At 42.0% G+C, this 144,179-nt stretch overlaps 1 protein-coding gene across 1 annotated transcript; it reads right to left on the bottom strand.

The window, feature by feature from the left end:
• Positions 1-16,243: 16,243 nt before the first annotated feature.
• CPXM2 (carboxypeptidase X, M14 family member 2) lies at positions 16,244-116,332 on the bottom strand. Its single transcript, XM_056849430.1, has 14 exons — positions 115,867-116,332; positions 101,794-101,895; positions 80,380-80,489; positions 72,562-72,701; positions 60,321-60,405; positions 57,355-57,505; positions 53,535-53,623; positions 39,402-39,525; positions 36,807-37,003; positions 32,007-32,186; positions 29,702-29,999; positions 24,171-24,310; positions 20,268-20,367; positions 16,244-16,574 (listed from the first exon to the last, which is right to left on the bottom strand). Exons 1-14 carry the CDS (start codon positions 116,183-116,185, stop codon positions 16,303-16,305), a joined length of 2,307 nt encoding a protein of 768 aa, XP_056705408.1. The 5' UTR covers positions 116,186-116,332; the 3' UTR covers positions 16,244-16,302.
• Positions 116,333-144,179: the final 27,847 nt, after the last annotated feature.

A 144,179-nucleotide genomic window follows, 5' to 3' on the forward strand; every position in this document is an offset into this window, starting at 1 on the left:
ACAAACGTGATTCATAAATCATAAGTATTAAGGTAGCTTATAAAAAATAGTTTCACCAAATTCTTTTAATTATTTCTTCTTACATATTGTAAATTTAGATGGCTCTGTTAAAATTTTTGCACAGCTAGTCTGGAAATCATCCACTCATAGTTTTCAGAAAACAATTTCATAATTTTTTCCTCATAGTCTAGTTGTTGTCAGAGCATTATGTTGCTTTTTTAATTAAAAAAAAGGGGTGCAATTTGGCTCTTTAGAATGTCCCTTATAATGTTATTATGGCCGCTGGTGAGTCATTTGCCATTTAGACGTTTGCCTTACAGGTGTGTGATTGCAACTTTAAGATTAAATATCCTCTTGTGTATTATTGCTTCGTTAGGTGTTATTCAATCAAAGCTGCAGTTAGTCTAGCTTTTTTGGCATCTTTCCTAAATGCAGCTTTTATTTAATCATTTTCTACAAGTGCAAAGTCAGTACTAATCATAATTTTAAAAATCTAGGAGAATATCTGTTGATCTCAGCCATGGGTGTTTTGACTTCTTGTTTGTATTGTTGCTTTAAAAACTTTGGAGATGTGCCTTGCTAATGTGGCCACAGGGCCTAGGAATAGAGGGATCCCTTTAGGGCTCAAGGGAGGCCAATGTCTCCCTTTTTGCCCCTTCAGTGCATGCACATAGATGCCCCAGAATTTTTAATATCTGTTCACCCTGCCATTCTTTTAATGCTGTCATCTGTTCCAGTCAATTACAGACTCTGGCTTTCTCTTTTCAAACAAAGTTGAAGGTCCGATCCAACACCGAAGGTCCCACCTGTTCTGGATGAGGTTGCACTCCCCGTGAGGCCAAGGCCTCATTTTAAGTTTGGTAAGACCCCCGCCGGCCAGCTGGATGGCATCATGGATAGGGGGCTTAAAGTGGGGTCTGGCAACCCTGTCTCTGCATCAATTGGGACCAACTTCCTGAAGGACCACCTACTCTCTTATGAACCTACCTGACCACTGCAATCAAGTGCCCTGCTTCAAGTGCCCTGGTCTTCTGAAATTCAGTGGATGGCAACATGTCAGGGCACTAAAATTTCTCAGTCGGGGCACCGAAACTCTGGAAATCTGTCACCAAGGAGACTTGTTTGTCCCTAGGGATGCCAGCCTCCAGGTGGGATCTGGGGATCCCCCGAAATTACAGGTAATCTCCAGACTACAGAGATCAGTTCCCCTGGAGAAAATGGATGCTTTGGATGGTGGACTCTATGACATTATACCCACTGAGGTCCCTGTCCTCTCCAGGCTCCATCCCAAAATGTCTAAGAGTTTCCCAACCTGGTTCTGGCAACCCTACCTCCCCATCTCCCACCGGTGGCCAGGGGGACCTGGCAATTCTATAAATTGTCCACTTTTGTTACCATCTTCACCCAAGTGGGTGGTTTTAATTGTTTTAATTATGCTGTTTTTGTTAGTTTTAACAGTTTTAAATATGTGATTTTATTATGTATGTTTTCTTAGCTGCCTTGGTGGCCTTTATGAAAGCAGAAACCCAAGGTATAAATTTTGTAAATAAATACAATATTTCACAAACTGTTGTAGTGGTAAAGTTGTCTTGTATATCTGTTATTCATTCTTATAGGAAGAGTTTCTTGAGAAACAGCAACAATATCACAGTAGTTTGATATATACTATAGTATAGTATAGGAGCCCCGTGGCGCAGAGTAGTAAAGCTGCAGTACTGCAGTCCAAGCTCTGCTCATGACCTGAGTTCGATCCCGACTGAAGTTGGTTTCAGGTAGCCGGCTCAAGGTTGACTCAGCCTTCCATCCTTCCGAGGTCGGTAAAACGAGTACCCAGCTTGCTGGGGGTAAAGGGAAGATGACTGTGGAAGGCACTGGCAAACCACCCTGTAAACAAAGTCTGCCTAGTAAACATTGGGATGTGACGTCACCCCAAGGGTCAGGAATGACCCGGTGCTTCTACAGGGCACCTTTACCTTTATAGTATAGTATACTATAGCATTAAAAAGTGCAATAGTCCTGAATGGGCAGAATACTCATCAAAAACAAGGTAGGGATTGATAAGAAATCCTGTGATTTCAAGAAAAAAAACCTTTGTGTTGTAATCTGAACTCTATTTAAGATTGAATTCTGTGGTTGGGCTTCTGAGTTATTTGTGGGTTCCTGTGCTTCCTTATGGCACTGCAAGCGTGACTCATCATGGATTAAAAACCTGTTATTGTTGAATTGCTTCAGGGCAAGAACAGTGCTTTCTGCCCTCTCGTTCCTGCTCTCAGCTCCTTGGCCACCCAACAAAAAGAACTGTGCTTACTGAGAAGCAAACATGAGCACACCGCCCCATTTTGTGGTTGGCCTAGGACATCTCTTTCAAATCCCCACTTAATTATGAATCTCCCGAAGTGACATTGGGCTGGTCACTCGCTCTTACCCAAATTTACCACAGAGTATCGTTTTAACACAAAATGGAAGCAAGGAGAAGTATGTATTCTGGCTGCCCTAAGTGCCTTGAGAGGAAGGAAGGATAGATGCCATTATGAAGCCAAAACTGATTGGCTATATGGCCTCAGCATGTCATCATGCTGGCTACATGATTGGCTGGGATCACATAGCCAATCTTTTAAGAAAAGGTGTCAAAGGAGTCACCAAGAGGTGCAGTGAAAAGAATGGACAAGAGAAACAGGGTGAGTTGGATGGAGAATTTGGTTCTCCACAAGACCTCTTCCATTTCCAAAATGTTTTATGGAAAGTGTGAAGTACAGCCACCCTTGCTCTCTTTTTAAATGAAAGATGGCCTATGCCTTAAGACCAGCATGACTACCAGAAGTCAATAGGTGAAGCTTTCCTTAATTTGAAAGTGCTGTGGTTAAAGTCCTTGCCTGTTGATATCTGCTTTTTATATATTGTAAAAGGCACAGAGCCATATCTGTATCTAATTCCCACATGTGCCTTCTGCCTTCAGACACTTAAATCTGCAGATAGGGGCACACTTCCCCCCAAAAGGTTTTTTGCAGATTCAGGGACACCCTGGATCTGCAGAAAAATCTTAAATTAAAAAAATCCAAATGGGGGATTTAAATCTCCCTAATTTTTGAAAGAGCGTTGTCTACACATCTGCACACCCAGCTGAGGGATTCTCCTCCGTGTGGGGGGGGAAGCCTCGGGCTGCTCCGGGGACTGCCGGTCCCAGCTCTCTGTGGCAGCGTCTGTCCCCACTGCAGAGATCTGGGCCCAGCTGGGGGATTCTCCCTCCATGACGGAACTCTTCCCCCCACAACAGGGATGGCGTTCCCCCCACATGTTTTGTGGGCCCCCACTTGTGGTAACCTTAATTGCAAAAGGTACACTGTTCATACTCTTAATGGGTTTAGGAATCTATCCCAAAGGTATTTCTCAGTATTAAAAAAAATCAATCTGTTACATCAGGATTTCCAAAACATCACACAGAACCATATTAGAAAGGTCACTGGATTCCACTGCATAATTTTGCATCCTCTATAGCAAGCTCCTTCCCCTCCTGCGACCTTCCAAAAACAGAGCTGTGCGTTTAAATTAGGGGGGGGGGACTTGTGACAACCATGACAGCATTCTGCACTTCATAGCAGGATGCAAGTCTGCTTTGAAGGTAGGGCAGCGAATCAGAAAAACAACATTGAAATCACCTGTAATTACAGCTTAAAGTGTGACACAGGATCTTAACAATTTGCTTTTGAAAGGAGCAAATAAAAATAGCCTGTTTAAGTCCCCTGGAAAGAGTCTCCAGCATAATAATTGATTGCATGTTCATTTTTAGAATATTGACCTTTCCTTCCAGTTGTCTGATAAGAAGATTTGCTTTCAGTGTTTGGCTGTCATTGGCCCTTGTTTATTCCATTAAAACCCCTCTCTGCCCTGCGTGGAATATCACTGTTGCTCTCATTAGGTGTCTTCTAATAATTACAGGTTTTAAGCCAGCCGGAGACATCGAGTTTCACAAAAATTAAGCATGCAGTGAAAAAGGAACGGGGGGGGGATGAGTGGGAGTATGGTAATTGCATGCCTCTGTAGGCAGGCAAAAGGAAACCGGAGAGCAGATGGCATAGAAATATAGAAGACAAATAGAATGTGGATGAACTTAGGCAATTGCAGAGCAACGGAAATGGTTGTTGAAATGACCAATGCATGCTACCGCTCAGACAGTGAAAGCCAGGTGAAGGATACAATGTGGACGGAATTATATGCATACACATTTCTTGTAAAGTATCAGCACAGAAGTGAAGGAGGTCAAAAGATAGGAAAAATTTGTGCAGGCTCTGATAAAATATTTCAGGATTACAGGAAAGAAGCTCTGTGGCGGGGGGAAATCTATTCAATGTTTTTCTTTCTAACTCATCTGCGTAATAAATGCAGATCACATCCAGGTTAGATTACTGCAGTGTATTCTACATAGGGCTGCCTTTGAAGTATGGTCAGTTTAGAATGCAGCAGCAATATTGCTGTGCAACGCTTTCCAAACTGGTCAGTAAAGATGACTTTACTGCCATTTCTGAAAGAATTGTGCTGGTTGCCAGATTGTTCCTGAATACAATTCAAAGTACTGATTTACCTAGACAGCTTGAAATTGGGAGCATCTAAAGGACCACCTGGTCCTATATGAACCTGCTGAACAGCAGAGTTAGTTACCAGAGGCCCAGCTGCTTACTTTCAGGGGTAAAAGACATTACCTTCTCCCTCCACCACTTATCTATCTGATGAACAGTTTGTCACATTTTGATAAAATTTTGAAACTTTTAATCCCTACGTTCAGGATTTGCACATGAAAAAAAGATATTTTCAGATTTGGGGAAGGGCATAAATACTAGGATTTCAGGTTATTTGAGTTCCCTATATCATTTCTGTATTTGTATTCAGAAATTCCAACCCCTTTGGAATTTGAACTTTTCAGGTCCATTATTCCCCACAGGGGACATTTTTTGGTGGTCTGCAGTATCTGTTTTTAAAGTAAATTGCACCAAAATTGCAGGAACCCTAGTTCTGCCTATCCACTACAGGTTCCTCAAGTTTCACATCAATTGGTCCAAGGTGTCTTATCCTACAGGCCCCTGAACAAGGTGAACTCAGCCATCCAACTTGTCTCCCTTGTTTCCTATGGGGAAAAATTCCATGCTTTCTCCAGGACAAAGAATTCAGTAGTCAAACACACATGAGCAACCCTTAACCAAAAGCCTCCAAATGCGAACAGAACCAATGTCAAACCAGAGAATCCCAGCAGAGCTACAGGTCAATGTGGCAAGTCCAACATGACCCTTGTAAAATCAGAGAATCCAAGCCAAACAAACCTGAAGAGCCAGTACCAAGATCTGACAAGAAGTCACTGACACAGACACATTGTAAAATTGAAGAAAAACAGCCATGGGAGCCTTGAAATGCTGGTCCCAAATATTCCTGTATATGCCAGAATATTTCCAGAATTTTTCAGGACCTGTCTACCAATATCCTGAAAGATCCCACATACCATCCTGGTGGGCCAATATATCTTTAAAATACTGATAGGGTATTTTTGGATATATATTTGGACTCGGAATATCTGAACATGTATCCTTACTCAGAGGCAGGCACTGTCTTCCAATACCTTTCTGTCCTTCTGTTAGTGCAGCACTCTGTGATATGTAACATAAAACAACTGCTAGGGCTGAAGTTAGAAAGACGTGCATTGATTTCTCTTCAAAGAGGAATGAAAGAGAAATCCCTCTTTTAAAAGATAAAAAAGAGAATAAGAGGAATCAATGGCTACATCTAAAAAAAAGTAAATGTTTGAAAAAAATTGCCTATCCCACAACAACTCTACTCAATGTCCTCATTAAACACTAAACCATAAAATATCAAAGTTCCTTTTGCAATGAGTGGCATCTGAGGAAACATGTCTAATTTGTAGCCCATTTCTAAAATATTTCATGTTAATCGTCTAAAACTTAACATATGGCTCCATGATATTTCCAATGTAATATTCAGGCATCATAAATAATAAAAACTAAATTTCCCCAGGCTGAAAGAATGCCTTTGCATACAACATTAAATATGGACACACAGATGCTTGAATCAAAATTTGCTAAATAGCAACATAATACATGTAAAATTGCTGCTTTTCAAGAGTGCATCAATTAGAAGAAGACGAAGAATAGTTGGTTTTTCTATGCCGACTTTCTCTACCACTTAAGGAAGAATCAAACCGGCTTACAATCACCTTCCCTTCCCCTCCCCACAACAGACACCCTGTGAGGTAGGTGGGGCTGAGAGAGCTCTAAAAGAACTGTTACTAGCCCAAGGTCACTCAGCTGGCTTTGGGTGTAGGAGTGGGAAAACAAATCCAGTTTACCAGATTAGAGTCCGCCGCTCATGTGGAGGAGTGGGGAATCAAACCTGGTTCTCCAGATCAGACTCCACCGCTCCAAACCACCGCTCTTAACCACTACACCACGCTGGGTCTCTAATTATATTCTGATTATTACTATAATTTATTTTAGAATATTTGGTCCAGGATAGGTTTGGGCTTGTTTTTTAGTGACCAAACTATGGAACTACAGGTTGTTGTCTTAAAAAATGAGTGCTGTCTACATGAATGGAGAATTCTAAGCTGTCTCTGTTTCAGCTACAACTATTTGCTGAATATTTATTGTGAGTAAATACTATTCTGCTCACCAGAGGCTCTTGTACATACTTATTCTTCATAGTAATGATGGAGTGGTGAAATAAGAGTCGTTGCTCTTTCTAACTCCCTGAAGGCCCTCTTTTGTGACATCCCTTGAACCTAACATTAGGTCAATTCAAGAGTTGTTATTCCAGGACAGCAAGTTGAATGACTCCATGTTCTAATCCTGTGATATTAATTATCACCAAATCCTAGCAATAATAGCTGCAATAAGAAGAACCGGTGTTTACCATGGGTGGAGTGTAGAACTGGAATTCAAAATGTCACTCTGAGTGACCTTGGGCCAATTTCCCCCCTCAACCTAACCTACCTCACATGGTTGTCGTGCAGACAAAATGGAGGAGAACTATTATATGTCACCCAGAATTCCTTGAAGGAGAGGAAAGGTGGGATAAAGACTGACAGATAGAAAAGTTTTTTGTTTTTTTTTAAAGCTAAATTTCACCCATGGAGCTTTAAGGCTGTAGCAGTTTTAAAAGTTTGGTACAGTTTTGATATTTGTTTACAACCACTTTATTTCACATGCTGAATTCTTGATTTTTTAATCCTCTTGTTATCATTCTTTGCTACATGGAATAAACAACATCCACTCTTCTGGAATGTTCAGTGATTTTTGTCATCCAGAATAATAGCTCTCCTATTATAATCAACAGTTTTTGACTTTGATTACATTTTTATTCCATGGAAAAATGTCTAAAGTTGATTTTTGAGATGACAGGGGCTTCTTCAGACTTCCCATATTTTACACAGTATATGTAGTATTTTGGCAGCTGACTTACTGATGGAGGTAATTTCATTTTCATATTACTATTCAGTGATGTTTTGCAACATGTTTGAACCTGAAGTGTGTGATAAATTGCACCTTACATATATGGGATGTTATTATTCAGTTAAGTGGTTGCATTGGGCCCGCAAGGTATGGTTGAAAGGAACAAGGCATAGCAACTGAGCTGGAGCTAAATGGATCTGAGTCTAATTAGTGCCTTGATGGAAACCCTCCAGGTCTCCCACCCTAAGTTCCTTATAAGAAAAAAGGTGAGATATTCAGATAATAGTAATAAATATCATTGAAGCTTTTCTAGACATTCACAACTTTTATTTACATCATGTATACCCCACCTTCCTCCCAAAGTGGCTTACCTCATTCTCTCCTCCATGTTATCCTCACAACAACCCTGTAAGGTAGGTTAGGCTGCAAGTGCATGGCTGGCCCAAGGCCACCCAGTGATCTTCTGTGGCTGAATGGGAATTAGGGCTCTTGAAAAAAAAATTGGTAAAATTCGGATTCGGCAAAATTCGGCCTGTTTTAATTTGGGAAATGCCAAAGTCCGAACTCCCCCAATTCGGATCTGTGGAATTCGGTGCCCAGTTCCGAGTTCGGGGGAAAATTCGGCCGAATAAAGCCATTAAAAACACATCCGGCCTTTCCGTGGCTCCGGGGGGGGGCATTTTTGGGGGTAGAGGTCCCAAACTTCCGGCTAGCTTGAGGGAACCCTTCTTGCAAGAACCCCCAAGTTTTGTGAAGATTGGATCAGAGGGTCCCGAGATATGGGGCCCAGAAGGGGACCCCCCACCCATCTGCCCAGCCGGGGGTCTGACTGCCTCGGCAGTTGGGCCATACCATTACCCCGGCCCGGGGGAATAAAGCCATTAAAAGGGATGTACTAAAAGGAATGACAAGTCAGCCAAAGAGCAGAAAGGGGGCAATGGGAGATTTTTCCTTCAGAGCAATTCAGCAAAGGTGTATGGGCACCTTTGTCAGCCCCGCAGAACCCATATGGATGCCCAGCAGAGCACCAACCAAAGCAAATTTAAAGGGTTAAAAATGTTAAACCCAATCTCCATCCTTATGAATGATCTCTAGTTTTTTTTTATTCCCCCCCCCCCAATGTCGTTACATGGGCTATATGGCTACATTTGAACAGCTGCTTTTTTCCAGCTTAAAAAAGCCCCCCAACTTTTTCCCCAGCTTGACATATCCGAATGCACAATCTTAGATTTAGTCTTATTCAAATATTTTTATTGGTTTCCAGAATGAGGTGATATATCAGTTTGACTGAATTAGGGCAGTGTTTTAAAGAAATCAGCACCACTACAAATAATGCAGAAATGTGTGTGTGTAAAGTGCCGTCAAGTCGCAGCCGACTTATGGGGTCCCTTATGGGGTTTTCAAGGCAAGAGACTAACAGAGGTGGTTTGCCAGTGCCTTCCTCTAATGCAGCAATAACATTTGATATTTTCCTGTCAAAATTATTTTGTTTTAATTCACTTTGTTCATGATTTTTAGAATATCCCAATTCTGTGTGGAAACATTACCCCTGATCTGTAAGTCCATGATATCAAGAAAGTGTTTGTGGTTTCTTAGTGATGAAACAAGTGCATTTCTGAGCTTATTCATGTGGGTCATGTGACGTTCCTTCTGCCCCTGGCCCACCACTCACCCCTCCATTGTGACTGCTCTTCCAGCTAGAGCAGGGGTGTCAAAGATATGGCCCGCGGGCCAGATGAGGCCCATCCAGGGCTTTTATCCAGCCCACGGAGCCAAGGCAGCCACCCCCCCTCCACCCCCTCCCACTGTGTGCTCACCAGCCAACAGGGCTGGATCGTAGTGGGGGCTTAGAGACGCATTTGCAAGCCAAAAGCTCCCATCGCACTTGCTTTCCATTTCTCTCTCCAGAAGCCTCTTTCCCCTCCCCTCTCTTGCTGTAGCTCGCCTTCACTTTAGCCCGCCTTTCTTCCCCTCTCAAAGCTGCCTTTGCACTTGCTTCCCATTTCTCCTTCCAGCTCTCCCTCCCCTCCCTTGTTGTAGCTTGCCTTCTCTTTAGCCCGTCTTTCCTTCCCCTCTCAAAGCTGCCTTTGCACTTGCTTACCATTTCTCCTTCCAGCCATTCCTCCCCTCCCTTGCTGTCACTTGCCTTCTCTTTAGCCTGCCTTTCCTTCCCCCTCTCAAAGCTGCCTTTTGCACTTGCTTCCCATCTCTCCTTCCAGCCACCCCTTTCCCCTCCCCTCCCTTGCTGTATCTCACCTTCTGTTTCGCTCTGAGGGGCTTCTCTCCCTTCACTTTTCCTTTTCATTTTCACACAGGAACATGCTGAAACAAATAGGTTGTTGCTGGAAGAGAGCCAAGCCAAGGATTGGAAAGGTACTGGGAAGGAAGAGAAGTAGGTGAACTATGGAGAGAGACTGAGGCTGGCCACCTCTGTGCGTGACATTGGTTTTTGCTGCTGGCCCTCGCTCCCCTAGCCAAGGGGCAAGTGAGGTGGAAACATCACCACGTCCTGCCATTTGTGCTGGTAGAAAGCTGCCACTGCTATTGTTCAGCCTACCTGATGTCTATGTTTATAGGGTACCCTTACCTATTTTAAAAAAAGAATTGCCTACAAATGCCTCATAAGGAGATGGCTTCATTAAGCAAGCTTTTGCTTGTGTGTTAAAAACTTTAATACACGTGTCCAAAAAGTGAGGTATGTGCAGACAACTCATTTGAGGGAAATAGAAATGATTGCTTTTTGGAAGTAAAAATGACTGGAATGCTGTGTGCATTACAGAGTTAAATACACACAAAAATGGGGTTTTCTAGGAGGCATGGTAAAGAATACATTTTACAGATGACCTTAATGGGATATGGTAGGTTGGAGCTAGTTTAGATCTTTCAAAATAAGGCTTGTTTGGGGGAGGAATTTTTCAGCTTTTTCTCCATTTTCAGTTAACCAGCCACCTGCAATAAAAGTGTTTTTTTTTCAAGTGTCACAGCACACCAGCCTACCGGAGCAAGACTCTGATCCCAGCCTAGAGCCTCTCAGCTAATGTAAAAGTGTAATTATTCATTAACAGTTCATAGAAGTCAGCACAATTTATTCTATCACTTAAAAGAGTTGGTGATTATATATGTATATTATATATGTATATATAAAGAAATATATGTATATAATATACAGGGACATTACGTTGTACTTTTGCCCCTCTTCAAAAAATATGTAGATCCAGCTCTGCCAGCCAAGGCGGTCACCCTCCAGTCCAGATCAAATTTAATGCCAAGGACCAGAGATACAAATTCTATAGAAGACATAGGCAAAGCCAATTAATGATATTATTTTTTACTTAAAATACAAACATGCTTAAAACAATAACAAAAAATAATATCATTAATTTACTTTGCCTGTGTCTTCTATTAAGTTCATATCTCCAGTACCTGGCATTGCATTTCATGGTATTTATTTTTTTGTTTCTTTGATTTGGTACACATGGCCCGGCCAGACCAAGTGACATTTATGTCATATCCTGTCCTCATAACAAATAAGTTTGACACCCCTGAGCAAGAGGGCCTGGTAGGCCTCAGTGAGAAGTATGGAGGGGGTTGCAACACCAGGATTCTCCTCCTGTCCTCTGACTACCACTCCCTAGGGTCTTGTCACAAACTAAGCCCTTTGCTCACCATATCAATGCAATCTGTTTTTCTTTTAAGAACTCCACAAGTAAGATAAGGTCCCTTGGATAACCACACAAGTGTGTGCATTGGGTTGCCAATTCTGGGTTGGGAAATATCTGGAGATTTTGGGGGTGAAGCCTGGGCAGAATGGGGTTTGGGGAGAGAAGGGATCTGAGCAGGGTATAATGCCAAAGAATCCACTCTCCAAAGAAGCCATTTTCTCCAGGGAAACTGATCCCTGTCACCTGGAGATAAATTGTAATAGCGGGAGATCTCCAGGTGCCACCTGGAGGTTGGCAGCCCAATGTGTGAAACTAGCAGTGCATTGCACAACTTCAAAACATTTGTTCAATGCAGCCATTCAAGCCTAGATGGGCTAAGTACATTTGCATGCACAGAGGGACAAAGATGAGCTGGAAAGACGGCCAAAAAGGGTCCCCTTACCCACCATCCCAAGATTAGGACCATCCCTTGTGATGGCATAATGCTACACACTCACACACAAACTAACAAACACAGGAAAAAATCAGCCCGAGAATCATAATATACAGCCCCAAAACCATTCATGACTTAGAAACTGCACCCAATCAATACATAAAAAGCTTTACACTTTCAATTCAATGATGAAGTAGAGCTGTTGACCTTAGCGTGAGCGCAAGACCTGTCAGCAATGTGTAGTGATGGTCCTTTATTATTATTCCACCTCTAAAGAAGTTTAATAGGAAGTGCCATTTCTTTCCATGGAATTTATTGCACAGCAGGACACCATCTGAGACCTCTGTGCACTGCTTAACAAGGAACTCTTATTTACCAAAAATTATCTGGAAGATACAGGAGAAAAATGTCGCCTGCTGCAATCAACCAAAAATACCGCTTATTGTATTCTTTTTCCTTCTGCGCCTTTGAGATGAAAAGGTTGCAACTGGCAACTTGTGAAGGCACGTCCTTCACAATTCTGCAAAGAAGCATTCACAGCAGTAAAGACATGGATTAATTTGCCCTCATCAAATAAGGAACAAGGCGGCAATGGGTTGGCTGAAAAGAAGAAGAAGAAGAGGAAGAAGAAGAAGAGCTGGTTTTTATATGCCGACGTTCTCTACCACTTAAGAAAGAATCAAACAGGCTTACAATCACCTTACCTTCCCCTCACCACAACAGATACCCTGTGAGGTAGGTGGGGCTGAGAGAGCTCTAAGACAGCTGTGACAAGCTCAAGGTCACCCAGCTGGCTTCATGTGTAGGCATGGGGGAACCAACCAGGTTCTCCAGATTAGCCTCCGCCGCTCATGTGGAGGAGTGGGAATCAAACCCGGTTTGATCCAGATTAGAGTCCACCACTCCAAACCACCTTTCTTAACCACTACACCATGCTGGCTCTCTCAGAACAGTAGCCTTCCAATGGGAAGGCACAACAAAGGGACTATATATCCAAACCTCACCCCTTTCTAGCACGCTTTTGCCACCTGCTGCCATGCATCTTTTGTGCAAAGTGCTTCCTCACTTTACTCTTTCAAAAGATGTCTGTGTGGTAGTGGGGCAGCATTTGCAAGAGAAACAGCATATCATTGTACATGCGCAGTCATTTCCCCCCTGCAACTGGACATATCAAACTGGCAGGTAATCATCCAAGCATACCTAGCTCCTACTGACCAAGCATATAAGGACACAACAAAATCGGAGAGAATTTCAAACGCATTTATTGACATTCTACTTTTGAAGAGTTGGCATTCCCACAAAAAGGTTTGATAGATGATTAACTGATTTACTTATTATCATAATTATGGCCAAGTCACCCAGCCATTTTTACATGGCAAAATCCTCATAGGTTGAATTGTTCAGAAGATTTGATACTGATTTTGGCATGTAAGTGTTCTAATGAGTTGAAGTTGCAGCCATCTGCATTCTTGCACAATGCCCTTTGAAAGTTTTCTACATAGTAATGAGCTATGAACTGCATGCTACAAAAGCTAATCAGAATAAATGATTTGTGGCCCCTTCATTGTTCTGAAATGCTTGTGCAAATTATTGTGGATAGAAAAAGCTGAGCTAGAGTAAGCTGGGTATACAAAAGTAGGAAATATGGCCTTTGGGTAAGCTTTCAGTGCCTCTGCAATGTATGGAGGAAGAAAAAGGCTGAAGTGGACAATGTGCTGAAGTTCAGCTTTTGCCATATGGAGCAGAATGAATGAGTGATCGTTTCAGTAAAAATCTTTGAACATTCATCTAGTACTGTAAGTGGAGGGTAATCTTCTCAGATTCTTTTTGATGTACTCATCTCAGCCTAGCAGAAAAAGTACATTTGAAAGCATTCTTGGATTTACATTCTGAGATTTTATTAGAAAAGAGCAGAAGGCCAATCTGCTAAAGGCTTCTAGACAATTTAATCCATTGATTTATCAGGTAAAAACAGAAGTCACAGCAGCACATAGACATGGTTTAAGCAGTCCGTAGAGTAATATGAATCCACTGTTCTGATTTGTAAATCTAACTCAGAGAGACTTCCACCTATAATATATCCTGACAAATGCTAGTAAATTCATGTGATGGAAGTATGCTTGAGTTAGAAAAAGTCTTTGGATATTCTTGACTTCCAGCTCCACTGCCATTAGATGCATTAATAGTGATGCATCTGCTGCCTCTAGGCACACTATTTTATTATGTCAAACCAAAACAAAACTCTCCCATTCAAACTCAGAGTGCTTTCAAAGGAAATGTAAGTACAAAAATTATACTATGGTGCAAACATGGCTGGCCCATAGTGCTTTGAAAAAAGATCAATTTAACAATAGCAACAAGTTATTCTGCCAGATCTTCAGGGAGGTTTACATTGGACAATGACTACATGTAAAGTAATCCTAAGGTCTATTCAAAAGTAGACCTTCAGTGGGGCTTACTCCCAGGAAAGTTTTCTTAGAATTGCAGCCTTAGCCGTAGACATTCTCCAAGTCTGGTGCCGAGTTTAGAAGGATTCTTCCTTTAAAAAGATACCAATATAGAGAGTCAATCCTTTCAAGTTTCAGTTTCTTGCACTCTAAAAGGAAAAGGCATGTTTTAAACAAGTCTACACTTTTCAAAACTGATTTCACATAAGTGTATTTTTTTTAACTTGGCAATCTGAAGCTGAATACAAACTTTCTCCTGGGAAGCAGCATTAAGATCTAGTGAGGTTGCTCCTTACTTACTGCTTGGCTTTAATGTGCAGTCACTGCACATTTTGTAGCTTCTGATCATGATAGATGTTTCTTCATTGATAAGTGTGTGTGTGTGTGTGTGTGTGTGTATACATACATACTAAACACTTTGTAAGTACACCACTAATTTGCAGCAAGTTTATTTTCTTTAATTTGGAATGTTGTTGTAATGATCATTTTCCCCAAGACTCAGAAGAACACAAGACAACACCTGTGTTTGGTGATCATAACGTTTTTAACAACAGTGTAATTGCCATGGTTCACTGGAGTCTTGCTTCCATGCATATATAGTAGATGAGATAACTTGCTCATTTCTAAAACTTAAAGAGCCAAAGCTCTACCATCAGATGGCACAATAGTGTCCAAATCCTACATAATCAACATGAGGTTACACCAAGTCAGTTAAAGTGACAAAATTATCAAAGCTGTGTAGTTTGTTCTCTATAAAGCTGATCTCCTCCATTCTTTAAAGCTAACATTATTTAGCACTTTTGCAGTGCAAACCTAAGCAGAGTTGCACTCTTCAAAGACAATTAATTTCAGTGGTCTTCGAAGAGTGTAATTCTGCTTAGGATCACATAATTAAAGGAATCAAAGTGCTTCACATGCATTATCTGGTTCCTACAGTAAGATTATTACCTCCCATATTCTATGTGTGGGGCATATACTGAAAGACAGACTTTTGTGCCCATGTCCACTGAATAAAGTCACGACAGTTGCCAAATTCAAACCAAAGACATCTTGATCCATAGGTTTAACTCTTGACTCTCAGCCATTATGCCTCAACCAGCTGCCCTGTTCTGCATTAACTTAATTATAAATAATCCAATGATTATCTCTATCACTTAAAAATTATAGCATAACAGTCAAGCTACCCAAAGCCTAAAGAAGGATGCAACAGATTGTCTTCATAAACTTTGGTATCAAATTCAAATTTAAATCAATGTTATCGAACCACATAAGCTTTTTCAATCATTACATTTTGTCACATGTGAGGGGAGAACAGGCTACACATGATCCTCCCACTATGCATGACTGTCATTACAAGTATTTTCAGCTTCAGTACTCAAGAAACATAACCCTGACAAATCAGGGTTCTGGCACACACGTACCAAGGCTAAAAATACGCCCACTGCTCCTTTCAGACAAAACAGTGACAACACATATTGGAAGGATCACATGTCCTCCTCCATATGCACAGTAAAACATAATGTCTGAAAAGGGCTTTTTTGAGGGTTGGGGTTGTTCTAAAAACAAGCACAATTGCAGGTGAGAATTGCATCCATTAAGCATTCAGATAATAAGGTTACTAGTGGTAGATAGGAGGAAAGGTTCACTACTGACATTTGCAGAGCTACAAGTTCCACACAGTGTGGTTTTCTGGACATCATGCTAAAATCTCTCCCCAGTGGCCACATCTGAAAGATTCCTTGAATAGATACCTAATATTTCATTTTTTTCATAAGTACAAGGCACAGCTTCACTTGCATGCCCCCCTTTGCCTCTTACACTCTATTGTGGAGTTGCTGCTACACAACAGGTGATATGAGAGTACATGGGAGGTATCTTGGGGAGAATCTGAATTCAATCTCAAGCTCATTTTTTCCATTCAGTTGAATCCTGAAATCCAATTTCAACCCCCAAAGCTGGTATTCACAGTGATTTCAATTCAATGGTATTCAATGGAGCAGAACATCTGTATTCTATCTGCATAAAAATTACTTTGCAGAATTTAGAACTTATCATGCCTTTCCTCTGGGTCAGAAGATACAAGAAATTCAATGATTACTTTCTTTATGGCAGATAAATTTCTGTTCTCCAATTTTTCAGAAGAGCACATACATCTAAATAGTGAGCTGTAGAATCCCAAAATATTCTTCAGTACAAGATCTCGCGTTAAAATATTGCAAGGAGGGGATGTAGTAAGGTATCATCGATATATAGTTTACTACTACTACAGTTGGTTTCTGTTTAGGAACACAGCAAGATCACAGGATCTGTTACACTGCAGAAAGTAGTCTATACTGCTGGCGCCTCTGCCCAGCTCTCTGTCTGAACCTTCGGAGTGAAAGACTAATGGGCTGCTTTCCAAATTTCTCCATGATCTCTTTGATTCGTGCCAGGTTGGTTTTGCTGATTGTGAAGTCACATCGGGTAGCTCCCATGTCATAGCCGACAGCACAGTTTTTGGTGGAGGTGGTGTAGCCCTCTGCTTTTGCAGTGACCACATATTCTCCTGGGTTTAGAAGGCGCCAATAATCCCCATCGGCTCCTGTTAAAGAATCAAAGAAGAATTAGAACACATTTTTTTCTAAATTCCATCACAGCAATATCTCAGGGCAGTTCTTTCTTGCACACTAATTAATTTTTCTGGAAGTGAGAATTCTCTCCCAGACTGAGTTATAACCCTGTAGATTTTTAATCTACCCCTTCAGTGTGCAACGTGATTACATGTTCTAGACATGTACTTTTTGGTCTAGACTTTATAAAATCTAGTTGTTTTATATCTTCTCTTCCTTGACCAGTGGGAACTTCCAAGTAGTATTTAAAAGTCATTTTCCTTTTGAGGAAAGAAGACTGGAAAGATATGGTGTCTTTTTGCAGTCGTACCTATAAGCAAATGTACAAACTGAACAAGTATTTTGTCAGTGCAGAAACTAACACACATGCAGTATGAGACTTTCCTCAAATCAGTCTCCAAACTACAAAAGACTGCTTTTCCCCAACTCTCCTTGCAAAACTGATAAGGGTCCATAGATACATACTTTTAAATAACAAAGAGCCCATAGGTACATACTTGTAAATAAACAGTGACCTTCCATAACAAGTATTTTTCCTGCCTGCAAAACTGAAGTATCAGCCTAATATAAACCAATTAAACTAGAGTGTTTGGTTTCAAGTCCATTGATTTCAATGAGATTCAACCAGCTGAAATCTAAATATTCCAATTTTTTTTCTGGGGATTTGGCTGCAAATTAGTTTAAACCTATTGAGACCAGTCACAGTCACACATAGAGATTGTAGAGATTAAAACAATTATTTTCCAGGTAAAACAGGTCAGCTTAAATGCAGCTTAACTTTTTTTGCTTCTTTCGCTTCCTGGCTTTTTGGCTAGGTGATTTCACTACTGTGAAAACTGTCTTAGGGGCCTCCAAGCCTTAGATATACAAAGATTGTTTGACACTTAAGATAGGCTGAGCAAAATACATTTGGAGGGGCTTTTATTATTTATTTGTTTGTTTATTCCTGATATTTATACCCCATTTTTCTCCCTAAAGAGGACCCAAAGCATCTTACAACATCAGGTGTAGGTCCTAAGATGCTCAGGAGAAATGCAGTAACATTTTTTAAAAAAATATTATCTCTTCCTCCATTTTTTTCCTAACAACAACAATCCTGTGAGGCTGGTCAGACTGAAAAACAGTGACTGGCCTAAAGTATACTTCTATGACAGAGTGGGGATTTGAACCTGGGTCTCCAGATCCTAGACTGACACTCTAACCACCACACCACACTGACGTTCATCGTCAAGGTGTTTAAGAAGGAAAATATGTAGGAAAATAAAGGTACATGCTTGTAAATGAACATTTTCTTTGTACGTAATATTTTAAAAACATTGAAAGTCTTTTGCACTCCATAGTCCTTGCAGTAGTTAGGCCAGGGATGGGGAACCTCAGGCCCGGGGGCCATATGCAGCCCCTGAGGACATTTTTTGTGGCCCTCGGGAGCACCGCCGCGGAGGCAAGGCACAGGGCGACCCTCCCTGAGGGTATTCCTGGGGCCACGGCTTGCAGGGGCGCTGCTGCGCCCTTTGGACCTCCTCTCGCCGACTGATGGCTGTTGGTCAGCAAGAGGAGGGGGAGGGATGCTTCCCACAAGGCTGCCCCCTATAGCTGCAGCGTGCAGGAACGCCAGGGCACACTGTAAGCCCCTCTTGCTGCCTGTCGGCTGTTGAGCAGCAAGAGGGGGGGAGAAGAGGCCCGCAGCTCCCGGCGGCAGAGCATGTGCGCAGGAGCCGATTGGGCTTTGGGAGACCTTTTGTGGACTCTGCGGGTGGGAGGGCCTGGAGCCAGGTCGCGTGGGGCCGGCGGGTGTGTGTGTGTGTGTGGGAAGGCTTTTCTCTCTTCCTGTGTCTTTCTTTGTCTCCCTCCATCCTTTTCTTTCTCCCCCTCTTTCCATTTCTTTCTCCCTCTCTCCCTTTTCCTCTTTTCTGTTTTCCTTCCTTCCACCCTTGCCGATCGACCGTGGGCTGTGCCCCCCTGGCGCCTCGTTTGCTCGGGCCCACCGCTGGCTGCCCTCCCACCTGGGAGGGGGGAGCCCTCCAGGCCTTCTCTGCATGGCCTCCCCTGGGGTTGCCAACCTCCAAGTGGTGGCCGGAGACCTGGCAACCCTAGCCTCTCCCCCCACACACACACACCGGGAGATCTACACCTGGTTTGGCCCCCAAATGATGTTATAAATGTGCAAATGGCCCTTGGCAAGAAAAAGGTTCCCCACCCCTGAGTTAGGCCATTCCCAAATGTAAATGGTATGTTTTGAATTATTATCTATATTTTGAATCTGAGGTGTGTGTTTTTCCTGTGAAACCCATGATGAATTATATAGTTTACCTGGGAAAGCCTGCTGAGAGCACTTGTCAAGGGTTCCTAGGATGTAACACTATATAAAAACATAAACACAGCATCTTCCACAGGGTCATTTTCACACTCATGCAAAATGACACTGTTACTATTATTTGCTCTGCCCATGGGTAACTTACAATGTCATGTACTGCTATAACAAAAGGGGTTAGAGAAAAAAACTGCATTTTGAGAATTGTGGGGCTGTTTGTGCTAAACCTGGCTCACATGTGGTATACTATATTTATAAGGATAGGTAAGCAATACACCATAATTCTGTGTAGCCTCAGTAAAAACAAAAACAAAAAGGCAAGGTCAGGTGTAGTCAGAAGCTGCCCATTATTGGGATGTCAAGCAGAAAGATTTTCCTCCGCAATGAAACTGAGTCATCTGCCCAGTTATAGGCTCCGCATATTCCTTATGTCTGCACCATTAAGTAGGTTGATCAGTATTCTAATACAGATTTAACATCAAAAACAAACTTGCTTTTAAAAAGGAGCAGCAAACTTTGATATTAACATTCCCCAGATACCCGAAAGAGGTTCAGGAAACCAAGAATTAACTTAGTGGTCAACAGTGAGACTTTATGGGCCATGAGGAATGTTGGCTCAGGTATCTGGATATTGGCCAGTGGAGTGAGAATGTAGAATCAGGTACTCTAGACATTATTGTATGACGTATCCTAGGCAGACAGCATCTATAGTCTCGAAGTAATTTGAAGGATGGAACTGACACTCCACCATACTGGAAATGATTTTGACTGGATCTTAGTTGACTACAATATCGCAAATAGATCACTGGCTACTGATCAGTCAAATTATTCAACAAATTGACCAAACATATTAGAGCGTCCATCCCAAAATTCCTGAAATATATACAGAAATGTCTGTTTAGGTTCATTACAATGATTTGGTCCCCCTCCAAATTGGTTCCCCCCAATGAAAATAACAGCCCAAAATTCAGGAACCCACCCCAAAAACATAGATTTGAATCTTGAACCAATACTGTACTACCTGAAAATCAGGAATAAAAAGTAAAGGTGTTCTCCCCAAATCCCAGATATGGAATTATAATGATTTTTTTTCTCACAGCACATCCTTAAAACATATTCTGTTCATAGTATGAAGGATACAGAGTGCTAGACATCTATCTATCATGCTCAGCCTCACGGGCCCCATGTATGCCAGGGAATGCATAAATATATTCTGTTGCACAGTTTTACTTGTTGAGGTGACCCATTCACTCAGTTATTAAATGGCCCATTAATAAAGTTGTATCCTTTTAAACTCAATTGCATTTTGGTTATCCTTTCCCACCTTCCTTGTAAGACAGATCTGAATAGTTACCGGTACGGATGTCATGGTTAACACCTTCTACAGAAATAATGGCATTTGGAATTCCCTTTCCATGAAGATCTCTCACTATGCCTTTAATGCCACGGTGTACCTGTTGGTAAAATTAAATTCATGAATTTATACATAATAAAAATAAACCTTCCAGTCACGCCCAAACAAAAGATACCATATACACAATAAACAATGGAGTAGACTCAGCAGCTGCACTGAGAGAAATCTGAAGTTTTCCTCCAGCAGGAGTTTTCCTCCAAATTAAGTGGCTCTTCCTCCAAAATATGTAAATATATACTTTCCCCAAATGTCATTTCTTGGTAAAATGGGAGTGCTTATTCATAAGACCCATCTTGCTCTTTAAGATCTACCGATGAGACCCTGATCATAATGCCAGGAAGATGTAGGACTGGCTACATGCAAGAGGAGGGGCTTCTTATTGGGACTGCGAATGCCTCTCGTGAGTAATGAATTCCCAGTAAGTGCAAGTCATAAATTCACAATGATTAAGTCTCTGCCCTCTGTACACTGCCTGTCACTATTATTCACTGGATAGTTTGGCAAGGTCCTTGAATTGGCCCTGTTGTGGTTAGCACTAGCAGAGTGTCAAAAAGACAGTCAAATTTGATTGTCTACCGGAAGCAACAAGAGATGACAATGGAAGTAACAGTGTCAGGGGGGTAAGCTGTTAAAAGGCAGAAAGAAGTGGTGCTGATTACAAATGTACCTGTGAGCAGTGGCGTCTAAGATTAGGTATTGAAAGCTACCTTCAAAATCACTTCCCAACCTTCATTTAATAGTATCATACGTGAACTAGATGCCACTCCCTGTATTACTTTTAGAAATACACCCCTGAATAAAATGCATGGAAATCTAACATTGAATGCAACTGTTTTAGAGAATGGGCATTTGATACCCAAATAACTTCTGCAGGTAAGTTATATATGTGTCTTTTTTTCAGAAACATATTTTGCTATTCCCTAGAGATGCTTCAGAAATTTATTGTGGCTATTTTTTAATATGATCTGCTAAATGATTACCCTTCCTGTCTCCTGTGAGTGGGGCTCGACCTAGATTTTCCTCTTCAGCTTGACTTATTAGGAGAGGTAAAGGGCATATAATCACAAGACATCTTGAATATATGTATGTAAACAGAATCAGTTATATTTCTCTATGAATAATGTAAGCTTTGAAATACCACTGCTAACATAATACCAACCTCACAGGCATGAAAAGCTATTAAATCCACTTGTTCATTCTTAGAGCTGCCCTGGTTATCTAGATTTGTGGGAACCAGATAAAACACCTAACTGTTTCATTTTTATTTAAAGTTTTTTTAATCATCCATGACACTCTGAGATGTTAACATGCAACAACTGAAATAACCTGATTTAAAAAAATGCATCTGCCATTATTTCTGAAGGATAAGGTCTCCTTCCTTTGTGCCAAAAACCTACTTTCACAATCCAAATACAGATAATGATTTGAAACTTCTCTGGGAAAGAATCATGCACAGTTCAAATGCACCAAGCAGAAGCTTGGGCAGCTATCTGAATCTCAAGGATTGTGTGGAGGACAGGCAAACTCTAGAGAAGAAGTGGCATTCAAATAAATTCTGCTTCTATTGTTTATCAGTCTGTTTAAGGCTGCACAGTATTGTATGGAGAAAGGGCACAGACTTCTAGTGACAAGCAAGCTTGTATCCTAAGGAAAACCAAATCGAATTTTCATGAATGTAGATTTAATATAGGAAAGTGTGTGCTTACTGAGGGAGAAGCTGTCCTTGTTGATATATTTTTAAGAGATATTTTGACTGACAGATAATGTAATTGACACTATCGATGTGCTCAAAGATTATTGTATTCTAGGTTCTTAGTTTCCATACTGTGGCACTGTTTTCAGAAGAATCTACACAACATTGCCCTCTTTTGTAATTTCCTCCACTTTGCTACAGCTTTTACGAAACCTGTTTTGGTGCAATCTTTTGGAAAGGTCACAGTCAAAGAACTCTGCAGCTGCGCAGGTAAGAAGAAGTGAATTTTTACTGCTCATACCCACATCAGCATCATTTTCTTTGTCTCAGTCCCTAATGAGGCAATTGATTGGCAATTAGTTATTGTAATTATTATTATTTAAAACATTTTTAAGCTAACTTCATATTCAACTTAGAAGAAGAAGAGTTGGTTTTTATATGCCTACTTTATCACTAAAGGAAGAATCAAACTGGTTTACAATCACCTTCCCTTCCCCTCCCCACAACAGACACCCTGTGAGGTAGGTGGGACTGAGAGAGTTCAGAGAGAGCTGAGATTAGCCCAAGGTCACCCAGCTGGCTTCATGTGAAGGAGAGGGGAAACCAACCCGGTTCACCAGATTAGTGTCCACCACTCATGTGGAGGAGTGGGGAATCAAACCAGGTTCTCCAGATTAGAGTCCATCACTCCAAACCAATGCTCTTAACCACAACAACAAGGTGATAAACCACAAAAACATCAAAGCAAGCTTAAACATATACACACATTTACATTTAAAACACATACACTTACATTTAAAACTAAACACAGAGACATGAATGGGAAGATCAATGAGAATGAGTGACGGAATGCCAGGCAGAACCGAAAGCCTTCATTTGCTACCAGAAGACAATGATAGAAGGAGATGGATGAATTTCCCCGGGGAGGGGATTTTGGTGCCACAACTGAAAAGGCCTTCTCGGTTTGCCACCCAAATTTTGGGATATCCTCAGATGGTGGCTGCACCCTGCCAAAGATGACCACAGTGGTTGGGTAGGTTCACCAGGGCAACCCAAGCTGTTCCAGGCCCATAATTAGGCCAACCCATCAAAAATGATCCAAACAATCTGCTTCAACCAGGAATTCTTGGGGTTGTCCAACCACCACTGATCCAATTGCCTTGCTCAAGAGTGGTACATTTGAGACTAGGCAATAGTTATTCCTTGATTCAGAGTAGATTTCTTTAGAAGTGGGCACACCACCACCTGATTCAAGGCAGGAGCAGATTAGCCCATCTGGGCCAGGCCAGCCCAAGAGATGAGAAGGGTGCCACCCAGTTGAGCATTGTGGCTTGTAGAAAAGGTGCACTTGGCTGAGGTCCACACAGCATGAGGAATGCAGCGTTTGGCCAAATCCCACATGCTGCACATTAATCAGGCTGGATATTTCTGCCTTCCTCTCTCCTTTGGAGAGCAGGGCCATGATAAGGGGTAGAGCCCTTCCATGGCCATTTATTCCAGTCTTCCCTGATAACTCCCCCCTTTTCAGAATGCATTTACTGTCTCCTGGAACCAGTTCAACCCCCCCCCAAGCAGATTTAAGCATTCAAGAGGGGTTAGTCACTACTAACATCAATTACCATTTTTATTTTTTGAAAGCCTGTAAAGGATTCTGTTGTTGCAGGGGAAACGGAGGCAAGGAAAGTGTAGGAAATACCACCATACACACTCTTCACTGCTGCTATGAATGCCCCTGTGGTAAATTGTCCCCATGTGGAAGCAGCCTAGGAAAGATGCTCCAGCCACCCATGATCAAAACAGATTGTTTACCATCCAATAGGAACTGCTGGATGTATATTGTGTGTGGGGTTTTATCCAGAACTGTTGCAAATACTTCTATTGGGTCAGGGTTCCTTGCTGAGCTTCTTTATTCCTGACTTATAACTGCTACAGTTTAAAGAGTTTAAGTCAAATTGGCTCTCAATTCTCTGCTGGTTCCTAGTTCTGACTAAACCACTAGTTAATTTGCCAAGACTTGGTTTTCTAAGACAATCTCATTTGGCCATCATGTGAAAACAATGAAGTGCTGGTAACCAAACATAAAGCACCCCAATTAAAGAAAAGGAATTTGTCATAAATAGATTCAAACTGCAAAGTGCTCTATTTCATACCTGCTCCATGAAAACAATAAGGGATTCTCGGTTGTTTTCCCACTCTTCCGGTAACTCACTTTCATGAGGATATTTATCACAGCCGACATAAATAGATAGTTCAAAACAATTTGTATGTAGATAGCTAAAGTCATTTATACCTGTCAATGCAATAAAAAGATGAATAAAAATGAATGCAATAAAACCTGTAATAAATGAATGCAAAAAAAAAACTTTTATTGAATCTAGGGACGAGACATGATCATTTTTAATAATCAAATTGCCCTAATACCCCAGTTAAAATGAATGCAATGAAAAAGCTTTTTGGGGAAAATGCACATATTTTATAAAGACATCAATAATTTAATTAAAATGAACTTATACAACATTGTCCCAATACAAGTGTTATGAAAGTGGAATATTAAATTAGGGCCCTAAAATATGGCTATGAAGCTTGATGCAGAACTTTCTTCCTTTTAATATTTGAAGACTTATTTTCATCCCCCCTCTTTTAAAGCTGCCATATGAGTACAATAACAATATGCATGTACAATGAATGCAAATCTAACCAAAACCATAGTACTTTTACTCTTCATGGCATTGATCTGAAACTCAACCATTTTTATCTTGGAAGACACTGTAAACTGGAGCCAGCTCCAAATGCGACAACCAAACAAGGGAAAAATACTGACAATGATGCATCCCATCTAATAATGATATTTTAAACATTAAGGGACAAACTCTCCCCTAAATCCTCAAAGTTAGATGTGGAAGTTCTTGTGACAGTTTTGCAGTTTTGAGCCTGTAAAAGGTAATGGTAGACCCCTGTGCAAGCACCGGGTCATTACTGACCCATGGGGTGACGTCACATCCCGACGGTTACTAGGCAGACTATGTTTACCATTGCCTTCCCCAGTTGTCTATACATAAGTTGCTTTTCATAGGGAAACGTAGCTTCATAAGAAGAATTTGAACATATTGGTAATGGCAGAAAGGTCCATTCTAAGTTGTTCCCTTCCCCTCGTAGAGGGGCAGATGTATACTTAAATTATTAGAATAAAACAGTTTGCTGAGGATTTGGAGCAGAGCAACAGTGGGTAGGGAAAGGGTTAAGCCCCTCCCATAAATGTTTATCTAGTCAGAATTCCTATGAAAAGCATTTAGCTCCATACTTTAACACATTTCTTCCTTATTTCAGTATCAACTATAATTATACAAATACTCATGCATGACGCATTTGATTGACAATGGTACAGCCATAAGACAACTTAAACCCCAGTTCTATGCCCCCACTACCTGACCTGGTTTTGACAGCATATGGAGAGTTGGACCTTAGCTGAAATAATATCTGTATTATATTCATTCCAGACAGAAACCTTTGAAGACAGACATCTGCAAATTTAACCTAGCTTTGTGGTCAGGCATCTGTTCAGTACTCCAGGATCTGGATCAGCTCCCCACACACTTGGATTCTAAGATGGAAGTGATAAAAAATATAGTTTCCTCAATTTTGATGACCCATGGATTCAATTTGAGCTAGGCCTGCCTTTACTTTCAAAGGGGATCACCACAGTCCACCTGTACAGATGCCAAAGGTCACCCAACCACATGAATAAATTACCATTGTGTTCTAATAAAGTGCATTTCCCCAGAAACATTAAATTTACACATTCATGTATTCATATTCTTTATAAAAATACACACAAAAAAGTAATTGAAGAGAAGATCAAATGAATGAAATATCTGCTTGTCTATGGGGATAAAAGTGCTTTGTTCATTAGCAAACTGAATTTCAAATTATAGAGAAGTTTTATGCTTAGGGACAAATGAAGCTGAACAATTCATTTACTTCATAATGGCTAAAAATGAAAGGAAAAAATGGGTGCAACTAATACGTTTAGAGTGAAGAGAATTTAAAAAAATCTTATTACCTTACTGCTTCAGTCAAGTATTTAATGAGCCCCAAAGTACCTTCTGCATTCTGTGTAGGAGGATTATGTAACACAGATGTGAAGTTTGTTGATGGGGAAAGACTAAAATATCAGAGCACTGATGCAGTACACCGCTGTGTTCTAGCCTTTCATTTTATAAGTTCCCAAATATTTTTGCCCACTAGTCATATTCTGAGCAAATGTATTGCAAAAGTTTTAACAACCTTCTTTTTAAAAAAAAGGATAAAAAAGAATGCCCCACCATGACAAACAGCAAATGGACATTATCCCTGTCTTTCATATCCACCCAAACATATCAAGGAAAAACTTTCTTGCTGTTTACATCCAGCTACCAGAATGTGTGAGGTTCCCTGCATACAATGCCCTCCTCTTTTGTCTATGAAGAGGAATGCCCTGCTTACAATAGAAGAGAACAAGCAAGCCCATACGTAGGATTTCATGCCTAGGGTTGCCAGGTCCCTCTTCACCACCGGCGGGAGGTTTTTGGGGCAGACCCTGAGTGGGTGGAGTTTGGGGAGGGGAAGGAAGGGACTTCAATGCCAAGGTGTCTAATTGCCAAATTGGCCATTTTCTCCAGGTGAACTGATCTCTATCGGCAGGAGATCAGTTGTAATAACAGGAGATCTCCAGGTAGTACATGGAGGTTGGCTACCCTATTCATGCCCCAGCAGAGCCATTTATTACATGGGAATTATTTCATATGGAATCCTTCCAGCTATTCAAGTTTTTTTTAATTGATTCAAGGATCTTATACCACATCAACAAGGTGCTTGAGCTAAATGTTCAGAGTAGCTGCAAGGAACTCTCCTTGCATGAACCCCAAAGTTTGGTAAAGTTTGGGACAGGGGGTCCAATTTTGTGGGCCCCCTAAGTGGTTATCCCTTCTCCATAGAAAAGCATAGAAAACAACTTTACCAAACTTCGGGGGTCATGCGAGGAGAGTCCCTTGAAGCTACCCTGAAAATTTGGAATCTTAACCTCTAAAAATGCCCCAACAAGATTTAAAAAAAAAAATTCCCATAGGTTAAAATGGACCCAAATTGTTTCAGGAAAACCTAAAAAAAGCAAAAATACCCATTTACTGGTATGGGTATTTGGCTTATTTTGGGTTTCCCTCCCCCTCAAAAAATCAGGTTCAATAAACCCGAATCTGAAATTTACTGGGTTGTTGTTGTTTGCACAGCCCTAGTCCTGACACCTTTCTTAACCACGACACGTGTTAAATTGCTTAAGTGATCACCAATTACAGCTACTGTGAATTCTCTCTTCACTTATCTTGGATACTTTCGCTTTTGCATATAAATGCTACAAACAGTACCCCTTGCCTGTCATGGTCTTTTAACCCACTCTTTGCATTTCCTTGCTTAGCTGCATAAATATTTTTCTAGCTGAGGTTTCACCTCATGTATCAGATGAAGTGGATTCTAGCTCATGAACACATAGTTCAGTAAATTTGTTAGTCTTTCAGGTGCCACAAGTCTCCTTATTGTGCTCTGTCTAAAAACATATTGCTAACCAGATGCAGATCATGAGTTAAATGTTCCAGGAGTTCCACAAAATAATACAGTCTAAGATTTATTGACCACATGCTGTGGTAAAAGCTGCTCTCATTCAATTAACATCTCTTAGCTAATTCCCTTTTATGTTCATTAATCTCAGATTATTCCCAGTGTATGTCAAAATAGCTAGAAGAAATATTTTAGAACCTTCACTGCCCAATGATCCAAAATATATTACAGAAACAAGATGCAGATTGTTAAAAATAATTCAGAATATCATACAGCTGTAAAACTAATTTAATGAACCAAATCCAATGCAATAATTGCTGCTAAGAAATCAGGCAGTACTTAGCATTGGCTAAAGCTAGTTCTTCATCGTTAGCAGATTGCAATACAGCTCTGTGGATCGATTCATAATCAAGTTTACACAGCACTTTAAAAAATTAAAGTCATAAATTCAGTGATCAGACAGCCAATTCTGCATTTAGAATGTACAGAATATGCAAAAAAGGGGGGAATACTTATGCAAGGCTTTTTAAAAAGAATGCTAAGAGCATTCATAAAAATCCATCACCACTTCAGAATGGAAAAAAAATCTTACATACTGGCTTCTAAATCATTATATCCAATTTAGGATGAACTTGTTAAGGCCTAGTGTTATGGAATCATAAAGTTAGCTACCACACTTCAAACCTGTTATGAAAAAAATAAACCGTTATTCACTGAAATTGCTTTCCATTTATTAGTAATATGGGTCCACTGTCCTTAGGCACTCAAGACCATTAATTTATACTGGACTGTTGCCTTCATTATAGTGCAAGCTTTATTTATTTAGTTAGTACATTTTTATACCACCCTTCCTCCAAGGAGCTCAGGACAGATTATATCATTCTCCACTCCACACACTGTGGTGTAATGGTTAAGAGTGGTGGTTTGGAGCGGTGGAGTCTGATCTGGCAAACCAGCTTTGATTCCCCACTCCTCCATATGAGCAGCGGAGGCTAATCTGGTGAACTGGATTTGTTTCCCCACTCCTACACATGAAGCCAGCTGGGTGCCCTTGGGCTAATCACAGCTCTCTTAGAGCTCTCTCAGCCCCACCTACCTCACAGGGTGTCTGTCGTGGGAAGGAGAAGTGGTAAAGAAAGTCGGCATTTAAAAACCAACTCTTCTCCTCCTCCCTCTTCCTAAGAAACCAGTGAGGTAGGTTGAGCCTTTGTCAAATGTGGTTGTTGAATGCCTATGAGGAGACTCCAAAAGAAAGTGGAAAGACTTTTAAATACCAGGCAGAAGAGAACTTCTTCACTCCTCTTCTGGCCTGTATCCCATTCAAAATATCTATCAACATGGTACATCACACAACACGTATCAATGAACCCTTATTTTACATTGTGTAACTCCTTAAATCTATGTATTTGTGCCATCAAGGGCAAATGCATTTTCAAATGATGGTTGCACAATATTCCTATGTTTTGAGGAAGGCAGGGTATCTCTTCCAGATTTCTCTTCTGCTTATAACATCTGCAGAGGAAACACTTTCTGACCATTTAAGCAGAGCAGTTATAATTTGCTAGGAATGACCTGCCCCAATGTTCCTTAAATTGAGATCCTAGATCAGAAATTTCACCATCAATTAAAGCCAGATTATCAATTAAAGCCAGCATCATAATTTTGAGACCACTTCTTTGTGCCCCTATGCATAGCTCATTCTTTCCCTTCTCCTTTCCCCATGAAAATACTTTTAGCTATTAGAACGATTCTGTTGATCCCGCATGTTCTTTTTGAGTGAAGGCCTTTACAATCTTCTCAAGCACCATGGTCTGAACTGACGTATAGCTCCTGCTCTATTTAACCTATGCCAGGTACTCTTTAAATTCAATGTTCTGAATAAATGAAGACTGCCATGCATAGCTGTGGAAAGCAAGGCTTGTGCGGTACAAATTTGACAGCTCCTTGTCACTCAGAGACACCTTGCAAAACACAATGGGACAGAGTCATTAAATTATTGTTTCCACTTTGTGTAGATGGGTGACAACCTTACAATTCATAAAGCAAATAACAAGCATGACCTTTCGAATTTTCCGGGGGGGGGGGCACTTACTTCCTGCAACGGTGTGCCAAGATGCTCCATTTACAGTTCCATCTTCCTTCTGAAAGTCCTCTGTGTGGCAAACTCTCCTCCAGGCATCTGTCATTAGTCGATGAGTAGATGCATAGGAATATGCCAGCCATCGAAAAACATGATCATCTGGGGTAGGTGTGTGCTCCTGTGTTTTCCATGTTGACCGGACCATATCGTAGGGATAGGCAACAACCAATTCTCCTCCCTGTAAGTTGCCCCCAAGCACAAATGGATTTTTTTCCATCCATGCTATTACTGCTCGTGTTTCAACAGCCACCTATAGGACAAAAAGAAAAAATAAAGACACCACGGAAAGGATGGGGAAGTCATCATAGAATAACTGCCCCATCAAGTAAAGCTCAAAAAAGAACAAAATCACAACTTTTTTCTTACATTAGGGATGAGTGAAAGTTCCCTATTTCATTTCTGTTTACATTTCTGTGAACAGTTTTGGCTCCTTACTGATTGTCCCATAGATTTGTTTCCATTGTGTATGTATGCTGTACAGTTTTTCCATGAAATGAAATGTTTGGCATATGTACATGTAACACACATTTACATGTATTATGTACATACAATTTATAATACTGATTTATTAACACACATAAATGCACACATTGTATGGTAAAATGTCACTGCAAGTAAACAAAATGGTCCAAAAACTCTTAGATGGATTTTCATAAGTAGAAGCAAAATCACAATGGGGATTTGTGAGGCAAAACAGCATGGATGAGAAATACTTGTTGATCTGTATCTCATATAAGAATCCTTAGAAATTCAGTGTGTTAAAAACCAGGTTTTTTTCTTGCCTCATTTACAGCTACCTCTACAGCTCTAGGTCCTTTCAATATAGAGACATAAAGCTGAAGGAGCTAAGCCTGAAACAGAACTTATATAGTCCCAGCTGTGCTCCAACTGGCTTTCCCAGTCACCTGCCTCTGTTGGGTTGGCCCAACCAGCAGTTCCTGGTCATTTGCTGGATGTCACTGTAACTGTCATCACTCTCATACTGCTGAGCATACTGGTGGCTTTGGGGACAAAATTGCATAGGTGAAATTAAAGCTGAGACCATGCCAGTAGGAAGGCACTGTCCCTAGCTCTTCAAGCGCTTTGTTTGAGTCCCCTGGTTCCATATATCCACCTGTGAATTATGTCCACAAAGTGGATGTTACAAAAGAGTCCTGTTTCTTGCCCTATCTGGATAAAGACAGAACACAGAGCAAACCCTTCAAACTCTGCTTTGAAGCCAACCATGGTATGGTGCAGATGTTATGTTGCACTATTGTTATCTCTAAAAAGAGAAGAAGGGATGATGGAGGTAGAGGGGGCCCCAAGTGTCTGACGACCACTCCACATCTTTGAACCATGGTTAGGAGAAAACAGTATGTATGGCCTGGCCAGCATTCAGCCACAGTCTTCAGCAGCACAATGTCCTTGGTAGCTGGTTTGTGATGGTCACAAAGGGCTATCTGCAGTGAAAGGTGGTCTTTTTCACAGAGTTACCCTATCTGCCCTTGCCTCCTCACAAGGAAAACAAAAGAAGTGTTGCCCTATACTCGCAGGTTTCTTTCCAAAGGCAGCTTGCATACATTAATGCCTCCACATTGCTGAGATTTCAACGAAAAAACTGTGGGTAGTAAACAGCCTGGGAAAGAAATATCCACTGAAATTAATGTATTTTACAAACAGCAATGCTATATTGTCCAAAAAATGCCTTATAAATTGAATGTATACCAGTGCTCCCCTCTTATTTCACCAAAAATTGGGGATGTTGAGCTACTGGGACTAATATTCTGAATTTAAACAGGACATGCAGAAAGGAGGAACTATTGTTCCCCTGTTAATTAAACGTAGTTTACACAACAATTGAAGCCTAGTAATCTGCAATATTATGATAAAAAATTTCAACCTGAATAATCCTTTGTAAATCAATATGAAGTCTAGAATTCAAAGAATAATAAGTAAGGAAGAAACCAAATACAAATTACTGACCATTCATTGATCAAAGGCCTGTACTGCAGTGTAAGCAGCTGTAAGAAATGCAGACTCATTCTCAATGAATTAAGTGAATGAGTTCCAGTAATACAAATGATGAACATTATTGTTGTTAGTTTCTTAATACAGGCCAAGTATTAAGTGAAGAGTTCCACTTAGCTTGTTCTGCATTAAGTTTCTGAGGAAAGAAGCAGGATGGTCGTGACCTACTTCTTAAAAGCCCACTGAGTTTAATAACAAGCAAAGGTGTCTTTCTTTTGCCTTTATCGTTGAAGATGCTTCTACTCACTGTAGCGTTTTCAGACAGGTACCAATCTGGGATGGGTATGTGATGGTTAGGGACCTTACTTTGAACCTTCCACCGATCTTCAGCTTCCCAAAGCAGAGTATTTAAGTCAGGGAAATTATTGTTAATATCAATGCCATCTTCAGTCCACCGTCCTAAAGACCAGCCTCCTAATTCTGAGCCCTGCAAGGCAATTATCAAATGGTTGGGTACATTCTTTACAATAGTAACAATCAATGGTGTTACAGAGGCACACTCGGCACACCTTGGACAGAAATAAAGCTAGTGTCCTAATGCATCTATATAGTAAAACATTTACAGTCTCTCCTTTCCACCTAATTTAGGCCCCCACCTTGGTTTAAAACTAAAATTATAAATAATCCTCAGCAATCTATTTCAATACAAACAGAATGAAACAGTGACTCAATAGTGAAAAAGCCTCAGAATCAGTTGCCTCTCAATGCTGAGGGGAATAAAAATGTTTTTAACTGGCATGAAAAAGAAAACAAAGTAGTCATCTGATGAATATATCTAGTGAGGAATTTACAAAGTCTAGGTGCCACCACAGAAAAGGCCCTATTCTTGGTAATCAAGTACTTCACTTATGAAGTTGTGGGCACTAAAAAAAAGAGCTTTAGCAGAAGATCTAAAGGCATGAGCAGGTGTATATGGATGCAGGTAGTCCCAGACCTAACCCTTTTATGGTCTTAACAAGTGGGGGACACACAAAGACTTGTGGAGGGCATTTTATTTTCCCTCCCCCATTTATTTCCTCTTTCCCTTCCCTGAAAGCCCCTATGAGAACTCCCCCCTTTTCCTACTTCCTTCTCTGCTTCCTAGCCACCAGCCCACCTACCTTTGTCAGTCCCAGGTCTTCAGCTTTCCTTCCTTCCCTCTCCCTGGCAGCCTCACCCTGGAAAAAGTCTGGCCCAGTTGCACGGTGGGGAACCTGCAAGGTACTTTCTCCTGTATCTCCCCACAAGTGTTGCCAGCTTCGGGTAGGGAAATACCTGGAGATTTGGGGGTGGAGTCTAGGGAGGGCAGGGTTTGGGGAGGGGATGGACTTCAATGGGGTATAATGCCACTTTTCAAAGAGGCCATTTTCTCCAGATGAACTGATCTCTATCACCAGGAGATTAGTTGTAATAGTGGGACATCTCCGGCCACCACTTGGAGGCTGGCAACCCTATGCCCTACAATATTTCCCTCCTCCTGGCACCCCCCCATATCCTCTACATTCCTTGTTTCCTTCTCTCCTTCCCACCTACTCACCAACATATTTTTAACTGCCCACCATCTACAGCTATTTTTTATTATGTATTTACTTCATTATACCCTGACTTTATCCACAATGGGGACCCAGAGCAGCTTACATTATTTTCCTCTCCATTTTTATCCTCACAACAATTCTGTGAAATAGGTTATGCTACTAGTGTGTGACTGGCCCAAAGTCACCAGGAAGCAACATTCCATGGCCGAGTAGGGATTCAAACCTGGGTCTCCCAAATCCTAATCTGAAATTCTAACCACTGAATAACATGGGCTATTGTTAGGCGGCTGCTTTTAAGCAGTAGCAAACAGCTAAGCCTAGGTGAATTATGGGAGTTGAGTGGTATCAAGTTGTCCATCATCGCTGCCCAGCCTGCCCCTAATATGTCCTTTTTCAAAGGCCAAAACTGCCCAGGAAAGGGACCTCTCCCCTCACTTCACCTTTTATTGACAAAAACCAAGGCTTAAAGGTTGGCAATACTGTTGTGGTTGCCTAGTAACAGCCACAGAAGGCATTTGTTTCTTAAAGCTACAGGTGCTGCTTCGATCATTTTGGAAAGTTTTAATGTCCCCAAAATGTATTTTAAAATATTTTTTAGGTTTAAAATTTTTCTGCAAAGCTGGGTTTTTTCCCCTTAGGGTTGTAAAAAGATCTACTTTGTTTGTCCATGGTCTCTGTCTCTAGATTTAAGTTTCCACAGATGGGATCATGTTGAAAATTAGAAATACTGATTGAAGGAACCAGTGCTTTAATTGTGTTTGGAAACTAACTGGTAGGCAGTATAGATTATGTTTCAGCAAGATCTGATCTTGGTGCTCTGGCCACAGCATTTTGAACCATTTGAATTTTCCCAACTCTTTTTACAGGCAGCCCAAGCATAACACGCCAGTACTAACCTAACCTGAACATTACCCAAGGGTGTACAACCATAACAAGATTCCCAATACTTTTGTCACTGCAGTGCATATTTCCCTGTCCCCAGTTGAAAAAAAAGTGTTATGGAGTGTTGGCAGTGAAATATGCATTTAAGGATACCAGGAGAACATGGGTTATGTTGAATTCAATGGAACAGAGGCAGAAGGTGAATTCAACACAGGGTGTTGTTTTGGAAACAATTCTATTTTCTCCATGAAATATATCTCCCACCCATAGTGAGCCCATGTCTGAAGGGTATGATTAAACGGATGAGGGTAGAAAGACTGAAGCTGATTTATATGTAATTCATATACATCAACAGTTCAGTTTTTGTAAAAGAGAAAATACTCTGGTGCCACAAAACCATTGTTGCTTATAGACAGCTGCAATTATTAACTTAATTACAACTTGAAGAGAAATAAATGCAATATCACTTAACTGTTTAAAAAAATCTGTCTTAAGACTTTCTCTTAATTGCTTCTCTGGACCACTCTTTTAAATTGCACAATATCCTACTAAGGCATGTTAGCTTTAAAGAAATGTTTATGCTTTGACCAAGCTGTCAATGTAAGTGCATTACAGGCAAAAAGGCAAATCTAATCAGGAATGGTTATATCAAAGCAGAGCTGGGGAGAAAAACTCACTTAATTAGACTTAGAAGGGTGTAACTCTTCTAAGTTTGTTTCTTATTATTTTTCATGGTTGATTTTTGAGGTCCTTTCCCCCAACTCCAACACTTTGCATGGACATCAAGAAAACATGGCACAGTCATCTGCTGAGTGTCACAGAGCTGTAGGTTTAGCGGGCAGCTATTCAGTCACAAGTATGTGAAATACTAACACTATACTCTGTATAGGAGAACCATTGCTGATATATAACCTGACAGCTGTGCCATTCATCTGAAGGTAACATCCACCTGATCATAACTAATACAATTCAAAGAGATATATAACATTAATATTATAGGGGGGAAAGTGTTTACTTTGATTGTTTAGGCTTGGTTAAGACATCAACAAACCATGGCTTGATGCTAAATAAATGAGCCCTATGCTCACATGCACCCTCCTGTCTCTTCTCCCTCTCTCCTCATGCAATCAGAGTTAATTCATGATCCCTACTTTAGCATATTCCCTAATTTGGCATTATATCCAAAGATCCAAACAGGGTTTGCCTTCCTCCTCCCAACCAAGATTGTAAACCATAATTTATTTGTGGTTTACAATCCTGGTTTGGCAGGTGAACATAAACCAGAGATTGGTGGTCTGTATATAATACCAAACTATGGTTTGTGCTACAGTGGAAGTCATATAGAGGTTTCAGTCACATGAGGAGAGGGGGCTGAGGGAGCATGTAAACTCAGGGCTTGATCACAGAGTGCCAAACCATGATTTGGCATTACCTGGCATATATAATAACATAATCACCGTTGTATTAATGGAAGTTATTGTCGCAGGCATGAAAGAAGGGTTCTGCTGAAATTCACAGAAAATGGCAATCAGATCAAATAGTGTGGATTCAGTTATTCTTTCATATATGTCAACAGCCAGAAAAATAGATGATGTACATTATGCCTTACTGCACTTTCAGCAGTTCCTTTGTGGCAGCTTTGCAGCCATCTGCAATACCGGGAGTGCTTTCAGGATAGCTTGCTGTGGTCTTCTTCTGTACTAAGAAATGTACTAGGTAAGTGTTTGTTTCTCTTTATACATTGTGTGAGTTTTGCCTGAATCTTGCCAATGTTTTTTGTTTAAATTAATATTTGTTTTTAAGCATAGAAGTGTCCACTCTTGGGGTGTTCTCGTAGTGAGGATGTGCTTGCTTTACCAGTGATAGGATTTCTGGATCTCCAAAGTCAGCAGAGTGCACAAAGGCAAATTACACAACGAAGCCCATATGGTCTGTGTGCTAAGAACAAACTTACACACAGAGCATGTTTTATCTTAGTGAACTAATGAGCCCTTTATTGTAAGGAGCCCCATTTCTAGATTGGACAAGGTAGAGATAGGTTTCTAAACTAATCTAACTACCTAGCAGGATCCATACTCGGCCCTCATGGTGCAAAGATGGAGAATAGAAAAGTGTGGGGAGAGAAGGTGTGAAAGCAGAAGGAAGTTTTCCCTGAGAGCAGCAATCTACACATCAAAGGTATAGCATCAGAGAAGTAGAGGAAAGGGTGTTCAGTGACCTGACCTATCTATCTCTCAGACACTCTTGTATTAACAGACACTCTGGGATTAACAGACAGCGCAAAGTCCTTCACTTCCAACAACCAGCCCCTGGACTAGTAATGGGAGAACAAAGTGGTCCTAGAGAAAACAGAAATGAGCAAACACAAACTTAAAAGGTCTCCACTGCAGATGTCAAATCATGAAATGTTGACCTTAGATGGTAATGAAGCCTGGGTTGGCAAGTTAACCTAGTCTTCCATGGGATTGACCTCAGAACCAGACCACACTTCCCAATACAAGATGAAACCCTGTGAATAAGCAAGCCCAGGTTTTTAAAAAAACTTCTCAACTTCCCTCCAAAAAGTTACACCACTGTAAACCTAGTTTAGGTGATTTTCATAATGAAAAATCAGTGTTGGTTGTAATGAAATAAATTACTCTCTTCCTTACCACTTCATAGGCTTTCTCATATCCATCTGGGTTGATTGAAGGAAGAAGATGAATTCTGGTATCTTCAATGAGGCGTATAATGCGCGTATTCCCAGCCAGATATTCCTGGCACATGAACTGCATTAACAAAAGCAGCAGCTCTCGCCCAAGCACCTCATTCCCATGAGCCCCTGCCATGTATCGGAATTCAGGCTCACCTGTTCCAAGCCAAAGAAAGATGTAAGCACACTGAAAACTGGATCTAACATTCAATAAAGGAATGGTAACGTTTGATCTAGAGTTGAAATCGGAAGGGGGAAAAAGAAGATGCCAGATTCCTATAAAACATTCCTCCCTCTCCAGTATTATATAACAGGGATGGGCGACTGCAGGCCTGGAGACCCAATCCATCTCTCATGGCTTTTCAGCTATCCCTTACAGTACAATCCTAGGTGTATTTACTCAGCGGTAAGTCCCTTTTTATTCAATGGTGCTTACTCCCAGTTGAATATTCTTAGGATTGCCTGCATGTCCCCTGGCACTGTTTCAGGTCAGAAGAACACACATGAAGCTGCTTTCTACTGAATCAGACCCTTGGTCCATCAAAGTCAGTATTGTCTACTCAGACCAGCAGCGGCTCTCCAAGTTCTCAGACAGGGGTCTTTCACATCACCTCTTTGCCTAGTCCCTTTAACTGGAGATGACGGGGATTGAACCTGGGACCTTCTGCATGCAAAGCAGATGCTCTACAACTGATCTGTGGCCCTTCCCCTAAAATGCTTTTTAATCCTATATCTTGTGTGTAAAATGCCATTATGTTGCAGCCAACGTATGGCAACCCAGTAGGGGTTTCAAGGCAAGAGACTAACAGAGGTGGTTTGTCATTGCCTTCCTCTGCATGACAACCCTAGTATTTCTTAGTGGTCTACCATCCAAGTACTAACCAGGGCTGACCCTGCTTAGCTTCTGAGATCTGATGAGATCAGGCTAGCCTGGCCCATCCAGGTCAGGAACAATGTTGGGGGAAGGAAGGATCTCTTCCTCCCCTCCCCCCACCATGCTGTGATGATCCTAACCCCCCCTGTGGCCCAGGAGAGACCTCACTCTTTAAAATGGCAATGCATCCTTTCCTCCCCCTTGTGTTCAGTCCTCAGTCAGTGTTCTAAGCCCCTTCAGCACAAGTTGTGTACTTGGTGCTGGCGTAACTTTATACTGACAGAAAACACTTTCACACTGAACTTAACAGGAGTGAAAAACAAGTCTCGCTGCTTCCTCCTCCTGTGTTTCTCTTCTTTTTTCTACTGTTGTGATCTCTGTAGGGATGTCAGGCAGGTATGCCAACATCATGTGCTGGTTGATTTCTTCCCTATTTGGTTGGTGTGGGGGCACCGTTAGCATGCCTGTCGGTGAGTGGTGTGAGTGGATGGTGTTGCTATGGACTTCAGTGCATGTTGCTTTACTGTCAGTTCCTTGGAATGGCTTCTTTTTGATATTTCCTGTCTCTGCTGAAATACCATAGGATACTGACTAGCTGTGCTGGTGCCCAGGGCTTACAATTGAGCTGTAGAAACTTTATTGGCTAAGGATTCACTTGACTACATCTGACAAAGTGAACTCAAGCCCATGAAACATCATGCCACAATAAATCTGTCTTCTGGTGTCAAAAGACTCTTTTCTGTTTTTTGCTAAGGCAGACTAACACGATTAGCCCTCTGGGAACTATCCATGATTATCCTAAACCACAAAGCCAAAATCCTTCATACACACGAGTATGTTTTGAAGTAGAATTTATGTTAAAAGATTTGTTACTTGAGAATATAAACAAGAAAAGAAATGGCATTAAACAATCATTGTCGCTGATGAAGTGTATAATATTTCTATGGGAACTAGTAAAGAAATTAGGAAAAACATATACTGCACTAAATTGAAACAGCTGTCTTTGAAATGTTTTTGAATGACCAGACCCAATCAAAATCTTTGATTTTGTTATGATTATGATTTTGGAGATGAGTGAAGACAGGTTCAAAGAACCAGTTAAAATAATTTTTGCTTCTTGCTTCTACAATAGACTGGCTAGCTGTGATAATTCTGGCTCCTATTGTATACTCATGAGTCAAACATATGTCTTTTAATTGCTTTTTAGATTTCTGGCATACTCATCCTTGTTCATGAGTAGATATGGATGGATATGTTTCCTGCATTATATTGTCATCCCAGCAGGGAGTTGTGTTTGTATTTCCTTCCTTAAAAATCAAATATAGGAAGGATTCAAATGCACAGCTGGAAATATTTCACGTTTTCTGTTCTCTAGATGAAGAGGACAGCAACAAGCACAGTCAATGTAGATTTTTTTCAGGATTAAACTTCAGTCAGTTTCTTGTCTTGTTTTAATTGCAAAAAGAATATAACCAATGGGCACCAGGAAATCTGATCCCACTTCTTGGTTGGGCCCATTTATGTTCATTTTTGCCCTTTAATTGGAAAATAACATCAAAATTCCTCCCACCGTGACCACCTTCTCTGAGTGAACATGTGGATTGCTAAAAAAAACTAAACATTTTTAAAGTTCTATCCAAAAGCCCAGAAGTGGATTTTTTTATAATATATAATCCTAACCAACTTCATGTTCTCCTGGGTTGTCTGAGATCTCAACAGCATACAACTTTAGCCCTTGATGGCTCTTCCCAATATTGTAAATTCTTGTGATATTTGGACACATCTCATTTACAACTTTCATCAGCTGAAAAATAAACAAAGAAACAAAAGAACAGTTATATAAAATGATAGACTGACAGATACAAATCTCGTTTGAAAAAATTGGAGGGTTTTGTAGTTTCCTGGGAGTAGAGAATGTACATCCAATTAGAACTGTATAAGATTTTCCTCACCTGTGAGTTTATGCTTATTTTGCACTCAAATGTAACAATTATGTAAGAAGTAGAACAGTTCAATGATAAAAATGTAGGGATTGTGATATTATCCAAGCAATACCCAAGCAATTAATTCAACTTGTTCCCATGGAGAACAGCAAATACAATAATGTCCACCAAACATGTGTGTGTGTGAAGTGCTATCAAGTCGCAGCAGACTTATGGTAACCTCAGCAAGAGGCTTTCAAGGCAAGTGAGAAGCAGAGGTGGTTTGCCATTGCCTCCCTCTACAGAGTCTTCCTTGGTGGTCTTCCTTAAAAGTACTGACCCTGTTTAGCTTCTGAGATCTGACAAGATCGGGCTACACCATGCCGTCTTCCCTTTCCCACTTAAAAACCCCCTGCATTATGCAAGGGGTTATTTGTCTTTTGTTTTTAAGCAGCATAAGCAGAATAAAAAAGAGATCAATAATTTCAACAGAGTATCTTCATTGGTTCTGATCCCTAAGTGGGATTTTCAAATTTTTATCTTCAGGAAGTCTATTCTATGTAGATTTCTCTGCGAATGAACACCTTGGCATGTGCACCTAGGCAAAATACAGAGGATTCTGTGGGAAACTCTGGGGCATCCATTGATTCCAAAAGGTGCTGACTGGGTGTACTGGGCCACTGCCACATTATTGCCCTGTATGACCTGACAGCATACCACAGAACACACTGTTGCAGATTGTAGGGGGAGGCACTGTTGGGCTACTTTTGGCGGGAAATTTGCCTCCCATTTTTGATCCTCCTCGAGCAGCTCCCAACAAACTTTAAAGGAAGTCCAGGGTTCCCAGGAACACAGTTTGACATAACTACTGTAATCTGACAAAATGCTATTACACTTTAATAGGAACTGACCAACAATTAACTAATTAATAGGCCAACTTATTTAAATCTATCTTTTTTGGAAGTGTTGCTGCACACACTGTTTTTAGAATGATAATCAGCTACAGATTTAATGTGCTTCTGGATAAGTGAGGTAGTATTCCCCCCTCTGCTGATTTGGGTGGTTTTCACTTGTAAAACTGGCATTGAGATTCATGCTCATTTTCTTAATAAGGTATTCTCAGCACTTTGAGTTGGACCCTGTAAACTGCAAGGGTAAGGTGCTTGCATCGGCAGATCATTCCCTGCATTCCCCCTTCACACCAGCCCCTTGCATAGTCAATGCTGGGGGCAGGGTCTTTTGGACAAGGCTGTTACAGCACTCCCTATATTGCAGAGGTGAGGTGGGAGTGAAGTAAGGTGGGGTGGAGTTAGGGTGGGGTGGAGGAAGGCCATATAGGGGTCAACGTCTGCCCCTCCATCCTTCCCCCCCCCACACCATTTTGACCATTGGTAAGGGAGACAGACAGAAAAACACCAGAGGAGCAGCAGAGCTGGATGCCACATGGAGGAATACATACTGGGGTGGGGCAGTGGTGGACCTACATTTTTGGGGCCCTGAAGCTTGAACTGCTATGGGGGCCTTTTCGCAACCAGCAACAATAGGGCAACATCCAACAAGGCCCTGCCCCCAGCCTGTTGGAATGTTCTTCCAAGTAACATCAGGGCCCTATGGGACCTTCAGAAGTTCTGCAGGGCCTGTAAAACAGACCTATTCCACCAGGCCTACAATTGAGGGCAACCACAGGTTGTCATCATTACTGGCCTTCCTCTCCTCTCCCTCGGGGCTTCTGATATGAGGATTTGGCTGCTTGGCCAGGCCTCCAATGGCCCTGTAATTATATGAGTACCACCTTGTTAACTGTATTGAATGGTTTTATGATTTGTATTTAGGGCTGTTGAAAATAAAAAAATTCGGTATAGTTCGGATTCGGCCGAATTCGGCCCGTCTGGATTCAGTACACGCCGAAGTCCGAACTCCCCCGATTCGGATCCGTTAAATTCGGCGAGAAATTAAAGTTCGGCAAAATATTCGGCCGAATATTGCCATTTAAATTTTATTTTTATTTTTTTTAAGATTTTATTTATATAATTGAAGGGGTACAGGAACAAAAAAAAGGGGGGGATAAGTATTATAAGTATAAAAACAATACAAAAATAAGAAATAAATTCAAGTGTACATTATGAAACATTCTCTAAACTGAGAAAGATTAAGTAAAAAAACTAATACCAGGTGTCGATTTATTATTCTACTTATGTTAATATTCTATTATGTGATCTGAAGTTACTTAACATTTTTTTTTATAACGAGTTAAATGATACATAACCATAATACATAACCATCGTTTTCAATTAGCTGGAATTCATATAAATGTAAAATGACACCCACTTATCATGAAATTGCTCAGTGGATTCACTAGATTTTAAGTTTATCTCGAAAGTCATCTTAGCCATAGTGGCATAATCCAGTAGTTTTTCTTTCCAGTCTTCTATTTCAGGTGTTTGAGCTTGTTTCCAGGTTCTTGCAAGGACCGTTCTTGCTGCTGTAGTAGCATATTTAAAAACATCATGAGATTTCAGAGGCAGGTTTGGTGGCACTATACTGAGTAAATAGAATTTAGGGTCAAATGTTAACTTAATATTTAACATTAATTGAAGTTCTTGGTGAATTCTTTTCCAATATGTTTGTAACTTTGGACATGTCCACCAGACATGAAAGTAGGAACCGTCAGTGTCTTGGCATTTCCAGCAGGCACCTTTTTTTCCAGGAGTAGTCATCTGAGAAAGCATGTTAGGAGTCAAATACCATCTATAAAATGTTTTATACCAGTTTTCTTTCACTTCTTGAGAGACGGTATATTTCATTTCGGAAGTACAGAGTTTTTCCCATAAATCCATATTAATCATTTCTCCAAAATTTTGATCCATTTTATCATGTTGATTTTCACTTGTTCTTCTTCTGTTTCGTATTTCAGAAGAAGCTTGTAGATTTTTCCTAATAAGTGTGAATCGTTTTTAGATATTATCTGCTCAAATTCTGTTAATTCACGAAATGGCTGAGGGTAGAAACAATCTTTTTGTAGATTGGACCGCAATTGTAAATAAGTCAGCCAATTCAGTTTTTGAAATTTTTCTTGAAGATTGGTCAAAGTCTTAATTTCTCCTGTAGACTCAATCATTTGATTATAAGTAAAGTGGACACCCGGTTTTAGTTTAACATTGTCATGATAAGCTTCAACTGGTGACATTATAGATGGTGGAGAAGGGCTTATTCTCTTTTTATATTTTTTCCATACTTTCAATAGCGCTAATTTAACATCGCAATCTTCTGGGGCTTTATCCTTTTGAATTTTTGTTGTAGAATCCCAGAGAACCTTGTGAAAACCTTGTCCAAGGTCGGCTTGTTCTAAATTAACTTGTCTGGTTTTAGGATATTTTATCCAATCTGTGATCCAGGTCAGGCAAGCAGCATGATAGTATAATTTAAAATTGGGTAATGCTAATCCTCCTCTTTTCTTTTCGTCTTGTAACACTTTAAATCTAATTCTCGGTTTTTTGCCATTCCAGACAAATCGATTGATTTGTTTTTGCCAACTTTCTATTGTTCTATCTGGAATATCAATCGGTAAGAATTGAAATAGAAAGTTCAGTCTTGGGAGTACATTCATCTTTATCACCGATATCCTGCCCAACCATGAAATGTTCATTTTAGACCATAAACTCAGGTCTCTTTTTCCCCCCAGATTTCCAAATAGTTTGACTTTAAAAGTGTCTTATTTTGTGAGGATATCTTAACGCCCAAATATTTGACTGATTCCTTAGCAATATGACAACCAGTGACTTCTTTGATATACTTGTCTTCATCTATTGTGGTGTTAAAGGTCATAATTTTTGTCTTTGTTTTGTTCAGTTTATAACCGGAATATTTTGCGTATTCCATGATTTGGTTATAGACCTGTGGGAGTGTTTGTCCCGGATTCTGATAGATTAAGACAACGTAGCTTTTGATTTTGTGTTCTTCGTTTCCAATTGTGAGACCATTAATCTTTGGATCATTTCTTATATAATTCGAGAGAACTTCCATTGATAAATCAAAGAGAAGTGGAGAAAGTGGACAGCCTTGTCTTGTGCCTTTTGTGATAGCAAATTCTGTTGATAATAAGCCATTAATCAGAAGACGTGCTTTCTGAACGGAATATATTGCATTAAAAATCGTTAAAAAAGTATCTCCACAATCCATTTGTTGTAAGGTCTTGTAAATGAAATGCCAGGAAATGTTGTCAAAAGCTTTCTCAGCGTCTAAAAAGATCATTGCAGTTTTTAATGATTTAGACTTAGTGTGTTTAATTGCACTAAGAATCAATCGTACGTTGTCTCTCATAAGTCTCTTTGGAATAAAGCCAGTTTGATCAGGATGTACCAATTTACCAACATGTTTTTGAAATCTTTTGGTGATTATAGAGACAAAAATTTTATAATCAATGTTCAACAGTGAAATTGGTCTGTAGGCTTGGGGAAGATATTGATCTGTACCTTCTTTAGGGATCAGGGAAATATGTGCTTCCTGCCAGGACGAAGGGATCTTGCCGTGTTCGATTACCTCATTATAGAGAGAAAGTAAAACCGGAGTCAGTTGTTGTTCAAACAACTTGTAGAATTGTGGTGTAATACCGTCCGGGCCGGGAGCTTTGTCTGGTTTCAGATTGTTTATAGCGTCTACAATTTCTTGTGTCGTTATCTTCTGATTGAGGCTCTGTCATTTAAATTTTAAACAATCACTCTTGGTCTCCCGCGGCTGCAGGGGGGGGGTTAGAGCTGGACGTTCAAAACTTTCATCATTGCTTCTTGTGACCCTTATTGAAAGGACCGCCAATTTTGGTGACGATGGGGTCCTAGGGAGGCGAGATATGGATCCCGGAAGCCCTCCCCCAATTGCCCATCGCAAAGCATAGACTTCCGCACGGAGACCGCTCGCCCTTCTCAAGCCAACCTGGGGGGGGGGGGAAGGCTAGGCCGGACCGTGGAACCCCAAGCAAAGCAACCACCCGCACAACTCAAAGACCACAAGACAACCAAAAGCCAAAAGCGCTGGATGAACTCAAGTGGCACCCAAGCACCGGGGGGTGGGAGGTGGGATGGGAACGCGGGAGCCCCGGCGGCGAGTGGGTCCTCCTCGCACCTCCGCACGGAGACCGCTCGCCCTTCTCAAGCCAACCTGGGGGGGAAGGCTAGGCCGGACCGTGGAACCCCAAGCAAAGCAACCACCCGCACAACTCAAAGACCACAAGACAACCAAAAGCCAAAAGCGCTGGATGAACTCAAGTGGCACCCAAGCACCGGGGGGTGGGGAGTGGGTTGGCAACGCAGGAGCCCCGTCGGCGAGAGGGTCCTCCTCGCACCTCCACACGGAGACCGCTCGCCCTTCTCAAGCCAACCTGGGGGGGGGAGGCTAGGCCGGACCGTGGAACCCCAAGCAAAGCAACCACCCGCACAACACAAACACCACAAAACACCCTCAAACCAGTTCCAACTGATGAACTCGGGTGGATCTCTCAACCGCACCAATTCTGCTGGCTGGATCTCTCGCCACCAAAATGGAAGACAGTGGGGAAGGGAGGGATGGGCGGGCATTTTAAACTTTCTCTTGGCCAGTTCAAAACTTCAAATCAATGCTCTGATTGGCCATGAGAAGAATCTGCTGGGCTACCATTGGCCGCGGGAGAAAGCAGATTGCCAACGAGCGGATCAGCTCCTGCGCATGCATCTCCGCCAAACCACCGAATTCGCTGAATTTACTCGCCGAACTCGCCAAACATGAAGAGTTCGGCCTCCCGGATTTCTCCCATTTTGGAGTTCTTATCCGTCCGAACAGAAAAGCGCCGAACCGAGGAAAATTCGGTTGATTTTCAGTTCGGGCCAAACCGAATCGACAGCCCTATTTGTATTGATTACTTATGAATTTTAGATATATATGATTTTATTATGATTGTTGTTACCTGCTGTCAGGTAAGAGAGAGGAATGGGGATCTTCAGTAGCTGCCACTACTCTGGTGTGAGCCTAACTCAAGAAGGCCCAGAGCACCTTCCCTGCCCCTAGCTGCTTCTTCTCCCAACAGGGTGTACTTTCTAGGTGACCAAATGAGGTGTGAGGACCCAGGCAGAGTAACAAACAGTTTATTTAAAAGGTCTAATAATAATGATAACTCAAGCCACAATAGGATGACAAAACCAGTAAAGGCAGGCAATCAAATAAATAAAAACCCGAACACATCTATCTTTACTGTCCCTAGCCGTCTCCTGGCACTAGGCCTCAGGCTAACTCACCCCTTCCTAAATGAGGGATCCCTCCGTCTGCAGCAGCCTCTCCCCAGCCCTGCTCCCTAGGAGTGAACCCCCTCCTTTTTCAGGCAAGGCATTTTATTCCTTCTCCCCAGGCACCACTCCCTTACCCCTGATTGGCCCTAGCCTTCCCTCCAAATCCTCTTCCACCAATCACGAGGCCCAGAGGGTACCTGGGAGATGTAGGCCTGGTAACTACTTTAATATAGGCCTCCTTAGGGCCCGTAGGCTGCACGTCAGGCCTAGGATAATGACACCCACCCTGAGCCCAGCTTTGACTGGGAATGAGGGTGGGCTACAAATTTAACTAATAAATAATAATAATAGGGAGGGGTCATCAGAGGGGGCACGTGAAAATCTGATCTTTTGGTGTTAAAATGCACAAGCAAGACGAGTGCAGCCTGAATTGAGAATTCAGATGTCTTTTTATGGTTCTGATTGGCTCTAGCCTAAGGGCTGAGCTATAGAATTATTAAGCCGTGCACCAACGAAGGATCTGAGGATCCAGCTGCCAAAATGTAGGCTATGAATAGATTCTGGTGAGCTCAGTGAGCCCTTACAGTGTAATGCCCGAAATCATTATATTCTATGGGAAATGTATTAGAAATGGATTCTTTGATTTGAAATATATTCTTTGTAATCAATAAAGTATAATCTGCACTTATGAATATGCTAGACTCAACATATAAGAGTTGGCATCCATTATAAAGTCACACCAAGCACACACATGTTAAAGGCCTTGAGTATAAGAGGCCCAGCTTTGCTTGTTAGAAGTTAATTAGAGAAGCTATAGAAGATCATAGTATGCTCTCATAAGCTGGGCCCCCCCTTCCCTGTTCGGGCCAGCTAGGAACACTCCCTTATTTAGCCTTGGCAAGTGCGAGGATCCAAGATAAGAACTTCAGTAGCTTAGGATCAAAACATAGCAGCACCTGACACTGAAAACTCTTCTTGCTCATTAGTGGACATGAGATCATAACTTTCTCTGCAACGCCTTCAATGCTGTTATAGGCTATTCTAATGTAGAGGTCCCAAGTATTGGGCAGTTGGGTCTTATGTGTGTATTACGCCTCTGTAACCACCCATTATCGAAGTCTATATCCATGCTTGCAATCCTTTGATGTGCGTGGAAATTGCTCTGCGCTTTAGGCAATTTTCACCAGGCTTTTTGTGTATTGGCCAATAAAAACAAACTGCTTTGAATCGTCAACTTCCGACTGTTTTATTGTGATTGAATATTGATACGATGAGACAGACATATCAACAGCTGGGAGTTTGAGCACTACAAGCCCCCAAGACAATTTTGAAATTTGACCAGTTACAGGAACATTTTGAGGCCATGTGAAATGGGTATTAGAGCATATTCTAAAGTCAATATTAAGTACTTCAACCCATTGGCTTATGATTCTATCACTAAAAAACTCCATCGATGTTGTAGAGAAATTCACTCATTAAAAAAAAGTTGCTTCAGGGGCCCCTCCAGGATTGGGGGCCCGAAGCTTAAGCTTCATTAGTTTCACGCCTCTGGGTGGGGGAAGGAATCACAATGGCCTTTTATGCAAGGACATTTCCCTGCGGTCACCCCTGCCAACTGCTTCGGGGCTTCCTTTTGATTATGCATGCCTTTTCTGCCCATCAGAGGTCACCGCACTCTCCCTATGCATTTTGCCCATGTTTTCCAGATGCTGTTTTACCCAGAATCTGAACAAGTTCAGATCAACAGAACAGAACACAGCAGAGAGAGTCCTTTGGCCAGGGCCAGAGCAAATGCAGCAAGGGAAGACTGGAGTGGGATGAGGTTGCTTCCTCTGGGCCTGAAGCAACAGGTTGAGTTCTGATGGCTTCTCTGTATGTGTATCTTTCAGTGGGACAAATCTATGCTTAGTGAAAGAGGGCTGAGTCATAATTATTTATTTACGACCTGACTATTTTATGCACCAGGGGTGCTCTGTGGCTTGAAGAAAAAAAAGACATAAGGAACATTACATGCCATGTTATTTCCCTTGGCAACCTATAGAATAGATTTCCATAATCTGTTCTATGGTGCTCTTACAGCAGTTCAGAGTCTGAACTTGAAAATGGACATACAAACTTACCTGCACTTGCCCATAAAGTGCTAGTTATCACTGGCTTTCTTGACACAATTCAAAATGCTGGTTATAACATCTGGGGCCCTTATCACTTAATGGACTGCATTCACCAAAATATTCCATCCTATGCACTGAGATTGTCCAACTTCTAATGGAAATATAGGGACTACATTATTTCTGCTGGTAGTTCCACAGCTGTTGAAGTCCACAGACAAGTTGGCTCACCTCAAGATTTTTTTGTTTACTTTTCAGAAGTTAATGGAAACTCTTCTTTCCCAGAGGTTATTTTCTCTTTTGGAAGGCAACCTGTCTTGGTTGTACCCGTTATTAGCTTTTATTGGAGTGGATATAAAACTAGAGGTTTTGATTTTAAAATGTGTTCATTGTTCTTGCCATCTTTTTATTTTTGCAGTTTTATGGACTGTTTGATAATTTATTGCTTCCTTTTATATATTCATTTTATTATTTGCCACTTCGAAAACCGGGTAAATAAAGAGCCTGTTTTTTAACTTGATAAATAAATGTTCTCTAAATAAATGCCAAATAAGGATTCTTTGTTAATCTATACTGGTAACTAATGATACTGGGCTTTTTATAAGAATTCAGTGAATAAAAGTTATGGACATTTTCCCTACTTATTTTTCATTGTGGTATAAACTGCATATTTGGCAATGTGAAATGGGTAACTTTAGAAACATTTTGCTCTCATTTGCAAAAACAGAGTGGCTTCTGATAATATGCAGTCACAGCTATTAACAACCCAAAGGATTATAAATCATGCCCAGAGTAAATTCACTAATAGACAATTATTATGAGTTGTGTGCAGCAATTATTTATTCTATTAATATGCTGGAAAAAAATACTGCATAAATTCCCTAACAATACCATTAGACTCAGCCTCAATTCACATAGTGCCCACGGCTGGAGAAGGATGCTGAGAACAGATTTAATTGGGTTGCAATTTCTGATGAGATTTTAGGGCCATGGGGCTACTGACAATGAATTTTGCATTGATTTGGAACTCACCCTGACTTACTACAGAATATTTATCTACATTATCCTCATTCATCGCCAATTCTGAATTCTGAACAGTTTGAGAATAATTTTTTTTCATTACATAGCTGAAATCTTAGAAATAAAAACTTGGAAGGCCAAATGCAAACTGCTTCTCTTGTTTGAACATTTTGTTCTAATCCCTCCCAAAATCACAGTTCTGAGAATTTACTTGGATTGAATAGGCATAAAGCAGGAAAATAGTCTCTTTTTGTATTGCTCCAGGCCAAGTCTATCAGACAGGCACGAGAGGACATCTGGTCTGATGAAGAATTGGTGTTAAAGTATCAGCGGAGAAAAGAGACAAAGTGGTAGTGAATGGAAGTAGACATGCTCAAAAAAGGTAATTGTTAAGGGTTTTTCGGGGAATATCTGGGCTTAATGGGCAGCCCATTTCTGAAGGGGGGTGAAGCTCCTTCGGAACTGGCGTGACCCCACACTGGCATAGGTGCCACCTTATCATGGAATAAGTTGGCATCTACGCCAGCACGGGGGCAAACAAGTCAGCATCTGAACGCTGCCAGCCTCAGCTGCCAATGCAGCCACGCCAGCAGTGCTTTCCTGAAGGGAAAGCCTGCACCAGCGTGGGGAGGGCATTCCCAGGGTGGAGCTGCCTTTAGGCAGCTTCCTAACCTTTTTTGCCCTGGGAATGCCCCCTTGAGCGACGGCAGGTTTGTGCCACCTTTCTTGGTGGCACAGTCTTGCTGTTTTCAATGGGGCATTCCCCCTTTCTTTCCTTTTTTATTTTCAAAATGTTTTCCCCCCCCCCTCCAAGGCGGCTAGGAAGCCTCTGAGGAGGAGGCATGGCTCTGCCACTCCCAGCTGTCGCGGATCTACCCCCCTTCAGGATTGCACCCTGAAAGTCCTATTTTTGGCCTACAGATCAAAACAGGCAAATATTTGGTTCATCCTGACGCCACACACACAGAATAAAAAAAAAGTAAAACAGGGCTGTGCACAATCGCTCCTAGCAAAAAGGAACAACGAAGTGCTGCTTAATGATCCAATTACAAAATCAGTCAATAGAGTAGTAAGCAACATAAGGGGCCCCGATGAAGGACATTGTTCTCTATTGACTAATTACAGTTTGTACCACTGTTTAATCCCATTTCTCTTCACTCCTTATGGAAGACCAGAGGAAATAATTTTCCCTGCTTTGAGCTATTAGTTTCTCTGAAATATATTTCAAACCTGACCAACCTGTCTTTGCACAATTAGGATCTAAAACCACATTTAACTTTATTGTTCTTGACACTAATTATGCCAATTGAGTTTCTACTCATCTAATCTGTCTGCTGGAAATATAGGCCATGAAATTTCTTGTGAGCTCAGAATGTGAGTCAGTACACAAATGCTCAATAAAAAATGAACGATGACTCATTCAGTATAAACATGCTGAAGATTCAGCACACCGAACATGATTCACATACTTCAAGTCCAAATATATTATCTTTAGATATTTTGAGTCAAAGTAAGGAAAAAATATCTTCAGTACATTTTACACCTACGTCCATGGTGAGATAAATCTAGATGTTTTTGTAGGGCTGTCGATTCAGTTCATCCCGAACCAAAAAAATGCCGAATTTCCCCCGATTCTGCGGTTTCCGGTTAGGGACGAACAGAATTTTAAAAAGGCGGGAAACCGGGGAGCCAAATTCCCTGACTTCGGGGTGTTCAGCAAATAAATTCAAAGCCCCCTGAAGGCGCGCGGGGGGGGGGGGAGAAACAGATCTGCGAGAAGGCAGGCGGTGGGTTGTCAACCCCCTCTGCGCTGCCTGCGCAGACAGTGCAGAGGGGCTTGACAACCCACCGCCCGCCTTCCCGGGACTCCCGGGAAGAGGGGCGGGGGGGTCTTTAAACCCCTCTGCGCCGCCTGTGCAGACAGCGCAGAGGGGCTTGACAACCCACCGCCCACCTTCTCGGAACTCCCGGGAAGAGGGGCAGGGGGTCTTTAAACCCCTCTGCCCCCCATGCCTTCAGGGGGCTTCCCTGAAGGTGCGCGGGGGAAGGCGCAGATTTGTTTAAAGAGCCCCCCGCGCGCCTTCATGGAAGCCCCGTGAAGGCCTGCAGGGGGGCCGAATTTTCCCCCGAACTCCGGATCTGGCCCAATTTCAGGGATCCGAAGCGGGGGAGTTCGGACTTCGGCACGGCCCAAATTTAAAAGGGCCGAATTTTGCCAAAGCCGAACTTTCCCCATTTTTTTTCAACAGCCCTATGTTTTTGTTATATGCTTGAAGTTAAGGGGAGACAATTACAGCTGTTAAGTCTACACAGACTGGCAAGTGTTAATGCTCATGTGAATCTTGGTCATTTATATGGCACGATCCTTCTGCTGCCAGTCACACTACCTGTCAACTCTGGATCAAATACTATCCATGTCTATAGTAATATAATATTACAGCTGTAAAATGAAAGGCTGGAACCTCCTGAAGAATATCTAGCATCCTCAACATTAACCCAATCCAGACCACCTCAGGTATTAACTGAAGTGTTCGATATTATAGTGTGCATAAGGTAAAGGTCCCCTGTGCAAACACTGGGTCATTCCTGACCCATGGTGTGACGTCACATCCTGACGTTTACTAGGCAGACTTTGTTTAAGGGGTGGTTTTCCAGTGCCTTCCCCAGTCATCTTCCCTTTACCCCCAGCAAGCTGGGTACTCATTTTACCGACCTCAGAAGGATAGAAGGCTGTGTCAACCTTGAGCCAGCTACCTGAAACTGACTTCCGTCGGGATTGAACTCAGGTCGTGAGCAGAGCTTTTGACTGCAGTACTGCAGCTTACCACTCTGCGCTACGGGGCACCTAGTGTGCATAAACAGACAGTTAAAAGGAGAAAGGTGCAGTAAGCCTGAGGGGTTTTCAGGAAGATGAGATTAACAGCACAGCACCATCCAAATCATAGTGTACTAAATTTGTGAGTCCTGTTCCGTCATGATGTTTGACCACATGTACTGAAAAAACCTAGTACACATAATCCTCTTGATATGCACAATTGCCATTTCTTCTGAAAGGGCCAATACACATATATTCCAGTTTTGGGGCACACCTGGATTAATCTAGGGTCTGGTACATGTGTAACGAGGTTGAAAATACCTTCTGAAGAAATAGTGATCAAGCATAAAGGTGGGATCACGTGTAGTAGGTTTGTTCTGTATGCACTATCACAGTGCAAGGAATTTAACAACTGAGAAAGGCAGTAATTGCTGTATAAGTGTAGATTTCGTAAACTGCCTCCAACCCTTGAATGATTTGACTGGTTTGATTTTTCTGACTCACATGATGGATCTTTCTATCATAATCTTAGTCACAGAATGAAATTTAATGATGGTCCCAGAGTACTAGGGTTGGCCAGATTCCCAATGTAAGTATTTGTGTACCTTCAACATTTGTACAGAGATGAGAAATTCTGGCCAAAGCCAGATTTTCAAAGCTTTGCGCTATCAGTCTTAACTAGACAAGGTGGGCCTTAAAGGTACATGATGTATGAGAATGTTGAAAAGTTGATCATTCCTTGTATGTGCACAATGTGTCTGATTCTTAACTAAGAATATCACATTGGTTCACTTTGCCTAGTTCATACTTCCTCAGGATATCACATTTATTTCTACTGATGCTGCAAATCTCCCTTCTTCTTTAAGAACTTTTGGTTCTGTCCCTGAAGAAAAAAGATTCTCCTCCCCCAGGAAATTCAAACCAAAGCTGAATTTCATTCAAAAATGGGTCATGGAACTGTTATACTTACAGTATGGGAGAAAGAGTAAATGCCGATGTCTATGCCTAAAGGGGATGCATTCCCTTTTCTTACTGAATACAAATCTATGAAGCAAATGATCCCTATTGACTACATGAAACGAAGACACAAATCTTAAGTCACGAAAACCACTGGGCTCCTCTTAAAGGTACTTGCGATTACAGTCCTTCCCTTTGTTCCACGCATTGGACCAAAAGTGCTCTACTTACTGATATGGAAACATTTTGACAGATGTCTTGTGTATTTCAGCAAGCTCTTTCAATCCTTCACAGAATGGGGCACTTCAACAATTACAGAAGTCAGCCATTCTGTCCAAATTCAGGTTTTGGAAACCCTACATGGTAAGTCTCACTTTTTCTTTCTTAAATAATGAAATTACCTCATGGCCAATTATTGATGAATTAAGAATGCAGATCTTTATGTAAGTTTTTACTCAGCATCACTGAAGTTAATGTTTCTTTTGTTTTCAGTTGAATAAAATCCATAAAACACAGTGGAGGTGGCTTTTGAAAAAAGAATTATAATGTCACATTGGGAATGCAACAGTCTTTTCTGAGCATGCTGCATTTACTAAGTCATTTAGCTGGTGGTGGAATATGACTGCAGTGCTATTGATCCACTGTTACAAATGATCAAAACATATGCATGCGCACATACACACACACGCGCGCACACACACAAACACACACCAGAAATTCCATTCCTTATGCCCTACCTGCCTCATTTCTTTATAGTTGTGGTGCTTAAAATCAAGGTTGTCTGTTGTCATCATTTCATTTCTTCTGTGATAATAGTTATTTGGGTCTGTGATACAAATATTAATATTATAGTTACATTTGCAGAGGAATATAAAGGAACCACAATCTAATGTAATAGAGCAGGAAAAAAACTGTTCAGTCTAAAATATGGTCTCATAAAGGAAAAAATTCCACCTACTCCCAAAGATCCCATTTGCTACCACTCATGTCAAGGAGGCCCATTCATACAATACTTCTTTCCCACCTCTCTCTTTTTGCTGTAGCACTCCCCCCCCCTTCACTGAAACGATCTTTTGAGGTTTGGAGGGTCCTTGGTAGTGATATGGGATGCAGCATGGGGATCTGCAGTGGCAAAAGGGGGTTCAGTGGAAATTGCTGCCCTTTTATATGAGCATAAGTACCTCTCCTCAAGTGAAAGAATAACTTGGAAAGGATAGCCCCAGTGGTTTCTAATACTGCAGAGTGTTCGTCTTGCCTTAATACAATTTTAAACTTTCCATATACATTTCCTGAGACTTGCTGCTTACAAAGTTTGCCATTTTATTTATTTATTTATAAGTTTGTATCCCACTCTACCCCAGCAAAAGCCGGGCTCAGAGCAGCTCACATCAATTGTAATGTCATTGTATAATACCCATTATTAATATACAAAAATCTAATTTTATAATTAAAACCACAGCTCTAAATACTCTAAAATTTGAATGGCACCCAATCCAGTGACACAAAGGTCAGTGACCAGCCCAGAGGAAAAATGGTTAGGATCCCCCAATCCAGTCAAAACCCAATAAAGTAGGAGAGGGGCTTTCATAAGCATCCTATAAGATGTTTTTATAGCTTCACTGCAAGCCCACCTCTAAAGTCGCTCTAGCTGTCTACGTTTCCGCATCATACTCCGAAGCGCTGCATTATACCTTGGAGCTCGATGAATATTGTGGTGAAGAGGGCATCAGGGAGGGATTCCAATGATGGTTTCGGAGAGATGGCCATGCCAGTCCTCCACTAGCTCATCTAAGGAACCGCTGGGGGGAATCGGATCCTTCAGAGCATTCTGGAATCCAGTAGGATCCATAAGCCTCCGCAGGTGAGCGTAAATCTGCTCACCGCCTAAGCAGGAAGAGGGAAGGAAAACCCAGGCCTTCAGGACAAAGTGGTCTGACCATGGCAGTCTGTCAACAGACACCAGACTCACATCTATCCCCACCCCAAAGATTAGATCCAGTGTGTGGCCTGCTTGATGTGTGGGACCCGATATAATCTGAGAGAACCTCAGTGCCGCCATGGAGGACCCTAGATCCATGGCCAGCAAAGATGAGGCAGCATTGGCATGGATGTTAAAGCCCTCCAGGATGATCAGTCTGGGAACTCTAGGCCCACCCTGCGGCCACCTCGAGCAGGCCCGGCAGGGTATCCGTTGGTGCACTCAGCGGCCAGTACACCAACCAGATAGCCAGGCTCTCCTCGGCATCTGACACCAGACCAACACCCTCAGTGCTGGAGATCTCTGGGGCAGGGAGAGCCCTGAAAGTGAAAGGCTCCCAGATTAGTATTGTCACCCCCTGGTCCATTGTCCAAGACTAATGAAGGACCGAGAATCCTGGTAGGGTCAGTTCTTTCAGGGCGACAGTTTTGCCCTCCCTCATCCAGGTCCCATTCACACATGCCAGGTCCTCTCCTTGCACTACAAAATAGTCCTGCAGGACTGCAGTCTTATTATCAATGGACTTGGCATTGCTAAACATCAGTGTCGGAGATGGGGTTTTTCTGTCCCCCCACCATCATGCCTTGGGATGGAATATAGGTTGGAAAGAGACCGAACATGCCCAAATCTCTGAGTCTTTCCCTTAAACTAGAGCTTTTCATTCAAAATAATGTTTGAAAAAGTAACTATTTTTTGGCAAAGCAGCATCTGTTACATCACATTTAAGGCTACATTAAGAATATCAACTGCTGACAGAGCACGAATTGAAAAAGAGAAGTGATTCACTTATAACCTCTGATTTCAATGCTACCATCTTAAACCTTTGTATGACAGCCCCAGAACTGATAAAGGGGTTTGACTTTATTCTTGTAATCTTTTCAGTGACAAAAGATTCTAGCTGAGTTCTTTCTACAGACTAAAAGTAATGTCAACGTGATTGTACATGCAGCACGTGAGGGAAGGGAGAGCTGAAACAATTGTGTCATGTTTCTCTGTATACATTCTTCATACGCAGAGCTGTTTCCCAAAATTGGAGATAAAATCATGCCAGCCAAAGAAAGAAAGCTGTGCAAGAACAAAGTGCATCTGTGCTGTGCAGTAGTTTTTGCAAATCCATGCCACAATGATAGTGGGCAGAAAATGCCTCAATACCACTCCACAAGGGAAACCAGAGATCTGGTCGGCATTTCAGAGAAAGGAAATTTGGAAGCATCACTACCCTAAGCACACTGAAAATGTTTGTGTATTTAATTTGAAACGGGCTTTTCTTCTTTTCTACTCTTGAGTATAATTTAATCTGTCACAACAAGTAATCCTCAAGGGTCTATGTCGATCTCCACTGCTGATAGCCCTAGTGGCCAAATAGAATTCGCACAAGCATCTTTTGATAAAATGCAATTTCCCCCAGGGCCATTTCATGTCAGGAAAAAGGTGTGTGGGGGAGAGCAGGAGCTCCTCCTCCCCCACGCGGCAGTCCCAATCCACATTGGGCCCTGAAACTTGTGAATTGAATTCCCACAGGAAACTCACAGCTGCCGTCCTACTGCAAATCCCCATAGCAATCACGTGGTAGCTGTGATGTGCAGTTTGGACTGTGATTACATAGCAAACATCATCTGTGAAGAGGGGCCAGGCCGCTGTTGTTGTTGCGGGGTCTTTTTGCCATTTAGTACAGCGGCAGACTGTGCCACTCTGCCGACCCAGCCTGCAGCTAAACTGGGATTTGAATCCATGCTTCCTGGCCAGTGCCATCCACCGGATCACCAGGAGTCTGCGTGCAAAGAAAGATGATCATGCTGTGAAAAAAAAAAATGTCATTCTGCCTTGCAGCAACCACTCTGACATAGTCATAAATAAATAAATGCAGTTGGGCGCTCAAAGGCATCTCCTTCCCTGCCTGTATCCAGATATTTTGTAAAAAAAAAAATGTTGGGTATTTTCTGTTTTACATTCGATTGGTGAAAGAACTGGAAAGAAAAGTACATCTATCCCTTTCGGGCAATGGCAAATCCCTATGTGTCATTCTGCATCCATCTGCACAGCATTATTCTTAAAACTAGAAAGAAGACTGAAGAGAACATGTCCCTTCTCTATCCCCTTCTTGCACTAGCGCTTATCATGTTGTATCTGCACTTTATCTGCACTTTATGCATTTTGCTATCCTTCTACTATTTTATTTATTTGTTTATAGTCCTGGGGCTGCCAACTAACTGAAGGGCTGCTGGGGCTTTTTTGTGTGTGTTTGTTTCTTTTTTACAGTAAACTGCCTAGCAAAAAGCTTCCATTGAGAAATGAAAAGGAATGTGACAGTGTGGATGATATTTGGAGATTATTCAATAAAGATGTGTTCTTAGCTTTCTCTTGACACAGAAGGATCAATAAAGGTTCTGAAAGCATCTCCAACACATCACCTGAATCGAGGCACTCACAGTGCTTACATCATAGATATCAGAATTGTATGTTTTTGTTGGGATGAATCATTCAGACAAAAATATTGTTTTGGTGTCTGCACCCACTGGAACAACTCAAGGGAACCACACCATGTATTATCCCAAACCTTGTCTTAAAGATGGTCTCACCTGGCAGAGGACAACCTAGGATCTCCAGCCTCATGCATATGCTTCCTTCTTCATACCATGTTCGAGGGTTTATCCGAATGTAACGTGCAACGAGAGGTGCAGGCAGTTGGTTAAGGACTGGGATCTCCTTTTCATCATTGCCTTCAAAAATCTGTTTCAATGCACAAAAGAGTGTGGGGGTTAATCATTAGTGACACCTGGTACAAAGCAAGCATCAACATTGGTTCACAACCCAAACCAACACCTGGGACAAGGAAACTAGCAATACATAACAGTTCAGGATAACAATTCTTAGGTGTCAATACAACACAACAGCTGAATGCAGTGGCGGACTGGCCAGGGGGTCAGCTTGCCCGATGGCAACTGGGCCCTGTGGGCCTCTGATGAAGTGGGCCCCCTAAAACATTGGACAATATGTTAAAAATGTTAATGACCTTTTAGTATCTTGAAAATATAATAGAAGTTGCAATACTATTACTGTATGCAACTAAAATTTTAATTGTACCTTTTTTCCACTTATGTATTTTTTGGAAATTTTATTTATTTCTTATAAAAAAATTAATGATAGACTTATAGTTGTGGGTGGGCCCCCTTTGTCTCCTGGCAACCAATATTTTTAGACCCAGTTCGCCACTGGCTGAATGCTAATTCGGGGCACAATTAGTAAAGAGGAATAAAGTGAGGATTGACCCACTTCCCCTTCTACCTCTCAGGTCTACATTTCTGCCTTGGGATTACATAGAATCTTCTCAACCAATGATTGAAACAAAAATCTCATTTGTACTTACGGTTGTTCAGAAAAGAAGCTGCTGGTAGGCAGGAAATCAGTAAATATATGAGTAGCTTGAAACTGTGTAAAGAGTTGTCCAGGCCAAAAAGGTTGGTCAAAAGCAGCAACATGCTTATTCATTCATGTATTTTCTTACTATATTTATACCCTCCTTTTTGGTGCCGTCAAGTCACAGCTGACTTATGGCGACCCTTTAGGGATTTTCAAGGACAGAGACATTCAGAGGTGGTTTACCATTGCCTGCCTCCATGTCACAACCCTGGTATTCCTTGGTGGTCACCCATCCAAATACTAACCAGGGCCAACCCTGCCTAGCTGCTGATACCTGATGAGATCAGGCTCACCTGGGGCCATACTCTGACCTTCTACAAAGGTCCTCAGAGTAGATTACAGTGGGCAAACATAAAAAATACAGAATAAAATAAATCACAAAGCTTTCTTTTTACAAAAGCCTAAATTTTAAAAACCTCGATCAAGAAAAAATTGCAATCAAGAATAACAGCAGTAAAACAGAAACAGATTAAAAACAATTTAACAATAAAACATCATAAATAACAATATCACTCAAACTCAGGGATACAGTAGAAAAACTAACACCAGAAAAAGAGCAGAATCAAGGCCCATAGTTCCTCATTAAAATCAACATACTGGGTTCTCCACTCTCAGGATGATTTACAGAATACAAAATCCTTGTGGTTGTTTCTATGCTTTCTAGGCATGTGAGGGCCCAGTTAGGATCAGGAACATGATAGACATGGAGAAACATTTAAGCCCCCACCATGTCATTTTCCTGGCCTGAAAAACCCCCTGAGAACTGCTATTTGCTCCACTGGGAATCTTACGTGTAATGATGGCTAAGTTTTCCAACAGAGCAAATAAAAGAAAACTGAAGCCCCATCTCCACATACACTATGGTCCTAATTTGAACTGGGACCTTGCACACCTGGGAACCATGGAACTCCAAGCACATATGTGGTTCGAAGTCATTGGGGCAGTCACGAGGATTTTCTATTGTGTGAATTGGTCCTGAAAGGCCCTCGGGAAGATAATTGACTTAACCATCTCTGGAAGGCCAGCAATGAGGAAGCTGACTGGGCTTCTTGAGGCAGTGAATTCCTTATGAGGCCACAGCTGAGAAAGCATTTTTCTAGTGTCCATCGACCTCATAAGGCAGGCATGTGGAAAAGGGCAGTGTTTGTAAGCTGAAGATCAGATTTATAGGGCCAAATGGGCAACTCATGTATCCTGAACCTCCCTAGGCTGAACGCTGCAGTATCACTTTGCAGCCATCTGCATAAGAGAAGACCAGCTAGTCTCTCTACCTGCAAGTGTACATGATACCAGTGCCCGAACCCCCAGTAAGAGACCCTCAATTAGGGTTACCAGCTTTGGGTTGGGAAATACCTGGAGATTTTAGTGGTGGAGCCTGAGGAGGGTGGGGTTTGGGGAGGGGAGGGACTTCCGTGGGGTATAATGCCATAGAGTCCACCTCCCAAAGTGGCTGTTTCTCCAGGTGAACTGATCTCTGCTGCTTGGCGAGCAGTTGTAATAGTGGGAGATCTTCAGCCACCATCTGGAGGTAGGCCACTCTACCTTCGTTGCCATACCCTCAATGCCCTACCCTCAGTGTTTTCTCACTCTCACTGTTCACTGGTCATCAAGCCATGCTGCATTGAGCAGGCATATCCTGTAACATATAAAGGCTTTTGGAGACCCTGAAAGTCCCTCACTAAAAAATGTATCATCTGCAAATTTTATTTTTGTTGACCGAGTTACAGTCCTCAATGTTTTTTTAGCACTAGTAAACAAAGTTCTTATAATTATTTTTAAAGCCATTCTACTTACATGTTATTAATGGGTGGGGATATTAAGTAACTGCACAAGTTGCTTAACTGCTCGATATGATCTGTGCCTCATGATGCATGCAACACTGAACACCAGGATCCAATAACCAGCTATCAGACAGAATCTTAATTTCATTAAGACTTTGTTAATTACATGCTCCCAGACACAATTACACTTAACCATCTTCTAATCATGAATGCCCGAGAGAGAAGTTTCTGTTTGATTTGAAGTAATAACTCTACGAAACGAAAGCATTCCTGGGACGGTTTATTCATATGGAGCACCCGCTAAATGGTGTGACTGGGAAAACATGATGCTTAGTGATACTAACCATGTCTCCGGAACCATTTTTGACAGTGATCCAGGTGTGACTGTCATTGCTCACCATTACTTTGTAAGAGGTTACCCAGTCACTCCTAGAAAGAAGCAAAAGTAGGATTTCAGGAACATTATCCAAACAGCGCATCCTGACGACCACAATCAAGTAATGACTGAAATCTTGATTTGCAAAACTGTTGTCTAAACGTGACAGAGAAAAAATGGTTTCAGAAATCATATTTGCAGACAATGCAAGAAAAATTAAGCATGTGAGAAGAGAAAACACAGCAAAGGTGTCTTTGGTCGTATTTATTTGGGAAATGTATAACATTTCTGTATAACGTTTATTCTCCGGTATAACATTATTCTCCTGTATAACATTTATTGAAATAAATGGAAGAGACACAAGAGCACTTCTGCATATAGCACAGATCCCATTCTTTGTGCAGAAGAGTATGTCCATCCTCATTTTCCTCGAATAATTTGCTTCTTTGTTCTTACTTGCCATACCAGTTGCATACCATGCATGCCAATATATGGCATCATTATGCATAGTTTTTGTTGTCTCATAGAACCAGAACCTGTTGTTATAAACATACACAGTGCTTTATATTTTAGCTAAGGGAAGCAAGTTCTCACTTCAGCAGTACATAGGATTGCCAACCTCCAGTAGGTGGCTGGAGATCTCCCACTATTACAATTGATCTCCAGGTGACAGAGATCGGTTCCTCTGGAGAAAACAGCCACTAGACGTAAACACCCTCTGCAGATGTTTAGGCCCTTGAAAGGGCATGGGAGGAGGAGGAAACAAAAGCGCCTTAGCCTGCTGCACTGTAGGCCCAGTCAGGATCAGACCCTTGCAGTATTTCTAAATCCCTTTAAAATGGCAGTGGCATCCACAGGTCTTTGGATGCTGTCATGTCTATCTTGGCCCTCTGGAATTAGATTTACACGTTAAAGTGGGAAACTGTTCTGTATTGAGTTAAAACATCGATCTGCCTGGTTTTATGCAATCCATGGAACTAAGGGTGCTTTCACACATGCCGAATAATGCACTTTCAATCCCCTTTCAATCCACTTTAAGGATCTTTTGCAAGTGGATCGTGCCATTTCACACAGTGAAATCCAGCTGTGAAGTGCATTGAAAGTGGATTGGAAGTGCATTATTCGGCATGTGTGAAAACGCTCTAAGTAATCAAGCAGAGAATGGTCTTTCCGAACACCAATTAGAACCTCATAAGAATTACTTTGCTGAATCACGCAAAAGTCCATTCAGTTCAGCATTCGATTTAAATATGGACAAGATTTATGTGCAAGCTTGATTCAAAACTGGCCAATCATTTCCAGCATCAATGGTGGAAAAACTCGTCACATGAACACATGAAGCTGCCTCCTACTGAATCAGACCCTTGGTCCATCAAAGTCAGTGTTGTCTACTCAGACTGGCAGCAGTTCTCCAGGGTCTCAGGCAGAGGTCTTTCACATCACCTACTTGCCTGGTCCCTTTAACTGGAGATGCTGGGGATCGAACCTGGGACCTTCTGCATGCCAAGCAGATGTTCTACCACCGAGCCACGGCCCCTCCCCAAACAGTTAACACAAATTGTCCCTTTACTTTCTGAAAAGGGGGGGGAAGGTGGTTATAAGTTATGCATTATATGATTTTAAAGCAGGCAGAGAGTGCTCTTCGTACTTGGGAGGCAGCTAACAGCCAGTGGCCGGGGGAGGGGGAAGAGCTCAGCTGGAGACTGGGGAGGGCGGGAGAGGACTGGGCGCTGCATCTTTTAAATGCATGCTGTAAAATAAGTTACAAGGTTAAAAAGCTACTGCTCATGCACAGACCAGATGGTCATTGTTCATCTATTTTTTAGCCCAAAACTAAAAGAATCAAGCCCTGCTGTGTGAACCCCACAGATTTATCCTCATGTTCTCTAGGGTGTCAGAATTGCAATCAGAAATATATGCTGCACTTCTGCAATATTATAATTCAATTGCAGCCAAATATTTGATTGATTGCTTCAAATCATTGCCACTTCAGTGCCTTAGCGCATTCTTGGCTTTCTGGTCAAACTTCAAAATTCCCTTGCCAAACAATGTTTCCGGATGTGTGTACCATCACTGATTGACGTTACACACATCTGGAAACATTGATAAATTTATACCAGATGCTTGTGTGAGCAAACTACCATGCTTCAAGACCCATGGTTTGTGTTATTCATTTACATCTGGCCACACAAGATATAAGGTTTTCTAATTTCAGATATAAAATACCTTGTAAGATGTATTTCCCAATAATCATGTTTTGTATATATGACCAATGAGGAAGGCCCAATAGGTCGAAATGCATATGGTCTTGTATTGGTCATTTATAATGAGCATATCATCAAATGTGTTTGTTATCTTTGTAACAGTTTATACTGGTGGTTTTGTTAGGGTTGCCAACCTCCAGGTACTAGCAGGAGATCTCTTGCTATTACAACTGATCTCCAGCCAATAGAGATCAGTTCCCCTGGGGAAAATGGCCGCTTTGACAATTGGACTCTATGGCATTGAAGTCCCTTTCTTCCTCAAACCCCACCCTCCTCAGACTCTGCACCCTCCTCAGACTCTCCTCAGACTCTACACGGGTGCCTAATTTTTCCCCATTTTGGGGGTAAAATTAGGCACCTCGGCTTATACGCGGGTCGGCTTATACATGAGTATATACGGTACTTTCCCTAGTTAGTTCAGTATGTCAATATGTTCCTAAATCCATGAATATGATAAGGATCACTTTACTCCTTTATAGTTATTCGAAGAGATTAAATTCTCAAACAATGTTTTATCCCTCAGCTGATTGTATTTTCTTTTTTTTTCTTTTTTTTTTTCTTTATATCTTTAAGGGGTACAGGAAAGGAAAAAAGGAAGGGGATAGCTGTTAACATTGTAAAAACAATACAGTATTATATAATAATTTCTGAATACAGTAAAGTTACAAAGTAACATTGGTTTAAAGTTATTGCTTCATAATATCTCTTGTATTTTCTAAGTTCTTATTCTTATTAGACAGTTATTAAAGGTAAAAAGTATTCGACAAAGTATTGTAAAATTTTAACATAGATTAATTATATTAATTGCATTTCATATATGTATAAAAAGATGCCCACTTTTCCTGAAATTGCTCAGTAGGTTCGCAGGATTTAAGATTTAATTCATCAGTCATTTTAGCCATTACTGCATATTCCAAAAGTTTTCCTTTCCAATCATCAATTTCGGGTATGTGGGTTTGTTTCCATGTTCTTGCTAGGGTTGTTCTGGCAGCTGTTGTGGCATATTTAAAAACGTCATGCGATTTTTGAGGTAAATTTGATGGTACTATACTAAGTAAATAAAATTTTGGATCATATATAAACTTCAGATCTAACATCAATTGTAGTTCACGATGAACTCTTTTCCAGTATAGTTGTAGCTTTGGACATGTCCACCAAACATGAAAATAAGAACCGTCTGATTTCCAACATGCGCCTTTTTTCCCTGGAGTTGTCATTTGAGAAAGCATATTGGGAGTCAAGTACCATCTGTAGAAGGTCTTATACCAATTTTCTTTTACTTCTTGGGAAACAGTGTATTTCAGTTCGGAGGAGCAAAGTTTCTCCCATAAATCCATATTAATCATTTCTCCGAGGTTTTGCATCCACTTTATCATGTTTGTTTTCACTTGTTCTTCTTCTGTGTCGTATTTCAAGAGCAGTTTATATATTTTTCCTAATATGTGTGAGTCATTTTTGGATATTAACTGCTCAAATTCAGTTAGTTCACGAAATGGTTGTGGATATAAACAGTCTTTTTGCAAATTGGATCTCAGTTGTAAAAAAGTTAACCAGTTCAGCTTTTGAAATTTTTCTTGAAGTTTGAACATATCCTTGATTTCGCCCGTAGACTCTATCATGTCGTTGTAGGTAAAATGAACACCTGGGTTTACTTTAACATTATCGTGATAAGCTTCAGTTGGTGACATTATAGACGGTGGAGAAGGACTTATTCTCTTTTTGTATCTTTTCCAGACTTTTAATAACCCTATTTTGACATCGCAATCTTCTTGTACTTTATCTTTTTGAATTTTTGATTTAGGGTCCCACAAAACTTTGTGAAAACCCTGTCCCAAGTCCGCCCGTTCTAAAGTAAGATGTCGACTTTTTGGTTGTTTTATCCATTCTGTTATCCAAGTTAGGCTGGCTGCATGGTAATATAGTTTAATATTGGGCATTGCCAGCCCTCCTCTTTTCTTTTCATCTTGAAGGACTTTAAATCTTACTCTCGGTTTTTTTCTGTTCCAGACAAATCTGTTGATTTGTTTTTGCCAATTGTCTAATGTCCTTTCGGGGATGTCAATCGGCAAAAATTGAAATAAAAAATTTAATCTGGGAAGAACGTTCATCTTTATCGTCGATATCCTTCCTAACCATGAGATGTTCATCTTTGACCATCGACTCAGATCTTTTTCTATTTCTCCCCAGATTTTCGAATAATTTGACCTTAGGAGCGTGTTATTTTGTGAAGATATGTTGACACCCAAATACTTCACTGATTCTTTGATAATTCGACATCCTGTAATGTCTTCTATGAGCTTATCTTCATCTGCTGTTAGATTGAAAGTCAATATTTTCATCTTTGTTTTATTAAGTTTATACCCAGAGTATTTTGCATATTCAGTAAGATGATTGTAAACGTGTGAGAGTGTTTGCTCAGGGTTTTGACAAATTAAAACAACGTCATCTGCATAACTTTTGATTTTGTGTTCTTCGTTTCCTATTGTTAGACCTTTGATTTTTGGATCATTTCTTATATAATTAGAAAAGACCTCCATTGATAAATCGAATAAAAATGGAGAAAGAGGACAACCTTGTCTGGTACCTTTTGTGATGTTCAATTCTGTGGATAGTTGACCATTGATCAAGAGACGAGCTCTTTGCACCAAATATATCGTGTTAAAAACTTTAAGTAAAGTTTCTCCACAATCCATTTGTTGTAGTGTTTTACTAATGAAGTGCCAAGAAACATTGTCAAAGGCTTTTTCAGCATCTAAAAATATCACTGCTGTTTTTAATGATTTTGACTTTGCGTATTTTATTGCACTGAGAACCAGTCTCACATTGTCCCTCATGAGTCTTTTAGGGATGAAGCCTGTTTGGTCTGGATGTACCAAGTTTCCAATGTATTTTTGAAATCTTTTGGTAATTATAGAAACAAAAATTTTGTAGTCAATATTCAATAATGATATTGGTCTATAAGCTTGGGGAAGGCATTGGTCTACAGCTTCTTTTGGGATTAGTGAGATGTGGGCTTCTTGCCATGACGGAGGGATCTTACCGTGTTCTATTACTTCATTATAAAGAGTGAGTAAAACCGGGGTTAATTGGTGTTCTAGCAGTTTATAGTATTGAGGTGTTAGACCATCTGGTCCAGGTGCCTTGTCTGATTTTAGATTATTGATGGCATCCACAATTTCTTGGGTTGTTATCTTCTGGTTGAGTGTCTCTTGTTCATCTAATGAAAGTTTGGGTAGTTGTGCATCAGCTAAATAAGTTGAGAGTCCTTGTTCTCGCAAATCGTCCTTCGAATAAAGTTGCTTGTAGTATTCCGAAAATATTTTTTCGATTTCATCTTGTTTATTGTAAATTATCCCATCAGCTTTGGCACCGATTATCTTTCTTTTCTTCTCTTGTTGTCGAAGTTGATTGGCTAAAAAACGACCTGGCTTGTTTGCTCTTTCAAAATACCTCTGCTTGGCATATTTAACTTTTATTCTAATTTCTTCTGTTTCTATCAACTCTATTTGGTGCTTGGTCATCTTTATAGCTGATTGTATTTTCTTAATGATCTTTGCAAAACATACTGGATTTAAAAATACTGAAACCAAAATAACTGGTATTCTCCCATAAGGCCATTCAATTTAGCATATGTTCTAATATGCTCAGCAAATGTATTTGCCCCCAAAAGCTCATGGTCTTGCATTCTATGTATGCTGCCTTCCATTCACTATGGAAGAAAGGCAGGATATAAATGTAATTAAATAAATTAACATGTATTAGTGAGATACATATAATACATACATATAATATTTTATTTACCGTACATGTACTTATTTAATTACATTTATATCCTGCCTTTTTTCTGTCAGAGCAGTGTACACAGGAGATAGTCTATTCAGGTACAGACCTGACCCAGCCCTCTTTTGCTTCAACTAAATTGAAGCATCCTTTATTTATTATTTTATTGTATTTAGTGCATTTTTATCCTGGTCTTTCTCCAAAGGACTCAGGGCAGCATACATCATTTCCCTCCTTAATTTCATCTCAACCCATATAGGACCCTACTATACAAAATACCATGAGTTCTTTAAAAAATAGCTTGTGTTCTCACATGAATTTTATATGATTTTTTATTCTTACATATTGAAGTCTGTTTCATGCCTTGACATCTCTATTAAAATGCTACTGCATACAGAGGACAAACGCTATTGATCGGATTTCAGTATGGCTTTAAAAATTCCCTCAGTGAGAATTTAATATCAAGGAAGCCTCTACCTTTCAAGTAGTCTTGCCACAGTCAGGATAAATAACAATTTGCACTGATACGATAGACCTTAACAACTCTGCATGACAGTGAACAGCAACATCTGCTGTTGAGAAAGTGTTCGAATAAAATATCAAGACACTTCCTTTGACTTTGTTTTCATTTTCCTGGTATAATGCAGGGTCTTTTCAAATCAAAAGCACAACCAACCTTTGCACTAACCTTTTCTGAGGATAACAAACAACTATGGTTGTCAGGAAGATCTGTGTCATGCTAGCAAATGCTAACTGTGTCCACCTGAACCTTATTCATGAACCCTCAAATAGAAAGCTATGAACAGTTTATCAGAGAGTGGAGTAACTACATTCTGCTAAGGTTGAAGTGGAGTTCTGCCACAAGTGAGCAGGCATCTTGGCTTCCAGCTAGGGGAAGCATTTCTGGAGGACCAGAATCTGCTGTTTTCTGAGAAGCTAGGCCTGATCCAGAAATGTATGTAACATACTACAACACAACCTGGGTCATCCAACTTCGGATGGGTCAAGGTAGATCCAGCCCGGATGATGGCTTCCTACCTCCAACCGATCTGGCCATCTGGATCAATACTGGAGTAACATTAAAGCTAGACTATGGTAATGCACGCTGCAAGGGTCTGCTCTTGCGATAACTCCAGATGATACAGAATGTCGCAGCTTTGGCTATTATTAGGAGATGGCTTAGGATGCATATTACATCTGTTCTGCAGTCACTCTATTGGCTGCCTATCAGGTACCATGTCCTATTCAAGGTACTATCACATACGAAAGCCCTACATGGCCTTGGACCCTCATGTCTGCAGGGCCACTTCTCCCCCCTGCTCTGCTACCACAGCTTTGCTCATCTGATCGGGGCCTTCTGTGCCACATTGCAAATGGGCAAGATGAAAAACTTCCTTGTGGAACAGCCTGCCTGAGGATGTCAGGAAGGCTCCCCCTCTTCTGTCATTCCATAAACTATATAAAACAGAACTATATAAAATGGAATGGTTCAGGAAGGGTTTGTATACAGAGGAAAGGACTGTGGACTATACCACAGCATTTAGGACATATTATCTGTTTGTTATATGTATTATCCTGTGGTCACTACATTATTTTCTACTGATTTAACACCATTTTTTGCATTGTATCTGTGCTCCGTATCATCCAATATTCAATGCTTATTTCAGATTTCCATAATCTTAGTCCTAGTACATGACTTATTAGATGTCTCATCCAACTGACTTCACCAATTCACATCATGTAATCTGCCCTGAGTCTCAGTGAGAAAAGTGGATTATAAATACAGCAAGCAAATAAATAAATCCAATTCAGAGAGAAAAGAAATGTGAAAGATAAAAGAAAAGAAAAAGACAGGAAGGGAAAATGATGGTCAAACATACATTAAGCGTAGGGCTGCTAGCTCTGGGTTGGGAACTACTGGGAGATTTGGGGGGCAGAGCCTGAGAAGGGCAAGGTTTGGAGAGGGGAAGGACTTCAATGCCATAGAGTCCGATTGCTAAAATGGCCCTTTTCTCCAGGTGAACTGATCTCTATTGGCTGGAGATCAGTTGTAATAGCAGGAGAACTCCAGCCACCACCTGGAGGTTCAGTACAGGAGCGAAGAATACTTATAAGTGCAAACAAATATTTATATGCTACAGTGTCTAATACAATACGCACTTCATAAATATACAAAAAGAACCATTCATACAGTTGTAACACACATACACAAAATCACCTGTACTGAATTTCTTATCCTTTGATACTAGTACAGTGGCGTCTATTTTCTCCTCCACCACCTGGAGGTTGGCAACCCTAACTAAATGTGTAGGTGACAATACATAAGAGCCTAAAATAAGTAAGGGTGAAAACAAACACAATATAACAAAGAGGACTTGCTTGCGTACTTCAGCTGTATGGCAAGCCTGGTTTACCACTAAACTGACACAAAAGCTTTCCAGCTAACTGAATTCGAATTCATGCAGTTAGTTGGGTCCCTACTCACACGCACACTCTCTGATATGCTATTGACTCCTTTTCTACTACCAGAAGCTGATAACAGCTGGGTGGCTATCTCAGGGCCCCTTATGACAGCAGCGGCAGCAAATGAGAGAGTGAATAAGCACCAGGGAAGGAAAAGACTGAGCACTGGGGCCAGTGTCCAATTCACTTTTTAGCTGTTTGGTCCATTCAAGCAGTGAAACACTGCTTGCAACGCAGCAGAAGAATATGTGAACAGTTTTTTTACCTACATTGTCTCTCTCAGACATTTAAAAAAAAAACTTGAATTTGGATAACAATGGGAACATGTTAACACGAAGGAAAAGGACTCCTTGCAAAGAAGTAACAAAGAAGCTTTCATCTTCCAACTTTCATCTTCCAATTTTCAGAGTCAAAGGTTTGCACCAGCAATAGCTAACCACACAATTAAGCTTCTGTGCAGCCCAAGATCACAGTGACAACCAACCACGCTGCCAAGATAATGTATTGCCGAGCAACTGCCAGTGGAAAGCACTGATTGATGTCACCATTACTCAACTTACTCTCTTCAGTAGTACCTTTTGACCTGCGTAAAGATGATGCCTGGAGCCATGGGGCCCATGTGGTAAAACACCATGAGGAGGGGGAAAAGGGGGAAACTGCTCCTTCTCCCTCTTCTGTGAAATTATGTGGAGAAGAGAGAAGGGGGAGTACTTCTGCTCAATTCTCACTCATCAGCACAGCCCCCTTTTCCAACCTGCCTGGTTTTTGTCCACCATCTCACAACTCTAGGTGTCATCTCTCTGGAGGTCAAAAGGGATTAGAGAGGGATGGAGAGCACAGCAAAAATACATGCATATTGTTCTAGCAGTTGCTTATATTCAACTCAATGTTTGCATTAGCTCCAAAGATACAACCATGCATCAGTCCAAAATAAGTGAAAAAGAGGAATTAGTGAGAAAGCTCTGAAAATTGATTTATTTATTTACTTACACTTATATCACACCCTCCCCCCTGCATAGCAGGGCTCAGGGCAGCAAACAACAGTGTATATAACACACATAAATACAGATTTGTTAAAATACCGTAATTCAAAACATTACATCTAAAAGTAAACATAATGATGGCGCATAAGGATTTTAAAAAACCTAGAATAACCTCCTGTGCTCAAAATAAAGTTTCCAGCTCTGGGTGGGGAAATACCTGGAGATTTTGGGGGTGGAGACTGAGGAAGGCGGGGTTTGGAGAGGGGAGGCACTTCAGTGCCATAGAGTCCAATAGCTAAAGTGGCCATTTTTCTCCAGCTGAACTGATCTCTATCGGCTGGAGATCAGTTGTAATAGCAGGAGATCTCCAGCCACCACCTGGAGGTTGGCAACTCTAGCTAAAAAAATAATGTTAAACTATAACAGAAGCCAGGAAGCCTAGCAAGCAACATCAGCCAGGTCATAATCGAGAAGAGCTGGTGTGAGGCCAGTGGAAGCGGGGGGAACTGGTGACAGAAGCAGAGAGAGATGGATCACAGTCCAGTTCAACAGTCGGTTTTAGCCATTTTAAATCATAGTTGACCTCAGCGGTGGACTCTGATCTGGAGAGCTTGGTTTGGTTCCCCACTCCCCCACATGAGCAGTGGAGGCTAATCTGGTGAACTGGATCTGTTTCCCCACTCCTACACATGAAGCCAGCTGGGTGACCTTGGGCTAGTCACTCTCTCTCAGCCCCACCTACCTCACAGGGGAGGGGGAGAAAAGGTGATTGTAAGCCGCTTTGATTCTTCCTTAAGTGGTAGAGAAAGCTGGTATATAAAAACCAACTCTTCTTCTTCTTCAGCTATATGCCTAGTGGAAAACTCCATCTTGCAGGCCCAGCAAAGATGAGCCAGAACTTTTAAGGCCTGGGACTCTATCGACAGAGAGTTCCACCAGGCAGGAGCCAGAGCCGAGAAGGCCATATTTGAGAACAGCTGGATGGCCTTTGGGCCAGGAACTACCTGCAAATTATCAAAAGATGAACAAAGAGCTCTCTGGGGGTGGGGTATGTTGGAGAAGGCAGTCCCAAAGATACAAAGGTCCCAGACTGTTTCAGGCTTTGAAGTTAAGTACTAATACCTTGAGCCTGATCTGAAAAGCAAGCAGGAGCCAGTACACCTGCCAGAGCAAAGGCTGAATGTGCTCTCTCCACGGAGTCTTCGTGAGAACCCGTGCGGCTTCATTCTGGACCAGCTGTAACTTCCGGAACAGCCTAAAGGGCAGCCCTGCGTAGAGTGAGTTACATTAATCCAGATTGGAGGTGATCATTGCATGGATCACTGTGGCTAGGTCAGGGCAGGACAGGTAAGGCAGAAATTGCTGAGCCCGGTGGAGATGGAAAAAAGCCATTTTGGCAATGTTATTGATTTGGGCCTCCAAGAGAGCAAGACATAAACTCTCTATTGAGAATGGAAACCATTGTACCCCGTCAAGAGTTGGGAGTTGAGCTGCCTGACCTGGACCTCCCCGATCCAGCCACAGGACCTCTGTTTTTGGTGGATTTAGCTTCAGTCAGCTCTTCTTCAGCCACCTCACCACAGCCCCCAGGCACTTAGCCTGGAAGAGTACCCGGCCAAATAGCCATCAACAGAAAGAGCTGGGTGTCCTCTGCATATTGATGACAACCCAGACTAGAAGAAGAAGAGTTGGTCTTTATATGCCGACTTTCTCTACCACTTAAGGGAGACTCAAAACAGCTTACAATCACCTTCCCTTCCCCTCCCCACAACAGACACCCTGTGAGGTAGGCAGTGCCAGATTTACGTATAAGCTAAAAAAAGCTATAGCTTAGGGCCCCACTCTCTTGGGGGGCCCAAAAAAATTTAATGGAAAAAAAACTGGATGTACATTTCCAAAATATAAGATAAAAAACAAATAAAATTAAACCTACATGTAGCAACAGTGTTTTGTGTTGTGTAGGCTCCTATGATGTAAGTAATGGGCCCTGCCTGCTAGCCTGCTCCCTAAAATATCACTGGTTTGCTCATTTCTATATATAGGGTGCCTACATTCTGCATGTTTTGGGAGTCCATAAATTACCATATAGCATATATTCAACACAAAAAACAGCGACAATTTGTTGTTGACAAAGGACAGCTGGAAATATAAAGGGCCCCATGACCTGCAATAGCTTAGGGCCTCATCAAACCTAAATCTGGCCCTGGAGGTAGGTGAGACTGACAGAGCTCTAACAGACCTGTAACTTGCCCAAGGTCACCCAGCTGGCTTCGTGTGTAGGAGTGGGGAAACAAATCCAGTTCACCAGATTGGCCTCCGGCGCTCATGTGGAGGAGAGGGGAATCAAACCCGGTTCTCCAGATCAGACTCCACCGCTTCAAACCACTGCTCTTAACTCCAAACCACATATTCACCACTCTGGCTGGGTGAGTGGGAATATACAGATATTAAAAAGCACTGGATGGAGAATCACCCCTTGAGGCACTTCACACACTAGGGGATGCCAGGTTGAGGTCCTCTCTCTTAGTGCTACCCTCTGTAGCACCAGCTGTCAGTGATTTAAAGGACTTGTATTTCTTCGCTATTGTGTAAGCAACATTTAATCATCTCGTATTTAGTTATTTTCAGTGTTGCCTTCCTGTAGCCCTCTGCTCTTCTCTCTGTTAACAGCGTACAACTTTAATCTAAACGTTCCTTAGAAAGAAATGTATATACTTACAGCCAGAGAGAATTTCTTCCCTGCGTGATAACACCTGTGAACTTTGTTAGCCTCCGAGCATCTAATTCAATCCACTGGTACGGATCGTTCCGTCCTGCACACCAAGCACCATCATAAAAATCATTCTCATTAACACCTGCCTGAAAAGAAGGCACAGCCATCTTTATAAATCTGAACTGACATGCATTTTATGAAAATAAGTAAACAGAACATGAAGTTCAGTCTAGTTCCTCCTTTTAACATATGTATATTGGAGTATCTTGTATAACCTCAAAGGTTAGCGATAAACAGTTTTCTCAAGATTGAGAAGAAGGTGGAACAGGTCACATAAAGGAGGTGACAGAGAAGGGGAAATGAGAACAGAATTGTACAAGCTAAGGGAATTGTGTTTTTTTGTGTGCTGTTACATTAACTCAGTAGGTCATAAGAGAAATATAATGAATTCCATGTTGTATTAAGGTGCGAATACACAGTCACAACATTTTCAACACTTTATTTATTTAAACAACTTCTGTTTTGCATTCTCTTGCCTATACATTTCTGAGGTCGATTACTAGAGTAATAACTTACAATAAAGCAACTATAAAACATACAGCCTTAAAATAACATACAATCACAAATAGCAAATAGTGCAACAAACAATTCAAGGCCAGGCATCTGCAGAAGGGGGGGAAACAGAAAAAAAATCAACCCAAAACTTTGATGAATAAAAAAAGTTTTCAAGTGGCCCTAAAGTTAGCCAAGCTGCTATGAAGAGTTCTACAGAAGTGGCCCCACCACCGAAAAGGCCCTGTTTCTGATAGCTATCTACCTAGCCTCTCAAGGTAAAGGCATACTTTTGTTGGTGATCTGAATTAACAGACAGGCATGTGTTGGAGATGGTAGTCCTTAAGTATAGGAAATGCTGAACAGTTATTATTATTATCATTTATTAGATTTATATATCCCACCATTCCCAGCCGAAGCCAGGCACAGGGTGGGTTGTAGGATAGTTGTAGGATCATTTCAGCATACATTGAAATTGGGGTTGTATAATCACACCAAGAATGAGTCAGACCCCGGAATCCTGTAACACATGTTGTTCAGTTGTGTGTATAAATGGATACAATGTGCATCTGCGGTACCATAGAGACTCTAACATTTATTGCATGACGCCAAGGGCCATTACAACTAAAACATACAAGAAAAGAAGCATAAAATGAAAAAGTAATGATAAACGGTAAACTAAAATGAGTTTAAAACCACATAAAACCAAGATGTACTTAGCTAAATAAAATACTTTAACCTTCAAGAACAGCTTTAGCCCGTATTTTCTTAGCTATCAAAGCAAATTGTGCCCCTCTATAAGAGACAAACTGATCAGAGTCTGAGAGAAGAAATATTAATTTATCTTCACTGTGGAAGGATCTAAGCCTTTCAAAATCTCAGCACGAGATTTGCTTCTAGGCTTTATATAAAGAGATTAGAACAAAATATAGGTGGGAGACTACAGAGAGTATAGAGCAGGCAGGCCCTCCACATAATTTGTAAGGATTCAGCAATCTCCTTTATGTGTCTGAAAATTACAGATTAATGTAAAGGGAAGAACTGAATGACAGGAGAAAAAACAGGATTTAAAAACCTGCCTTAACCACTAGTTAACACACCATTAAACAAATTTGATAAGGGGTAAAGTATTGCACACCGTAAGCACAAGAATGGTCATCCAAATAGCTATAAAAAGGAAAGAGGCATTCACAGCACTTGAACTGTGGATCTATTTGCTCCAGCCCAGATTCAAATAAGACACAGGGGCATAAATGGATGGCTGAGGTAAACCAGCCAATGGTGGTAGCACAAGCAGAGAGTACATAAGCAAGTAGGGCTGCCAACCTCTAGGTACTGAGCACAGGAAGGGCTAAAGTAAATTAAAGACAGTTACCATTTGTATCCCTTTGGGAACGGTTGAATTCATCTGTGCAACTATGTTCTTGAGATGATGTATCCTGTATTGGAACCTTATACTTGATATTATACATAAGTTGCTTCTTTCATCCCTATGGGAGATTGGAAATAATTTGAATTTCTTGACATGGAAATATGCATATTGAATGACTCCAATTAAAACGGGGCTGAAGAAGAAAAGAAACGATAGTCTCCCTTGCTACTCTTCCATGAAGACTTCTTTCCAGTTCTATTTCCATTGAACTTTTGATACTTGTACCTTTGGGACTACTTAGATATTGTTGTATATATTTCCTTGTTCCAGTTCATGTTGATAGTCACCTTTTGCACTTAGTATACTGTGTTGTGTATCATAGTTCTGTCTTTAATTTACTTTAGCCCTTCCTGTGCTCATTTCCTTACCTGTGGTATTAGTACAGGGGTGTTCATTTTGGTTGCTCAGCCTCCAGGTACTAGCTGGAGATCTCCCGCTATTACAACTGATCTCCAGCCAATAGAGATCAGTTCACCTGGAGAAAATGGCCACTTTGGCAATTGGACTCTATGGCATTGAAGTAAATCCCCTCCACAAACCCTGCCCTCCTCAGGCTCTGCCTCAAGAATCTGGCTACCCTATACCTACTTATTCATCCTTATCATTAATAATAAATTGTAACTTGGGGTGGGGGGTGGGGGGGAGATGGTACTTGGAGAAAATACCCTCTCTCCATCACAACCCTGAGCCAGATCAGGTACTCCCATGGCTGCTCTTCACAATAAAAAAACACTACAACAGATGAAAACAAAGATCTGCAGTCCCATCTAATCTGGCCCTTAATCTAGTCATTAAAAATGACAGCAAACAATTCCTGAAAGTTGTGCAATTTGAAAATGCTGAACAGTATCAATTTAGATCAGAATGGTCTTATGGGAAACATCTGAAGAATGTCAAAAGTGCACATTGACATGAACTGTCAGTGTTAGTCATGATTGGCTATATGAATGGCTGATCTGAATGATGGAATTACTCCCTGATTATCTGCTTGCAGCACGTTAAGAATGCCACTCCAGCTTTACCAGGCATGTCTATTACAGATAAAGTTGTATCAGAAAATCAGGTAGTGTTTGAACAGAGACAGGCAGACAGATAAACTAAAATGGTTAAATACTGCACTGGGTTTAGGAACTCAAGTGTCAGTTATTGACATGTGTTCCTGAGAGATTGGAATCAAAAGCACATTTAAATTGAAAACTGATTAAAGGAGAAGCTTAAGGTTCAGGGGAAAAAATTGAAGAGGCTATGGCAGTCCAAACCAACTGAAGTACCCTTCTGATGCAACTGCCGAAGTATTTCTATCACCTGACAATACCAAAGCTCAGAAGAGCTTTTACTTTGGCAAGAATGAATGCCCTGCCTTCAGCAGTTTTGGAGGGCAGGTACAAAAAAGTGCCATCCTCGAATAGAACATGTAGATGCTCACATGGCAAAGCTGAAACTATCAAACATATGATGATGGAGTGTCCTATATTTAATGAGCGGAGGACCAGTTTAATTACTCTTTATTTAAAAATATGGAAATGTCCAGCGAGGCATCTGGCATAATATGGGTGCAGGTGACGTGGCTACTATCAGACAACACAAATTATTCTGTTACTCTATCTGTGGCAAAACCTATAGGGGCAATAATTAAATACCAAAAGAATAACACTAAGTAAGGCATTTTTATTCCTTTATTTTTTGCTCAAGGCTATAGCTGTATCAGCGATAGATAGATAGATAGATAGATAGATAGATAGATAGATAGATAGATAGATAGATAGATAGATAGATAGATAGATAGATAGAGGACCCAGGATTTTGTTGTGTTCAAATTCCAACAAATATTGTCTGTGCAATCAAATAAAAAACCAAGATACCAGAAATAATGAATACAGCGTGCCCTACCAAAGCCAAGAAGATCGAGATTTGGATTCATTGTTTATTGGAGAGTTTTATTTTGTTTGCTATGCAATTGTTCTGAGGAAAGAAAAGAAGCCAGTTTAAATTCATGGGGGTGAAAGCTTTACTACCAGGTTGTCTGCTGTGCCCTTTCAAAACAATTTTTATGGACCAACTAGTAGAATTTCAGGAGGGGATTATTTGCAAGAGGAAATTTATGCAAGTATTACTGTGAACAGTTTATTACTTTTAGTAGACCAGGCTGATGGACAAAATTAAAAACAAAACAAAACAAGGAGTTGCCTTTGCATTCAACTACTTCATCAGTCTTTGGCTTCTCAGAGACTCAGACTTAAGGGAACTCTCATCACAGAAATAACTTGCCTGTTATAGTGATCCCCCCTTCCTCCTGCAATCATGGTACTACTGAGCATACACTGCTGCACCATCCCCAACAGGCTATTTGCTGCTGCTACTCTTGATGTTTCCCATGCAACTATGAGCCCCTTCATGTGAATAGAATAAGAATGACTATAAAATGTTTGCAGATATCTTAGTAGAAAGATTAAAAAAGGTATTAAAAGATATAATACATGAAGATCAAGCAGGTTTCCTTCCAGAAAGACAAATTAACCAAAATGTGAGAATGGTGATTTGATATAACAGAACTAGCAGAGCGAAAACCTGATATGCAATTAGCTATGATATTTGTGGACGCCGAAAAGGCGTTCAATAATGTCCATTGGGGATTTATGAATAAAGTACTGCACTATATGAACATAGGACCAAGATTTATGAGGGCCATAGATAGTATCTATAATAAACAAACAGCTATCCTACTAATAAACGGGGAAGAAACTGACAGAATAGAAATACAAAAGGGCACCAGACAGGGGTGCCCACTCTCCCCTCTCTTATTTATATTAACTTTAGAAGTGCTCAATAATATAATAAGAACAGATAACTTAATAAAAGGAGTAAAGATTGGTCAACATGAATATAAAGTCAGAGCATATGTGGATGATATGGTATGTATATTAACAGATCCTTTAAATAATGTAAGTAGATTGTTGGAGATTTTCCATATTTATGGAAACGTCTCACGATTTAGATTGAATAAGGAAAAAATTAAAATATTAGGGAAAAATATGACAGAAACAAAAACAAAATTTAAGTATTTTAGCTGGATGTAGGCTAGAAAACAAAATAAAATACTTGGGTTATTTGGATTACAAACAATAATATAAATTTATTTCAAAATAATTATATAAAAACTTGGGAATCGGTGAAAGTAAATTTAGAAAACTGGGAAAAAGTTCAAGTATCCTGGTTGGATAGGTTTTCAATAAATTAAAATGATGGTTTTGCCCAAAATGTTGTTTTTGTTTCAGAATCTACCAGTTCTAAAAGGAACAAAAAAATTTCAACAGTGGAAAAAAGAACTGGTTAGATTTATTTGGGATAACAATAGACATAGAATTGCCTATAGAAATCTGACGGATAGTAAAGAAAGAGGTGGCTTGACACTCCCGGATCTAAGATACTATTATGAAGCAGCCTGCTTTAGCTGGTTAAGGGATTGGATTATGTTAGAAAATTCCACATTGTTGGATTTGGAGGGTGCTAATTTAAGATATGGGTGGCACACATACTTATGGTATGATAAAGATAAAATAAACAAAGATTTTAATCACCATATTATAAGAGCTAGTCTACTACAAGTGTGAAAAAGATATAAAAGAGGTTTTGAATTTAAAACACTGGGCACGCTATGCCTTCTAGAAGCGATTACAAGAAGAAAACCAAACATGGATCAAGATAGCAGGACATATAGAGAATATATACAAAAAGATAAAGAACAATGGAAACTAAAAAATAAGGAAGAATGTGGAATAACGAACTGGTTTAAATATTATCAACTAAACGCTGTCTTCAAAAAAGATCAAATATTAGGATTCGCAGATAAAAAAACTAAGCTAGAAAAGATATTAGACACAGGAAATAAAGGATAAATTTCTAAGTTGTACCAACTAATATTAGAATATAATTCAGAAGAGGAAAGACTTAAAACAGTGATGATATCATGGGCAAGAGATAATATAGGTCATAATATAGAAATGGAAGAATGGGAAAGACTCTGGACGAAAGAATATTAATTTACAATAGCTAGTAGCATAAAAGAAAATATGTATAAAATGTTCTATAGAGGATATACTACTCCAGTATTATTGGCAAAGATGGATAAAACAATCTCAGATAAATGTTGGAGAGGTAAAGAGAAGAAAGGGACTTTCTACCATCTGGTAGATGTGCGGAAGAATCAAATTTTTTTGGAAAAGGGTAATTATGGAAACAGGGAATATGATACAGAGAAATATAAAGAAAAAACCAGAAACTTGTTTGTTAGGTTTATTCCCGAAAGATATTAAAAAGGAAGATAAAGCAGTTTGTCAGTATAGTTTTGCAGCAGTGCGATTGATAATTGATAAATCCTAGAAAGGGGAAAAAAACTTCATATGAAAGATTGGAGAGACAAAATGATTTACTATATACAAATGGATAAAATTACAAATAGCTTGAAAGGAAAAGATATAGAAATATTTAAGAATCAATGGCAAAAAACATTAATATATTGGGCAAAAATAGCAAAGGTAGATTTTGCAAAAATGATGAAGGGGCTGTAAGTAAAACAAATAAGTATAGGGTAAGATAAGTTAAAGTATAAATCTAAGAGATTAATCAACGGGAGTTGCTCACGGTGAAAGGGATGATGGGGGATGGAGTGTTATAAAATGGAGGTAATGGGTAAAATGAGCATTACTATTTTTCTTTTTTGTTGTAACATTGAATCAATGTAATCCATCTTCTATGAAAATAATAAAAAATTAAAAATGAGAATGGAATAAAAGTTATGGAGATGAGTAGGGTTGCCAGGTCCAGGTTGGGAAATACCTGACATTTTTGGTGGCAGAGCCTGAGGAGAGTGGGGTTTGGAGAGGGGAGAGACTTTAATGCCAGAGAGTCCAATTGCCAAAGCGGCCATTTTCTCCAGGTGAACTGATCTCCATCGGCTGGAGTTCAGTTGTAATAATGGGAGATCTCCAGCCACCACCTGGAGGTTGGCAACCCTAAAGACGAGACATGGTCAAGTCCCAGATTTGATATATGCAGCAGAGTTTTATTTGAAGCTGCTTCTTTTGGGTTAACCCCATCCATGGGGGTTTTGCAGCATGTGCAAGCTACCCAAAATACTCATTAACTTTAAGATTATTTAATGTAGATCCCCCTTTTTTTTCAATAGAGGCACACGCTGGTTCCCCATAATTACCTACCTCTTATCATTTTCTATCCCTTGACAAAAGGAAACTGTAGACACACACAATGCTTCTAAAGAGCACCGTGTCATCAGCCTCGACTCTCAGTGAGAAAGGCAGGCTATAAATCTAAATAAATACATGGAATTCATGAGACCTAGAATGGGCATAAACATCCTGCTTGTCAATGCTGATAGTTGCTTAATGAAACGTCAAGGGAGCAATTCTAAGCAGGTCTACTCAGAAGTAAGTCCCATGTTATTCAATGGAGCATACTCCCAGGCAAGTGTCCTTAGCATTGTGGCTGAAATCACTTTGCCTATCCTCAGTGTAGATACTTGCCATTTTGCAATCAATTTTTTAAAAATCTACCCACCCAGCACTCTTCAGCTCTTTCTCACTCCACTGTGAATATCACTTTCCTTATTTTAAAGAATCCCAGGGAGATTTGACTTTTTGGACTATAACAATGGTAGACCATTCAAATTAAATAAAACAGAACAGCATTTTAATGTAAAAATATCCCATTTGTTTTATTAAAACAACTTACTAACTGAGAGAGCGGTCAAAACGTTATAAGCATCTCCTGACACAACTTGCAGCATAATAGTCTATCCTACTTAGAAAGAAGAGTGAAGTTACCTGAATATTTAGCCGTGCTCTGTGGGCTCCAAGCCCATACCGTTTTATTGTAGAGGCATGCAGCTGGAAGTCACTAATTTTTAATGTCTCAAGACCGAGGGGAGGACAACCTGGAAAACAAGGTTGTATATATTTGAGAACACCATCATAGAAAGCATCTGAATCATTTCTATTATTTATTTCTCAGCTAGTTTCTGGAAATAGGGGCAATAAAAGCAGGATCAGTCTTGCTGTGATGCAACAGGCAACCATCATCCTGCCTGTTGTGGGCCATTAAAAAGAGAGTAACTGTGTTGGTAAAAGAGCAACATTCGAGTCCAGTAACACCTTAAAGACCAACAAGATTTCCGCAGTATAAGTAGGGTTGTGCAAAAAAATAATAATGGCAAATTTCGGGTTTATTGGGCCTGATTTTTTTCCTTTTTTGGGGGGGGGGTAAACCCCCAAAGCCGAATACCCATACCGGTAAATTTGTATTTCGGCTTTATTTCTGGATTTACCAAAAAAAAAAATTCAAAGTTCCGGTGGGGGCATTTTGGGGGGTAGAGTCCCCATACTTTCAGCATGGCTGCAAGGACTCTCCTTAGATGGACACCAAAGTTTGGTGAACTTTGGGTCAGGGGGTCCAACTTTATGGGATTGCAAAGGGGTCACCCCCATCCTCCAGGCATTTGCAAGCCAAGCTATCCATTGGTTATCAGGTTCAAAAGTTCAGCATTGCCGAGGACTGGTGGAAAGAGCTGATTGGCAGGCTGGCGCCTCAAAGTCTAGGAGCTCTGTTCGTATCTGGGGCCCACAGCATGATGTCCATGCAAAATGAGGAAAAAGGCTTAAGTGCAAGAAAAATAAGGCACGAAAAACATTTCTTTTTGGTGACCAGTGACATCCTGTGAACAGTGCCTTATTCTTGTCATCAAAAATCTGATTTCAAGAGATGGTCATGGTGCGGGAAAACGAAGCCTCTACTTGGGGTGACCTTCAGTTCCAAAGCAGGTTTTCGGGGGAGGGGGTGATGATATTAGAGCCAGCCAAAGTCATGACCAAGGCAGCTCTTGTAAAGGAGGTTGCTTATCCACATGGTTCAGGAGTCTTCTTCAAAAGCCCAATGAGCAGCTGAAGAAGCTGGAATTTTTTTGTTGGAGAGTATATCCCTCCGGATGGGACTGGGCGAGCCCCATCTTTTAAAGTGCAGATCAGCCCACCGCCTGGTTGGTCAGACCAAGTTGGCTCTGACTACACGACCCTGACCTCAAAAGGGCCCCAATTATGGGGCCCTAACAAAACCCGTAAAAAAAGAAAAAAGAAAAATGGGAGAAAGCACAGAGCCATGCACCTGAGCAAAGGCGAATAGCCGAACCTGAAAAAGCCAAAGGTTTTGGTGTTCAGTAAACCCGAAACCTGAAAATTACCGAAATGGCTAATTTTTGATTTATTTTCCATTCGAGTATATCGATATGCACAACCCCAGGTATAAGCTTTCAAGACTCAAAACTCCCTTCATCAGATAACGGATGAGAAAGAATTTCAGAAAACAGCGGGGCACGACTGTGACTTTTTAATTTATGAATGATGTCTCCGCACACATGGGCTGTTTGGTTGTTAAAGGGTTTGGGGTCCTGCAACGAAGCAGATTAGTGGGATCTCCCTGCATTCCCGCCCCACCCTTTAGGAAGTTTACAATCCGATTCGTCTGCAAAGTACAGTGACCTTAGCAGCTTGATCCTTTCATAGTACAGTGAAATGTGAACCTCTGCTAGGCCCAAAGGAGAGGAGAGGAGCCAGATATCCTAACAGGAAATGTGTGGGGAAACAGAAAGCACACAGGAAAGGAACCCAGGAGAAAAAGCAATTCTGTTGGTATGTTTCCAATAAATAGTTATTGAAAAGTCATGGACTCTCTGGTGTTAATCTGACACATAGTTTTCTTTTCTGAGATCCACTTTTTTGTCTAGTGCAGATATATATATAAACTTCCAAAATCATTAAAGTAAAAAATATATATATTCATTGCTCATTATATTATACAACAGGAAGAATACATTGCTAATGCAAATAAACATGCCACAACACACTTAATCTTTAGGTAGTAGAAAAGAGCAAGAGTCCAGTAGCATACCTGAAGGTATCTGAAGAAGTGAGCTGTGGCTCACGAAAGCTCATACCCTACCAGAAAATATTTTTGTTAGTCTTTAAGGTGCTACTGGACTCTTGCCCTTTTCTACTACTGCAGACAGACTAACACGGCTACCCACTGTGAATAATCTTTAGGTAGGCAGCTATGTTCCTCCTGCAGCCAGGCCTAGTTCTTGGTAGCCAGGCTTGAGGCTAGGATTCTAGATGGATTATAGGACAGGCCTGTGTATATATATATGTTCAGCAGTTTGCTTAATCAGCTGCTCTAAGACTCACTCCTGCTCTCTGAAGCAGCCAGGGCTTGACCCACAGCACCCCAAGTGGTGGGAAAGAGGTAATGCAGAGCAGATGGGCTACTAAACTGCTACCAGTGCTCCTATCAGCAAGAAGATTACACACACACACACAAAAAACCTACGACAACAGCAGAGGAAACAGGGACCTGTGGCAGCTGCTGTGCCAGCATGGAATCCGAGGTGCTCTTGGCACTTGGGAGTATTTCATGTACATTAATGTAATAATCCTAACAACAATCCTGTAAATTAAACCAATATTATTTCTCCTACATTGCAGATCTAAAGATAGTGACCAGTAGGGTTGCCAACCTCCAGGTGGTGGCTGGAGATCTCCTGCTGTTACAACTGATCTCTAGGTGACAGAGATCACTTCCCATGGACACAATGGCCACTTTGGCAATTGGACTCTATGGCATCGAAATCCTTCCACTCTCCAAACCCCGCCCTCCTCAGGCTCCGCCCCCAAAATCTCCAGGTATTTCCCAACCTAGAGCTGGCAACCCTAATGACCGGTTCCTAAGGGCTGAGTTACCCCACATGTTGCACTGCTGAAAGGGTTCTTTTAAAAGTATTTTAATGTACATTACCATTAGGGTAGCGACACATCAGCATCACTTCCAGCACTGGAAGTGACACCATGTTGTTGGCGACATGGGGACACTCTGGTATTTGGGCAAAAACTATGGTTGAAGCCATTTTTCTCGTAGTGTTTTTGTGCAAATACTAGAGCATCCCCGCATGGCCGGCGATGTGATGACATCACTTCCAGTGTAGTGTCATTGACACGGAGCTTGCAACAGAGTCCTGGGCTTCCATTTGCTGCTGATAGGTCCCCCTGCTGGCTGGCTGAACACAGCTGGGGAAGGGCCCCCAAAGCAGGGGATCCCTGCCCCCAGCGGGGGTTTGGCAATCCTAATTACCATATATATGGTAAAATGTCTTCATGGATTTTAGACGTTAAAGATTATTCAGATATTTCCTTTATCATTATAATTATTTTAAAATAAATTTAGATGCTAATTGTACCCAATTTCATAGACACTAGTTATGCTCAAACCCTTAGTTTGCCAGACACCAGCCAAGCCAATTACTCAACAAGCTGTTAGAGTGCATCTGAATAAATCTGGATGTGTCCCTTTCCATGATTATACAGTTTCCTCATATGGTTATATGATCCGAAGAGAAACCAGCGTTATCACATGATTATACTTTCTCACCACTTTCACCTCCTTCCACCACCCATTCGTGCTGCTGTCTCCAATTTTTAACGGAGCCCAAAGTAAAGTAATTTTTAAAAGATCAGTTTGACATAGGAGCTGGAGATCTCCTGCTATTACAACTGGTCTCCAGCCCATAGCGATCAGTTCACCTGGAGAAAATGGCCCCTTTGGCAATTGGACTCGATGGCATTGAAGTCCTTCCCTTCTCCAATTCCTGTCCTCCTCAGGCTCTGCCCCAAAAACCTCCCGCCGGTGGTGAAGAGGGACCTGGCAACCCTAGCCATTGATAGTTCATTGTACACAAAATTATTTAAACTATTGCTTAAAATTACATTCAGGCGGTGTGTATAAAGTCTCTCTCTCTCTCTCTCTCTCTCTCTCTCTCTCTCTCTCTCTCTCTCTCTCTCTCTCTCTCTCTCTCTCTCTCTCTCTCTCTCTCTCTCTCTCTCTCTCTCTCTCTATATATATATATATATATATATATATATATATATATATATAAAATAAATGAATTTTGTGTTTAGACTTGGGTCCCATCCCCAGGATGACTCATTATTTATATGCAGAACTTCCAAAATATTCCAAAATACATAAAGATCCAAAATATGGACCACTTCTGACTCCAATTAGTCCAGATAAGGGATACTCAACTTGTAATTCACATAATATTATTCCTCTATTGCCTAAATGCTAGTAATCTGAATTTTCACCTCCTAAAGTATCCAGCTAAGAAAGGCTGTAATGCTTCTATCAGCTCAGATTAAATAGACATTGCCATGGAAAGTAACAGCATCTGGGGTGTTCTGGAGAAATTGTTGTGAAATTCACGTTTTTTTGCAAGTTTCTGTTATTCATCTGTCTTCCAAAGAGACTCAACTGGGCAAAGTAATAGAAATGCCAAATTCATCTGTGTGGCTCAGTGACATTTATCCTCTGTTTGACCATCATAATTAGTGTTCAACTAAATCTGCCGATATTAAACTCAATATTAGTAAAGCTTCACAGTGTGGTTAATTGGCTACTTGATCTTTGACACTTGATGCAATTGACTTTTCACAGCACTAGGTAAAAACATGGAGGAAGGGAGCCAAAATCTAATGAGTCACTTCAAACAAGTACCAGCAAGGAGCTATAATATTATGTATTGTTTTTGACGGGAGCAAGAAAGAGTCTGAAAGTCATATCAGATCCAGAACTGTTGATATATAGAATTAACTCTTCGGTTCTCAAGCCTAATCAAGGCACCATTTTGAATCTTTTGACACTCTGGCCTTCTTTTTTCCCCTCCAAGATTTAGAAATTCGCCACAACTTGTGGATTTTGCAAAACTCAGGCCCCGGAGGATGGGATTGCAAGACAATGCATGTTGCAATAGGAAAGAAACACCACTAACCTGTGGAAGTGCTTAACATTGTTGTTATCAATTGGTAGTGGCTGTCACCACATTTAGCACCCTGACTTTCAATGACCCCGCCCCCCTTCACAAGAGCCTGGAGAAGAAATACATACTTTCCCAAGAAGGGGGAATTCTACTTCGCTTTCTCATCACTGCAAGTCATGCTCAGTTCTGTTCAGTTTATTCAACTGAGACAGCCAGCACTGTGTAGTGGTTAGGAGCGGCGGACTCTAATCTGGAGAACCTGGTTTGAGTCCCCACTCCTCCACATGAAGCCAGCTGGGTGACCTTGGGCTAGTCACAGTTCTTTAACAGCTCTACTGGTTAATAGAAAAGCTGCTTGAAGACTGAGTAAGCCTGTCCTGGAGGAGGTGGTATTCCCTCTGGAGGAGCAGATTTGTAAATCCTGGAGGTCCTGCAGGTCTGGAGGTGTGGACCTGCTCTGGGGCATGTAATGCCTTTTATCAGCTTTGACTGATATATCAGCTAGAGCTGTTCCTCGAAAAGTATGGAATGGCTGTGGTGATCTATACTCTGATGACATCTAGGTTAGATCAAAGTAATGCACTCTGTGAGAGTTATCTTTGAAAAAGGGCCAGAATCCTCAGTTGGTCCAAAATGCTGCAGCTAGGTTAATGCTAGTTACAGGAACTGCATCATCCCTGTGTTGGGAAATCTGTACTGGCTACCCATTTGATTAAAGACACAATTTAAAGGGCTGGTTTTTACCTTTTGGCCCAAATTGGCTGGTGCTGGAGTACCGGAACGACCATGTCCTCCCATTCTGTCCAGCTCACCATTTGCCTCCTGAGCCCTGCTCTCTGTGGCCCTGCTTTTAGAGGTGACTCGTAGGGTTGCCAGGCCATGCTTGACAACCAGCAGAAGCTTCAGTGCTAGGGGGGCCAGCCTCCAGGTGGGACCTGGAGATCCCTGGAATTACAGATCATCTCCAGACTACAGAGATCAGTTCCCCTGGAGAAAATGGATGCTTTGGAGAATGGACTCTGTGGCTTTGAGGGCCCTGACCTCCCCAGGTTCCATCCCCAAATCTCCAGTAGTTTCCCAACCTGAATCTGGCAACCCTACCCCCTCATCCCCTGCCGGTAGCCAGGGGGGATCTGGCAACCCTATTCAGTACAGGAACATGGAGGGCTCATTGTTGTCTGTGTTATGATGTCACTTATGGGAAAAATCTGTAAGTGATATTGGGTCTAGGATCACCACAAACTCTATGGTTTTACCCATAGAGATTCCAGCAGTTCCTAGAGCTACATGACATCACTTCTAGATCTCTCTGGAAGTTATATTGTGGCACAGAAAATGCCAATTCTCCCACCATTGCCACTTGGAGCAGTATAACAGGAAGTCTGCAACAGCAGGAAGCCTGGCAGCCCTAGAGGCCGGTGGCTACTAGAGAAAGAGCATTTTTATTAGTGGCACCCCTCTGTGGCTAACCCGTCGCCTCCCATACTGACTTTTGGACACCAGGCCAAAACATTTCTTTTGAGCCACACTTTTAACTAAGGGTTTTTATCGTTTCAGCTACTTTTCGGTCTTTTCAGAGTACTCAATGGTTATTCTATGCCAGTTTTACATCACAGCCAACCTCCAGGTACTAGCTGGAGATCTCTGGCTATTACAACTGATCTCCAGTTAACAGAGATCAGTTCACCTGGAGAAAATGGTCGCTTTGGCAATTGGACTCTATGGCATTGAAGTCCCTCCCCTCCCCAAGCCCCGCCCTTTTCAGGCTCCGCCCCCAAAACCTCCTACCGGTGGCAAAGAGGGACCTGGCAACCCTGCTGTAGTTGCAGGGGCTAAATGGATGGATGTGGGTCTGGCCTAGGCTGTCTGGGTTGCTGCTGCTTTGGTGAGGTTTTTATGTCCTGCATCAGTTTGACTCTTTTCTGCTTAAATAAGCATCAGTTCTCACAATGGAGGGATGTGAGCAGTGGGGTCCCTCAGGGATCTGTGTTGGGACCAGTGCTTTTCAACCTGTTCATCAGTGACCTGGAGTTGGGGCTGAACAATGAAGTAGCCAAGTTTGCAGATGACACCAAATTATTTAGGGTGGTTAAAACAAAATTGGACTATGAAGGATCTCTACAAACTGGAAGAATGGGCATCAAAATGGCAAATGAGATTCAATGTGAGCAAGTGTAAAGTGATGCATATTGGGACAAAAAATCCCATCTTCACATATACACTGATGGGATCTGTGCTGGCAGTGACAGACCAAGAAAGGGATCTTTGGGTGGCAGTGGATAGCTCGATGAAGATGTCAACCCAGTGTGTGGCTGCTATAAAAAGGCAAATTCCATGCTGGCCATAATTAGATGAGGAATAGAGAATAAAACTGCTGATATCATACTAAAGCTAAAGGTGCCCTGTGCAAGCACCGGGTCATTCCTGACCCATGGGGTGACGTCACATCCAAACGTTTATTAGGCAGACTTTGTTTACGGGGTGGTTTGCCAGTGCCTTTCCCAGTCATCTTCCCTTTACCCTCAGCAAGCTGGGTACTAATTTTACCGACCTCGGAAAGATGGAAGGCTGAGTAAACCTTGATCCGGCTACCTGAAACCAACTTCCGTTGGGATCGAACTCAGGTCGTGAGCAGAGCTTGGACTGCAGTACTGCAGCTTACCACTCTGTGCCACAGAGCTCATTGATATCTTACTGCCCTTGTACAAATCTATGGTGAGACCACTTTTGGAATACTGTGTACAGTTCTGGTCACCACACCTAAAAAAGGATATTACAAAGCTTGAGAAGGTGCAAAAAAGAGCAACCAAAATGATTAGGGGACTAGAGCAACTGTCCTATGAGAAGCGGTTAAAACGCTTAAAGCTGTTTAACTTGGAAAGAAGGTGGCTGAGGGGAGACATGATAGAGGTCTATAAAATTATGCATGGTTTGGAGACAGTGGACAGCGAGAGGTTTTTCTCCCTCACCCATAATACTAGAACACGGGGTCATCTGCTGAAGCTGGAGGGTGAGAGATTCAAAACAGATAAAATGAAGTATTTTTTCACACAACACATAGTTCAATTGTGGAACTCCCTGCCCCAGGATGTGGTGATGGCTGCCAACTTGGAAGGCTTTAAGAGGGGAGTGGACATGTTCATGGAGGAAAGGGATATTAATGGCTACTAGTTAAAATGGATACTAGTCATGATGCATACCTATTCTCTCCAGGATCAGAGGAGCATGCCTATTATCTTAGGTGCTGTGGAACACAGGCAGGATGGTGCTGCTGCAGCCGTCTTGTTTGGGGGCTTCCTAGAGGCACCTGGTTGGCCACTGTGTGAACAGACTGCTGGACTTGATGGTCTTTGGTCTGATCCAGCAGGGCTTTTCTTACGTTCTTATCCTCCCGCTGCAATTGCATTCCAGTGAGGAGGGGAGAAGAAGTGTGTGCTCTATTTTGTTGTTCTGTGGAGATGAGTGTTTTCCTAGCTACTGTTGATGTTCTGCTCACTCAGCCTGTATAGCAATTTTGTGTTAAGGATAGATGTCAGCGCATTACCTGCATATTTGCAGATTATTAACTCAGTTTATTAAATCTGAGGCAATGTGTAGTTTGTTTTCACTTCTCATTTATTTTACATATTAGGGCTGCCATCCCTGGATTGGGAAATTCCTAGAGTTGTGGAGCAAAATGCATCAACTTTGCACTTTCTGCTTCCTGATTTCCAAAATGGAATAGGTGCATCTCCCAACTTAACATTGTTAAAGGAAAAAAGAGAATGTGAGTCAACAAGAAAATTGTAAATACAGGGAGCAAGGAGACAATAATATTGCATAAACTCTTACTATTATTGTCATTGCTTATTTCTAAAATTGTGCCTAATATAGAAAATGTGGCAAGGGGGAGGAAACAACCCCCTCTCCATTTTTCATTTTATTTTTTTAAGGTTTTTTTTTTTTACATTTTACTCATTCTACAAAAATTGGTCTTTAGTGTGACTTATAAAATGTGAAATCATAACTACAATAACAGACCAGAATCTAGTTCCACTATTTCCAAAAATGTAGGGATAACAGCCACAAAACAACAATACTAAAATAACGCTTTTTCCTCCTTGCTTTCTCCATATGACATGTTCTTACAGCCTCTCATCGTCCGAGAAAGTCATTACAGCAACGACAACAAAAAGATGGCCTGAAAAGATTGACTTGCAAGGAGTTTGAAACTTGTCGTGTGCTGCACAGAATTTTTGGTAGACAGCAAACAATAAGAGCATTTTTTTCCCCTGCCAAGAAGCTTTTTGAGTTGGAAATATGGTTTGATTGCTTCATGTTGTTAAACATTGCCATGGACAGCCTTTGTGGAGGCTGGTTGAGATTGAACAACATATTTTGCACAATTGAAATAGTGTGTTTTATTTATAGTTGCAGACAAGGATAGGAGGAAGGAGGGAGAGATGAATGGCCCATAAATTCTGCTGCCTTCAGAGTGGATGCTCTCAAAGAAGTGTCACATTTCCATCGTTGTCTGTGACTTGCATAATGGATATTGTGTCCATCTGGATTTAAATTATGCATTTATTTATTTTACCTCATTTATAGCCCCCCCCCTTTTCTGGCTGAGACTCAAAGTTTGGGTGTCCAAACACACAGGCTAGGCAGAAGGTGGGTCTTCAATCACTTCTTATAAAAAAGAACATATATAATAGGGGTCCCCAACCTTTTTGAGCCTGTGGGCAGCTTTGGAATATTGACACAGGTTGGTGGGTGCAGCCACAAAATGGCTGCCACAAAATAACTGCTGCAGGAAGTGGAGCCAGCCTATCTTCTACCTGATACCCTTCAACAGAACTTTCACCTTGCCAGATTGTTTCCACTAGTTAGAAATCCATAGGTTTAGATGCGTTTTCTTATTGGCGAGATGTAATGTCTTAGACTCAGCCAGGACACAAGGGTGATACAATAAAAGTATTGCAGAAGAACGAAAATGCCCATTTTGTCCAGATCAAGTAGACTCCCTAGCCCACATTGTTTTATCATGTCCACAAAATAATACTGCATGAAATAAAATAATACTGCATGAAATAAATGTATCACTCCCTGGATAAAACAGCTAAAGACACTTTCTGAAAAGCGGAGGGGCTGTGGCTCAGTGGTAGGGCTGTCAATTCGGTTCATCCCGAACTGAAAAACTGCAGAATTTCCCCTGATTCGGCAGTTTTCAGTTCGGATGAAACTGAATTCAAAAAAAGGCGGGAAAACGACAAGCTGAATTCGGCAAGTTCAGGGTGATCACCGAATAAATTTGGCAAATTCAGGGGCTCCGAATCAGCAGCATAACCGTCAGTTAGTAATCAACTAGCAGCATTCTCCCACGGCCAGTGGTGGCCAAGCCGGGTCTTCTTCTGGCCAATCAGTTGTGGTTGAGTGCGTGAGCCCAGCTGCTGCACGGCCCGGGGAGAGAAACAGAGTCTGTTTGTGTGTGAGAGAGATCCCCGTGGGGAGGGGGGTGCGTGTGCACATTTGCGCCTTTCCGCTGCTCTTCACAAAACTTGGGGGGTTTTGCAAGAAGGGTCCCCTCAAGCTACACTGAAAGTGTGGGACCTCTACCTCCAAAAATCTCCACCCCAGAGCTGCGGAAAGCCGCGAATGTGTTTGTAATGGCTTTATTGCAATGAGCAGATTGGAGGGGGACTCCTTCCGGGCCCCATATCTCGGGGAACCCTGACCCAATCTTCACAAAAATCGGGGGTTCTTGCAAGAAGGGTACCCTCAAGCTACACTGAAGGTTTGGGACCTCTACCTCCAAAAATGCCCCCCCCCCATGGAAGCTGTGGAAAACCAAGCCGTGGAAAACCACGAATGTGTTTTTAATGGCTTTATTCCAATGGGCAGATGGGGGACCCCCTTCCGAGCCCCATAACTCGGGGGCCCCTGACCCAATCTTCACAAAACTTGGGGGTTCTTGCAAGAAGGGTCCCCTCAAGCTACACTGAAAGTTTGGGACCTCTACCTCCAAATGTGCCCCCCCGGAGCCGCAGAAAGGCACGAATGTGTTTTTAATGGCTTTATTCTGCCAAATTTTTTCCCGAACTCTGAACTTAGTGCCAAATTCCACAGATCTGAATCAGGGTAGTTCGGATTTCAGCATTTCCCGAATCAAAACGGGCCGAATTTAGCCAAATCTGAATTTTACCGATTTTTTTTTCCAACAGCCCTACTCAGTGGTAGAGCATCTGCTTGGCATGCAGAATTTCCCAGGTTCAATCCCTGGCATCTCCAGTAAAAGGGACTAGGCAAGTAGGTGATGTGAAAGACCCCTGCCTGAGACCCTGGAGAGCTGCTGCCGGTCTGAGTAGACAATATTTACTTTGATGGACCAAGGGTCTGGTTCAGTATAAGGCAGCTCCATGTGTTCACGTGTCTATGTGTCAGCTGGATCGGTCAATTACGTGAGGGATGTGGCAACTTTTCTCTTTATAGTGTCAAGGAAAATTTAAACTTCATTTCCCCCTTTTTAAAGTGTGAAATGTTAGATGAATAGCCAATGGCCGTTAAAATTTAGGGAAAGGAAAAATATAAAAAATATATTGAGAAGAGGAAAGGAATACTCAGCCAAATGCCATATTTTAAGTACCAGGGAGGTATTACTGAACAAGCTCAGGACACCTATCCAGTGATACACCAAAATGTATTTCTAATGCCAGAGTGGGAGGCTTTTCTGCCCTCCATGTGTTGTGTATACTTGTGTATATTATTTTTAAGGGATTGATTAGAGTGGTCTGTTTGTGAACACAACAGCATAATGTTGTATTCACTATGATAGAAAACAGGGTTGCACTTACCGGTAACTGTTGTTCGTCAAGCATCTTGTGTGTAGGTACACATTGGGACTATGCATGCACTGGCCAAAACTGGAGAAAGAACTTTCTAGCTTGATATAACTGAAAAGGCACACTATGTAGCATTTCCTGCCAAAATTGACACATGCCATGAGGAGAGTGCACCATTTCCCCTCAGTTCTCCTGAACTGCGGAAGCTCAAAAACATAGAACTCACAGCAGAGCAGGAGGGAGGGAATGTGTACCTGTATGGAAGATGCTCAACGAACAACAGTTACAGGAAGTGCAACCCTGTTTTTGTCTTTGATTTTCCATGCAGTCCCACATTAGGAAAATAACAAGCTACTCACAAGGAGGTGGGTGTGAGACTTTTAGTTGAAGAGAGAATGAAGAACTGCTCTTCCTACAGCTGACTCTTTTCTGATGTTTATATCAACAGCATAGTGGTGAACAAAGGTCTCTGAGGAGAACCACCTGCAGCCTTACACATGTCTTGTAAAGAGATTCCTCACAGAAAGGCAGCTGAGGAAGCCTGGGATCTCAGTGAATGGGCCTGGATTGAGAATGGACTTGGGACACCAGCATGATGATAACAAAGTTTAATCGTGTTCACAATCCATCATGATAAAGTTTGAAAAGAAGCTGAACTTCTCTTGCAAGAACTTGCATAACAAACAATTTTTTACAAAAAGAGTGTGACCTGTGCAAATAATACAATAAAGCTCCCTGAATATTGAAAGTGTGTAAGGCTTTCTGCATCAGAAGCAGGATTTGGAAAAACACGGGTAAATTGAGCCTCTGAAATAAATGAAACTCCAAGACTATCTTGGGCAAAGGTTCAGTACTAGGCCTTAGTGTAATCCTATTCCCTCAAATATTGGATAAATGGTGTAAATGAACACTCAGAGCAGCACTCCTCACCTAGCAGAAGAGAGTCATAGGACTGAACTCCATAAAATTCCATGTACGTCATAGGTTGGTGAGAAGGTCAAGCAATGGAAGGAACGCATTCATAAAACAATTCCACAGGCTGGATCCAAAGAACGGCATGACTAACTCTGCCTGCCGAGAAAGCTTTTGGGCTCTTGTTTAATTCAGCCATCACCCCCTCTCCACGCTGGATAATAATGCTCTCTGTAACAACACTATGCATGACAAATCCCTTTTGAAACTGATGGATTTTTTAACTAGTTTGTGATTTGTCACAGGAGAGGTTTATAGTCAAAAATTCTATTGAGCCACACAAGGCTTTAGACATGGCTGCAATAACTTTTTGGATCCCACCCAAAGGGATCTGTATGGCATTTGAAGTCCCCCCTTTCCCCAAACCCCGCCCTCCTCAGGCCCCACCCCAAAAACCTCCTACCAGTGGCAAAGAGGAACCTGGCAACCCTATTCAGGAGCCTAGTCTGACACTCCAAGAACTACACTACACCGACAAGCAGGACAAATGTGACAATAGGACAAATATGAACATAACCTTTGGGCTAAACTATGAATTCCCTTTCTTCCCAAAATAGCCTCTGTGATGCCAATATAATATAACTATCCAGTCTCCAACCCAATTGGTATCCAGTTGCTATCATTTAATCTCTGACAGCATAATTTACAAGCTCAGATGCTGCTTGAGAGGAAGGAGGGGGACTATATTTCATTTTAGGTCACCTCTATTTATTTTATTTCAAGCAGGATCTCAGATTGTAAAATATATATTTATCTACCCATCCAGATACCAATGATTTTATACAGTCTATTGCACACTAAGGCGAGAGAGAGAAAGAGATGGAAAGGAAAATTGCTTTTCATCGAGGTAGCCAATATCCCAATCAGATGAAAAATAGAATCCTTTCCCTCCATCCTAAGTGTTTCCATTTTCTTTCTGCCAAAATCAGCTCTGACTTCCTTATTTAAGCTGCCTTAATAAATCTTCAGCTTGGCCAGGCACAACAAGAAAATTTTCAGTCTAGTTTTTCATAGAACGCTCCTGAATGATAGAATGCCTCTCGTCTACATGAATAAGTGGAATGATACACAAATAAATACATTTTGCGGAATATTTATCAGGCAACACCTGTGCCAGCTCAAGGGTTTGGGCCTGGATCTTCCCATGTACGACAGCTGGAACGTCAGTTCTCACTCTTGCCCTACAGAAAACCCAAATGGAAAGGATTCTCTTACAAGCTACACATATGTCTCATTAGCTAATCAGTTGCAGCCAGAAAGTATAGGTAATGCTTTGTTTGTAGTTTAGGATTTGTTTAAAAATCCCACAGAAATGATGGGAGGCAAAGATGTGCCTCAGTTATTCAGGGTTTTAGCCAAAGTCAAGTCCAGAGCTTGTCTAAAAACCTTGTTAGGCCACATTAATTTGTGGTTCAGTTTTGGGGGTACACTTCTTTTTTTCCCTACAAGTCATCTGCAAATTAGTAAGAGCTTCAAATGTATCAAAGGTGACTGATGTTGGAGTGGGGGAGAGGAACTGGAAAGGTCTGATTGTTTCCGTGAAAGTCCTTGTGTGTGTCAGCTGGAACGTCGCTATTCTTTTTGACAATGTCTACAAGGTGCTAAGTCCCAACCTTTATCAAGAGCAGGTTAGCCAGATAAAAGTGGCAATCCTTATGAGCCTGGCTCCCTGATGCACTGTGACATGGTGTGTTAGGTAATGTTAAGGTCAAAAACACCTGCAGGGTAACTTTGCATGAGTCCAGTGAATGTCCGTAGCATACTTGGCTTCACTGCGCTCGTCTTAAACAGAGCTGACAAAAGGGGAAAGCCCGTCATGTTTTTTCACACTAGTCAGTTAGCTCTGGGGTTGCTTCTGGAAGGAGGGGATGAGGGGACAAGGCCAAATTTAAACGTGAGGTGGCTGGGCAAGAAGAATTAACCCATGAGGGCATTGCACGTGTCTGACATTTCAATGAAACCTGGACCTTTGTGACAACATTAACATACTAACACAGCACCCAACTGAGCTACAGTTTTCCTGATATATTAACAGGGTACATGTGGCTGTTTACCTGACTTAAACCAGATTGTGAGTGTACCCAGTGACCAGTGGGTAAAGTTTTTCTTGTCTACCCATGACCCATTGAAATCTACCCTAGGGGCGTAGAGCTCATGCACAGCCTCCCCCCCCCCCGCCAACTGGGGTATCTATTTTCTGTGTGAACTACTGATGAAACATAAGCAAATACAGGAGAAGTAAGAGTCGTGGCGCAGAGTGTTAAGCTGCAGTACTGCAGTCAAAAGCTCTGCTCACGACCTGAGTTCAATCCCGATGGAAGTCGGTTTCAGGTAGCTGGCTCAAGGTTGACTCAGCCTTCCATCCTTCCGAGGTCGGTCAAATGAGTACCCAGCTTGCTGGGGTTAAAGGGAAGATGACTGGGGAAGGCACTGGCAAACCACCCCGTGAACAAAGTCTGCCTAGAAAACATCGGGATGTGACGTCACCCCATGGGTCAGGAATGACCCGGGGCTTGCGCAGGGGACCTTTACCTTTAAGAGACAAAGGAACTTACAGAAGGTGAAATTGCGAAACATTCCAAGACTAAATTTCCTGTTCGGTGCTATCTAACAACCTCGGCAATCCACTTCACTTTCAGTTAATCAGGCCCTGCAGGATGGCTCAGTCTGAACTGCTTACCCCCCACAGCTCTCTCTCCAAAGAACAAGGGTTCAGCAGGTGAAGCAATGTAAGGACTGGAAAATTAGATTTTTGTTTCATTATCTGATGGCAGCTTGAAACCACTAGCCGATGTCCTATATAAATTTGGTAGCAACGTGAAGCAAATTGGCAGCCCCAGATGTCCACAAAAATCGTAATTAGTTTGAGTCCATGATTTGTTAAAGAAAATATAACTGCCATCCTGGACATAATTACTCACATGGTTATATAGCACAGAGGGTCACCATCACTGCTAAGAAACCTACAGGTGGCTAGGGAACAATGGGTAAGGTTTTTTAAAAAAGGACAGGTGGCACCAGCTTTTTATTTTGGTTCAACCTCTGGCCTCTCCAGTTCAAAGGATCTCAGGTTAGCCGGTGTTGGGAAAGACCTTTTTTTACCAGAAACCCTGAAGGGCTGCTGATAGCCAGAGTAGATATTACTAAGCAGTATGGTGGACCAGTGAGCTGACTTGCTAGAAATCACCTTCATAAGTACCATAGAACAACTAGGGTTGCCAGGTCCCTCTGTGCCACCGGTGGGATGTTATTGGGACAGAGCCTGAGGAGGATGGGGTTTGGGGAGGGGAGGGACTACAATGCCATAGAGTCCAATTGCCAAAGTGGCCATTTTCTCCAGGTGAACTGACCTCTATCAGCTGGAGATCAGTTGTAATAACAGGAGATCTCCAGCTAGTACTGGAGGTTGGCAACCCTACTTGAAACAGAAAGGTGGGGCACCATAAACATTCAAGTATGCAGCTAAGGACTTAACCAGTTTTAGAATACAGAAGAATTTTAAATTGTTTTTGTGTCTAAAAGGTTCCGCTCTGACACCACCACCCCTAGCTCTTAGAACTTCCTTTCTGTCAGACTCATTTAATCAGATTAACTGAAAAATGACTCATACATGTAATGGACATGTGGATGCCATTTAACAATGACTATTTTGAAATGTCATCTTATTGTGGAAAGATCTAGGCCTTGGTTTCTGTTGTGGTATTTTGTATAATTGCCTGTGTTCCATTTGGCCTTGTGGTATGACTGAGGTAGCAGGGTATAATAAAGCTGAGCTGAGCTGGGGACTACAGGCAGGGGTGAGTTTAAACTTTGTCTTTTTAAAAACGCTGGGAAGCCTAACTAAACTGAGAATTTAATTTAGGTTTGCTGGGAGAGGGTTGTGATTGTTGTGCCAGTGGGTGATTAAGGTTGTTTGCTGCCTGAAAGCTTGATTGTTACCTTGTTAAGTGGGGTTGTTGTGATTGGAGCTTGTGTGTGAGAGGTGGGGGCTGTGAGCATTTAAATTCCAAGGCTCCTGCTCACCAGAGGCGCGAGCCGAAGGGCGAGAGCACAAAGGCTCTTGCCCTGTGGCTCTTAGCCTGTGGCTCATGACTGGGGATCTGTAGGGTGAGTATAAAATCTTGTTATCTTGGCAGAGTAACTCTCTCCATCCAGTTGGAGTACCGAGCAAAGGGCAGGGTTACAACACCAAAGAATAATATATTAATTAATTAAATAAATAAATACCAGTTATGAAGGTAGACCCCAGCAGGGGTCGGGGGGCTATCCAGTGTGCTGCATGGAGTGTCACATGTATGATTATCTGCCTGCTGGACAGAAGTCGTGGGTGTGTGCTCGTTGCAGGGAGCTCCTGGCTCTCAGGAAGCGAGTTCACTTCCTTGAGGCCAAGGTAGCTCAACTGGATGAGCTGAGGCAGGCAGAGAGAGAAGTGACTAAGGACTCCAAGGATGGAATAGTCACATCCCAGTCCCAAGGTGACGGCAACCTGCCAGTCACGGATGATGGAGCCCTTGGGGAAGGAGGCCATCTCACTGAGGTAGGGAGATGTGGTACCTTGGAAGGGACCTCTTCCTTGGTGGATGAACAGATATCCTCTCGTACCGAGGATATGCCTCAGAGGGGAGGGGGGCGTCTTGTAGTGTGGGATTCAATTCTTCAGAATGTAGATAGCTGGGACTCTGGCGGGTACATGGACCGCATGGTGACTTGCCTGCCTGGTGCAAAGGTTGCGGACATTACCCGTCATATAGGTAGTCTGGTAGCCAGTGGTTGTGGTGCATGTGGGCACCAACAACGTGGAGAAATGTAGTCTGAAGGTCTTGGAATCCAAATTTAGGTTGCTAGGCAGGAGACTAAAAGCCAGGACCTCCAAGGTAGCTTTCTCAGAAATGCTACCTGTTCCACGTGCAGGACCAGCTAGGCAGGTACAGTTGTTGAGTCTCAATGCGTGGATGAGACGGTGGTGCAGGGAAGAGGGCTTTAGATTTGTAAGGAACTGGGCAACATTTTGGGACAAGCCGGGCCTATACAAAAGGGATGAGCTCCACTTGAACCAGGATGGAACCAGACTGCTGGCGCGTAATATAAAAAAGGTGGCAGAGCAGCTTTTAAACTGAACCTGGGGGGAAAGCCGACAGGAGCTGAGAAGCATCCGGTTCGGGCAAACTCAGTGCATACGGACAAAGGGAAAATTGCTTCAGATTGCCCACATAGGAATTACTTAGACATGAAAGGGAATGGGAAAAAATGATGGATAGCCACTTAAAGATGCCCAAAGGCACATGCCAGGCAAGTCGAAAGAGAGAAACAGTGTGGATGTGTTTTTATGCTAATGCTAGAAGCCTCGAAGCAAAAATGAGGAAATTAGAGTGCATGGTTTTAAGAGAAGACATAGATATAGTGAGCATTACAGAAACCTGGTGGAGGGGAGAGAACCAGTGGGATACAGTCATCCCTGGTTACAAACTGTATAGAAATGACAGGGAAGGGCATATTGGAGAGGGTGTTGCTATGTATATCAAGGAAGGCATAGTGTCTAATAAGCTAGAGACCATAAAAAGGGCAGACTTGTCCACAGAATCCTTATGGGTGACGATTCCGGGCCCCAAAGGTGATTTAGTACTGGGGACATTCTATCGCCCCCCTGACCAAATGGCTCAGGGTGATCTTGAGATGGAGAATGAAATTAGGGAAGCATGTAAAGGTAATGAAGTAGTAATAATGGGAGACTTCAACTTCCCTCATATTGATTGGATAAATGTATGCTCCAGCCAAGCCAAAGAGATAAAAATTTTAGACATCCTAAATGACTGTGCCCTCGAACAGTTGGTCATAGACCCAAACAGAGGGGAGGCAATCCTGGATTTAATACTCTGTGGTGGTCCAGTGACTTAGTGCGGGATGTGGATGCAGTTGAGCCAGTTGGCAATAGTGATCACAATGGTATCAAATTTAATTTATATGCAAGTGGGAAAGTGACTGGAAAATCTCACACAATTACCTTTGACTTTAAAAGAGGGAAATGAGAAAACTGGTAAAGAGGAAGTTGAAAGGAACAATTAGGAGGGTTAAATCTCTTGAAAAGGCTTGGGGGTTACTCAAGTCCACATTACTACAGGATCAGCTAGCTTGTATACCGCAGGTCAGGAAAGGTAGTAATAAGTCCAAGAAGTCACCACCATGGCTAACGGGTAAGGTGAAGGAAGCAATTAGAGAAAAAAAGTCTTCCTTCAGAGACTGGAAGGTTTACCCAAACGAGGCGAACAGAAGCAAACACAAACTTGCACAAAGGAAATGCAAGCAGATAATTAGAGATGCAAAAAAAGATTTTGAGGGGCATATTGCTAAACACATCAAAACAAACAATAAGAAATTCTTTAAGTATATTAGGAGTAGGAAATCAGCTAGGGAAGCAGTTGGACCATTGGATGACAATGGGAGTAAAGGAACTGTAAGGGAGGATAAAGCGATTGCTGAAAAACTAAATGAATTCTTCTCATCTGTCTTCACTGTTGAAGATACAGGGCAGATTCCTTTTCCTGAACAGAGATTTTGGAGAGGGGAAAATGAGGAACTGAGGCAAATAGTGGTAACAAGGCAGGAAGTCCTAGAACATCTAGACAAACTGCAAACTAACAAGTCACAGGGACCAGACGGTATTCATCCTAGAGTTCTTCAAGAACTCAAATGGGAAATTGCTGAACTTCTAACAAAGATATGTAATATGTCCCTTCGATCAGCCTCTGTACCAGAGGACTGGAGAATGGCCAATGTAAAACCCATTTATAAAAAAGGTTCCAGGGGGGACCCAGGAAATTACAGTTAGCTTAATGTCTGTTCCGGGTAAATTAGTGGAAAGCATTATTAAAGATAGAATTGTCAAGCATATAGAAGGGCAAGGTCTGCTGGGCAAAACCCAACATGGCTTCTGTAAGGGTAGGTACTGTCTCACTAACCTATTAGAGTTTTTTGAAAGCGTCAATAAGCATGTGGACAGGATTGAGCCTATGGATATTGTGTATTTGGATTTCCAAAAAGCTTTTGACAAAGTCCCCCGCCAAAGACTGCTAAGCAAACTTCATAGTCATGGGATAAGAGGACAAGTCCTCTTATGGATTGAGAGCTGGCTGAAAAATAGGAAGCAGAGAGTAGGAATCAATGGTCAGTTCTCACAATGGTGGGATGTGAGCAGTGGGGTGCCTCAGGGATCTGTGTTGGGACCGGTGCTTTTCAACCTGTTCATCAATGACAGCTAAACAAAAATGCTGGCTCTGTCAGAGATGTTCAATCTGAAAGGGGATAGGAAGCAGATGATTTATACATTTTTGAAATTAAAAATTAAAAAGAGAATCTTGTTTGAGGGGGAATCCTGGGATCGTTCTCTTTCCACCTCCTTCTCTCTCCCCTCTCCCTCCTTGTGCCCCCCCCATTGTTGCTTTTGTCCAGTAAAGAGTTTACAGCTAGATGCTGAGGTGCACAGCTCCCAAGCAGTGGGGCCTATTCACTAAATACCCTCAACCAAGCATCGGGCATTCAGCCTGATGCCCAATCCTTAGCCATCAGCCCTGCCTTGTGCAGTAAAGCCCTCAGCACCACAAGATTGGCACCCCAAATAATCTTGTAATATTCAGTTCTCTGTGCAACCCTATCAGTCTGTACTGTTTCCCAGATGCAGACTCAGACTGTATGATCCTATGTTGGGGAGTTTAAATCCTTTTTATCCTTTGGGATTTAAAGGGAGGATTCAGATTTTTTTTTTTCATAGTTAGTGTTTTCCCTAGATTAGATAAAATAAATGACGTGGCTGTGATCTTAGGTCAACAGTGCAAGGATCTTGACTTGGTGACCCTGCAGAATTGATTATTTGATCAGAATCTGTGGGAACCATTCTATATAGTTATGCTGAATAAGGTTGAGATTCTGGACTATATTTATTTATTTTAGAAATTATATGTCTGCCTTTCTCCTGAGCATCTCAGGACCCAAGGGAAACTATATTATAGAATGAATGTCTACACATTTTAAAAAATCTGCATTTAATAATTTAGAATCTCAAGTAGAAAGTGCCAGTTATGCTAGTTTCCTCCATGCTGGGAGCTTTTTTCCTGATGGGATTGTTGCAAAATATGATTCCACTTCCCTCATTTTGTAATACAAAGTGATGTGGTCCAAAATTCTGTACAAATTCTGTACAAATTCTAGGAACAAGACACAATCACCCTTCTACTTTATGGCAGCAACCTAAAGAACATTTTCCTAGAAGTAAGCCCAATGGAATAAAATGGGACTTACTTCTGAGCAGATCTGCTTAGGATTACTGCTTGTATGAGATAAATGGGAACAATGACATCCCATAACCAATCAACTTTGCCCTACATACAAACAAGGACTACGAACACACTTGAGTCTTTGACATGAAGCATGAAAAGCAACCAATAAGCAGTGGATTTCAATACACACACATGTAACCAACAGAATGGTTTATAATACACAACGCTGTTTGCAGGGCCGCTTTTCATTTAATTGTTATTTTTTTCTGAGAAAAAGTTCACCAGAGAAGAAATACAAAGGCATCTCAAGACATTCTGGCTTACTTTCTCGGCTGTCTTCAGACGCGGTTTGTCTTTCATAGTCGCCATCTGGTGTCCTTTCTGTGCCTTTCTTGTTTTTCTCACCTTTCCTGTTGCCATTTTTAGCTGTAGGAATAATAATTTTAAAAACCCTGTGTGTTATTTTCCCCAAACACAAACTATAAAATGTGACAATACAATCAGCAACTATAAATCAAAGAATAAAAGAGCATCCCATTTTAATTTCTTTGTGTTGTTCCAAAAAGTAAATACATTATTCCTACTTCTTTTCAAATGCTACAGTTATACAATACAATGGGTGTACTTCAGAAAAGGCACATGTTTCAAGTCCCATTAAATATTATGAGATTTATGCACCCCTTCAGTTCCACCGATGTCCTCAAAAATTAGGTTTGCTCATTGTGTCAAGCTAACAAGTGGATTGGCTCTTTGGGCAGGAAGCAAAGGGGCACCAGGAAGCAAACTGGTGGAAACCATGGTGCCCATTGGCATCACACTGAGGACCATTGTTCTAGAGGATGAATCTCATTATTATTCTGTAGTGTTGAGCATTGGGTGGAAAGTCAAGTGAGAGCCACTGGTCTATCATTGTTTCTTCATGACCAGTTTCCTGCTCTTAGGAAAATTGCTGGAGCAGCATTGAGAGAGTGGATTTTCCATGGTGGTGCAATGCATGTGTGCAACCCACAAGACAACAGTGGAGAGAGTAGAAAAGCATGAGCCAGAGTGTAGTGGATAGAGTGCTGCATTCGAATAGGGGAGACCCAAGTTCAAATCCCCACTCAGCAACGAAGCTCACTGGAGAAACATGGGCCAGTCACTCAAATTAAGCTACCTCACAAAGTTTTTGTGAGGATAAAATAGATAATGTGATAAACATGTACCCAAACTCCTTGGACAGGCTTCCCATTTGCTTGCCAACCCCAACTTCATTCTCCCACCCTTGAAAAACTGAGGAGTGGGAGAAAAAATGGCCACAGTTCAGATGACACAGTGGGATTTTCTCCTCCTAGTTTCTAGACCATAGGAAGGAGCATCACTGGCCAACCTCAGGGGGCGCTTCTTGTAGTCATGGTGGTGTCACCAAGGGAGGATGGCAAAGGACAAGGCAGCTTGTCTGATCTCCTCTCCTTCAGAATGAAGCTGCCTTCAGTGTAACAGGGTGCTTGCCTTAGAATGTTCTAACGTTTTGTAGAATGTCCCAACAATTTGTGATTAGACACAGCCTTCATGGCAGCCATTTTGTGGGGATGCTCACTGCCTGTTCTGAAAATTTTAGTATCAGTGTATCCTTTCCATATCTACAGCTGACAAAGGGAGCTTTGACTCTCGAAAGCTCATACCCAGAAAATCGTCTTGGTCTCTATGTTGCTACTAGACATGATGAATCTAGTATATAGACAACTGAATATGTCTTACAGTGTCGCATAAACCTGACTAACCTGTTTTTGGTCCATCAATTGCACCAGCACAATCATAATTTCAGAAAGCAGTGAAGAATGTACATGACCACACGTGGTAACTATTGGACAACATATCCTACTGTGTTCATACTCTCCAAATTAGCAAATAAGTGCTCAAACAAATATCACAACACTTCCGATCGCCTGTCTTATGACTTGGCAGTAGAAAAGAGCAAAAATCCAGTAGCACCTTAAAGACTAACAACATTACTGGCAGGGTATGAGCTTTTCTGAGCCACAGCTCCCTTCTTCAGATATGACTTGGCAGTACAACATATTCAATGGGTGAAAACTGAGAAGAAAAGCAAAAGAGTGTGTGAAAGAAATCAGTAGGCTGACATGAAATCTGCATCTCTAAATTTCAACTTTAACACTATTCTGGGTGGAATTCCTTAAATATTAAATCTCATCTTTTATTATATAAAAAAAAAAAACCCATGACAACCAGGTAATGCTACAGAAACCTCCAGAGAGGCCCAAGGAAACTCTAGCATCTGCCAAATGAAAACAAAAATGCAGCTCAGCTTGATAGTTTTGAGGTGTTTGTAAGAGTCCTACAAAATAATTGGGAGTCTTTGAATTCTGTGTTCTTTTGATCCTATTAGCAGCAACCTCTGCCATCCAGGTAGTCCCTCCTGTATTACAGCACAGAAAACATCAAATATTTTGTTCACATTGTCATAGATTCTGACAGGTTCAGCAGAGGCACTCTTCCTGTTGACTTTCTCAAAACATCAAATGGTGACTGCAGCCAGGCAAACTACTGCAGCCTCCAAACTATGTTGAATTTATTTCTTGTTTCCTGTGGGATAGGTTGTCCTAAACCCAGACTTCTGCTTCATTGGGGCTTACAAGAAAGTTATTAGTTGTCTAGTTTTGAGTGTCACGGTGATGGGCAAACTCTCACATAAACACGTGAAGACATATGAAGCTGCCTTATACTGAATCAGACCATCAGACCATCAGTGTCAGTACAGTCTACTCAGACTGGCAGCAGCTCTCAGCAGTCTCGCGTTGAGGTCTTTCTTGTCACCTGCTACCTGATCCTTTTAACTGGAGGTGCCAGAAATTGAACCTGGGGCCTTCGGCATGCCAAGCAGATGCTCTACCACTGATCCAGGGCCCCTCCCCATGCCCTCCCCTCAGCTTACATTAATTTACGTTCATTTTGTGCAAGTTTTCTTGAAAGTGTTCAAAAAACCCTAAAATCAAGCACTTGCAAGAAGCTTTTAAACAATGAATAGATTAGTCATTCTTCCCCCTGTTTCACCACCAGTCCCCTAAACAAACTTTTTAAGTGCAAAGGTTTTGAAGAGGAAAGCTTGCTAGTAGGGTTGTCAACCTCCAGGTACTAGCTGGAGATCTCCTGCTATTACAACTGATCTCCAGCCGATAGATATCAGTTCACCTGGAGAAAATGGCCGCTTTGCCAATTGGACTCTATGGCATTGAAGTCCCTCCCCTCCCCAAACTCCGCCTTCCTCAGGGTCCACCCCCAAAAATCTCCCTAGGGTTGCCAGGTCCCTCTTCACTACCGGCGAGAGGTTTTGGGGGCAAAGCCTGAGGAGGGTGGGGTTTGGGGAGGGGAGGGACTTCAATGCCATAGAGTCCCTCTATGCAGCCATTTTCTCCAGGTGAACTGGTCTCTGTCGGCTGGAGATCAGTTGTAATAGCAGGAGATCTCTAGTTAGTAGCTGGATGTTGGCCACCCTAAACCTCCCACCGGTGGCGTAAAAGGACCTGGCAACACTACTTGCTAAAGATAAGACTATTGCTATACCTCTTCTTGAGGAGCCCCATGGCGCAGAGTGTTAAGCTGCAGTACTGCAGTCAAAAGCTCTGCTCACGACCTGAGTTCGATCCCGACGGAAGTCGGTTTCAGGTAGCCGGCTCAAGGTTGACTCAGCCTTCCATCCTTCCGAAGTCGGTCAAATGAGTACCCAGCTTGCTGGGGGTAAAGGGAAGATGGCTGGGGAAGGCACTGGAAAACCACCCCGCAAACAAAGTCTGCCTAGAAAACGTCGGGATGTGACATCTCCCCATGGGTCAGGAATGACCTGGTGCTTGCACAGGGGACCTTTACCTTTTTATACCTCTTCTTATCTGGAAATTAATGAACCCCTTAACTCTTAAGCATGCTCATAAATATAATTCCTGCTGCACAGCATGAAATTTGAGGTTACCTTTGACTCCTGAACTGTAAGGGTCAGGAAAATGCGAAATCCCATGCTCTTCTGCTATCATTTTCTGCCAGAAAGCAGGGATTGGATTTTTCTCTGTCTCACAAGAACAGGATCTGTAGTCTCTAGAGACTCCAAATCCCATGTTTAAGATGTTAGATCATTTTAACATCAGGTTGCATTTTCCAAAAAGAAGAACCAATTTCAGCCCTCATATTTATTTATTTAAAGAGCCCGTGCTTTTATGTCTACTTCTTCAGACATTCCATGAAACTGATGACACAGGCAATTTCGTATGAAAGAGTTCATGGCCCAATAAACAAGTTATTCCTACATGTAATGGCATAACATTGAAGACGAAGCCACTGTCTGCTAAAGGCTCAAGGAACAGCGTTAATAAAGCTCTGAAATCAGAACAAGCTGTTGGGAGCCGAAAACTCTCTTCCACAACTGGCACAGCGCAGAACATGGCAGGGTTCCTACTTTCTTTGCCAAGCACACCCAGAGAATTAGTTTAAATTCCATCTGGGACAGCAAACAAAGAGACAGCCTGTCTTTGAAATATTGTGGATAGAGTGTGACCAAAGTGCATACTTCAATCATGACTGTCACCAATTTGGGATATCGTTGACTGTGTTAGTGATCCAGTCCAGGCGCATGAGTGGTGTTGCAAAAATTTGGAGGCAATGTCCTATAATCCCATGAGCAATTTTCAATTCAGTGGGATTTACCTCTGAGTAAATTAGCATATATTTTTATTTAAAGGCAAGTCTGGTTGCTCTGAATCTCTGTAACACTAGACATCACTTTGGAGTTACTATAAATCTATTTATTAATGATTTGAATGAAGGAATAGAGGGGATACTTATTAAATATGCAGATGATACTAAATTGGGAGGGGGTAGCAAATGTGGTAGAAGACAGAGCCAGGATACAGGATGATCTTGACAGGCTGGGCTAAAACTAGGGCTGTCGATTCAGTTCGTCCCAAACAAAAAAAAAAGCCGAATTTCCCCCGATTCGGCAGTTTCCAATTCGGATAGAGCCAAATTCAAAAAAAGGCGGGAAAATGAGGAGCCGAATTCGGTGAGTTCAGGCAAACGCCGAATAAATTCAGCAAAGTTGGGGGCTCCCAATCAGCAGCACAACTGTCAGTTAGTAAGCAACTAGCAGCATTCTCCCGCGGCCAATGGTGGCCAAGCCGGGTCTTCTTCTGGCCAATCAGTCGTGGTTGAGTGCATGAGCCCAGCTGCTGCACGACCCAGGGAGAGAAAAAGAGAGTGTCTGTTTGTGTGAAAGATCCCCTGAAGGGGACATGTGCCCATTTGCGCCTTTCCGTGGCTCTGGGGGGCATTTTTGGAGGTAGAGGTACCAAACTTTTAGTGTAGCTTGAGGTGACCCTTCTTGCAAGAACCCCCACGTTTTGTTAAGATTGGGTGAGTGGGTCCCAGGTTATGGGGCCTGGAAGGGGTCCCCCCAATCTGCCCATTGCAATAAAGCCATTACAAACATATTTGAGGCTTTCCGCGGCTCCGGGGGGGGCATTTTTGGAGGTAGAGGTCCCACACTTTCAGTGTAGCTTGAGGGGACCCTTCTTGCAAGAACCCCCATTTTTGTGAAGATTGGGTCAGGGGGTCCCGAATTATGGGGCCTGGAAAGGGTCCCCCCACCTATCTGCCCATTGGAATACAGCCTTTAAAAACACATTCGCTTTGGGCTGTACCATTACCCCGGCCTGGGGGTCTGGTTGCCTCGGCAGTTGGGCCATACCATTACCCCGGCCTGGGGGTCTGGTTGCCTCAGCAGTTGGGCCATACCATTACTCTGGCCCGGGGGTCTGACTAAAAGGCAATTAATCCTGAGTTATGGGGTTCCCCCCCCCATCCACCCATTGGAATGAATGGGAGCAGGCAATCCTTAATGTGCATCTAGAGAGTGGCAAATCCAAGGCAAAACCTCCCGTGCATAAATGGCCAGAGAGTATGTGTGTGTGAGTCTGCTAGAACTGTATTGGATTACTCCTGAGTCCTGACTCCCAGTCCCTGCTCCTGATGGAAGAGAAGAAAACATCCACAGTAAGACCCATTTGGGTGCTTTTCTCTATAATTCTGTATAATTTTTTCCTGTGTGTGTGTATGTGGGGGGGGGGAGATTCTGTGTGTGTGTGTGTGTAAGAGAGAGGGGGGAAGCCAAAGGGGGGTGGGTTTACCTGTTCTGCTGGGGGGTGGGCTTGATTGCCTCTGTGTGGGACTGTGCATTCTACTGTTTTCACCGGTTGCCAACTTCGTGTGGAGTTAACTGTGGGTCAGTGAGTCTCTCTCTTGCTGGTTCCTATTGTTTCCAATGGGCAGCTGCTCCTGTTGTTTCGAATGGGCTAGCCTGTCATTCATTTTAGTACATCCCCTGTAATGTATTTTAGTGGAATCAATGCAAGTCAACCGACATTCCCCTCTCCCATTATCTTCAATGGGCTGGGCAACCTCTCCCATTGCTTCCAATGGGCTGACTTGTCATTCACTTAGTACATCCCTTTTAATGGCTTTATTCCAATGGGCAGATGGGGGACCCCTTCCGGGCCCCATAACTCGGGGGCCCCTGACCCAATCTTCACAAAAATGGGGGTTCTTGCAAGAAGGGTCCCCTCAAGCTACACTGAAAGTGTGGAACCTCTAACTCCAAAAATGCCCCACCTGGAGCCATGGAAAGCCGCAAATGTGTTTGTAATGGCTTTATTGCAATGGGCAGATTGGGGGGACCCCTTCCGGACCCCATATCTCAGGGGTCCCTGACCCAATCTTAACAACAATTGGGTGTTCTTGCAAGAAGGGTCCCCTCAAGCTACACTGAAATTTTGGTACCTCTACCTCCAAAAATGCCCCCCCCGGAGCCGTGGAAAGCCACAAATGTGTTTTTAATGGCTTTATTCCAATGGGCAGATGGGGGGACCCCCTTCCGGGCCCCATAACCCGGGGGGGGCTGACCCAATCTTAACAAAACTTGAGGGTTCTTGCAAGAAGTGTCCCCTCAAGCTACACTGAACGTTTAGGACCTCTACCTCCAAACATGCCCCCCCGGAGCCATGGAAAGGCACGAATGTGCTTTAAATGGCTTTATTCGGCCAAATTTTTTCCCGAACTCCGAATCTCACGCTGAATTCCACGGATCCGAATTGGGGGAGTTTGGACTTCAGCATTTCACGAATCAAAACGGGCTGAATTTTGCCAAATCCGAATTTTACCGAATTTTTTTTTCAACACCCCTAGCTAAAACTAATAAAATGCATTTCAACAGAGATCAAGGCAAATAGCCAAAATCCTGCTCCTATACTATCTGGATGATTGTGTGGTTATATGTAACCTTGGAAAAGCATAACGTTTAAATGGCAGTAAAGGAACATTAACCGAAGCAGGGAAAGACTCCCATGTTCTAATTAGTCATGTAAAATGCACGTTTTTTGTCTCTGACCCTACAGAAAGTCCACCAAAATTGTGGGGGTCAATATGGTTCTGGTTTAATTTAGAACTTGATACATGTGTATTCTTTACCTTTCCATGGTTGTACACAGTACTGAAAACTCAGTGTGAGTGTTTCAAAAGCTGGGAACACAATGAAATTTATAATCCTTCCCCCCCCAAAAAAAAATCTCATAGAGAAGAGCCTTTTTGAAATAAAGTGTTTTTATCCTACAGCATGGAGGCATTTTGGAATAAGGAATGTTCCCTTCAATAAAATACATCTGCCAACGCTGGCTAGACATTTTTATGCTAGGCTCACTTGCATGGAAAGCACAGTTCTCATCCTGCAAGGTTTCCTATGCATCTTTTCCCTGCCAAGAAAATCTTTACACTTGGGATGGAAAGAGCACATTTTGAAAGGTACTTTTCCAGGCTGCAATAAGGATTTAGTTCATCATAACAATCAAAGCACTTCGCACACATCATTTCAGTATACACTTGCATAAGACAGGTGCTGGTCCTTTATCACAATTGCTCTATCACTATGGAATGTTCTTCTCACAGAATCTCACATTCCTCCTTCTTACTTGCTTAAGAGGTACAGTTGCCAGCCCCCAAACCCCGGCCACCAGTGGAAGATGGGGGGTAGGGTTGCCAGCGCCAGGCTGGGAAACTCCTGGAGATTTGGGGATGGAGCATGGGGAGGACAGGAACCTTAGTGGGGTACAATGCCATAGAGTCAACCCTCCAAAGCATCCACTTTCTCCAGGGAAACTGATCTCTGCAGGCTGGAGATGAGCTATAATTCTAGGGGATTCCGGGGTCCCACTTGGAAGCAGGCATCCCTATTAAGAGGGGCTATACCGTATATCTTATTTGGGCCAGACTATATGTTATGTCTGCCACATTGGGTTACCAGGTCCCTCTTTGCCACCAGTGGGAGGTTTCTGGGGTAGAGCCTGAGGAGGGCAGGGTTTGGGGAGGGGAGGAACCTCAATGGCATAGAGTCCAGTTGCCAAAGAGGCCATTTTCTCCAGGGGAAATGATCTCTATTGGCTAGAGATCAGTTGTAATAGCAGGAGATATCCAGTTAGTACCTGGAGGTTGGCAACCCTACTGCCACAAGACAGGTCAGGGTTGCCCGACCCATTTTGCGAATGCCAACTGCTCCAGGGCCTGATTCAGCGCAGGAATGTGGCACAGGGGGGGAAGAGAAGCTTCAGCCTCCACACAGTTTTCCAGAGCCAAAATGGCTGCAGGAGCCCTTCCCGTGTCACTAGGGCTGTCGATTCGGTTCGGCCCGAACTGAAAAACAGCCGAATTTCCCCTGATTCAGCGGTTTTTAGTTCCGGACGAACTGAACTCAAAAATGGCGGGAAACCGGGGGAGCCGAATTCAGCGAGTTCGGGAGTTCACGAATAAATCCGGTCAATTCGGGCCGTCAGTAAGCAGCATAACCGTCAGTAAGCAGCATTCTCCTCCCCCGGCCAATCGGTGGCCAAGCTGGATCTTCTTCTGGCCAATCAGTCAGGATTGAGTACTGGAGGAATCAGCTGCTGTGCGGCCGGGCCGGGGAGAGAGAGAGAGTGAGAGAAATCCTCATGGGGGGTGCTTGTGCACATTCTCTCCTTTCCTTGGCTGCAGGGGGCGCATTTTTTGGGGTAGAGACCCCAAACTTTCAGTGGAGCTTCAGACGAGCCTTCTTAAGAGACCCCCCAAGTTTTGTAAACATTGGGTCAGGGGGTCCCGAGATATGGGCGCCACCCCTTTTCCCTCCCCCCTTTTCCATTTCCGTGGCTGCAGGGGGTGCTTTTTGGGGGGTGCAGCCCCCAAACTTTCAGCATAGCTTCAGACGAGCCTTCTTAAGAAACCCCCCAAGTTTTGTAAAGATGGGTTCAGTGGGGGCAGAAATATGGGCTCCCCCCTTTTCTCTTTCCGTGGCTGCAGGGGGTGCATTTTTTGGGGGGCAGCCCCCAAACATTCAGCATAGCTTCAGACGAGCCTTCGTAAGAGACCCCCCAAGTTTTGTAAACATTGGGTGAGGGGGTCCCGAGATATGGGCTTTCCCCTTTTCCCTATTGGGATGAATGGATCACACGATACTGTATGCATCTCCAGAGCGGCAAAACCTTCCATGCTTAAATGGAATCATATTGGATTACCCAGTCCTCCCAGCCCCTCCTGATGGAACAGAAGACAGCCACAGTAAGACCCCTTTGGGGGCTTTAATCTATAATTTTTCTCCTGAGTGTGTGTGTGGGGGGGAGCAGAGTCTGTGTGTGTGTGGGGAGGGAGCAGATTCTGTGGGTGGGAGGGAAGCCAAAGGGGGCTTTCGCCCATTCTGACTGGGGTGTGTGTGCCCCCTCGAGTCTCTCTCTCCCTGGTTTGAGGGGGGGTTTCAGTCCTCAGGTTTTCCCTCATTCATAAGATCGGTTAGGTCTATTTTGATGCTTGCTCAAAACTGGTTTGCAAATGGTTACTTAAAGAATGCATTTGCCTGGTCCCGGGTCCAATGCAAAAGGGGAAATTCCAACCCCTCCTGCTCATTATGCATAGCTAACTGCCTCTGTCCCTTTCCATGGTTTGCAAAGGTGTCAGGTGTTGCTTTGCATGGTTGCAAAGGTGTTGCTTTGCAGTTGTGGATGTTGCTTTGCAGTTGTGTTGCTTTGCAGTGTTGCTTTGCAGTTCTGTTGCTTTGCAAACCTCTTAGCACCTGCCCCGCCCTTGCTCTCAGCTGTTTGTCGGGGCTGGGAGCTTTGTGCGTGGGCGGCAAGCTCTGCTCAGAGATGCACATTAAGGGTGGGGGGACCCCTTTCGGGGCCCATATCTCAGCCCCCCCTGACCCAATCTTTACAAAACTTGGGGGGTCTTGCAAGAAGGGTCCTTTGAAGCTCCGCTGAAAGTTTGGGACCTCTACCCCCAAAAATGCCCCCCTGGAGCCGCGGAAAGGCGCGGTTGTGTTTTTAATGGCTTTATTTGGTCGAATTTTTTTCCCGAACTTTGAATTCCCGCCGAATTGCATGGACCCGAAGCGAGGGAGTTCGGACTTCGGCATATCCCGAATCCAGATGGGCTGAATTCGGCCGAATCCAAACTAAACTGTATTTTTTTTTCAACAGCCCTACGTGTCACACTGCCAAGCAGAATTGGGTCCTGCAGCACTTGGAATGTTAATTCCCTAGGGTGGACAGCTCTGAGTTGGGAAATACCTGGAAATTTTGGGGGGTGGGATTTGGGGAGGGACTTCAATGCCATAGAGTCCAATTGCCAAAGTGGCCATTTTCTCCAGGTGAACTGATCTCTATCAGCTGGAGATCAGTTGTAATAGCAGATCTCCAGCTAGTACCTGGAGGTTGGCAACCCTCTAGTTCCCCGATGTCACATTTGTCTGTAAAACTGGTCAGGGGACCCTGGCCCTAACTGTGGCACAAGTAGCATGTAGTTTGGCCATTTGTTTGGCTTTGGCTTGGCCAACTGCTCTTATACTGTGATTGTGACAGTTTTGTATCTCTTTGTTTCCTTTCTGTAAGCCACCTTGGACTGAGAAAAGAAGTACCTTAAAATAATATATACAGGACACGAGTCATGGGTGAAACCTTTCCATATGTAAATATTTCATGCATACCCTGGTCACACATGTTCTATTTATTTATGTAGTAAAATATTTATATCCTGACTTTTCTCGAGATTCAAGGTGGCTTGAAATAAGAGTTAAAAAAAAAAAACATTTTTCTGTTTAAAACCAAAAATAAAATAACATACACCAAATCTCTCCCCCACCTTCCCCCCTTAAAAGATGCCTGCCTATTCAGTGTCCCCGGCAAACAGGCAGGTCTTGCAGCGCCGTCTGAAGATCTCTAAGGAGCCCCCCCCCCCCTCACCTCTTCATGGATCCCATTCTACAGAGCTGGAGCCACGATGGTAAATGTCCAGGCTCTAGTTGATGTCAGACAGGCCACCCTAAGTGATGGGATAGCCAATAAACAGCTGCCTCATTACCATAGTTGGTGCACCGAGCAGGGTTGCCAACCTCCAGGTGGGGCCTGGATATCTCCTGCTTGTTCAACTGATCTCCAGACGACAGAGTCCTGTTCTCCTGGAGAAAACGGCTGCTTTAGAGGGTGAACTCTATAGCATTTTACCATGCTGAGGTCTCTCCCCTCCCCAAACTCTTTGAGCTCCCCCCTCCCGCAAATCTCCAGCTATTTCCCAACCCAGAGCTGGCAACCCCAGCACAGGGGCATAAGGAAAGAAGTGGTCCTTCAAATATTGGCAATGCTACTGTCAGTCAACAACCTGGGCAGGTCTACTGCTGGCCTTCTAACATACTCCAATCTGTATATATCGTAAATACATTTAAGTGTGACTGGGAACACAGGGCAGTGTTTACCTATGGCCCGCATCCTGTATCAGTCAGGCTTTATTATCCCTATATTGCAGATTGATAAGAGGGCTAACATCACCTATATAACGTAAGCATAAGACAAAGGAATTATATACAGATTGAAACTTGTTTCATAACTCAGTCCTCCACATTAGTTGAATAATCCACATATATGTAGCATGTGCATTTTAGGATGTGGACACAAGGAATGTTCCAAATGAAGCGTGCACAGCTAGATGCGTGACATTGTCAAGGCCTGCCAGACATCTCTCATTTGTGAACATGATAAGACTTTAGTGGCTGAAAGGTAAGGGGACATGTTTCTTCCAGTTAGGCTGTTACAGGTTGCGGCTGTTCATTTAGAAAACAACATTCTGAGCTGGTCCAGCCCCTGATGGCACCATTTGAAATCAGTGGAAATTGGAAGGGGGGGGGCAAAATGGTCCTTTTCTTGCCTGCACGGCATTTGAAAAGCTGCCTTTGAGCCCATCTATCTCCATTCGTTTACTTTTGTCAAGTGTGTATCACATGTAGCTTTCAGCTATTATGAATCTGAGTCCAAGTCTCATTCAAAGCAACTACTGATCAGGACCAGCTGCTCAGCCAAAGGGTAGATCACGTGCTCCTATCCTTCAGCTTTGCTTCGTTCCAGCTCAAACTCAGCTGATTGTTTGCCACAAACATCTAATTAATCCAACATGCCTTTAATCCCATTGAGCGAAAAGAAAAATAAGGCTTTTAAAATACTTGCCAATTTAATTTTTTTCTGGGTACGCTACACTAGTTTGCTCTTGAATGCAAGATTACAGAGGCAGACCATTAACCCTGTAGCTAGATTCACAGCTGTAAATTAGTGTTAATGATAGCTTATCTGCATTATCCCATTCTTGCTTTTTCCTGCCCTTAGGGTAGATAATGTAGTAAGCATTCAATGTAATTAATTAGCATAGAAGACTCTGTGGTTGATTAAATAGCTCCAATGAAGTGCAGTGTAAAACCCTTCTACCCCAAAAGAGCCGTTTCATGGATACTCCCTGAGGTGAGGAGAGAGAGCCTTAGCATTGTGGCATGTTTGGGAGGCAAGACTGGTACAAGCAGATGAGGCTTTGAAATGCATGTGTTCCTTGAAGGATGCACTATATCAGCCAATCCCTTCCGCAGTGCTCCACTGGACCTCACGAAAAAATCAGTTCTAAGAGGACACGTCTGCACGGGACACCATTGTGTTCGCTGTCCCTCACCTGAGTACTTCGCTGCCTTTCCAAAAACAAAACCAAACAGGAGACCATGTTGCGACGAAACCTGTGAGGAAGTCCGGAGTGCAAATTGACAGAGAACACAGCTGGTCTAATCCACAAGATCTTGGATGCAACAGACTTTGGCAACAAATCAACCCCTCAAGAATGAGTTACCCTGGGTGGCATAACACTCTTTCAGCCCCCTTAAGCCATTGCAGATCTTTTTTAGAGAGGATAAATGAATGAAGAATGGAAAAGCACCTTATGTACTGAAAGCACAAGAGAAATTACCGAGCTATCTAGCTACCTGCTGAGGCCACCGAAGAGTGGAAAAACAGCAGCTAGACAGCCCTTCATTTTGCCTGAATCAAGCAGCATTCATCAAGTATGCCCTTATATGCTGTTAGATTGTGCATCTTAAACCATCTTAACTGTTTCACCTTTTTAAGTAAACTACTTTGAGAACACTTGTTTGGAAAAGCAGTATGGAAACATTGTCATTAGACAGAGAATACCAGCACTGAACCCCAGACTCTCTACACTGCGGTATACTTTCTTGGTCACAAAAGAAAGTTCATAACAGAAACTTAGCAAATGAAAATATTCCTTTACATCTGGTGCTTCAAAGGATTTTAACATGAAATTGGACAGCTGTTCGCATGCCAGACTGTGAAATAAATTCTAGACCCTTTTCCTGAACTGAAGACATGGACTTTAAAGAAGAGTTGGTTTTTATATGCCAACTTTCTCTACCACTTAAGGCAGAATCAAACTGGCTTACAATCACCTTCCCTTCTCCTCCCCACAACAGACACCCTGTGAGGTAGGTGAGGCTGAGAGAGCATGACTTGCCCAAGGTCACCCAGCTGGCTTTGTGTGTAGGAGTGGGGAAACGAATCCATTTCACCAGATTAGCCTCCGCCGCTCATGTGGAGGAGTGGGGAATCAAACCTGGTTCTCCATATCAGACTCCACTGCTCCAAACCACTGCTGTTAACCACTACACCACGCTAGCTCTCCCAAAGTCACTCCATCTCTATGCTTTATTATAACCTATTTTCAATTAACTAAGAAAAAAGCTTTCTATGTCATTATGGGAGGAAGGAATCTGTGCACTGGTTGTGTGTTTAAGAAAACTTGTCTTGATTGCATTTAGATGAAGAAAGGATGGGAAGTGAATCTTCTCCATTTGAGACAATTTGAGTCTTCCTAAAACTGTGAAGATTGAGGTTAAAATTAGAATTTCCAATTAACATGGTCACTATAGCTGCTTTCATACTTCTGATGTATGAAAAAAAAAATCCCTGTGAGATCCATCTGAAATCTCAAACTTTGCAAGTGAAAGAGAAAAGTTACCTGGTGGAGTCTCGAGAGCAGATTTATCTTTTCTATTGGCTTTCTTTGGTTTTAACTCCTTCTTGGCTGGTCTAAATCGCGGGGGCTCTTCTGTCTCTGCAGGGGGCTCCATTTCTTCCTCTTTCGGCTGTTCCGTGAACGGTGAAAACTCATCATCGGGATCTGGAAAAGAGTAATAATGATCCCTGTTGATGATTTCCTGTAGGTAGTAATTCTGATCTTCCATAGGCAGACCCCAAATTGTATCCCCCAGCAGTGCCGGACCAAAAACCCAGAGCACAAGAAAGAGCTGAGATTTCTTGCAGGGTGGAATCATCATTATTATTATTTTGCAGGAAAAAAAACTCCTTTGTGAATAATATCCAATTTAGATTCAACGAAGAGGAAAAACAGGAATTTTGGCAGCTGGTAAGTTCCCAGGATAAAGAGCACCGTCTGGGATAAGAGCTTCTGCTTTGGATTAGTTTTCAAAAGTTGCAAGTAATGAAGTGAGAGTGAGGTGGGAGGAGGGGGGGGCACAGCCCGAGGTCCATGTGATCAACTGGACTCCCCGGCCAGACACATCTGCAGGCATATAGTTGAAAAGCAAGCTGACACTTGGCAGGTGTGATTCCCTGAAGCCTCAATAATGTCTTGCCTGCTCTGTTTCGCTCCTTTTCCCCCAACCTGTGAAAACTTTATCAGCTCTAGTTTCGCGCGTTGTCGTGGGATCAGCCGCCAATCCAAACGCTGAGGGAAAACTTTGTTTATTCAAAGAAATGAAAGGAAAAAATTGGCCACAAGCTTTAGCATAACTTCTCTTGCCAGAGCTTTGTGTAAAAGAGTGTGTTCAGAGGAAAGAATGAAAGGGGAAATGTTTTCTCCTGTGGTTTATGGGATTTTATCCCTGAAGAATATTATTATCGTGTTCAGATTATATGAAAGGAAAACATGCTTGTGGAAATTCCTTCTCCTCCTACAATGTTTGATAGAAAACAGGTGCAGATGGTCAACAGCACAGAAAGACTTCTATTTGCTCATTTGTATTGTCTCTCCACTAAATAAACCTTTCCGTGTCTAGAGATTAAAAGTCAGGATATTGGGCACAAATAGTATTTTTCTGTCTCTGGCGCTTCTGGAGTTTCATCCAAGTCTTCTGTTTATTATTTTAGGCTGTTTCCGTTCAACCTTTTCGCTTATCTGGTGGTCCTGGATAACAGCTCATTTACCCAAAGCCCTCATTTTCTAGAAACTATGCAAAACATTTCCACTTCAGGATTTTTCAAAACAGAAATATGAGATGAAAGCATTTGAAAATGCCTCTCACCTTCCAAAATACATTTTGCTAAATAAATATTAAAGGCTAGCACTTCTCTCTCTGCAGGAGTCCTAGATCCCTTCCCTTCCATTCAAGAAAATATATAACTTGCAAAGATATTCAAATGTGTGTCTACCCAGCTCATTTTTTTCATGCTCAAGCTTGCCAGTTGCATCCCGGTTTTGCACCTATCCTTATTAATGAACTTAAGTTACCGGTACATCATTCGTGGGCACCTTGAATGAAACCTGGGGACTGGCACACACATTCAAGATGGGTAATTTGTCCTGAGTACATACCTTGTTCCTAATAAATTCTACATGGACTTATTCTAGAATTACTGTTCATCTAGAGGTATTTGAAATGTGGAGAAATAAAACACATACTTCATAAAATACATAATTTTAGACTGCAGCCTTGTTTGGTTGCTCCCTCATAACAAAAATGAAATATGTGACTTCTCCCCCTCCAGCAGTCTAAAATGGAGCTGTTCAGGAAGTTCTGTACACGTGACGCATGAATAGTTGTTTGTGTTAAGTTTGAACAGATCTGATAAGTTCTAAGCCTTGCATTCTAAAATTCTCCCTCACAAATGGGTGGTGAGTGGAAATCTTGCCTAGCAGTCCATTACATTGCATAGGGTTGCCAGCTCTGGGTTGGGAAATACCTGGAGATAGGGCTGTCAAAAAAAAAAATTCGGTACAGTTCGGATTCGGCCGAATATGACCCTTGTGGGTTCGGTACGTGCCGAAGTCCGAACTCCCCCGCTTCGGATCCCCAGTAATTCGGGGGGATCCGGAGTTCGGGGGAAAATTCGGCCCCAGCGCGCCTTCAGAGGGATTCCCTGAAGGCGCGCGGGGGCCCTTTAAACTGATCTGAGCCTCCCAGCTGGGAGGCGCAGATCAGTTCAAAGGGCAGCCCACCCCCCTTCAGCGGGCTCCGCTGGAGAGGCTCGGGCTGCCCTTTAAACTGATCTGAGCCTCCCAGCTGGGAGGCGCAGGTCAGTTTAAAGGGCAGCCCGCACCTTTCAGCGGGCTCCGCTGGAGAAGGGCGGGCTGTCCTTTAAACTGATCTGTGCCTCCCGGCCGGGAGGCGCAGGTCAGTTTAAAGGGCAGCCCACACCTTTCAGCGGGCTCCGCTGGAGAGGCTCGGGATGAAAGCCATCCATCTACATACCAAAGCTGAATATCATGCATTTGAAGTTGACAGTTGTGTACACCATTCAGTAGTTCCTTGCAAAAAACAAATCAGTCATACTGTGTACCCTCAAACTAGTGAAAATCTCACAAAATGAATACATACATAATAGTGAGATTAAAGATACCTATACAGTTCATACTCCATTTCTATATAACATTACACAACATTTTAAATTGTAATAATTAGAATTAACTATCACAAAGTGTTCAGCTAATTACTAATTTAACTTACCTGCATTAACTCTTTAAGGTGGCACATATGGTTTTTCTATATGCTTTGGCCACAAAGGACTGCTAAAAATAACATTTTTCTTCCCCCAAAGCAGCAGAATGTTTTCTGTTCCTTGGTACTTAAGATCTGCAGTAAATTGTGGACTATAAAATGGAACAAGAAAATGGAACTACACTTTTTAAAAACTCTTTTTTCCTCCACAATAGCCATTTATTCCTGCTGTCAACAGTCGCTTACCACCACAGGGATAGTAAATTTTCAAAGTCCTTTTGAGAAATACAAAGAAATCTGTGTTTAAACTTTGGGACCATGCTTTTAAGAAGTCAATGTGACATGAGGTGCTCTTTCTCCATAATTCTGAGAACCTAAAAGCTGATCTCCAGCTGTTTTATAAGTCAAAGGCTTTAAAGGTAGGTTTCCATTCATATATAGCAGACTGTTGTAAGAACCACAGCATCAGTCTACTACAATGCTTAGGTGGGGCAAAGGCAACCTTTTTTGCTGACCCAGTGCTCAATTTGGGAGCAGCTGGAGCCCGCTACCCAGAACCCAACCTCACCCAAAACCCTAGCGTGTAAATAAGAACACAGACAAATTGTTGGAATAAAAATGGCCTCAGCTTTTATTGGTTACAGCATAAGGGCCTTGGCATAGCACAGGGCATCAGCCAACCCACCTGCTGACCAATGATGTACCTCCTACTCCCAGCCCGCCTGCTGGAGAGTAGCCTGGAATGGCAGTATGTTGGAAATCACTTGGACTGGAGCCATTCTGTGTATCCCCCGCCATTTGGAGGGAGGCTGCCCTGACATCCCCCGAGCTAGGCATGTCCCCTGCCAGCCCTCCCCCAAAATCCCTTATTGAGATCCCCAGAGTGGGGTAAAGTGGGCACACAGGCTGGCTTTTACCCCAAAATGGATCTGGCCCCATGCAAACACTGCCAATAAGTTGTGACATGAAAGAAGAACAAAACAAAACAACCCATGATGCCAAGTAAAGGGAGGAAGAGTGGGAGAAGCTGCAAGGATGAATGAGCGGGGAGATGAGTGAGGGCCCGAAACAGAGAGGCAAGCGAGGGCCAAATATATATCCGGCCAGAAAACCCAAGTCCACAGGCCTGCGGTCCACCAGGGCCCCCTGGCCCCCCAGGCTGTCCCCGATTGGACCTTTGATTAGGGACCAGTGCAGAAAGCCAAATGGCCAGCCAGGAAAGTTCCCGCCAGGGAGCCCATGCAGTCACTGCAGCTTCCCAGACTGCCCAGCTGCCATTCAAAACCTCATTACTAGAGTTTAAGTTATAATATATACCACAGGTCAGGAACGGTAGCATAAAGTCTAAGAGGTCACCAACATGGCTAACAATCAGGATGAGGGAAGCTTTTAGAGCGACAAAGGCTTCCTTTAGAAACTGGAAGGTTTTCCCAAATGAGGAAAATAAAAACCAACGCAAACTTGCACAAAGGATATGCAGACAAATAGAGATGAAAAAAGGAATTTTTGAGGAATGTATCACTAAAAGCAAAAATACGAACAATAAAAAAAATATTCAAGTACATTAGGAGCAGGAAACCAGTTAGGGAAGCCATTGGGCCATTGGATAATGGAATTAGAGTACTAAAGGACAACTAAAGGAAAAGAGGAAGACCCAACAAGAGATGGATTGACTCAATAAAGGAAGCCACAGCCTTCAATTTGCAAGATCTGAGCAAGGCTGCCAAAGATAGGACATTTTGGAGGATTTTCATTCATAGGGTCACCATGAGTAGGAAGCGACTGGACGGCACTTAACACACACACACAAAGGACAACAAGGTAGTTGTTGAGAAGCTAAATGAATTTTTCTCACTGCTGAAATATCATGCAAATACCTCTTCCTAAATGGATGTTTCTAGGAGGGGAGGATGTGGAGCTTAGTCAAATAGTGGTGATGAAGGAGGAAGTTCTAGACCTTGTAGTCAAAGTGCAAACTAATAAATCACTAGAACCAGATGGTATCCATCCAGGAGTTCTTAAAGAACTCAAGTGTGAAATTTCTGATCTTTTAACTAAGTTATGCAATATCTCCCTAAGATCAGTCTCTGTATGGGCGGACTGGAGAGTGGCCAATGTAACTCCCATTTAAAAAAGGATCCAGGGAGGATCTAGGAAATTAAAGGCTGGTTAGCTTAATGTCTATTCCAGATAAATTGATGAAAAGCATTATTAAAGATAAAATTGTCAAGTATATAGAAGGGCAAGCCATGCTGATTAACAAAACAACATGGCTTCTGCAAAGTCCTGTCTCACTAACAGGAGTTCTTTTAGCCACGTTGAAAACAAAAAAAGCCGCAAAATGGCTTTTTTCGTTCCCCTGGCATGCGCGAATCGGCTTAGGAAGAAGCACCGCTGCACCTCTTCCCTGCTGACTCCGCATGCCGTTGTTTCAGGAATGGGCTGTTAAATTATTTTAAATGCATAAATTAAATAGTATGACATTTGAAGCTTTAATCTGAAGTATACTTTGGTGGGTATTGTTATAGATCCCAGTACCAAAATCCCATATGCAACACACTCCTATGAATATATGTACTTGTCAAAATATGATGGCATTATATGGTTTGCTGTTATCAGCTTTAAAAGGTGCCTTGTTTCAGATCTGCCCTAACAGAGAAGAATAGCAAAAGGCAAATAGTAGATGTAGCAGTTTGCTTTGCTGTGAGCTTTTTTTTACCTTCAGGATTCAGCAAATGGAAAATCAGGTTCGTATGGAGATTACTCTAACAGGTACAAGGTGATTATACTAGTAGGACTTGTTTTAAAAAGTTGCGATTCTTTGGGGGGGGGGAATCAGCCCAGACTGTATTAATTATGCTTGCAGGATAAAAGCAACATTCATTTAAATTAAAAAGGGATCAAGAAACGATGCACAACTTTTCACTAATAAAAATTTGCATTGGGCTGGGTTTACCATCTTTACCTTTTCTTCACAAAAATAATTCATCATATCATTTTTCTACTTGCCCAGATTGCCATGGAAACCAAAGCTTTCTGATTCTTTCATACCCTACGTATGCCATGATACCATCACTGCATGACACCTTTTTAAGTGAAAGAGATGGCGTGGGTTGCATAATTTTGGCAATTATTTTTATATCTCTGAATATATATTTTTGAGTCTTTCCCTGCAGCAAATATTTGGGGATCGGTAATCTGAATAGTGTAAAGCACCATCCTACCATATTTTTATGTTTATGTACTCAACACTATTACAGTCAAGCTGTGAAGGAAAATAACAATTTAAAGAAAGAAGAGGACATTTATGCAGCCAACATGCCTGTGAAATAATCACAAAAGCTCTGAACACTGTTTCAGATACTTCTAATATATTTGAAAGGACCTCATTTTTCTGTTTTGGTGTGCCAAAATCAAATTCTTCATGACATAGTATGTTTCACACATTGATAGGGTTGCCAGCTCCAGGTTGGAAAATACCTGGAGATTTTGGGGGCAGAGCCTGAGGAGGGCATGGTTTGGGGAAGGGAGGGGAAGGGACTTCAATGCCATAGAGTCCAATTGCCAAAGCGGCCATTTTCTCCAGGTGAACTGATTATCGGCTGGAGATTAGTTGTAATAGCAGGAGATGTCCAGCTAGTACATGGAGGTTGGCAGCTCTAAACATTGAACAGTGTCCAATCTACTGACCTGATTTTGGCAATTATACCCTATAGCTCTCTACAATCTGAGGGTTATCCAGCAATCTCAAGGATAATAAGAAGGGATAAAGAATGAGTGCTTGTTCGCCCTCTTCTGTTCATCTTCTTCTAAGGAAAATGAAGAATGCCTGCCTTTCATCAACAGCAGGCAAAGCCATCTTGGTTAAGAACAGATTCATCTTCAGATATTAAAAATAATAATTATTCAAAGCAGTTCTTCAATGGTTACTCATTTTATCAAGACCTTCAGACTACCTTTCTTTCCTTTTCTAAAGTAAACTAATCCTTCTCCAGGTGTGGGTTTACAAGAGGAGGTCTACTTCTATTCATGCATAACCTGTCTCTGGGCATATTGTCTACCTCCAACACCACAGAAAAAAGCTTTATTTCCGTTGGAAATAGCTAACCAAATCTGTATAATTGGCTTGGACACAGAGCATTAGTGTTAGTAACTGGGGGAAACATCTACCCCTACTCCAGGTTTTTAGCACCTTGCCCAAATGCATTTTGCCATTCAAGCTGAAAATCAACCAGGTATGAAAAGGAAGATTCTGAATATGCTATCACATGCCATAATGTAGGTTTACATTGCTAGATATGACAATATAATTTCACAGCTGTGTAATAAACTTGCTCAAACCTGACTTGTAGTCATTAAACAGGGACTTGTGCTGGCATGTTGGATAAAGCTGTTTTGAAAGTTGAAATTATAGACTCTATGGATTCAATGAGGCTTTAAAGACAAAATATTTCCTAACATGTTCTTTATTCCTTACTACAGGGCTGGGGAAATATTTTGCCGTACAGATATCTCATTGTTACTCTTATGACAGATGCAGGTTGTTGATGGGCTTAACTGTATTATTGTTCATTGTTTTTTCACCATAAAACAGAGCCATGTCGGTATGGGTTTATCAGTGATGCATAAGGGCTGAATTCAGAAGTCACTTTGAACCAAGTTATACTGGCACGTACGTGAACCCAGCTTGCTGCCGACTTATGCAAAGTTGTTGAATCTTTATTGCTCATTGACAAATTCGTAAGCATTCATAATATAGAGAAACAAAGAAATGAACAATTTTACAATTTTAGGATAAACACAATAAATAAGAGATTTTATCCATTTGTGGTACAGGGTAAACTTGCATTATCAGAGCTATTTGGCTAGGTATTTCGGTAGCTGATGTACTTTCTCAGTATCTGAATCTAAGCCTGATAAAAGAAACGGTATAATACAAGGTTTTAACGGGAGACCATACTTTGCTAAATAGCCAAAATCCATGGTTGCTTTATCCTTCTTTAATCCCTGTTTCAGCCAAGATTCAGCCAGGATCAAATGCATGCGTTTCGCCTAATGTGCGTTCGATCCTGGCTAAAACAGGGATTAAAAGAGGATAAAGCGACCATGCGTTTTCGCCCTAAGAAGCCAGGTTTTGTGAGGTTAAATCTCACTCCAGTGAACCAGCATACATTCCATAGCCTTTTATGCAGGAACGTTTCCCCACAGTCACCCCTGCCGACTGCTTCAGGGCTTCCTTTTGATTATGCATGCCTTTTCTGTCCATCAGAGGTCACTTCGCTCTCTCTGTAAATTTTGCTCGTGTTTTCCAGATGCCATTTTAGCCACAATCTGCAGGGAGAGCGAGGCGACCTCTGACGAGTAGAAAAGGCATGCATAATCAAAAGGAAGCCCAGAAGCAGTCGGCGGGGGTGACTACGGGGAAATGTCCCTGCATAAAAGACCATTCACAGATAACCAGTGTTAATTTCTTACTGGGATTCTCTCCATGCATCAAAGAGAGAATAAGGAAAAAGAGAAAGGCATACACATAAGCATGTCAACAAGCTAGGTTTAAACACATGTCAATGTTGGTTAAAAAAAAAATCCTCTGAAAATGTCCTAATAAGTTATTTCATCCTTATTTCACTGTTGTGGAAATATTTCACTATAAAAATGTACTATAGTTTCTCATAATTGTCAGACCTAGAGTTTAATGGGCTCAAATGGTTTATTACCAGGTCTAGTCAGGCCTCCAGTATACATGTTTATATTAAAAAGATCTGTAATTATTTCTGATTTTCTATCATTCTATTTATTTATCATTTATTTATTTGTCATTTATCATTTTCGTTCTAAGACATTTATAAAATATACCTGCCTTCTGTCCATAACAATTTCACTTTGTAGACACCATTGGGCTATCTAAATACAGAAATACCTTATGTATTTCATAAAAAGTGAGGGAAAAGGGTTGTATGCTGTCTCATTTTAAGTATAGACAACTGCATGCACTCTCCATTTTATACCATATATAATTACCTATTTTTTCTAATGTTTAACTGTATGATTTCAACTTTACTAACTGGCAGAAGAAACTCCAAATATGGGGAAATCTTTCAAATAGGCAGACAGCACAGTTTAACTCCTTTGTTACATAATTAAAAAAAGGCTATGAATATTGTTATGAAGATATATTCTACACAGTAAATATCTGAGACAACCAAAGTAAAATAGTTGCTTGTGTTCCCTGTAATGTTAAATAGAGCTGGAGAAAATATACAAAAATAAATTCAATTTTGAAATCAGAGATGAGCATGTCTTAGTAGAAGCAGCTTTTAAAAGATAGAAGCTTTGCTAAAAGCTGAGGTAAAAAGAGACCCTGGAGAGCCGCTGCCGGTCTGAGTAGACAATACTGACTTTGATGGACTGAGGGTCTGATTCAGTATAAGGCAGCTTCATGTGTTCATGTGGGATTTGTCTGAGTGTATCAAAATATTGTATACCACATAAAGAGCTTCCTCATAGTCAGACAAGTTAGCCAGCATTCTTTTTCTGAGCCACAGCTTTTTAAGAGGGCTCTTGGGAAGGGCACAACCCACAGCCTTGGACAGATGGATTAACCCAGTGGACACTGACAGGGTAGAGTTGCCAACCTCCAGGTACTAGCTGGAGATCTCCTGCTATTACAACTGATCCCCAGCCGATAGAGATCAGGTCACCTGGAGAAAATGGCTGCTTTGGCAATTAGACTCTATGGCGTTGAAGTCCCTCCCCTCCCCAATCCCCACCCTCCTCAGGCTCCACCCCAATAACCTCCTGCCAGTAGTGAAGAGGGACCTGGCTACCCTACAATAGGGGCAGACTAAGTGATTCTGAGCCCCTGGGCCAAAATTCAAGATGGAGTCCCAGACTCACTGCCACTCCATCTCTGGTCCCTTGCTAGGGCCAAACAAAGGATGGCCATGCAATGTTGGCTCAGGAGCCATTACCTCTACTGAAGCCAGCTGCTCAAGCCTCAGATGTGCTAGGCACAAGTGGCAGCAGCAGCCTACTTTTCTTATTTTTCCCCACTGTGGATGGGAACTGTGGATGGTTGGGTCATCTCCCAGCATGGGGTGCAGGACAGCTGCCCCTGTTATCCATTAGCTGGATGGCTCCTGGACCCAACCCAAAATGTCTTGTTTACTTTTTGATTTTGATTGTTTTTTATACTGTTTTTAAGTCAATTTGTGTTAAAATGTATTTTTGTAAGATTCTTTTGTAAGATTCTTTGGGACCCCGTTGGGGAGAAAAGCAGGATAAAAATGCACAAAACAAAAATCTAGACCAGAGGTACTTCTATGTGAGATCCTTTAATAGAGTTCCCAAAGAATGAAGCAGTGTAATTCCATCCTTTTGGTGTCATGAACTCTTTGGTCACTTTCTCATGGTATGCTGTCAACACCTACCCCAAAAGCCCAAGTTGGTGTGTTAGCATACATGAAGCCATCCTGAAGTGCTCAACATCCACAGAAGGCTTAGACTTGATTGTCCATGACACCCCAACCTTGGCTGAACTAACACTTAAGGTGTATCAACTCAATTGTGCTCTTCATTCTTATTCTGCATCAGACATGAAACACATGAAGCTGCCTTATACTGAATCAGACCCTTGGTCCATCAAAGTCAGTATTGCCTACTCAGATTGGCAGCGGCTCTCCAGGGTCTCAGGCCTGGAGGTCTTTCACATCACCTACTTGCCTAATCCCTTGAACTGGAGATTCTGGGGACTGAACCTAGGACCTTCTGCATGCCAAGCAGATGCTCTACCACTGAGCCACAGCCCCTTTCCAATGTAGCAGTGTACAACATCTGTCCATCTTTTCTTGATGGTTTTGTCTTTGAATCTTATGGAGCCTCCATACAAGCCTATATCAAAATGCACACACATTTACTGAATGGAACAATGCGCAAGCCCCCTGCCACAATCCAACATGGGGCTTGCATGTTCCATTTTATTGGCTTTTAAATGAGTTTATTGGCACAGCTCTCTGCTGGATTATAGCCCATTTGTTTTAATTTGAGGAATCAGATAAAGTCTACAAAGTATTTAGGGTTTGTTCTCCCACGGTAATATATTTAGGTTCCTTCCTTTTGGTTTCGGAGCCTGTACCACATGCTATCCTTGTGCAGTTGTCAAGAATTCTTTATTCTATGTTTGGATGCTGAGACAAATGCAGCTACAGATTTACTGCTTGATTCGGCAGAACTCCCACTCACAGAACTCCCTGTAAGTTCAATTTAGGTAGCACAGAAAATCTTTCCACTCCCCTGCACGATGTCTTAATTTCAAAAGTAAGGCAAGGGAGTTGAACCATGGGAAAGCATTCAATAATACAAGCAGAGGTAGTTGAGTAAATTGCCATGTCTTCTATTTGTCTCTAGGTCTAAATCTTTCCCTTTCTCTTTCATTCCCTAGATCTCCCTCTGGGGTCACTGGATGTCAGAATTCATGATATCTAGGAACTGAAGGTAAATTAAGTCTTCTCCAGCAGTACATTTTTTTCCTGGTGAGCTGAACAAGCATTTAGAGTGATAGAACAGCTTCCTGCCCCAGTGCAACATGCAGACCTAGATACCTCAGAACCACCTGGACATTTTTCTGGTCTGTTCCTTAAAGAAAACTTTCAGAACAGTAGCCTTTTTAGTCTGCTACGGCCAAAATTATGAAGAACCTTGTGGCACATTAAAGACTTTTTTTATTATTATGGCATGATCTTTCATGAGTCCGAGTCTCCATCATCAGATGCATATATCAGATGCAACGGACTTGGACTCAGAAAAGTTTATGCCACAACAAATTAATTGCTCTTAAAAGTGTCACAATTTTTTGTTGTTTTTACTCCTTTGTCAACAAGCTCAACAAAAATCTGTAACTATCTGAAGGTAGTCCAATGCACATGTTAAACTATTTATTTTGGGGTCACATTCTTCAATCAGCACTACCACTTACAGCCTTCTAAATTTATCCACAGTCAAAGCAGTTGAAGTAGGGTTGCCAACCTCCAGGTACTAGCTGGAGATCTCCTGCTATTACAACTGATCTCCAGCCGATAGAGATCAGTTCAACTGGAGAAAAATGGCTGCTTTGGCAATTGAACTCCACCCCAAAAACCTCCCGCTTGTGGCGAAGAGGGACCTGGTAACCCTAGGTTGAAGCAATGAGTGCTCAAAATATCATGTTAAGACTAGTTCCAAGATGAATATTAATAATGTAAAGGTTTAAAAACAATTTTTAAGGCAATGCAAGAACATGCACATGCAAATTTATATGGATCTGGACAATTCAGCAGCCACTAATGGACACCAAGTAATGCTACCAGAAGGCACACAGGGAACCTAAGTAGTAAGTTTCATATCAAACTGTCAGACATGTATTGTTTTCTTTTAACAATCAGAGAAGGCGACAGCAGTGGAAGATGTGGTGGCAGGGGACATAATTGCAACAAAGCAGTATTTAATTGCACATATGTGTCTTTTTTCACACTCAAACATTTGAGCTGTTCAGATACAGCTGAACAGCATGTTACTACCTATGAATAGGAGCCAAGCTGAACTAAGGACAACCACCATTCCTGGGTACACTGAGATGTATACCTAAAAGTTAAACATAAGAAGTCAACGTGTAAAGCTATAATATTTGTAATTATAATAAGCCCTTAGCCAAATCAAGAGAACCTTCCTCCTTTTACCCACTTTCTGTAATTATGACAACTTTTTAAATCCAATATACTTTTGTAATCCAAAGTGATGTCCATTCATTTCCCCAATATTCAGGGTATAGATCAGGGGTCCATAGCCTTTCTAAAAAAAGTGTTCAGATAATCAGATATTCAATGGTCAATCAGTCTGGTCCTGTCCACTTTCTAAAAGCACTTGGTGTTTTTAGAAAGGTGGTTACACGCACCGGGCACACATGGTTACCACGTTGGAGATCACTGGTAGAGATGGCCGTAAAGGTTCCCATGCAATGTATTTATTTGAAAATTTCTACTCCCCCTTCTCCTTCATTCAGTGTGGCTTCTAGTAAAAAAAAAAAAAAATTATCGCAACAACAGTAACATTAAAATAAACCCTGAAAAATGCTAAAATTATAACTTATCATATCAATAACCTTTGACACCCATTAATGCAGAGAATTAATATGTAAAAGAATTGCTTTACAGGCCCTTGAGAAAAAAAACTGGTCCTATATTGGAGTGGTAAGTCCACTCCAAAGTATTGGTGCCACTACAGAAAAGGCTCATCCATAGCTTTTCTGACTCATCACTAAAAGGGACTGATATTAAAACTTAACTTGGCACACAGATTCATTAGGGTTCCCAGGTCCCTCTTCGCCACTGGCAGGAGCTTTTTGGGGCAGAGCCAGAGGAGGGCGGGGTTTGGGGAGGGGAGGGACTTCAATGCTATAGAGTCCAATTGCCAAAGCAGCCATTTTCTCCAGGTGATCTAATCTTTATCGGCTGGAGATCAGTTGTAATAGCGGGCGATCTCCTGCTGATACCTGGAGGTTGTCAACCCTAAGATTCATGCAGGGAAAACCAGTCCTTTAGGTATGAGAGCCACAAACATAAAGAGCTTTCAAGGTAAGAATTACAATAGTGAATTGAGCCTGAAAGCAAATGTGCAGCCAATACAGCTGTTACAAATCTGGCTTAACATGCTCATAACACCCAGCAACAGACATTTAGTGTTTGTATTTTGTCTAGTTGTCTTCAAGGGCAGTTCTAAACAAAGTACATTGCAGTAATCCAACCAGGAAGTCTGAAAGGATCAGCATGGTTGAGTCAACTATTCAACTAAACAGTAGACAGCCTGCAGACAATATAAATAAAGGAAGGCACTCCTAGTAACATCACCAACTTGGTCTTCCAAAAGGCCACAAAAAGGGTCATCTTATTTATCTGCATAGGGATTAAATGTATTTTCTACCAACCCTTCCACAAGATGGGTACTCTAGCTTTAGGATCCATTTAAAAGCAGCTCATTTTATTCTACGCCTCTTCTTTCTTTTGAAATGGCAGGCAATCCTCTTTCCCACCCAACAACAGAACTGAATTAAAGCTGGAGGGAATCACTGGGGATCATTTGTAATACCCCAGTACTTACTCTCTAGGCTTCTCAACATGCCATATCTTCAGGTGCATATTCAATCTTTGACAGGCTGGGGAGGGAGGCTGAGTGCCTTTTCGTTAATTTAGACAAATAATGTTTTTCAGTCTATCTAGGGAGTCCCTGAGAATGTAGAAACCCCTACCTTGTCTGGTTTTGCTGGTTCATTATTATGGGGCCAGCCACTTTATTAAGGGTGATTCTTTCAAAGATTTATTGGAGGCCAGGGTCATTTTTCCAAAGTGAGGCTATTTTTCTCTGGTTATATCCAATGATATATAAACTACTTCTTCATATTTGTATGCAAATGTCACATGCATTAAACATGCATAAATCATTTTGAGAATGAAACTCCACTGGGTTACATTAGCAAACACAATGCAAACAAACAACCTGTGCTCCTATGTTGTTAACAAAGCAAGACAAACTACATTCCAGAACCTCTGCCAAATGTCACAGAAAATTACAAACAGTTGAAAAGGAAAACCAAAGATTATAGATCACTTGGTGTCCTTGTTTATCTTGTACTTCCTGAAGTTCTAAATAGGCCACCTGTACCTTGGCATGAAGTAATACAGCAGGGGGGAAAGGAGGAAGTGGGGGAAACGTGACCTCCCCCCTCCCACCCCATCCTACTGTGACAGCCTAAACAGAATTTATACTCCAGTAATAAATGCAGAGCGTTGAATCCAAAGTTCATTTTCTGCTGGCATAAAGCACTTTTTTTCTAGAAGGGTAGTGTTATTAGTGTACTGTAGCAATCCATCAGTCCTGTGATTAATTGTGATAGTCTTTAAAGTGGCACTGGACCTTTACAAAGCATTTTTGACAGTAGAAGAATGGAGCAATTTTTGCTGACTCATTCCCCACTATGCCCCCTAGTGCTGTCCCCGAGGGGCTGCCAAGATCAACATTTTAAGGACATCAGGGACCTCGGTATGAGCTGGGAGGCAGGTCAGTTCCATTTCCATTTCGTTGGCAGAGCTTCAGTAACACCAGCCTGAGGAGGGCAGGGATTGGGGAGGGGAGGGACTTCAGTGCCATAAGAACATAAGAAAGGCCCTGCTAGATCAGACCAAGGCCCATCAAGTCCAGCAGTCTGTTCTCACAGTGGCCAACCAGGTGCCTCTAGGAAGCCACAAACAAGACAACTGCAGCAGCACCATCCTGCCTGTGTTCCACCGCACCCAAAATAATAGGCATGCTCCTCTGATACTAGAGAGAATAGGTATGCAGCATGACTAGTATCCATTTTAACTAATAGCCATGAATACCCCTTTCCTCCATGAAAATGCCATAGACTCCAATTGCCAAAGCGGCCATTTTCTCCAAGGGAACTGATCTCTGTCAGCTGGAGATCAGTTGTAATAGCAGGAGATCTCCAGCCACCACCTGCAGGTTGGCAACCCTACTCCACAGTCATTTTTACTTCTCAGTCCACTCCTGCTTTTGAATGTGCTCCCACAGAAAGGTGTCCTCTGAACACAAATGAGTTACAACAATCTTTGTCCCCAATATGCTATGGATTGGGAGGATTTAAAAGAAGAAGAGCGGAGGATCTTTTAAAAAATAGTATGCTCCACCTTCAGCCTGAAAGAGTATAGTTTCCTGTACTACCCCAGGCAATGCCTCCATATCTGCTGCATGTCTAAATTAGGCTGCTTGTAAATAAAGATGCATGAAGACAACCCATTACTAGGAAGTTACATGTACATCTTGGTAAATCCATCATGTGCACTTTTCTACACAGTGGTGACACAATATTTTCTCCACATCTCATCAGAATTTTTTTTTTTTTTAATGTTGTATAATACAGTCATCTTCAATGCTTGGCAAGGCAATAGGGTACATGCACATCATGCTAAATTAAGCTAAGTCATACTGATCATCTGTAGATTAATATAGAAGACCATATACCAAATGGTAACTTATCATGGTGGTTTGCATGGAGCCATTTGGTTAGGCAGGCATTGTTATTACTACTAAGAGCCAGTGTGGTGTAGTGGTTCAGAATGGTGGATTCTAATCTGGAGAACCGGGTTTGATTCCCCACTCCTTGTTTTATCTGGCATACTAGCTGCAAATAAAATTTATTTATTTATTTCCCACTCCTCCACATGAGCAGCGGACTCTAATCTGGAGAACCAGGTTTTGATTCCACACTCCTCCACACGAGCAGCAGACTCTAATCTGGTGAACTGGGTTGGTTTCTCCACTCCTACACATGAAGCCAGGTGGCTGACCTTGGGTTAGTCACAGTTCTCTCCGAAGTCTCTCAGCCTCACCTACCTCATAAGGTGTCTGTTGTGGGGAAAGGAAGGGAAGGAGATTGTAAGCCGGTTTGATTCTCCTTTAAAAAGGTAGAGAAAATGGGCATATAAAACACAACTTCCTCTTTTTCCTCTAAGTGATGAGGAGAATGGTGCCTTATTTATGCACCCAGGCAGATGTCCAGGGAAGCACAGAAGTGGTAATATTCTCCTTGTCTTTGCAGGATGAAGCAGATGGCAGGCCATGCATGCCATGGCAAGTTCCAATGTGCCTGTCTTCACCCAGTGTTCAGTTGCACCTCTGTGCAATTCTGCAGTTTGAGTACTGCTTCAATACAGAGCATTGCATGGAATGTAAACATTGGACAAATGGAATGTTACAAGGATTAACATTCAAAAAGCCAAATGAAACTCTATTTAGATTACTTTTACACTCATCATTGGTCATGTCTGTGGGGATTTTGGAAACCTGGAATCTTAGCTGCAGGGTACGCATTTTGTTATGTCTTCAGTTATACATTTTTCTAAAGTCACTGCCAGCGAGCCAGTGAGATATAAATATCCACAGATGGGGTCATGTTGAGAATTAGATATACACAGGCCAGAGATCCAGCCAGAGTAGGGATGCCAACCAGTAGGGAGGGACACGGGGGTGCCTTCTAGCTATGATGTGACCAGAAGTGACATCATGCCTCTCTAGGAATCACCAGAACCCTGGTAAAAACTTTGAACCTCTGGTGATCCCTAGAGTGGATTGGGTTTTCCCCAGAAGTGACATCACATAATTGCCTGATAACTATTTTTTCCCCATTATTTTTTCCTGCCAGCCACAGGAGCAGTGGTGGAAAATGCTGTCTCCAGCAGGAAAATGGCAAGCCTGGGCCAGAGTACTACTGAACAGCCTTGATACTTGGTAGTAGAACATAAGAAAAGTCCTGCTGGATCAGACCAAGGCCCATCAAGTCCAACAGTCTGTTCACACAGTGGCCAACCAGGTGCCTCTAGGAAGCCCCCAAACAAGACGACTGCAGCAGCACCATCCTGGAAGATGGTAGACCAGTTCCTCAATGAGGATCTCACTCTGGGAAAGATGGTGTTTCTCTTTTCCTACTCAAAGGAAAATAAGAAGATAGGGAATTTTAGAGCATGCTTCATAGCTCTCATAAAATGCCAGTTATACGGTAAACAGTTTGCTGCTGCCGTGGGCCACATATAAGGGATGAGAGCCATATTTTGCACAAGGGACATATGTTACACAGGCCTCCCTAGTTGAAAGAAAAGGTATGTTCTGTTTATCAGCTTCTTTTATAATAATTCTTCACTTGATGTCTGTCTCCAAGGCAGGTAGCAAAAGTGTATGTAAACATGTAAAATGAGGAGTTAAAACACTCAAAGGAATGGGGAAAGGGAAAATCCTCTCTCCTTACCTCTTTACTGCAATTTCTCTTCACTTGTACATAGGTGTGTGGTGATGAGGGAATAGGAAAATGGCCAAATATCTGCCTTTCACATGTGATGGGAGAGGAAGTGAACTCCTTTTGTCTACAAATGGTAGTAAGATATCCAACCATTGCCATTTTTCAGCAATCTGGGTTCTAACTTCTTTGCCTATCAGTAGGAAGAACTCTGCTTCCTGTACCATAGTAGTTATCATATTACTAAAATATTCTCTTTCTTTTTCTTTTAACAAACCGGAACGGCTACTTTCCAGTGTCTGGGCTGACAGGGTTTTGTAAGGAATTATAATGAGCACTGGAAAAACAAAATGAAAATAATAAAAAATATGTTTGCACTGACAGGACCCACAGCTCCTAATTATATAAAAATGCTCCCCTCAGAAAGTCAACAGGTTGCCAAACTTTGTGGTGGTTTTCTGAGAAATGATTTATTTTTTTAATGATAAAAAATATAATTGGGATTTTAAGCCCTTTTATGTAAACTGAAAGGAAACAAACACAAGGAGGCAAAAATAACCCTCTGAGATTTTTTTGTGACGGTTTTCAATGCACAAGTCCATGTGCAGTTGTTGTATAAAAGGTGTGACGTAAACTAATGCCTGTATGGGTTCTATAATTACTTCTTGCCTTACGTACACAGATGCAAAAGAACAGCTCTACGAGCAACCAATGTAATTATCCCACGACAAGGTGAAATAACGCATCCATTAGTGTGGCTATTATCCCACATTCCATTCTTCTTTGTCTATAAAAGATATTTTAAACACAGACCACACAAATTAAATATGTATCCTCCTAATACTGATTGGGATTTGGCTGCCATGGATTAAGGGAATTTGGTTTAAGTCACTTCCATATCTCTGTAGATCCGCCGTGACTTTTCCTGTGCATTTCTAAGGGCCCAGCCATTAAAATAATTTATATCACACCTTTCCTTGTGGCTCAATGTGGCTTACAATTCAAGACATCACAATTTAATACAAACAAAACAAGTTTCCCTCTCCCCGATGTCTGCCGCTCATACCCTTTAACAGCCTCGGAAATAGGATTGCCAATCTCCAGGTACTAGCTGGAGATCTCCTGCTATTACAACTGATCTCCGGCCGATAGAGATCAGTTCATCTTGAGGTGCAGGTGATAATGTTTTTCTCTAGCAAACAAAGTCTGCCTTGGAAACGTCGGGATGTGACGTCACCCCATGGGTCAGAAATGACCCGGTGCTTGCACAGGGGACCTTTACCTTTACTAGCATCTAAAGCTACTATTGAAGGCCCAAGAGGATAGCAAGCTCTTTTTTCTGGCAGTGTGGTCATGGTTTTCTTTGGTCCCAGCTGGGGTTGCCAGGTCCCTCTTCGCCACCGGCAGGAGGTTTTTGGGGCGGGCTTTGGGGAGGGGAGGGACTTCAATGCCATAGAGTCCAATTGCCAAAGCAGCCATTTTCTCCAGGTGACTTGATCTCCATTGGCTGGAGATAGAGATAGCACCTGGAGGTTGGCAACCCTACTCCCAGCCTATATATAGATAAATGTCATGATTAACTAGTTAGAGGATACCATTCATTTTCATTTCCCGGCTTCACCTTATTTTACTCTTCATAGAGTATCACAGACAAGGCTAATTAATATAAAGTCGCATGTTGCCTATGCTTACATTGCTCAGAAACAGTGGTTCTCAGCATGAGCTGCACTGTAGCCTGGGTAACTGAACACAAGCACATGCTATGCAGCTGTCTCCATTATCAACTATAATTGTAGCTTAGATAAATTTTAATTTATACTTAGGGTTGGAAGGATCAGATTTTTATTACTAAATGTCAATAAACACCTTTTGCTCTGCATACATTCAAACCAATGAATAAACAATAATTCCCTTCTGATAGTAATCCAAGAAATAATTTCCTTAGAATGCATGTCAGGATAAAAGCTTGTCAGCACAGATATACATGGGTTTTCCCCCCATTTTCTTTTAGAGTCTCTCTTATCATGCATTTTGCTTCCTTTATTCTGTTGTTAATATTTAAAACGTACTTTTTTTTACATAAAGTGACGCTATCACCACAGTAATATTGCTCTCATTAAAAACATAAGAACGAGTGTAAAAAATGCACAAACCTTGTGCATTAAAATGCACAAACCTTGTGCATTAAAATTCACAGGACACCACAAAGCAATCCAAATCTGATAAACGCCTGGGCGAAACAGCTGCATCTTTATTGCCTTCCTAAAAGCTGGCAAAGAGGAAACCTGGTAACTGTCCCAGGATAGTCTGGGTTGCCAACCATTACAGAAGCCCTGTCATACATTGCTACCCAAAAACAGGGTAGTGGCACACAAAGCATGGTCTCGCTAGCTGGTCTCCATATCTGGGTAGGTTTATCTTGGAGTCAGAGGTGGCGTGTCAGTCCCAAACTATTGAGGGGTTTAAAAATCAACATTTTGAACTGCACCTGGGAACAAATTGGCAGTAATGTAAAATCAATCAAAAATTGATGTGTGCAATCCTGGCAGCTGGCTCTGTCTATTATATTAGGTGCCGTGGAACACAGGCAAGATGCAGCTGCAGTCGTCTTCTTTGTGGGCTTCCTAGAGGCACCTGGTAGGCCACTGTGTGAACAGACTGCTGGACTTAATGGGCCTCGGTCTAATCCAGCATGGCTGCTCTTATGTACCAGATAGCCACATACTGGTTTGCTTCCCCACCACCGCCACGAAGGTGCATTTCAGTGCATTACAGTAGTCTGCTCTGGTTGTTATAATGTGACCACTAGGTCAGACTTTTTTAGGACGAGTTCGTTCATTTCCCCCAGCTGCCCTTCTGGAGCACTCCCCACACACCAGTTCCTCTTGTGTGCAAGGAGCCATGTGGCTCCTGCTCAACCACAATGCTGCTGAGCTCAGGCGTGGGTGGTGGCATTGCTAGGGCAGTGAGTGGAACAGGGAAGGAGGTTTGGGAACCAGGCCCCTGTTGGCCTGCCAGTGAGCAACCATCCCTGTAGGTCCTGCCTCCGGAGATGGGGTATCTGTTGGGTTCCGTAATGGGAGATGTCAGCCGCAGAGCATGGACTTTGCTCTCCCCTTTGGGTATTTGCTTTGGGTAAAGTGCTTGCCCAGTTGTGCTAAGTGCCCTTTCTGTGCTTTTCCACCACCGAAGTGCCTTGCCACTTGCTATAAGTCTGCACAGCAGGGAGCTCTGAGACAGAGTCCCGTGCCACATGCCCTACCTCATGAGTTGTGTGGCATCCTAGCTAGGATTTTGTGGGGCAGGAGGGAGGGCTGTGATTGGGTACTGGGGATGGGGCTTGCCATTGCAGGGGAGGGAGATGATTGATCGTGCCCATAGCCTCATGGATGTGGCCACAGAAGAGGGTGGGGGCTATATTTTTAATTACAATTGGTGCCTACGAGGTACACTGTGTTTTTTGTTGGCATAACTTTCCACCTCTGACAGGGGGCGCTTCCAGGCTAAAAGGACTTAAGGAGTCAACTAACTCTGGCCATGCCCCCAGAACCACCCACAACCACGCCGGTGCAGAGGCCTATGCCTCAGTTGCATTGTTGGGCAGCTGCTGCAGAGCTAGAGTTGCCAACCTCCAGGTGGTGGATGGAGATCTCCTGCTATTACAACTGATTTCTAGCTGATAGAGTTCACTTGGAGAAAATGGCCACTTTGGCAATTGGACTCTATGTAGGGTTGCCAGGTCCCCCTTTGCCACCAGCAGGAAGTTTTTGGTGCGGAGCCTGAGGAGGGCAGGGTTTGGGGAGGGGAAGGGCTTCAGTGCCATAGAGTCCAATTGCCAAAGTGGCCATTTTCTCTTGGTGAACTGATCTCTATCGGCTGGAGATCAGTTGTAATAGCAGGAGATCTCCAGCTAGTACCTATGGCATTGAAGTCCCTCCCCTCTCCATACCCCACCCTCTTCAGGCTCCACCCCCAAAATCTCCAGGTATTTCCCAGCCCAGAGCTGGCAACCCTATGCAGAGCTGGGCCGGCAACTAAGAGCAGTACCACTGGCCTGTGTGCTGATGTATCTCAATGATACATTGGCATAAAGGTCAGTCATCTCCATGAGAGCACTTGTCCCCCACCTTTAGTAATGCACTGTAAGTTGGTTAGTGAACACTCTTTCATGGAGGTTCCTCTTTTACCCACAGTACCATTTTGGAATGAGAATAGAATGGAAAGTCATAAGCCTGCTTCCAGATTCACATAGGGTTTCCAACAAAATAGAGTTTTGCCCGCCAACTCACCATGCTGCCTGCTACCCCTCACCTGGCCAGCAGGTGGAAGTAAGCCAGCTGAGGAGGGGCAGTGATCTACGCACGATGCCATCACTTCAGGGTTTACCCCCGGAAGTGCTGTCGACCCTCTAGCACTCCCCCCAAAAAACTCTATGGTTTCCATGGAGTTCTTAGAGGAATTTGGTAGAGTATCCCATGAAGTGCTGGCACTTCCGGGTTAAACCAGGAAGTGACATCATTGTGTCATGCGCACTTCACACATGCAGGTCATCCCCACCAGCACCAGCCAAATGGAGCTCCTACTGGTGAGGAGGGGGGACATGGCAGCCCTAGACTCACCCTACACTCACAGTACTGACACTGCAGTTATAGAATGTCTCCCTTAAGAGAGCCATCAGGCAGCTTCCTTGTTATAATTTGGAAAACAAGCCAAGCCTTTTTTTCAGTCTTGAGTAAAATCTGCTTTTGCTTACCAGCTAAATATTTTTATTTATTGTTTAAGTGCTTTTGACCTGTAAATTGAGTGAACTTAGTGTTGTACACCACTTTGAGTGGAAAGGTTGGTAAAGAAATTACAGAAAGAAAAAAAACAAAACAAAATAAAATAGTGCCATGCCTGTCAATCTCTTCTGAATAATGCATGTGGATTTTACATTCCAAATTTTCCATATGTATTCCTTCATAGAAGGAAGGAAGGCAATGGTTGATTCATTTCAGAAAATGGTGCACTTCACTTTCTTGCATGGTGACCTTTCACTGAACATTCCACAAAACCTAGTTGCAACAATATACTTGTGACAAATTAATCCCACACTGACAATCTCCGTAATTAAAAACTTGAACAAATATATTTTAAATAGAATCCTCAGTATGATGTGCCTCTTTGCCAAATGTCATTCACAGAATATGAGGTAAGTGATCATGAATATAGTCCAGATGTTTTTGGTCTCAATTATCTATAAGATTCTCTACTTTCCACACACAATCTATGGACTGGAATTAAGTGCCAGCTAAGAATAGACTTCTCTGTCTGCACTTCTCTGACAGAATCCAAACATGTTGATGTTTAGGAAGTAGTATATACAGAGATATCTGATGATATTCTCCACAATAGAAAACATTATACAGCAGCAAAGAGTGTTATGTGAATATAGATAAGCAATTTTTTAAAAATTGCACAGAATACCCATTTTAACAAACTGTGAAGATCTGCAGGAAGAATGTGTGTGTGTGTGAAGTGCCGTCAAGTCGCAGCCGACTTATGGCGACCCCTTTTGGGGTTTTCATGGCAAGAGACTAACAGAGGTGGTTTGCCAGTGCCTTCCTCTGCACAACAACCCTGGTATTCCTTGGTGGTCCCCCATCCAAATACTAACCAGGGCTGACCCTGCTTAGCTTCTGAGATCTGACGAGATCAGGCTAGCCTGGGCCATCCAGGTCAGGGCACAAGGAAGAATAGTCTCTTAAAATATGTGAAGGATAGGCAGTCTTTATGCAGCTCCTGTCTCTTGTTGCGACACAAAATGTTATGTAGAAGCTCAGCAGTCAAGCTGGAATTTTAATAGATTCATAGCAGCAAAGCAGGCAGCCATTGCTGCTCCCACCCAAGAATTATTTACTTTTTTAAAAAGAAGGCTCTGGAAAAACCAAACGTACCCTGTTTGCAATCCCTGTTTCCTCGCAAGTCAAGCACTTCATATGATTGCACTGATGATCTGTTAACAATTCAAACTAGTGTTAAATTGTTGTGGCAGCATTCTGCATGGTAGCTAGCAGGGTAGCCTTTGCCCGTGTTCACTCACAATTTACTGGCTTGTTTAAGCTTCAGGGTCATCTTTGATAAGATATTAATAACTTAAAATTAATTCCATTTAGGGTTCTTTTGCTTCTGTACTGCTGGCTGCTTTTTTCTGGTGTTAATACCAGAACATTAGGGTTGCCAACCTCCAGGTGGTGGCTGGAGATCTCCTGCTATTACAACTGATCTCCAGGTGATAGAGAAATGGCTGCTTTGGCCATTGGACTCTATGGTATTGAAGTCCCTCCCCTCTCCAAACCCTGCCCTCCTCAGGCTCCACCCCCAAAATCTCCAGGTAATTCCCAACCCAGAGCTGGGAACCCTACGGCACATGCTCAGATCTTACTGGAGCAAAATACAATTTCCAGGTGGCAAAACAAGAATGCATTGACTATTTTTGATCCAATTTAAGTCAATAGGGGATTCACACAAAAACCCTTTGCTTTGGGAGGCAGGTAGGAATACCAAGAGACAAACCACACAGCTCCCTCCCCCAAAACAAAGCAAGAGACAACCAAGAGACAACCAAGGAAAATGCCTCTCTTGTCAGACAAAATTTGTTTTAGGTTTTTTTCCCTTCTAGTGGCTTTGGCAGATAGAGGAAGGGGGGGAGCTGTAGAAAATGAGTGTGAAAGCATAATTTATTACATAAGATAATATAATTTAGAACCATTTCAAATACTCAGAGAAAGCAAACTGTTTTGAGTGTATGAGGACATTGCTTCAAACTGGAACAAAAGGATGTCAGCTCCACTGCTACTTCTACCTCCCCCCTGTTCCCATCTCCTTTTGCTGATGTCCTCCTCTCCTCCCTCTGGTAGAAGAAACAGGTTCAGGGCGCTATTTAAGGGAATAAGAATGAGTTTTGCTCATCTCAATTAGTCCCCTGCCAGATCACATGAGTTTATTTCCCACAAGGGTAATAGCTCTACTTAGGATGTATAAGAATAATCATAACAAATGGTATCTGAAGAAGTGAGCTGTGGCTCACGAAAGCTCATACCCTGCCAGAAAATATTTTTGTTAGTCTTTAAGGCGCTACTGGTCTCTTGCTCTTTTCTACATAACAAATGCTATTTGAGTACAAAATGTTCAGTGGACGGCCTTCATATGATGCTGTGCATCTTGCCGTTTGACTGAAATTCCTTCCCCTGTCCGTGCTCACAAACCCTTAAAATCTGGACCAGTGTCTATTAGGTGTACTTGTATTTTCTTCTATAGCCCCCAGAACTGGAGAGTCTGTAAAGATGAAGAGCAGCATCCTTAGCTGCTCCTTTTCAACTGTTCAAGAAGCCCACTTAACTTTCTGCATCCCACTGCCCAATCTTATGCAAAGTTAAGCATACTTCAGTGCCGGATTTACGTATAAACTGAACAAGCTATAGCTTAGGGCCCCACTCTCTTAGGGCCCCCAAAAGAATTTAAAGGAAAAAAAACTGGATGTACATTTCCAAAATATAAGATAAAAAACAAATAAAATAAAACCTACATACAGCAACAGTGTTTTGTGTTGTGTAGGCTCCTATGATGTAAGTAATGGGCCCCGCCTGCTAGCCTGCTCCCTAAAATATCACTGGTTTGCTCATTTCTATATATAGAAATTATTTCACTATTAATATACTTCTTCTTAATTGTATTTCAGTTCAACAATTACTTTGATAAAATACATATTTTGTTATGTGCAAATGGCTTTAGATACCTATTAGGTCCATAAATTACCATATAGCATATATTCAACCCAAAAAAACAGCAACAATTTGTTGTCGACAAAGGACAGCTGGGCATATAAAGGGCCCCATTCCCTTCAATAGCTTAGGGCCTCATCAAACCTAAATCCGGCCCTGGCATACCTAAATCCATTCTACTTCACTCTGCATAGGAGTCCTTGAGTCCTTGTTGCTTTCGACAAAATCTAATAAACAATGTTTTGAGAATAGAAGAATCAGAACTATTTAAATTGTACCAATGTCTTTACTACTAATTTGCCTCCATTACCCTTTTGCCAGGGCTCTGCAAGAGTAGATTCTTCCTTCGTATATAAGAGGTTCCAAGTTCAATCTTCCTATCTGAGGTACAGGTGTCGGAAAATACCTTTCTTTGCCTGAGGCACTGGAAGTGCTGTCAGTCAAAATAGTGCCAAATTAAGGCTGCAGTCCAAAGAAAACTTTCCTGGAAGCAAACCTTATTGAATAAAATGGCCCTTACTTCTGAGTAAACCTGTGTAGGCTTGCTCCTTACATTACTCATTTCCATTTAACACAACAAATTATGTACCTCAGCATCACCAGTTTTTAAGTTATACAAAATTTTGAATTCTTTAGGTATCAGTGCAGGAAAACTTTCTATGTTTTGTTGTTGTTGTTGAGAAGTTGAGGAAACAACACAAAGCAGGAAAAAATTCTTAGTCTTGTACACACTTTCAGAAGAATCCACACTATGGTTTTCCTTTGTGCTAGGACTGCATAAAACAGGAAGTGTAAGGCTAAATAAACTGAGCACAATGTATTCCTTAATTTCAAAGGTCAAATTGTGACTACAATCTTGCGTATACTAAACGAACAAAGAAGTTAGTAATTAAACTATTTCATGGTATTTGATCTTAGTTACCCTGTGGTTCTTTCTTCATACTATTTAATCATGAATTGAATTTATTTTGTGATCATAGAAATTCATAGCAATTGCCCTATTCAGGGGCAGCTTTTTGATCAGTCACCTGTCCCATTACTTAGCTCAGCACAGAGAGAGAGAGAGAGAGAACAAGAGAGAGTGAGAACAAGAGAGAGAGAGAACAAGAGAGAGAGCAACAGATCTGTAGAATAGAATCAAGGTCAGGGACAAACCAAAAGCTGGGATCTATAGGGAGCACAAAAGTATGGTCAAGATCAGGCAGAAAGTCAGAATTAACTAGGTTGTCTAAAGCCAAGGCAAAGCAGAAGTCAAGCAGTGGGATCATCAGAATTAACACTTCACATTACTCACAAACTACTTGATTTTTTTTTTAAGGAGCCCCGTGGCGCAGAGTGGTAAGCTACAATACTGCAGTCCAAGCTCTGCTCACGACCTGAGTTCGATCCCAACAGAAGTTGGTTTCAGGTAGCTGGCTCAAGGTTGACTCTCAGCCTTCCATCCTTCCGAGGTCAGTAAAATGAGTACCCAGCTTACTGGGGGTAAAGGGAAGATGACTGGGGAAGGCACTGGCAAACCACCCCATAAACAAAGTCTGCCTAGTAAACTTCGGGATGTGACATCACCCCATGGATCAGGAATGACCCGGTGCTTGCACAGGGGACCTTTACCTTTTACTTGTTTTTTACAACTGCTATACCAATTTTCCAATATAGGTTGGATGTTACGATATCTAGTTGATATCAAAGTCAATAAAGTAAAAGTGCAGCAGCATAAATTTATTCAAAATTGGTTTGAGTTGCATCAAATTGTATCAAAGTTGGATCTAGGTGCAGCCTCATTTGGAATACTGCGTGCAGTTCTCACCATATCTCAAAAGGGATATTGCAGAGCTTTAAAAAGTATAAAGAAGGGCAACCAACATGATCAGTGAGTGCTGGAACACTTTTTCTTAAGAGGGAAGGCTGGAGACTGGGCCTTTTTAGTCTAGAAGAAAGATGGATGACATGCTAGAGGTTTAGAATATTATGCATGGGGCGGATAAAGTGATCGAAGGAGGTCACCCAGTGAAATTGTTGGGAAATAGGTACAGAACAACAACAAAAAAGAAATATTTGTTTGAAGAAGAAGAGTTGGTTTTTATACCCTGCTTTTCTCTACCTTTAAGGAGTCTCAAAGCAGCTTGAAATCACCTTCCCTTCCTCTCTTCACAACAGACACCTTGTAAGTAAACAAACTGTGGAAGTCACAGTGGAGTCACTGATGGTCACAAATGTAGATACAGATACATGGAGGACAGATCCATCAATGGTTGCCTTTCATAGTAATAGAAGGGAGCCTCCATATTCAGAAGCAGCAAACATCTGAATAGCAGTGCTGACAGAAAGTAGCACAGAAGGGCCTCAGACTCTATGCCCTGTTTGTTTGGCCCTCCAAGACCACTGGTTGGCCACAGTGTGAGACAGTTTTCTGGACTAGATAGACTACTGATCTGATCCAGCAGGCTCTTCTTATGTTCTAGCTTGTGCCCTGGTGCCATTTCTACCATGCACTTTGGTTAAGATTTCTAGACTGAATCTTCCTTTCCTTGTATTTGCAAAAACAAGACAGTGGTGGAATCTTCTTCGCTGTTTTTTGGCCTATGTAGGGTCATTTTGATCTGATGTTATAAGGCTAGATAGTCACATGTTGTACAAGGAGGCAACATCAGGGCCTTGGCTTCTATGCCCTGTTTGTTTAGCTTTCTAGGGCAACTGGTTGGCCACCATGTGAAACAGTATGCTAGACTAGTAAGGTTGCCAGGTCCCTCTTCTCCACCAGCAAGAGTTTTTTGGGACAGAGCCTGTGCAGGGTGGGGTTTGGGGAGGGACTTCAATGCCATAGAGTCCAATTGCCAAAGCGGCCATTTTCTCCAGGTGAACTGATCTCTATTGGCTGGAGATCAGTAGAAATAGCAGGAGATCTCCTGCTACTACCAGGAGGTTAAATCCAAAATACGTATGCTGACTTAGACTAAGTTAATGAAACCACAGCACCAGCTCTATTAATTAACAATAACGATGAAATGCCACA

The sequence above is a fragment of the Euleptes europaea genome, chromosome 5 (assembly GCF_029931775.1).
Source record: "Euleptes europaea isolate rEulEur1 chromosome 5, rEulEur1.hap1, whole genome shotgun sequence".
In the NCBI taxonomy this organism is placed as follows: Eukaryota; Metazoa; Chordata; class Lepidosauria; order Squamata; family Sphaerodactylidae; genus Euleptes; species Euleptes europaea.

What these genes read in the sequence shown, in the direction of transcription:
- CPXM2 (XM_056849430.1), bottom strand. Translation starts at nt 116,185, where the DNA reads ATGATGATTCCACCCTGCAAGAAATCTCAGCTCTTTCTTGTGCTCTGG. An exon ending in AAAATGGTTCCGGAGACATG is followed by an intron (nt 57,506 to 60,320) that starts GTTAGTATCACT and finishes GCATTGAAACAG; the next exon opens with ATTTTTGAAGGCAATGATGA. An exon ending in TTGGCACACCGTTGCAGGAA is followed by an intron (nt 24,311 to 29,701) that starts GTAAGTGCCCCC and finishes TTGCATTGACAG; the next exon opens with GTATAAATGACTTTAGCTAT.